The following is a 121,896-nucleotide window of genomic DNA, read 5'->3' on the forward strand; positions in this document are numbered from 1 at the left end:
TGATGATTGCACAGTGTTCAGCTCCATTTGCAATTCCTCAGATGATGAAACAGTCCATGTTCACATGCAGCAAGACCTGGACAACAGTCAGCATTGGGCTGATCATTACTTGTCAATGGCAACCTTTTCTCAGACATTCTTCCTCTCCCTTCAAAACTACTGTCCATCCCCCTCCCCCCAGAACAGCTGGCCCTGAACCCCTCTATCTGCTCCAATTACACACTTTTCCTAATTTTCCAAATGCAACATTGCCACCCAGCTCTACCACCACTCCTCACTAGACACATTCAGTCTGGTTTCCATCCCACCCACAGCACCAAGACATTCCTTGTCAACTTTGTTTATTGTGGACTCCTGTTTATTGCCTCCACTCACTTTACACACAACCCGTAAAGCTGACAAGAAGAGACTCCTGACCCTTCAGTTTGGATTGCATTTGAAGTCGGGTCACATAGATAAACTGACTTGATAACTGACTGTGTCACTGAGTCCCTGTCATTATATTTTTTAATTTCTAAAATCTTTGTTAACAAAATAGATTTACAAATCACCTTCTATTTCTCTTGTTACCACCTGTGAGTTTTGCCAACAGAATGACAGGTTTAGACAAATCCACCGACAGAGAATTAGGACTTGAGCACAAAATCTAGGCTGACACTTTAGTGCAGCACTGATGGAGTGCTGCACTGTCAGAGGTGCCGTCCTTCGGATGAGACATTAAACCAAGGCCCCGTCTGCCCTCTCAGGTGGACGTAAAAGATCCCATGGCACTATTTCCAAGGAGAGCAGGGGAATTCTCCCCTGTTTCCTGGCCAATATTTATCCCTAAGATTGAACCAGCTCCCAAAGGGCACAGATCCAAAAGAAAGGGGGAACTGCATTTATATAGTGCCTTTCATGACCCCAGTACACTCTCTCAAGCATCAGCATAAATAACGTACTCAAGTCTACCGAGTGGGACTATAAACTCACAACCTTCTGACGCAGAGGCGAGAGTGCTACCGACCGAGCCAAAGCTGACAGTGAGGGAGTTTTACACTGCCATCTGTTCTATATCATACCTGACCTAACGTGCTCGCCCCTGACACCCGGTGCCAAAAAGCAGAGAAATGCTGCATTCCCCCACCACACACACACACACACAACTCTCATCTTGCTCAGCGCTCCAGTTGCATTTAATTAAGAAACGAGCAGCAGCAGCAGCAGCAGCCGCCATGACCGGTGATGCAATCCCAGCCCGTTATTTTCTAAAGTAAAATAAGGGACGTTTTGTTTTTAACTCTTTGCAAAATTTCAAAAACAAGCCCCCAGGGTGGTGGGGGGGGGGGGGAAAGGAACGAGGGTGCGAAATATAAAAGGTTGGGCAGGAATTGATAGCTGCATTCCTCCAAAGGTTGCAGTGAGTGAGTTGGGATGGGGAGGGGGGCGGGTCCCACCTCGCTATCACGCCAGTGTAACGTTGTAACAAAGCGGTGGCAACAAGGACGGAGCGAGAGGAAGGGGCGGAGCAGCGGCGCAGTGTCAGGAATAGCGGCAGTCGCCGCTCCGGCTCCCTCTTCACCGGGCAGCGGAATCTCCCTATTGTGTCAGAGCGGGAACCTCCCTTAATAGCGGAATTAATAGATGTGTATATGTAGGTATATTTAGAATTATTAATTCTCCTCCTCCCAGTCGTGTTGGGGACTCCGGCGTATTTTTTTTTTAGAACTGTTGAAATATTTGCAGCTTTTGATGGGTTTTTATTTTGCTCCCTCTTTTAGCTGAAGCCATGAATTCCAGATGTTGCTGGAGGAGAACCCAGCGTGGAGTCTGAGCCGGTCCCGGTCCCCCCGCCCCCCGGACCCGTCCCATTGACTTTCTCCCTTTTCTCTTTCCCTCACCCCCGCCTTCGGGTTTCAATCCCCGGCTTGGATTTTTTAAAAAAATACATATATTTCTGTAAAATCTAAATTCATCAGCAACAAAATGGACGGGTTGTCGAAAAAGAATGAGAAGTTGGAAGTGCCGGAGGAGGAAGAAGTCGATCCGAGAATTCAGGTCATTATTTTGTAAAATGTTTCTTTAAATATTCGGTTTTTGTGACTGATTGTTTCTTGTTATGTTGCAATCCTGTGGATAGATTTTATATTAATGCTTCGCCCCATAACCCGGGAGAATATTCAATACAAGTCGTTTAGGGATTGGAACCACAGTGTTTGATTCTGTTTGTGTAATGAACAGTAAGACCCCCTGTACCAAGACCCCCGTACCATGATGTACAGTAAGACCCCCTGTACCGTGATGTACAGTAAGACCCCCAGTACCGTGATGTACAGTAAGACCCCCTGTACCGTGATGTACAGTAAGACCCCCTGTACCGTGATGTACAGTAAGACCCCCTGTACCGTGATGTACAGTAAGACCCCCAGTACCGTGATGTACAGTAAGACCCCCAGTACCGTGATGTACAGTAAGACCCCCTGTACCGCGATGTACAGTAAGACCCCCTGTACCGCGATGTACAGTAAGACCCCCTGCACCGTGATGTACAGTAAGACCCCGTACCGTGATGTCCAGTAAGACCCCCTGTACCGTGATGTCCAGTAAGACCCCCTGTACCGTGATGTACAGTAAGACCCCCTGTACCGTGATGTACAGTAAGACCCCCTGTACCGTGATGTACAGTAAGACCCCCTGTACCGTGATGTACAGTAAGACCCCCTGTACCGTGATGTACAGTAAGACCCCCTGTACCGTGATGTACAGTAAGACCCCCTGTACCGTGATGTACAGTAAGACCCCCTGTACCGTGATGTACAGTAAGACCCCCTGTACCGTGATGTACAGTAAGACCCCGTACCGTGATGTACAGTAAGACCCCCTGTACCAAGACCCCTGTACCATGATGTACAGTAAGACCCCCTGTGTCGTGATGTACAGTAAGACCCCCTGTACCGTGATGTACAGTAAGACCCCCTGCACCGTGATGTACAGTAAGACCCCCTGCACCGTGATGTACAGTAAGACCCCCCCACCGTGATGTACAGTAAGACCCCCCGCACCGTGATGTACAGTAAGACCCCGTACCGTGATGTACAGTAAGACCCCCCGCACCGTGATGTACAGTAAGACCCCCCGTACCGTGATGTACAGTAAGACCCCCGCACAGTGATGTACAGTAAGACCCCCTGTACCGTGATGTACAGTAAGACCCCGCACCGTGATGTACAGTAAGATCCCCGCACCGTGATGTACAGTAAGCCCCCAGTACCGTGATGTACAGTAAGACCCTGTACCGTGATGTACAGTAAGATCCCCGCACCGTGATGTACAGTAAGACCCCCAGTACCATGATGTACAGTAAGACCCAGTACCGTGATGTACAGTAAGACCCCCTGTACCGTGATGTACAGTAAGACCCCCTGTACCGTGATGTACAGTAAGACCCCCTGCACCGTGATGTACAGTAAGACCCCCTGTACCGTGATGAACAGTAAGACTGCCGTACCGTGATGTACAGTAAGACCCCCTGTACCGTGATGAACAGTAAGATCCCCTGAACCGTGATGTACAGTAAGACTGCCGTACCGTGATGTACAGTAAGACTGCCGTACCGTGATGTACAGTAAGACTGCCGTACCCTGATGTACAGTAAGACCCCGTACCGTGATGTACAGTAAGACCCCGTACCGTGATGTACAGTAAGACCGCCGTACCGTGATTTACAGTAAGACCCTGTACCGTGATGTACAGTAAGACCCTATACCTTCATGTACAGTAAGACCCCCTGTACCGTAATGTACAGTAAGACCACCTGTACCATAATGTACAGTAAGACCCCTGTACAGTAAGACACCTTGGTACCGTAATGTACAGTAAGACCCCTGTACCGTAATGTACAGTAAGACCCCTGTTATTTACAGTAAAACTATTATCATCTACAGTAAGACTCCTGTTTATAGTAAACCTGTATTATAATCTACAGTAAGACCCCTGTTATTTACAGTAAACCTGTAATCATCTACAGGAAGACCCCTATTATTTACAGTACACCTGTATTATCATCTACAGTAAGACCCCTGTTATTTACAGTATACCTGTATTATAAGTTACAGTAAGACCCCTTGTACTGTAATCTACAGTAAGACCCCTGTACCGTAATCTACAGTAAGATCCCTGTACCGTAATCTACAGTAAGACCCCCTGTGTTATAATCTACAGTAAGACCCCTGTTATTCACAGTAAACCTGTATTATAATCTACAGTAAGACCCCTGTATTATAATCTATAGTAAGACCCCTGTATTATAATCTACAGTAAGATTCCCATTATTCACAGTAAACCTGTCTTATAATCTACAGTAAGACCCCCTGTATTATAATCTACAGTAAGATCCCTGTTATTCACAGTAAACCTGTATTATAATCTACAGTAAGACCCCCTGTATTATAATCTACAGTAAGATCCCCGTTATTCACAGTAAACCTGTATTATAATCTACAGTAAGACCCCCTGTATTATAATCTATAGTAAGACCCCCTGTATTATAATCTACAGTAAGACCCCTGTTATTTACAGTAAACCTGTATTATAATCTACAGTAAGACCCCCTGTATTATAATCCACAGTAAGAATCCTGTATTATAATCCACAGTAAGACCCCCTGTGTTATAATCTACAGTAAGACCCGTTATTTACAGTAAACCTGTATTATAATCTACAGTAAGACCCCCTGTATTATAATCTACAGTAAGACCCTTGTACGGTAAGACCTCCGTATTATAATCTACAGTATTATTATCCATTGTGGGAAATGGGATTTGACTGTGTCAATCCAAATTCAATACGTTTCCAGGAGTTGAACCATCTTTATTTCATCCATCAGGAAGAACCTTCACCACATGGACTGCAGCGGTTCAAGAAGGCGGCTCACCACCACCTTCTCAAGGGCAATTAGGGATGGGCAATAAATGCTGGCCTCGCCAGCGACGCCCACATCCCATGAACGAATAAAAAAAAGAGAGGCTTCCCTTTTCTTTGCAGACAAAAATATGTGGGATTTAAATACTAGTTTATTTATAAATACCTCAAATACACTCGGTCATGTTTGAACAAAATAACAGGCTTTCCTAAATTGGTATTAGCTGTGACATTGATAACTGCAGTTTTATTGCCAGTGTCTGTCAGTCTGCCTATCTATCTGTCTATCTATCTGTCTGTCTATCTCAAAGCTTTGTCTGTGGTGTGTGTGGACATCAGTTTTCTTCTTCCTTAGTGATTAAATCTGATTTTCTTTTTAATTGGTTATTTTCTACTAGCTATTCACCTATTAGATTGCACAAGATTTTTCTGCCCAACCACACTGCAGCAAAGAAATCCGCAGATACAGCTCCACGACGCTCCCCACTTAACTTTGGTCCGAATTCCGGTGACCATGGAGTATGCTAGAAATTCTCGGTGTCTTTGGTCCCTGCCAACTCTGTTCCCTAGCCACTGACTCTATCCCTCTCTCTGGCCACTGTCTGAGGCTGAACCAGACCGTTTGCAACCTTGGCATCCTATTCGACCCTGAGATGAGCTTCTGACCACATATCTGCTCCATCACCAAGACCACCTACTTCCACCTCCGTAATATCACCCGTCTCCGCCCCTGCCTCAGCTCATCTGCCACTGAAACCCTCATCTATGCCATTGTTACTTCCAGACTGGACTATTCCAATGCTCTCCTGGCTGACCTCCCATCCTCCATTCTCCATAAACTTGAGCTCATCCAAAACTCTACTGCCCGTATCCTAACTCGCACCAAGTTCCGTTTTTCATCATAACTGTATTTGCCTCTCATCTCCCCACCCTGCTGGATAATCTGTGTCATAATTTTTGTCATAATTTTAGTCATAATAGTCAGTTTTTAGTCATAGTTTGTTATACCCACTCTCTCTCCAATATGGTATTACCAGCCTAGCCACTATAATGGTAAACTAGTCGAAGAGCAACTTTATCGCTTGCTGTTCCCATTGTGCTCATTATATACTTCAATAAAAGAATGAACGAACCTGTATTTATATAGCAGCTTTCATGACCTCAGAATGTCCCAAAGCGCTTCACAGCCAATGAAGTACTTCTAAAGTATAGTCACTGTTGTAATGTAGGAAACGCGGCAGCCAATCTGCACACAGCAAGATCCCACAAACAACAATGAGATGATAATGTGTTTTAGTGATGTTGATTGAGGGATGAATATTGGCCAGGACACCAGAGAGAACTTCCCTGCTCTTTTTCGAAATAGTGTCATGGGATCTTTTACGTCCACCTGAAAGGGCAGACGGGACCTCGGTTTAATGTCTCATCCGAATGACGGCACCTCCGACAGTGCTGCACTGAAGTTTCAGCCTTGATTTTGTGTTGAGGCGTCTGGAGTGGGACTTAAACCCACAACCTTCCACTCAGATGCAAGAGTGCTACCACTGAGCCATGGCTGACGTCTAAATGGAGTAATCTGGATTTGAAACAAAAAGTGACAGCAGGGAAAAATCCAACTTCCAAAGCAGCATAAGGAGTGAGGCTACTGGATGCTGAGATAGACAGTGATGGCATTGCTGGTGTTACAAAATGCATCGAATTAATGTTCTTCACTGTACTTAAAAAATTAATTTAAATCAGTAAAAAATTGAAATCTTGCTGATTTTTTAAAGAAAAACACAATTGAAGCAAGTTTTGTGTTTTTTTTAAAAAATGACCCCTCAAATCCCTGCAATTAAGTGAAGATATTCTCTTCGGAAAATGTTGGCACTGTTTCAGAAAGCATAATTGCAGTTTAATGCTTGATATTTTCTTGACCGTGTTAAGTGTTTTTTAATTATTGAATGTGCTGCCTTTTTGTGCAGATGCTGAGCGATTTGGAAATTTTTAATGTGCTGGAGACCACATAGCATGTTGAAAACAAGACATTTAAATCTTGGTTCCTCATCAATTGAGGAATTAAGTGCTGGGTTTATTATCTGGCTTCCTTTGAGGTGACTGCACGTGTGGTCCTGTATGAGGAGCCAGGTTGGGGGTCATTTTTTGGTTTCATATGAGGTTAGCATTTGTGCTGTATGAGGAATTGAATTCATAGAATCATACAGCACAGAATGAGGCCATTCGGCCTATCGTGCATGGGCCGGCTCTTTGAAGTCCAATTAATCCCACTCCCCTGCTCTTTCCCCATAGCCCTGCAAATTCTGGTTACCGACCCACCCATCAGTGGAATCAGTTTCTCCTTATTTACTCTATCAAAACCCCTCATGATTTTGAACACCTCTACTAAATCTCCCCTTAACCTTCTCTGCTCTAAGAATGATCCCTGCTTTTCTAGTCTCTCCATATAACTGAGGTTCCTCCTCCCAGATATCGTTCTGGTAAATCTCCTCTGCACCATCTTCAATGTCTTTACATTCTTCCTAAAGTGCGGTGCCTGTAATTGGACACAATACTCCAGCTAAGGCCTAACTTAGTTTGCTACTGCAGTTTTATAAACTTTTTTAATGTCCATCTGGCTTCAGTTCATATTGTATAGATTTTTCAGCACCGGTGTGTATAATACCACAGCAGGTCCTTGCTTATCGAGGTGGTCACAATTATCCAGGAGAGAGTTTTAATAAATTTTAACTTTGATTGTACTCCCACCAAAGTCTAGTGTAGGTGCAATTGGAAACTTTCACCAATACATTGGGGGCTAAATTGGGCCGTGCAGCGCCCGTTATGTAGGTGCTACGCGGACTCCTAAGCTCCAAAAATGGTGTTCGATATGCGCACGCATCCAGTGTGGCGTCCAATGTGCGCACACACCTAACGAATGCTGGCAGCATGTAAAGCAGGGAGATAATGACCTAAATCAGTGTGCAATGCTGATTTTAAAGGGACCGCCGCTATATTGGAACTCCACGCTCCAGCCAACGCATGGTCTTAACTTCGCACAGCCGAGCAGGTCTTAAACGGCAAGGAGGACCCCCCCGCCCCGCCCCTCCCTCCCCACCAACGCTACTTAAAAGGATCATGCAGGATTTACAGGTAAATTGTTGGATTATTGCTTCTGGCTGCTGATACATTTGTACCTATTTTTGGAGGTCTCCTACACTTGAATACTAGGAATAGGGGACATAGCCTAAAAATTAGAGCCAGGACTTGAAGGGGTGAAGTTAGGAAACGCTTCTACACGCAAAGGGTGGTAGAAGTTTGGAACACTCTTCCGCAAACAGCAGTTGATGCTAGCTCACTTGTTAATTTTAAGTCTGAGATTGATAGATTCTAGTTTATTAAGGGATATGGGGCTGAGGCAGGTATATGGAGTTAGATCACAGATCAACCATGATCTCATTGAATGGCGGAATAGGCTCGAGGGGCTAAATGGCCTTCTCCTCTTCCTAACTTCCTATGTTCTTATGTTTCAGTACTCTACAGGGAGTGGGCTGGCTAGCTGACAGGCAACAGCAAGGGCACTGGCAGAGTGACGGGTGGGACAGGAATGCTGTCGTCCTGAGAGAGGACAACAGGTTCATGATCCATGGAGCCACTGCCCCTTGCTGCCTCCCGTTATGTGCCATCTTCTCCTGCAAGAAAGAGGGAAATGTGTCAGTGAGTGTTTTGCAAGATGTTTGGGTGATGTGGTTGTCATGGTTGAATAGCTGCCAGTGTGTGTGACCTATGAGTTGTGGGTGTGCGGCTTGGATCAGTGGTAATTTTTTTTTTATTCGTTCATGGGATGTGGGCGTTGCTGGCGAGGCTGGCATTTATTGCCCATCCCTAATTGCCCTTGAGAAGGTGGTGGTGAGCCGCCTTCTTGAACCGCTGCAGTCTGTGTGGCGACGGTTCTCCCACTGTGCTGTTAGGAAGGGAGTTCCAGGATTTTGACCCAGCGACGATGAAGGAACGGCGATATATTTCCAAGTCAGGACGGTGTGTGACTTGGAGGGGAACGTGCAGGTGGTGTTGTTCCCATGTGCCTCCTGCTCTTGTCCTTCTAGGTGGTAGAGGTCGTGGGTTTGGGAGGTGCTGCCGAAGAAGCCTTGGTGAGTTGCTGCAATGCATCCTGTGGATGGTGCACACTGCAGCCACTGTGCGCCGGTGGTGAAGGGAGTGAATGTTTAGGGTGGTGGATGGGGTGCCAATCAAGCGGGCTGCTTTATCTTGGATAGTGTCGAGCTTCTTGAGTGTTGTTGGAGCTGCACTCATCCAAGCAAGTGGAGAGTATTCCATCACACACCTGACTTGTGCCTTGTAGATGGTGGAAAGGCTTTGGGGAGTCAGGAGGTGAGTCACTCGCCGCAGAATACCCAGCCTCTGACCTGCTCTCGTAGCCACAGTATTTATATGGCTGGTCCAGTTAAGTTTCTGGGCAATGGTGACCCCCAGGATGTTGATGGTGGGGAATTCGGCGATGGTAATGCCGTTGAATGTCAAGGGGAGGTGGTTAGACTCTCTCTTGTTGGAGATGGTCATTGCCTGGCACTTATCTGGCGTGAATGTTACTTGCCACTTATGAGCCCAAGCCTGGATGTTGTCCAGGTCTTGCTGCATGTGGGCTCGGACTGCTTCATTATTTGAGGGGTTGTGAATGGAACTGAACACTGTGCAATCATCAGCGAATATCCCCATTTCTGACCTATGATGGAGGGAAGGTCATTGATGAAGCAGCTGAAGATGGTTGGGCCTTGGACACTGCCCTGAGGAACTCCTGCAGCAATGCCCTGGGGCTGAGATGATTGGCCTCCAACAACCACTACCATCTTCCTTTGTGCTAGGTATGACTCCAGCCACTGGAGAGTTTTCCCCCTGACTCCCATTGACTTCAATTTACAAGGGCTCCTTGGTGCCACAGTCGGTCAAATGCTGCCTTGATGTCAAGGGCAGTCACTCTCACCTCACCTCTGGAATTCATCTCTTTTGTCCATGTTTGGACCAAGGCTGTAATGAGGTCTGGAGCCGAGTGGTCCTGGCGGAACCCAAACTGAGCATCGGTGAGCAGGTGAGTAAGTGCCGCTTGATAGCACTGTCGACGACACCTTCCATCACTTTGCTGATGATTGAGAGTAGACTGATGGGGCGTTAATTGGCCGGATTGGATTTGTCCTGTTTTTTGTGGACAGGACATACCTGGGCAATTTACCACATTGTCGGGTAGATGCCAGTGTTGTAGCTGTACTGGCACAGCTTGGCTAGAGGCGCAGCTAGTTCTGGAGCACAAGTCTTCAGCACTACAGCTGGGATGTTGTCGGGGCCCATAGCCTTTGCTGTATCCAGTGCACTCAGCCGTTTCTTGATATCATGTGGAGTGAATCGAATTGGCTGAAGACTGGCTTCTGTGCTGGTGGGGATATCGGGAGGAGGCCGAGATGGATCATCCACTCGGCACTTCTGGCTGAAGATGGTTGCAAACATTTCAGCCTTGTCTTTTGCACTCACATGCTGGACTCCGTCATCATTGAGGATGGGGATGTTTGCAGAGCCTCCTCCTCCCGTTAGTTGTTTAATTGTCCACCACCATTCACGACTGGATGTGGCAGGACTGCAGAGCTTTGATCTGATCCGTTGGTTGTGGAATCGCTTAGCTCTATCTATAGCATGTTGCTTCCACTGTTTAGCACGCATGTAGTCCTGAGTTGTAGCTTCACCAGGTTGGCACCTCATTTTTAGGTACGCCTGGTGCTGCTCCTGGCATGCTCTTCTACACTCCTCATTGAACCAGGGTTGATCTCCTGGCTTGTTGGTAATGGTAGAGTGAGGAATATGCCGGGCCATGAGGTTACAGATTGTGCTGGAATACAATTCTGCTGCTGCTGATGGCCCACAGCGCCTCATGGATGCCCAGTTTTGAGCTGCTAGATCTGTTCTGAATCCATCCCAGTTAGCACGGTGATAGTGCCACATAACACGTTGGATGGTGTCCTCAGTGCGAAGACGGGACTTCGTCTCCACGAGGACTGTGCGGTGGTCACTCCTACCAATAATGTCATGGACAGATGCATTTGCGACAGGTAGATTGGTGAGGACGAGGTCAAGTAAGTTTTTCCCTCGTGTTGGTTCACTCACCACCTGCCGCAGGCCCAGTCTGGCAGCTATGTCCTTCAGGACTCCGCCAGCTCGGTCAGTAGTGGTGCTACCGAGCCACTCTTGGTGATGGACATTGAAGTCCCCCACCCAGAGTACATTTTGTGCCCTTCCGACCCTCAGTGCTTCCTCCAAGTGGTGCTCAACATGGAGGAGGACTGATTCATCAGCTGAGGGAGGACCGTAGGTGGTAATCAGCAGGAGGTTTCCTTGCCCATGTTTGACCTGATGCCATGAGATTTCATGGGGTCCAGAGTCAATGTTGAGGACTCCCAGGGCCACTCCCTCCTGACTGTATATCACTGTACCGCCACCTCTGGTGGGTCTGTCCTGCCGGTGGGACAGGACATACCCAGGGATAGTGATGGAAGAGTCTGGAACATTGGCTGAAAGGTATGATTCTGTGAGTATGGCTATGTCAGGCTGTTGCTTGACTAGTCTGTGGGACAGCACTCCCAATTTTGGCACAAGTCCCTAGATGTTAGTGAGGAGGACTTTGCAGGGTCGATTGGGCTTGGTTTGCCGTCGTCGTGTCCGGTGCCTAGTGGTCCGATGCCGGGTGGTCCGTCCGGTTTTATTCTTATTATGACTTTTCGTAGCGAGATTTTACAACTGAGTGGCTTGCTAGGCCATTTCAGAGGGCAATTAAGAATCAACCACATTGCTGTGGGTCTGGAGTCACACATAGGCCAGACCGGGTAAGGACGGCAGGTTTCCTTCCCTAAAGGACATTAGTGAACCAGATGGGTTTTTACGACAATCCGGTAGTTTCATGGCCATCATTACTGATACTAGTATTTTAATTCCAGGTAATGTGTGAGGGTGAGAGGAAGCTTCTGATTGGAAGAGTTGAGTACTGATTGAAAGAGTTTGTTAGTATGTGGGTGATGAGGGTGTAGTGCGTGGAGCAGTGAATGCTGCTGGTGATGCAGTTGGTAGGATATGTCACTTGACAGTTGAATTCATGCACCTTGACCCCCCCCCCCCCCCGTGTCAAAGCATTGAACTGCATCCGTGTTCATGGCGCTATGCTCCTGGCATTGACCTCATCCCCTACTTCCTCCCACTGCCTTGTGAGCATATGTCTGGAGGGCCTCTTACCCCACCCTGCGGATATAGGATGCTCCTCCTTCTGTCCACCTCTTGCACCAAGGCCTCTAGTGCTTCATCAGAGAACCTTGATGCATGCACTCTCACTGGTACCAACTCAGAGTGGCAGATTGGTGGGGTCTGGTGTACAGATTGGAGGATGTGAGATGTAGTTGTGAGCAGCCTTTATTGATTGCTTTTAAAATAAATCAACAGTTTTCAAACATAAGGACGGGACCTGCATCTGTATTTCACATGTGCGATTTCTGAGTTCAGACCTGTATCTTATATTTTGAAAATATAAAAGTCCCTCAAACTTTGAGCAGCCAAGTTGTTGCTTATTAAAAATTCCAGAGGTCCCATCATCACCATGCTGCACTATCTTGCAGCACAGATTCACTTCACAATTGACTTCCACCACTTCCTGCAGCTACAGTGTACCTCCCCTTTAAGAGGTGCAGGCTGCCTTTAAGTGGTGCTAGCCACTCCCGATGGTGAGCAGCTACTCAACAGTGCAGGTAACGCTGGCTGCACGCAACAATCACTGAAATCACCGGGCAGCACGAATGTTACGTGCTGCCTGCATCTCAACGACCAATTGTGCGTTAATCGCGCACCACGATCCCAGCGACTGTTTTCGGGGTTAATCAATTTAACCCCCATCATGTCTTATCCCTACATTGAGTATCCCATTCCCTTTGGCTGCTGCTCCAACTCATTCCTTTTGTGGTGATTTTAATTCCAAGGTAAGTCGTCCTTGTTCTTCAGTCACATGGACTCATGCCTCTGCTGTTGAGGGGTGGGGAGGTTGACTGCTCCTAGACTTCTGCCCATGGCACCTTTGGCCAGCCTCTACAAGGCCTGAGGAACTACTTGAGCTGGCCTAGCATGTGCAATTTTTCCCTCCCTTCCCTCCCCACAGTCTCCATTTTTTTCCTATGTGTTCTGTGAGGTGATGTTGCCAAGACTGTTCGTTGCCCATTGTTAAGGATTGTTTGGACAACTGAGTAGGCTTCTGTGCCGCTTTTAGAGTCAGTTGTGTAGTGTGGGCTAGTGTCCCCTGTAGACCCGTTTGGGAAGGAGTGGAAGGTTCTCTTGCTTGAAGGGACTTAGTGAACCAGTTGGGCATTTATGAGAAACCGGCAGCTTTCATTGACCTCTTTGTTTTATTTTGGCGCCAGCCCATAAATGACTAGATTTGTTGAATTCAGTTTGAATTCGCGACTTCTAGGTTGCTAGTGCAGTACGATAACCGTGATGCCTATCATAGAATCATAGAAAGTTACGGCACAGAAGGAGGCCATTCGACCCATCGTGTCCGTACCGGCCGAAAAAGAGCTATCCAGCTTAATCCCACTTTCCAGCACTTGGCCCATAGCTCTGTAGGCTACGGCACTTCAAGTGCATATCCAAGTACTTTTTAAATGTGTTGAGGGTTTCTGCCTCTACCACCCTCTCAGGCAGTGAGTTCCAGACCCCCACCACCCTCTGGGTGAAAAAATTTCTCCTCAACTCCTGTCTAATCCTTCTGCCAATTACTTTAAATCTTTGCCCCCGGTCATTGACCCCCTTTGCTAAGGGAAATAGGTCCTCTCTATCCACTCTATCTAGTCCCGTCATAATTTTATATACCTCAATTAAATCACCCCTCAGTCTCCTCTGTTCCAAAGAAAACAACACCATCCCATCCAGTCTTTTCTCATAGCAAAAACTCTCTAGCCCTGGCAACATCCTCGTAAATCTCCTCTGTACCCTCTCTAGTCACATCTTTCCTGTAGTGTGGTGACCAGAGCTGTACACAGTACTCAAGCTGTGGCCTAACTTAGTCTTTTGAACAGATCTAGCATAACCTTCCTGCTCTTGTATTCTGTGCCTCGGCTAATAAAGGAAAGTATCTCGTATACCTTTTTAACCACCTTATCTACCTGTCCCGCTACCTTCAGGGATCTGTGGAGATGCGCTCCAAGGTCCCTTTGTTCCTCTACACCTCTCAGTATCCTCCCATTTATTGTGTACTCCCTTGCCTTGTTTGCCCTCCCCAAATGCAGTACCTCACACTTTATCTACTTTCAAAGATGCTAAACCCCTTAATACTTCTTCTCTCACTATGATTATCCCATCCATTATTTCACACTCCTCCTCCTTAACTACAATCTCCGCATCGTTCCCCTCTTTTGTGAAGACAGACGCAAAGTATCCGTTCAGAACCATGCCCACATCTTCCGCCATACTGCATCCTCCAAAGCTTGGATTGGGAAATGAAGGGAGTGGAACCTGTGTCCCCTTACACAATGGCACTGAATGCCGGTACTCTAGCATTCTGTCACATTGCTGTCCCTAATAACTGAAATAAAATGCCTATCCAGTGAGTCACTGAGGCGGAGAGAACAGAACGGCCCCAGGTTCAACTGTTGGCCTGTCCTGGGTTAGCTGATCTCTGTGGCGGTGGAAGGGGTGCTGTAGCTCACTTCATTGTCTCTGGGTTAGGAGAGGGAACTGATGTTCAGCCAGGGCCCCTGCTCCTGATCGCTATCCGGCGAACCCTTCTGCAATTTCCACATCGTTCACCTGAGGAAGGAGGTAGCCTCCGAAAGCTTGTGAATTTAAAATAAAATTGCTGGACTATAACTTGGTGTTGTAAAATTGTTTGCAAATGCTTGAGTGTGACATGCTTGAGGATAGGAATTGGCTCAGCTCTGGTTTCCCCTCCCCCCTCCATTAAATAGCCTGCCAACGCTCACTGTCAAGGCTGACATGTTACCATAAAGTGCTGTGCTCAGTTGAATTGCCCAAAGAATGAGCTTCATGTGTTCCCTTACGGTGTCTCGCCCTTCTCCCTAGTTCCTATTTGGTGTAAAACTGCTGCTGATGCACAGAGTGAGGTAGTTATTTTTGTAAACTGTCACTTGCAGTGAGCGAGGGAAGGGTGATGTGCTGTGCACGACACAGTCTCCTGATTGAATTCTATTTTCCTATTCTTTGTTCGTGATGTTGTTGCAGGGTAAATTTAACATGATGTCTGTCCCTCTCCTGCTCCTGTTGAGTAAAACCACCAGTTTTAAAGCCCTGACTGAACGGTTGCAGACAAGTGTAGAATCATCTCCCTCAACTGAGCGACACCTAAGCTTATGTGGCTGATCAGATCGATCTAGTTCCTTCTTAAATACTTGTGTAAGGACCTTACTTTTGTTTAACAATGGTGCAGTTTGAAACACGGTGCTACATGCTCTTAAAAACTAGCGTAGCCTAAATTGGTAAATTGTTTTAAGAATACCTGCATTAAATACGGTTTACCAAAACCAAGTCGTTCAGTAAAACAATGGTCCGCTCCCCTTTTTTTTTATTGGTTAAGTACTTTTCTGCTTGGGGTGGATGTCACTGTTTGCATCTTTTATATTTATAGTTTATGTATTTTTAAACAATACCCTGGCAACGTGTTACGTTCTGTCTGAGCTTGGAGTCACGATGTCCCAGTCACGAGTGTTTAGGTGTGAATATCCTTGTAGGTTAGCAACACAACAGACTCACTGTCAAGCACCAGAATGAACGAAGAAGAACTGGGGGAGAAAACTGCTCATTATGTTATATGGTACACGTTAACTGGTACCAAATACCCTGGAGTGACGTCAGCTCACTAATGTACCCTCCAAACTTCTCTAAACTTTGTCAGTTGAATTCCTCAATTAGATTACTGCCTCCAAAGAATCCATTATTATCTATTCACTGTAACTTCCAGCTATTTATTACAGGATTTAGTTCCCTCCCCCTCCCCTCCCATCCCCCGATAGCTCTCCTCATGCACTGTTCTTGTAATCTTGGTACCTTTTGATTTCAGTTAGTGGTCTGTAGTTCTCAAAAAAGGGATCCTGCTGTGTTCTGAGTTTATTAAACTGTTCCTGCACTATTGATGCACCTGTTCCAGCACTGCAAATTATCAGGCTTAATCATCATGTATCATGCACCCCATCAGCCAAGTTTCTGAAGTAAGAGATGGGAAGCTTGTTTCTGAGAAGCTGCACCCTACAGAGGGACAGTACCACTTTGCTGTAGGGGTATTTCTGGACAATTACCCCTCTTTCCTGGCTGACACTTCAGTGCAGTACTGAGGGAGTGCTGCACTGTCGGAGGTGCCGTCTTTCAGATGAGACATTAAACCGAGGCCCCGTCTGCCCCCTCGCGTGGACGTAAAAGATCCCATGGCACTATTTGAAGAAGAGCAGGAGAGTTTTCCCGGTGTCCTGGCCAATATTTATCCTTCAACCAACATGAACAGTTTAATTGGTCATTTATCTCATCACTGTGTGTGGGATCTTGCTGTGTGCAAATTGACTACCACGTTTCCCACATTACAATAGTGACTACACTTCAAAAGTACTTCATTGGCTATAAAGCGCATTGGGATGTCCTGAGGTTGTGAAAGGTGCTATAGAAATGCAAGTTCTTTCTTTCAAAATGCTAAAACAAAATAATGTAATTCAGTGCTATTGCATTTCGGAAGTCTGGTGCCATGATTACTATCAATCCAGTTAACATTTATTGTCAGGACTTTGGATACAACCCAGTGAGCAGAAGGTACAGATCCGTATAACAAGGCACCATTGACTTAAAAATGTATTTGATTAGTCAGGACCAACAACTAATTATCACCTGATTTTTATGTGAGTCTTGCCAAAAGTAGTAAAATCTGGTACCATGCAAGAGGAAGTAGCAGTCAGCCAATATCTTCACTTGTTTGAAAGAAAGAAAGACTTGCATTTATATAGCACCTTTCATAACCTCAGGAAGTCCCAAAGCGCAATACAGCCAATGAGGTACTTTTTTGAAGTGTAACTGTTGTAATGTCAGAAACGCAGCAACCAATTTGCGCACAGCAAGGTCCCACAGACAGCAATGAAATAGCAACCAGATCATCTGTTTTAATGATATTGCTTGAGGGATAAATAATGGCCAGGACACTTTTGGCAAAAGTTTGGGTGCTTTATAAACGAAGTGCAGAATGTAATTCCAACCTTTATTTAATATCTCTTATTTGTGAAAAGACTTGGTTAGTTCTTGTGTTTCTTGAGTTATAATCTTGGCACTGTTAAATTTTAATTCCAATTCCCACTGTGTCTAGTCCTCCTCATTTTTAATTAAAAAAAAATCTACTCTTTGCCTCATTACCTCACAGTTGCTGCCACAGTTTTGCGATTGCTGCAGTATTCTGAGATTATCGTGTGCCTCTTATCTGGGTATCTCACGTACAAAGTGTCATTAATAGATTACTACACGGTGAGTGTAGGGTAGGTTGTAGTCTTAATGCAAAGTCCTTCCATGGATGGTGTGCTCCCATATCCCATTTTTGTTCACATGCTATACTGTACAGTATATCCAAGTAAAAGCACAAACCCTCCCCTGTTTTGTGGAATTAGAACATTTCACATCATTGCACAGTGTTCCTTGGAGGGCATTAGGGATCGATCTTGTGTTTCAGTCTTTTTGTATTAACTTTGTAGTGTTCTGCGTTTGATTTGCTATCTCTAAGAGAAAGTGATGCACAATTCTGAAAGAAAATTAAGTTGTTTAATTATTCACTGACCCCTTTATACCCACAATTGAGGAATTTTTGTCACACGGATTGAATGGTTGGGATTTTGATTGGTCAGGGAACCCTAACTAGAAATCTTGATGAATTATGCAGGTTGGAATCAATCTTTAATGCTCAGAATGTACTTATATCAGCTTATTTAATTAACCAGGCTAGGATCTTTATTAAAATGCAAAGATTTTGAGGTAAGCAGGTTGTACAATTAAATAGGACGACTCTAACTATATTGCTTATGGTGGAGGGGTTAGACATCCTTCCAGAAAGCCGATCACATGGACGTGCAGACCTCATTCTGTTTGCTTCTTGTTCCTTTGGTTACCCACTGTACCAAATGAACCAGCCATGATCATATGACCATGTACTCATTTGACATCTAATAAATGTCAAAATTCAAGAATTCGTGCTTTTTCTTTCAGTCTCACCAATTTGAAATGTCTAGTTGTACTGACAAAACCATAAGAATTAATCCTAAAAGAAACCAGCTGAAGTCTGTCTTCTATTTATTACCTCATTTCTGTAATGTTGCAGATACATTTATAGCTTTGCACTCTACCCTAATGCGTAGGATGAGGAACAGTTCTGTAATGTGACAGTTATTGTAAACGGGGCAGGTTGCATGTGTAAATCACAACACGTACAAACTTTAACAGACCGCTGTTTAAATGTTAACCCTCAGCAGATGGTTGCGGTGACCAGCTGATCAAACCTGCTGGTTCCTTCTTGTTTTTAACAAGTTTGAAACTTCCAGTCCTCTATGATTTGGTTTGTAACTTTGGCAGAAATAGAATGATACTGAATTTGAAATTTCGAAGCAGCGGATTAGTTGGCATAATCGTGTAACGTCTTTGGGACTGAGTTCGAATCCAGCCCAGAGTGATAGGATGAAAGTCTCCTTTGTGCTGACTGTAAGGGCCCAACAAGAAACAGCTTTGCCAGTCCCAACCCAATTCCCTATGGGCTCAGATTCACAGCGCAGAACGGTCACAATTTGGCATAAGTTTGGTAGTGAGTTGGTAATCTATCTTCACTGGTGCTTGTTCAACTCCCTCACAGGCTCAGTAGCTCTTGAGTTAGTTCCTCTCTCTGAGGTCACAGCTGCTGCTGGTTAGTAGAAGATGTGAGTTGGAGAGCGGTGGATTACAAAAAGAAAGACGTGACATAGACTGCAAAACCAGCACCATAAATGGGAGTGAATCATGTCATCTGTGCCAGGAGGATTAATACCAGTATCAAAAGGTTGTGGGTTCAAGTCCCACTCCAGAGACTTGAGCCCATAATCTAGGCCTACACTCCAGTCCTATACTGTCGGAGGTGCCATCTTTCGGATGAGACGTTAAACCGAGGCCCTGTCTGCCCCCTCAGGTGGAAGTAAAAGATGCCGTGGCACTATTTGGGGGAGGAAAAAGCAGGGGAGTTCTCCCGGTATCCTGGCCATTATTTATCCCTCAACGAACATCACTTAAACAGATTATCTGATCGTTATCACGTTGCATGTTTGTGGGATCTTGCTGTGTGCAAATTGGCTGCCACGTTTCCCACATTACAACAGTGACTGCACTTCAAAAATACTTCATAGGAACATAGGAACAGGAGTAGGCCATTCAGCCCCTTGTGCCTGCTCCGCCATTTGATAAGATCATGGCTGATCTGTGATCTAACTCCATATACCTGCCTTTGGCCCATATCCCTTATCCCTAACCCTTCATTTGCTGTAAAGCGCTTTGGGTTGTCCTAAGGTTGTGAAAACTGCTACATAAATGCAAGTTCTTTCTTTTTATGGAAGGTCTTTCTTTTTATTGCTTCTAAGCTGTACACCAGGCTGTCAGTGGGAAACAAGTCCTCTTAAACATCTGTCTGGCAGTTTAATGGAAATGTTTGCTGTGAGATTTGGAACGTGGTAGTTCTGGTAATAGTATTCCATGTGCGATAATATGCTTTTCTTCGTTGCAGTTACGGATCCTACTTATATAGAGTTTTTCCAAATTAAAAGGAGATCTTTCATTGCCAACTTTTGACATTGTCCCTTCTGGTTTGCTTTTTGTAGGACAGAAATGGAGCAGGATTCTGGATTCCATCATTCTCTGCATTTTGCTTCATATTATAGTCAGTTCTTTTTAAAGCATCTGAATTTATAAGCGCAGCATTCCAAAACAATGCTCCTCTTAATTCAAAGTCACCCAATTCAAGTTATCCAATAATCCCATTTTGTTAGCACTGGATTCCCACTTTGTTGTGTTATTTACATTGCCTAATTCAAATTATTGGTTAATTCAATTTTTAGTGCAAACAAAACAACTAAGAGTCATCTTAGTTGAACAGGACTACATTGTTGAATTTAAGACGGTCATAGTTTCAGTGGCAGTATATTGTATAATGTAAAAACTACCCACAGAGTAAAACTCAGCACGGATGAATCTTGACAAAAACAACTGGTTGGGTGAAGGAATTTTAATTTTCAAATGAGATTAAGGAAATGAAATGTTTGTAGCTCAGTTCCTATAATAACTTCTGATAACTTTGTTTCAGTGTTACAGTTTGTACAGTGACCAATCGAACTCTACTTCTCCTATGACTTACTGAGTAACAATGGTCCCTGGTAAAATATCCTTAAGGTTCAAAGAGTGGCTGTGCACAGGTGCCCATTGCCACCTCTCCCGATTTTTCTATTCATCGAAGTCAACAGAGAGGAAGAAGGGGAGAGGTGTAAAACCGGTGGTCCGTCTGAAATCATCCCGCTTTACACTATCGACAAAAGTTAAAATGACCCCCCAAGGGGCGGAACATTCAGCTTCGGGGGGGGAGTAGGGTGTAAAACAGGCAATAGTGTATCTCCTACTGCCTGTTTTACTCCCACCGAAGTTGGAAGTTCCAGCCAAGGTCTTGATGTGTGAAAAATAAAATGGGGTGCGGTGTAAAATGGCTGCCGATTTACTGTGAGCCCATTTCGCGCCACTGGCAAGGACCGGTTTCAGGCCCAGTAACTTTTTTTCATTCATGCTTTCCAATGTTCCAATAAAATGACATCATTATTGCCAGTTGATTAGTGTCAAACTTTGTCTTGTGTAATACAAGTCTACAGATTTTTGCAAATTATCCAAGAGAGAGTAGCAAGTTTAATTCAAAATGTTGTACATTGAGTAGTATAAAATGTACACAATTGAATCATGGTACAACACAGAATGCACAGCACTCGCAGAAACATATGTTTGCATTAGGTCTGTACATCTTAAGATATTTAAATCCAACAGGATAAGGATGATGTTTGTTTTATATTGATAGATTTAACAGCCTCAAAGGCAAGTATTTCCATCGAGTTTGCACTTTTTGCGTTAGATATTAAGGAGGGAGAAATCTCAACAATGTGTTTGGGGCTTTTAGGAAGGAGTTTTGAAAATGTGCCCAGTTAAGATTTTGTTTCCTTGACTTTGTTTCAAGTCTTGATCCAATTCCCTAATTGTGTTCTAGGGGGAACTTGAGAAGCTGAACCAGTCGACAGATGCTATTAATCGTCAGGAAACCGAACTAGAGGTAAAGTTGATACGAAAATATTTCTACGTTGTAGTTAAGGTTCTGTTCTGTGTATTGGGACCGGTTTGCGCTGAGTGTGCTTTATATATATATTTGTAACATGTGGCCAACATCACCCTTGAATGTTGCTATTTTTGTAGACTTAATGGACCAAAGTTCATCCAATGGAATCCCTTATAAAACTGCAATTGTGTATGTTTTTCTCTCTTGAACATCCTAACCTTCAATTTACTTTTATAATGTGATGGCTTTCCTTTTAAGGGTGTGCCTTTTACTTGTATGATATTGGTTACCCAGACAACCAGACCAGCTTTCACAGGATTCATCACTCTGGACAGGCAAATTCTAAAACCTCAATCCCCAAAACATAAAAATCATGCTTTAGTATAAAATGTTCTTTTGTTTCCCTGCTATCTTAAGGTGTTAAAATACCTTTTTGGTTTAATTTTACACTGCGATGATTAAATCTGTTCACCAGGTTGCCCAGAATTGTAACCACGCCATTGATTTGAAGCTGTGTGAAAAATGATTCTCGTCTGTCTTCATGTTGGTTCTAAAATAAGTCACAAAATAACTTTTTAAAAGGAATCTGCTTTAGATTTCCTTTTAATATTACTGAAATCAATTATTTTAAAGGATGTATAAGTGAATACAATTATACAACGCATATACATATATTAAGAGACCTTAGTCTAGCATGTCCTTCACTCTTAAAAGTGTCATACAATCAAAATGCATGACACACTGGAACCTAGACTGGGTCAAATTCAAAAAACAAGAAATCACAACTAAATCTTTTTTTTAAAAAAAAGTACTTAAAAAAAAGCCAGTTATTTCTTCCTAGTTTCTTCTGATCTTGATAACCTGGCCTGTCTCCAAGGAGAGAAGCCTGGGACTTACGAGCAGCTGCCAATCTAGACATAAACGTTCTTCAGCAACAATAATTAGGCTCTAATTGATCTCAGAATGTGCCTGTTAAGTGTGCATCACCACGGAGTAACGGAGCAGGTAGAGGATTAGGTTTCTACAGTGCTGTAGTTACAGTTTGTGTCCTTAAAGACACAGGACAAGTTAAACATTGCTGTGCCTTAGCACGCCACTTTCTTCAAAGTGGTCCCGTTGCTCCTATTATTAAAGGGCTATCAATGTAAAAACGTCCCTTTCTAATTATACAATAATACACTGCGCATTATGTGATCCGACATTATCATTATCAAGTGGCACATACTCAGACTTATCATGAGCAATGCCACTGGAGATCAACCAGTATTTGCTTAGGATCAGAGTGACCAGCCACACGAGTGTTGACTGGGACCAGACTTTTAGTTACCTGACCCTGCGGGCGACTGTCACCAAATGGGAGAAACTTTGATATTGTTTTAGCTCTGTAACTGAAGGAAATTAGAAAACTTCTTTATCAAGTTGGAGCTCTTTTGGGAAGTCCAGGGAGAACCCCTCTGCTCTCCTTCGAATAATGCCACGGGACTTTTATGTCCACCTCGGTTTAACGTCTCATCCAAAAGAATTTACCCCAGACTGTGCTGCACTAGGAATGTCAGCCTAGATTTTGTGCTCAAGCCTCTGGAGTGGGACTTGAACCCACAACCTTCTGACTCAAAAGCAAGAACGCTACCACTGAGCCACAGCTGACTCCTTGTATCTTTGTAATTGAAGGGAATCAAAGACAAACTGCTCTCAATTTGGAAGAATTATTTTGGGTAGCCCTTTATGTGAGACAGTTTCATGGGAACTGAGCGTCTAATTAGGCCAAGACACTTTGAAGCTTAATTATAAAAAAGTTATTGAGGAAACACATTGCTTTAGAAGACACAGATGGTTACAAGTTTAATGCATTTAACAAAATGCTTTCTAAAAGTTCTGCACAGACTGATGATAGGCAATCAAAACAACCATCAAACCAAAATCTGCAATACTGATGGGAATCAGGATTACTGTAGACCACATCACATCTTGTTTCCTTACACAGCATGTTGGTGAGGCAACCAGGGATAAACAAGTTCTAGATCTGTTTTTTTAGCAGTGACCCTAGGTGTTCCCCTAAACCTCCATGTGAGGGGAACACCTGGCCAGCTCTGATCCATAATATAATTATGTTTAATCTTAATGACCAATCCAAGGCTGCAGCCAATGTAATGCTGGTCCCAAATTTTAAGAGGGCTAATTTTACAAAAATGGCTGAAGATTTGGCAAAAGTTGACTGGGCAACCATACTAGATAGGCAATCAAGTACTGAGGACAAATGGGTTCTATTTAAAACCATTTACAAACAGATTGAAGCCATGTATGTCCCAATGGTTAAAAGAAGGGCACATGGTAAAATAAAACCATTATGGTTGACGAAGAATGTACAGAGGCAAATTCGATCAAAACAGAAGGCATTCTACACACTTAAGGCATTTAACTCGCAGGAGAACAGGGAAAAGTATCGCATGCAATTAAGGAAGACAAGAACACCCATAAGATTAGCCAAGGGATCTCTGGAAAAGAAGATGGTGCATAATTGTGGCAGTAATAGCAAAAGCTGTGTCAGAAGTCAGAAGACCATTAAAGACTTTTATAGAGCCACTAAAGGATACTGAAGGACAGATTCAAACTGATTCTCAGGTTATGGCATATCTGCTAAATGACTATACTCCTGTAGACAGTGCTTATGTTCCAGATGAGGGGTGCTTAGTATTGAATAGCATTATTAATATTAAAATGGATAGTACTGTCATCTTGGATAGGTTAGGAAAGCTCAAAATTAATAGGGCTCCAGGTCCAGAAAATATTCATCCAAGGGCAATTAAAAAGATAGGACCGGTGCTCTGTGAGCCCCTTACCTATAGCTTTAATAGTTTAATAGAGTCAGGGATAGTGCCCTTAGACTGGAAGCTAGCTCATTTAGTTCCTATTTTCAAAAAAGGGGACAAATCAGAGCCAGGAAACTACAGGCCTATCAGCCTGGCATCCATTATTGGGAAGATGCTAGAAGGGATTGTAAGAGATACCCTTTATGATCACTGGGAAAGGGAAGGGGCCATTAGAAATTCACAACATGGCTTCCGAAAAAATAGGTCGTGCCTAACAAATTTGATAGAATTTTTTTGAGGAAGTCACTAGAGTAGTGGATGAGGGTAATCTGGTAGACAGTGTCTACCTGGACTTTCAGAAAGCATTGATAAGGTACCTCACATTAGGTTACTTCACAAGATAGAATCTTGTGGCATCAGTAGAAATTTGAAAAGCTGAATTAGGAATTGGCTCCAATCCCGCAGCCAAAAGGTTGTAGTTGATGGATGTGGTTCAGCTTGGAGACATGTTAATAGTGGTGTCCCCCAGGGATTGGTCCTAGGCCACTACTCTTCACAGATTTTATTAATGACCTGGACAGTGGTGTTGGGAGTGTGGTAAGTAAGTTTGCAGATGACACCAAAATCTGTGCAAGGGTTAAGACGGTAGAGGAGTGCAATCAAATCCAAAAAGATTTAGATGTGCTGGGGGAGTGGGCCACACATTGGCATTTAATTTGCCTAAATGTAGTGTCATGCATGTTGGTGGGGCCAACACAGAATACACATTTCATTTTCAGGGAACAATACTGAAAGAGGTTGAGCAACAAAAAGATCTTCGTGTTATTGTGCACAGATCACTAAAGGTTCATGACCAATGTAGAGAAACTGTAACTAAAGCTAACAAGGTATTTGGTTGTATTAATAGAACCATTCAGTATAAATCAAAGGACACCATTTTGACACTATACAGGTCACTGGTCAGACCACATCTAGAGTACTGTGCCCGACATGGTGGGTGATATAATGGTCATGGAAATGGCCTAGAGGAGAGCTACAAGAACAATTCCTAGCTAAGCCAATTCCTACTCCAATAGGCTCAAGGACCTTGGTCTATTTACTTTAGAGCAGCATAAACTTAGAGGTGACCTGATAGAGGTCTATAAAATAATTAAAGGGCTGGATAGCTTCCCTATTGATAGATTATTCCAGTTTAGCAGATTGGGGAGGACCAGGGGACACGAGTTTAAGCTATGTAAGAGTAGGAATAGACTGGATGTTGGGTGGTTCTTTTCCCAAAGAATTCTGAGCCCCAGGAATACTCTGCTGGCAGGTGTGGTGGGTTCTGACTCTCTGCATGCCTTCAAGAGGGAGTTGGACCGGTTCCTGACTAGGGCAGATATTGCATCAGATAGAAGATAAGTGGAATTTATAGATAATACCTGGTCCATTTGATCGCCATGACTGGTTTCAATTGCCTGAGGGAGTCGGAGAGGAATTTTCCAGTGTATTTTTTCCCTTGTTGGCCCTGAGTTTTTCTCTTTTTTTGCCTCTCCCAGGAGATTATATGGCTACAGGGGAGGTTGGGAAGAAGTGTTCAGCTATGATATACCAGCCATTATGGTGTGGGGCAGGCTTGATGGACCAGCTGGTCTTTTCCTGTCCATCAATTTGGTATGTTCATATATATCACCTTCAGTCTAGGTATCTACAAGAACCTTAGGAGTGGTCTAAAACAAGATTCATGGGACACTGGCACTAGTACTGGGACAGGAAGGAGCTGTACCGCTAGGAATAGGACCAGAGTCCTAACGGAAAGGATAATTAGGGTGGTGAACTAGCAAGATGGGAGGGGAGGGATCTGGTAACAATAATAAAAGTTTGAAGATAAAAGAAACAGGAAATGAGTATAAAGGTCAAACCAGAGTAAGCAATAAAGATAATATAAACGGTCAAGGAATAAATACAATTATAAAACAGAATTATAAAAGGACTGTTAAAAATAAAGTAAAAGGAACAGCTATTAAAGATGAATTAAACTGTCTGTACAGTAATATACACAGCGTCCAAAATACAACGGGGGAACTGGAGGCAATAATCCATAGCGTGGAACCAGATGTAGTAGGAATTACTGAATCATGGCTACATAAAGAACAGGACTGGCAACTAAATATTGCAGGTTATAATATAATCAGAAAGGACAGGGAAGGAAGAAGGTGGATGGAGTAGCTGTACTAATTAGAGATAACATAATGGCAGTAGAGAAAAGGGACATAACTAATAGAAGGATAGAAACAGAATCCATATGGATTGAAATAAAAGATAAGAAGGAATTGATCACGTTGATAGGGGTAACGACAGACCATCTAATAGTAGGAAGGAGGTGTAGGAAGAAATATGTAAGCAAATATGTGAAATGTGTAAAGGACATAGAATAATAATCATGGGAGATTTTAACTATCCCCAAATAAACTGGCAAGAAGAGGTAGGTAAAGGGATACAGTGAATGGAGTTTTTACAATGTGTGCAGGACTCCTTTCCTACCCAGTATGTAAAAAACTCAACAAGAGAGGAAGCACTGCTGGATCTAATAATGTAAGGAATCTTACAACACCAGGTTATAGTCCAACTGTTTTATTTGAAAATCACAAGCTTTCGGAGGCTTTCTCCTTCGTCAGGTGAGTGTCGAGACTCATTGAAAATTACTGCATATGTAGTCATAGAACAATGCCTGGTGATTACAGATAATCTTTCCAACTGCCTGTTATCAAGGCCATCAAATTAATTGAATAGTGTTCAGACAGAGAAACCTTAGATACCCCAGACAACTGAATATACAAACGGCCAGAACCAAAGAAAGAGAGGGAGAGAGAGAGAGAGAAACATCCGAAAGGAAGAGAAAGAGAGAGAATGACCAGTTGTATTAAAAACAGATAACTTTTTTTTCCCCTGGTGGGGTTACATGTAGCGCGACATGAACCCAAGATCCCGGTTGAGGCCGTCCTCATGGGTGTGGAACTTGGCTATCAATTTCTGCTCGACGATTTTGCGTTGTCTTGTGTCTCAAAGGCCGCCTTGGAGAACGCTTACCCGAAGATCGGTGGCTGAATGTCTTTGACTGCTGAAGTGTTCCCCGACTGGGAGGGAACCCTCCTGTCTGGCGATTGTTGTGCGGCGTCCGTTCATTCGTTGTCGCAGTGTCTGCATGGTCTCGCCAATGTACCATGCTCTGGGGCATCCTTTCCTGCAACGTATGAGGTAGACAACGTTGGCCGAGTCACAGGAGGATGAACCATGTACCTGGTGGGTGGTGTCCTCTCGTGTGATGGTGGTATCTGTGTCGATGATCTGGCATGTCTTGCAGAAGTTACCGTGGCAGGGTTGTGTGGTGTCCTGGACGCTGTTCTCCTGAAAGCTGGGTAATTTGCTGCGAACGATGGTCTGTTTGAGGTTGGGTGGCTGTTTAAAGGCGAGTAGTGGAGGCGTGGGGATGGCCTTAGTGAGGTGTTCGTCGTCATCGATGACATGTTGAAGGCTGCGGAGAACATGGCGCAGTTTCTCCGCTCCGGGGAAGTACTGGACGACGAAGAGTACTCTGTTGGTTGCGTCCCGTGTTTGTCTTCTGAGGAGGTCTATGCGATTTTTCGCTGTGGCCCGTCGGAACTGTCGATCGATGAGTCGAGCGTCATATCCCGTTCTTACGAGGGCGTCTTTCAGCGTCTGTAGGTGTCCATCGCGTTCCTCCTCGTCTGAGTAGATCCTGTGTATTCGTAGGGCCTGTCCATAGGGGATGGCCTTTTTGACGTGGTTAGGGTGGAAGCTGGAAAAGTGGAGCATCGTGAGGTTGTCCGTGGGCTTGCGATAGAGTGAGGTGCTGAGGTGCCCGTCTTTGATGGAGATTCGTGTGTCCAAGAAAGAAACCGATTCTGAGGAGTAGTCCATGGTGAGTTTGATGGTGGGATGGAACTTGTTGATGTTATTGTGTAGTCTCTTCAGTGATTCTTCGCCGTGGGTCCATAGGAAGAAAATGTCGTCGATGTATCTGGTGTATAGCGTTGGTTGGAGATCCTGTGCAGTGAAGAAGTCTTGCTCGAACTTGTGCATGAAAATGTTGGTGTATTGGGGTGCGAATTTGGTCCCCATGGCTGTTCCGTGTGTTTGGGTAAAGAACTTGTTGTCGAAGGTGAAGACATTGTGATCCAGGAAGAAGCGGATGAGCTGTAGGATGGCGTCTGGAGATTGTCTGTTGTTGGTGTTGAGTACTGAGGCTGTTGCAACGATGCTGTCATCGTGGGGGATACTGGTGTAGAGTGCCGAGACGTCCATCGTGGTGAGACGTGTTCCTGGTTCAACTGGTCTGTGGGTGCTGAGTTTTTGTAGGAAGTCTGTAGTGTCGCGACAGAAGCTGGGGGTTCCCTGTACGATGGGTTTCAAGATACCCTCGACGTATCCAGAGAGGTTCTCACACAGGGTTCCGTTGCCTGATACGATAGGACGTCCGGGTGTGTTGGCCTTGTGTATCTTTGGGAGGCAGTAGAAGTCTCCCACGCGGGGAGTATGTGGGATGAGAGCGTGTAGGATGCTTTGAAGGTCTGGATCGAAGGTCTTGATCAGTTTGTTGAGCTGGTGGGTGTGTTCTTTGATCGGATCTGCGGGTAACCGTCTGTAGTGTTCCTGGTTGTCCGGTTGTCGGTATGCTTCTTTGCAATAGTCCGTTCTGTTCTGTATGACGATGGCTCCTCCTTTGTCCGCTGGTTTGATGACGATGTTGCGGTTGGTCTTGAGAGCGTCGATGGCGTTGCGTTGTGCTCGGGTGACATTCTGGACTGTCTTCTGAGTGCGGCTGATGAATCTGGCATTGATGCATCTCCTGACAGCTTGAGCATACATGTCAAGCTGAGGGCAGCGACCCTCCGGAGGAGTCCAGTTTGACTTTTTCTTCTTCGGTTGCTGTACCGCGGATCACGGGAAATGAACCAGAACAGAAAGGAAAAGTAAGCATAGGGGAACATCTAGGCAAGAGTGATTACAACAAAATAAGGTTTACGATAAAGATTGAGAAGGACATAAGTAAAACAAAGGCCAAAGTAATAAATTGGGAAAAAGCTGATTTTCAGGGGATGAGAATGGAACTAGGGAAAATAAACTGGAAAAATTTACTGATAAACAAAGAAATAGAACAGCAGTGGGAAACGTTTAAAATGGTGATCAATAGAGTCCAGGAGAGATACATCCCACTAAAAAGCAAGAATGCCAGTAATGACACACCATGGACGAATAAAGAAATAAGGGCAAAATTTAAACTAAATAAAAAGACATATGCTGAGGACTTAGACAACAAAGGAGAGGATGACAAAAGGGAATGTGAAGAGGTTAGGAAAGAAGTTTTAAAAAAAACAATTCGAGCTTGCAGAGGCACTGTTACATATATATAAAAAATCATTAGAAACGGGAATAGCGCCAGAGGACAGGTGGATAGCTAATGTGATTCCAATATTTAAAAATGGAGGTAGAACCAGTCCAGGGAACTATAGACCAATTAGCATAACGTCAGTGGTAGGAAAGATAATGAAATCCTTACTCAAAGATGTAATGGAAAAATATCTAGAAACCGAAAATATAATAAAGAATAGTCAGGATGGATTTCAAAAGGGAAGGTCATGCTTGACCAACCTTATTGAATTCTTTGAGGAAGTAATAGAAAGGGTAGACAAGGGTAATGTAGTAGATGTAACATATTTGGAATTTCAAAAGGCCTTCGATGAGGTACCACATAGTCGACTCATGACTAAGGTCAGAGCATGTGGAGTCAGGGGACAAGTAGCAGAATGGATAGCAAGCTGGCTATAAAACAGGAAACAGAGAGTAGGGGTTAAAGGTAGTTACTCAGTCTGGCAAAAGGTGGGAAGTGATGTTCCACAAGGATCAGTGCTGGGACCACCGCTGTTCACCATTTACATAAACAATTTGGACTCGAGAATCGGAAATATAATTTCAAAATTTGCGGATGACACCAAATTGGGGGGTATAGTTAATTCTGAGGAGGACTGCGACAAACTACAGGACAACATTAATAAACTTGCAGAATGGGTGTGTAATTGGCAAATGAATTTCAGTATAGATAATGTAGAACCTTCACCACACGGACTGCAGCGGTTCAAGAAGGCAGCTCACCACGACCTTCTCGAGGGCAATTAGGGATGGGCAATAAATGCCGGCCTCGCCAGCGACGCTCACATCCCATGAACGAATAAAAAAAAATGTGAGGTAATGCATTTTGGTAGGAAGGATAAGGGGACCACATACTGCTTGGATAATAAGGGGGTGATTTTAAACCCCAAGAACGGGTGGAATGGGGGCAGGTGGCAATTGAAAATAGTTGTTTTTTGGGTCATGACCGCAACCCAGCTTTATTTCCGGGTTTAAGGTCGCCGCGTAAAAGTACAGGCTTCCCTCTGGGAATGCAAAGTCTGAAAACTTTGCGGTTGCAACCCAAAAAAACTATTTTCAACTCCCACCCGCCCCCAAACTACCCATTCTTGGGGTTTAAAATCACCCCTAAGCCATTAAAAAAGCAAACCAACCACTAGGGATCATTTCTTGAGGGATAGAATTGAAACCCAGAAAAGTTATGTTAAACTTGTATAGAACCTTGGTTAGACCACACTTGGAGTAGTGTGAACAGTTCTGGTCTCCATATTATAAAAAGGATGTAGAGGCACTGGAGACAGTGCAAGAAAGATTTACCAGAATGATGCCAGGTATAACCTTTCAGTTCTATCAGGAAAGATTGAGCAAGCTGCGGTTCTTTTCTCTAGAAAGAAGAAGACTGAGGCCTTTAAGATTCTGAAAGGGTTTGATAGGGTAGACGTGGAGAAGATGTTTCCACTTGTGGGGGAGATCAGAACTAGGGGCCATAAATATAAGATAGTCACTAATAAATCCTATATGGAATTCAGGAGAAACTTCTTTACCCAGAGAGTTGTTAGTAGTGATTAGCATAAGTGCATTTAAGGGGAAGCTAGATAAACGTATGAGGGAGAAAGGAATAAAAGGATATCCTGGGGTTAGATGAATTAGGGAGGGAGGAGGCTCGAGTGGAGGATAAACACAGGCATGGACCTGTTGTGCCGAAAAGCCTGTTTCTGTGCTGTACATTATATGTCATTAAAAATGAAATAAACAAACTAACTGGACTTAGAATTCCAGGGCCTCATTCGTGGGTTCAATTCCCACTCCAGGCCTTGAGCACATAATCTAGGCTGACAGTCTCGTGCAGTACTGAGGGAGTGCTGCACTGTCAGAGGTGCCGTCTTTCAAATGAGATGTTAAATCAAGCACCCATCTGCTCTCTCAGATGGAGGTATAAGAGAGCAGGAGAGTTCTCCCCATAATTCTGGCCAACATTTATCCCTCAATCAACTTCACTAAAACAGATTATCTGATCATTTATCTCACTGCTGTTTGTGACACCATTTAATACGTGAGCAAGCCTTTCGCCTTTTTCTTTGTGTGGGCCTCCCCTCAGTCTATTCACCATCTTAGCTATTTGCACAATCTTCTTGTTTTCTCCTATGATTTTCCCTACTTCCCTGAGAATCTTTTATATCGCCTGACCAGCAGTTTATAGGCCATTCATCACCTCGGCCCCGTTTTTCTCCAGTCTTACTAAATTGCGTGCTTATCTTTGGGTTACATCCTGAAAGTTAACGCCTTTTTCCTTCCAACAGCTGTGGAGGCTCAGCTTGGCTGATTGAAACATTCATCTCTGATCATTGGGGGCAGGAGCATCTTTAGATGATTTTCTTTTTGAAGTATCAATATATTGGTTTGTAAAGACCATATACAGTTAACCTACGGTTTCTTTACTGAATGATCTATGTTATATTCCGCCCTAGAATTTCCCTTGGAAAGAGTTAGGCCCCTGTTCACTAAATTCTGTACTATGTTTTTGATGAGGAAAATTGACTTTCTCATTATTGAAATCCTTCCAGTTCAATGGGCACTTTTTTGTTTCGTCAAACGGAAGGACGTTGCTCAGAGCAGAAACAGTTCATTGTACTATGTCCATACTAGTGTCGCCTTATGTATTAATGTCAGGAAGGATATATTGGCCTTGGAGGGGGTGCAGCACAGATTTACCAGAATGATACCGGGGCTAAGTGTTATGAGGACAGGTTGCATAGACTGGGCTTGGATTCCCTTGAGTATAGAAGATTAAGGGGTGATTTGATCGAGGTGTTTAAAATATTAAAATGATTCGATAGGATAGATATGGAGAAACTATTTTCTCTGATGGGGGAATCTGGAACAAGGGGATCTCATCTTAAAATTAGAGCTAGGCCATTTGGGAGGGAAATTAGGAAGTAGTTTTTCACACAAAGGAGAGTGGAAATCAGGAATTCTCTCCCCGCAAAAGGCTGCGGATGATGGGGGTGTATTGGAGCTTTCATGCTGAGATTTTTTTGTTAGTTAAGGGTATCAAGGGTTACAGAGCTAAGGTGGGTAGATGGAGTTGAGGTATAGCTCAGTTATGATCTGATTGAATGGCAGAGCAGGCTCGAGGGGCTGAATGGCCTATTCCTGTTCCGAAATGATATTGTATTTTCGTAATATCTGTAAAAACATTCTCTGGACATTTGGGGTAGTGTCTGAAGATAAACGGTTGGCCTAACAAAAACCTAGTGAAATGACATTTCTACTGCGAGCTTTTCTAAAAACCAGTCCAAACGTCCTTGCTGCACGTGATAATGAGCAGCCAGGTACGGCAAAGTGTAAATGAGTAGAGAAAATGGTTAACAAAGTAAATATGTACAAATACATTGAGTACTTTATTAACTGTTGAGTTTTGAAGGAAGTTTGTGGTCAATGTAAAAAAAAATCTGCTACTCAAGACCTCCGAATCTGTAATAATATGGACTGCACTTTCCAGCACTTTTTAATTCGAGGTTATGAAATTAACACAAATTTAAGTTTGCAATTCCGTTACTAATATTGGATGCATTCCTCAAAAAAAGCTGGTTTAAATTCTCTTTGATATCTTTAACTATCATTTACGGTTTGCCAGTTTTCTTTTTGATAGTCCGTTGCAGTTTTGAGCAGTTTTTCAGCGTATTTTACGATACAGGTAGAGCGAGTCCAGTAAACCCCCTGAGTGTTTGTGAACCGGGAGTGACACTACACTGGATCTACATTCCGTGCTGTGTCAAAGTGAAGCGAAGTGAGACTCCCACCTCCAGCGAGGCACATTTGCAACTGTCTAAATCGACTGAGATAGTTTAGCAAATTCGTGGGAAATCCAAATTAGGCATTGCGGTCTCCTTCACAGTGCAAATAAGGGCATTCTTTATCCTCAAAATATCTGGACACGGGGCCTCAGCCCCCACCCCCTCCTCCCCACCCCGGTAGTCTGAAGCCTGCTGGGAGACTGAGCTAAATCTGGCTCCACGGTATTATTGTGCTGCGTAAGAGAGCGACTGTGTCAGATATTCAGTGTTATGTTGAGAGGTCACGCAGGAAAAGCGCCTTTGTTGTTTTGATATTTCAAGGAGAATGGTAAGTTTGTAATTACTGTTAATATCCAGTTTGTGCTGATTGCTGCTCATTTACCTGTTCAATGTTAAATAAATTCATGTTGGTCTGAGCATCAGTTTGCTGGTATGTATGTAAACATCCACCTACCTGAAGACAGAGGGGCTCGAGGCAGCATGTGATATATTCCAGTAAACTGAAGTACAGTAGGGAAGGGTTCTTTGTTTGACGCCTGGGTTTATTACCTCTGGACCTGACTATTCTAATGCTCTCCTGGCCGGCCTCCCACCTTGCACCCTCCGTAAACTTGACCTTATCCAAAACTCTGCTGCCTGTATTCTAACTCGCGCCAAGTCCCGTTCACCCATCCCCCTGTGTTCGCTGACTGACATTGGCTCGCGGTCTGGCAATGCCTCGATTTTAAAATTATCATCCTTGTTTTCAAATTCCACCTTGGCCTCGCCCCTCCCTCTCTCTGTAACCTCCTCCAGCCCTACAACCGTCCGAGATCTCTGCGCTCCTCCAATTCTGGCCTTTTGTGCATCCCCGATTTTCAGCACTTCACCATTGGCGGCCGTGCCTTTAGCTGCCAGGGCCCTAAGCTCTTGAATTCCCTCCCTAAACCTCTCCGCCTCGCTACCTCTCTCTCCTCCATTAAGACCCTCCTTAAAACCTTCCTCTTTGAGCGAGCTTTTGGTCACCTGTCCTAACACCTCCTTATGTGGCTTGGTATCAAATTTTGTCTGATTATGCTCCTGCGAAGCTTTGGGACGTTTTACTATGTTAAAGGCACTGTGTAAATGCAAGCTGTTGATGTTGTACATTTACCTCGATACTGGGCAGATATAGGGATACGGGCTCTGCTTATGGGAGGGGCCATTCGATGCTAAACCCAGTGAGTAAATCAAGTGCAAAAGTAACGAAGTCAATCAGTTTAAACCAGCACATGCACGGTAGTTCCAGTAAATGTTTCTGGTGTTGTATGGTGGAATTTTACGCTTGCTTTTGGGAGTTTTGAGGATGCACTGCAGCAACTCGCCAAGGCTTCTTCGACAGCACCTCCCAAACCCGCGACCTCTACCACCTAGAAGGATGAGCAGCAGGCACATGGGAACAACACCACCTGCACGTTCCCCTCCAAGTCACACACCATCCTGACTTGAAAATATATCGCCGTTCCTTCATCGTCGCTGGATCAAAATCCTGGAACTCCCTTCCTATCAGCACTGTGGGAGAACCGTCACCACACGGACTGCAGCGGTTCAAGAAGGCAGCTCACCACCACCTTCTCAAGGGCAATTAGGGATGGGCAATAAATGCTGGCCTCGCCAGCGACGCCCACATCACATGAACGAATAAAAAAAAAGTTGAAGGTGCTGGTGTCTTAGACTGTCTGTTCAATAATCACTGCAAGAGCAGTGCAATACAATTTTATCATTAGACTATTGGAGGTTAGGCCTCTGGTATTTGGATTTACTTGAATAGTTATAGCTTCTATTGGCTTGTTATTTCCCGCATCTGCATATTTGCGTGATTTCATGCCTTGGACTTACAGTAAATCCCGTCTCACTTACCTCGCGGTTAGACTGTGATCAGGTGATGTAATCAGACTCAGCAAGCAGAATCCACACGGATGGATTCACAGAGTTGAGCTTGATTACACGTTCTAAGGCCATTCCAGATCCGAATTTAAATTCTCTTTTTTTTTAAGCAGATGTCCATTAGATTACAGCAAGTGGCTGAACTAGTGACACAATGAATCTAACCCCTGTGATGGGACTGACGCTTACAATTCTGGTGAATTGTATTAGGAACGTAGGAATCGCTAGACCAAAAAAGACCAAGGTCCATCTAGTTCACCTTCTATCACTCTGGTAGTCACATGATACAACGATAATGGAGTTGTTGACTAATCATAGCAATCATTCTCCATCAATTAATCTACAACAGACCCAGACATGAGGCGAGGAAACCCCCAGTTGTGGAGAGCTTTGGTCCAAAGTCACCTGTTCCCCCCAAGCATGTTACACTTACCATATGCCATGTCTCAAATTACTCATATACTGTATCCAGAATGTTATTTTCTGAAAGTAATCTATCTAATTTGCATTTGAATGAATCAACACTTTCTGCTGCCACCATCTTCCTAGGGAGCCTGGTCCATTGATTGACCGCTTGATCACTGAAATTCAATGGTGGTGATTTGTGGTTTTCATGGAAATATTGGCCCCATCGTAGAGTACCATTGATGAAGCAGTGCTGCAAATCCCATAATACCCTGTAGTGATAATGAACTTTGATTGATTCAGGCTTTGTGCCCCTAATTATAAACTGGCAGAATGTAACCCTTAAAACACCAGTAAGTATCTTGTAATAAAATGGAATTTGTCTTGGTAACCAGTGGCGAGATTGCAAATCAGGGCCCAGTTGATTTTTGAGTAGACCCAAACTTTGTGTGTTAGTCTAAACAAAACTCTTATGATTCAATCATTCGAATCAGTTTTGTTCTGAGGAAACATATTTTATTGAGGCATTGTTTACGCTTTGGTTGTTTATCTTCTTCCTATAATTGAATGACTGGTCAATCAGCTGGCCCCACTCTGCAGTGGAGACCTCTGGGAGTTAAACGTGGGACTATAATGGTGTTCATTGATAAATTACTGCACAGCTGCGTGCTTTGGAAATTGCTGTGAATGCAGTAATGTATCAATGGACACCATTGTACTTTTCACAGGGCAGTTCTCAATTGAACAGTTACTTCACTATTCACACAAAGCAACCAAAATGACTGAATTTTCATGGAAATTTTGAAATTAGACAGTCACAGAAATATTAGTGGTTGCCCACAGGAAGTCAATGGAAGTGTCACTGTTACTTGTTTCTGTATTGCAGGCTTTCTCTCTGCGGTTCTGATTGTTTCTTTTTTTTATTCGTTTATGGGATGTGGGCGTCGCTGGCAAGGCCAGCATTTATTGCCCATCCCTAATTGCCTTTGAGAAGGTGGTGGTGAGCCGCCGCCTTGAACCGCTGCAGTCCGTGTGGTGAAGGTTCTCCCACAGTGCTGTTAGGAAGGGAGTTCCAGGATTTTGACCCAGCGACGATGAAGGAACGGCAATATATTTCCAAGTCGGGATGGTCATAGAGTCATAGAGTTATACAGCACGGATAGAGGCCCTTCGGTCCATCGTGTCCGCGCCGGCCATCAAGCCCTGTCTAATCTAATCCCATATTCCAGCATTTGGTCCGTAGCCTTGTATGCTATGGCATTTCAAGTGCTCATCCAAATGCTTCTTGAATGTTGTGAGGGTTCCTGCCTCCACAACCCTTTCAGGCAGTGAGTTCCAGACTCCAACCACCCTCTGAGAGAAAAAGTTCTTTCTCAAATCCCCTCTAAACCTCCCGCCTTTTACCTTGAATCTATGCCCCCTTGTTATAGAACCCTCAACGAAGGGAAAAAGCTCCTTAGTATCCATCCTATCTGTGCCCCTCATAATTTTGTACACCTCAATCATGTTCCCCCTCAGCCTCCTCTGCTCCAAGGAAAACAAACCCAATCTTCCCAGTCTCTCATCATAGCTGAAGCGCTCCAGCCCTGGTAACATCCTGGTGAATCTCCTCTGCACCCTCTCCAAAGCGATCACATCCTTCCTGTAGTGTGGCGACCAGAACTGCACACAGTACTCCAGCTGTGGCCTAACCAGTGTTTTATACAGCTCCATCATAACCTCCTTGCTCTTATATTCTATGCCTCGGCTAATAAAGGCAAGTATCCCATATGCCTTCTTTACCACCTTATCTACCTGTTCCGCCGCCTTCGGGGATCTGTGAACTTGCACACCAAGATCCCTCTGACCCTCTGTCTTGCCTAGGGTCCTCCCATTCATTGTGTATTCCCTTGCCTTGTTAGTCCCTCCAAAGTGCATCACCTCGCACTTTTCCGGGTTAAATTCCATTTGCCACTGTTCCGCCCATCTGACCAACCCATCCATATCGTCCTGCAGACTGAGGCTATCCTCCTCGCTATTTACCACCCTACCAATTTTTGTATCATCAGCGAACTTACTGATCATACCTTTTACATTCATATCCAAGTCGTTAATGTAGACCACAAACAGCAAGGGACCCAGCACCGATCCCTGTGGTACCCCACTGGCCACAGGCTTCCAGTGGGGATTTGAGAAAGAACTTTTTCACCCAGAGGGATGGTGTGTGACTTGGAGGGGAACGTGCAGGTGGTGTTGTTGCCATGTGCCTGCTGCTTTTGTCCTTCTATTGTAAACAATTTTACAACACCAAGTTATAGTCCAGCAATTTTATTTTAAATTCACAAGCTTTCGGAGGCTTCCTCCTTCGTCAGGTGAACGATGTGAAAATGAAAACCTCGAAATGAAATCGCATTTGTCCTTCTAGGTGGTAGAGGTCACGGGTTTGGGAGGTGCTGTCGAAGAAGCCTTGGCAAGTTACTGCAGTGCATCCTGTGGATGGTACACACTGCAGCCACGGTGCACCGGTGGTGAAGGGAGTGAATGTTTAGGGTGGTGGATGGGGTGCCAATCAAGTGGGCTGCTTTGTCCTGGATGGTGTCGAGCTTCTTGAGTGTTGTTGTAACTGCACTCATCCAGGCAAGTGGAGAGTATTCCATCACACTCCTGACTTGTGCCTTGTAGATGGTGGAAAGACTTTGGGGAGTCAGGAGATGAGTCACTCGCTGCAGAGTACCCAGCCTCTGACCTGCTCTTGTAGCCACAGTATTTATGTGGCTGATCCAGTTAAGTTTCCGGTCAGTGGTGACCCCCAGGATGTTGATGGTGGGGGATTCGGTGATGGTAATACCGTTGAATGTCAAGGGGAGGTGGTTAGACTCTCTCTTGTTGGAGATGGTCATTGCCTGGCACTTGTCTGGCGCGAATGTTACTTGCCACTTATGAGCCCAAGCCTGGATGTTGTCCAGATCTTGCTGCATGCAGGCACGGACTGCTTCATGGGGTTGCGAATGGAACTGAACTGAACACTGTGCAATCGTCAGCGAACACCCACATTTCTGACCTTATGATGGAGGGAAGGTCATTGATGAAGCAGCTGAAGATGGTTGGGCCTAGAACACTGCCTTGAGGAACTCCTGCAGCAATGTCCTGGGGCTGAGATGATTGGCCTCCTTTGTGCTAGGTATGATTCCAGCCACTGGAGAGTTTTCCCCCTGATTCCCATTGACTTCAATTTTACTAGGGCTCCTTGGTGCCACACTCGGTCAAATGCTGCCTTGATGTCAAGGGCAGTCACTCTCACCTCACCTCTGGAATTCAGCTCTTTTGTCCATGTTTGAACCAAGGCTGTAATGAGGTCCGGAGCCGAGTGGTCCTGGCGGAACCCAAACTGAGCATCGGTGAGCAGGTTATTGGTGAATAAGTGCTGCTTGATAGCACTGTCGACGACACCTTCCATCACTTTGCTGATGATTGAGAGTAGACTGATGGGGCGGTAATTGGCCGGATTGGATTTGTCCTGCTTTTTGTGGACAGGACATTCCTGGGCAACTTTCCACATTGTCGGGTAGATGCCAGTGTTGTAGCTGTACTGGAACAGCTTGGCTCGAGGCGCAGCTAGTTCTGGAGCACAAGACTTCAGTACTACAGCCAGGATGTTGTCGGGGCTCTCTCACTTCTGTTTCCTTCGCTCTTTCTGTTCTCTATTTCTCTGCTCTTAGGTGTCAGCCGTGGCTCATTGGTAGCACTCTTGCCTCTGAGTCAGAAGGTTGTGGGTTCAAATCCCACTCCAGAGACATAATCCAGGCTGACACTCCAGTGTAATACTGAGGGAGTGCTGTACTGTCGGAGGTGCCATCTTTCAGATGAGACGTTAAACCAAGGCCCCGTCTGCCCTCTCAGGTGGATGTAAAAGATCCCATGGCACTATTGGAAGAGGAGCAGTGGAGTTTCCCTGGTGTCCTGGCCAACATTTATCTCAACCAACATCACTAAAAACAGATTATCTTGCCATTATTTCACTGCTGTTTGTGGGATCTTGCTGTGCTCAAATTGGCTGCTGCGATTTCTACATTACAACAGTGACTACACTTCAAAAGTACTTCATTGGCTGTAAAGCACTTTGGGACATCTTGAGGTTGTGAGAGGCGCTATCGCGTTGCCAGCTCTTTCTTTTCATTCGGTCTCATTCTCTTATTTTGTACCATTCCTTCTATCTTCATTTTCCTTTTTCAAGCAGCTATTTAATTTTTTTAAAGGAATTTATTGACTCTCCAAAGATTTGTGGCAGGGAATTCCTTACTCTGACAACCCTAATGGGAACAGCAACACGGATTGGCTTGGATTTTGATGGTTGACTTTTGCTAATACCGTCTGCAGCTTAGTATCTCTAGTCCATTATAAGAGGTGGATATGCTCTGTAGTGTTACACAACGGGACAATTCCTGCACCTACCGTAGTTCTAATTTGTCGAGAGATGTCGGGATGAATTGCAGTTCCCACCACTTACACTGTCCTCACTTATCTTGGGCAGCCCCCTATATCGGGCAAATGGCGTTAACTATTTGCCATCTCCATAGGAGCCAATTACGAAGGCACCGCTTATAATGTATTAAGCGGGCCAGCTATTTGGGGCAGTTCAATAAGTACTTACCCTGTACTTACCCATTTATAAGCTCTGCTGATTTCAGGCAAAGTCGGGTTTCAAACAGCTTCAGTCAGCTGTTCACACCTGGTTACCTTTGATGAGATTCTAGATGCGACTGGTAGGAGAGGCAGTTCCAAAATGGAGATCTCCTGATTTTAAAAAATATGTTGGTGACTTACCGATTTGGTTTTACTGGGCACTGCGTAAAGTGGGCAAATCACGTTAACACCAACACGCTCGCTATAAACAGTGGGGGACTGTGCTCCTGATACAAATTGAAATAGTGATTAGCACTGTCTTATATTAGTTTTCATTGTTTACTGCAGACTGAAACTTGTAAATATAGAAACAGTTTGCTGTTGCGTGTTTTGTTTTGGGCGTCCTGACCAGTTCCGCTGTTGTCTTGCAGGAGGCTCGGCAGAAGTTTCGAACCGTTTTAGTCGAAGCCACTGTTAAGCTCGACGAAGTTGGTAAGAAGTTGGGGAAAGCTGTGGATGATTCCAAACCTTATTGGGAAGCCAGACGAGTCACACGACAGGTAAAGGACTTTGTATTCTGTGTCTCAACCAATAAGGCTGTTTCTTTCAGACAATTTGTTGGACAATAAAAAGGAACAATAAATGCACCATGTCGTAGCAAGGAACTTACTTTGAGTGATGTAACATCACACTTCAGACTGTTTAATAAATTGGCCACTTACTGCCGTTTCTACGGAAGACTTTTTGGCTTTCTACATCGGGGCATTTTTGTGTTAGGACCAGGCTGAGAAACCTCGCAACCTGTACTGGAAGATGATGAAGCAACGAGTTGGGTCTGACTCTGATCAGAGGATTTATTGAGCCTGGTCCTTTGGGCGCAGATCCATCAATGTACATGTTGAGGTAACCCAAGGAGAACATCCCATTATTTTAGTAAGAGGTGGTGATAGGTAACTTGGGCTCACCAATGTTTGCTGGGAATTCAGTTGGTGCACGTCCAAGTTCGTGAAGGATGTTATTGGCTGTGAAGTGCTTTGGGATGTCCTGAGATCGTGAAATGCACTAAATAAATGCAAGCCTTTCTTTCTTTCTTTCTTTCTTTCTTTCTTTCTTTCTTTCTTTCTTTCCCTCCCTTTCTTTCTTTCTTTCTTTCTTTCCCTCCCTTTCTTTCTTTCTTTCTTTCTTTCTTTCTTTCTTTCTTTCTTTCTTTCCTTCCCTCCCTCTCTTTCCCTCCCTCTCTTTCTTTCTTTCTTTCTTTCTCATAAAAGTTGAAGTCTGCTTGGAATTTGAATTGCCTACTGAATACGTTCATGCCAGTGCCATTTGTGTCAATGGTTTCTTGCAACCTTAAACATCTTAAGATTTTTAGTTTGCAGGTTTAATTAACATCATGGTGCAAATCAGGGTGGGTAGTGGGCGGGGCTTCAGCCTCCGCTCTGCCACCCCCCCCCCCCCCCGGCCAAACCCCGCTCAGTGGCACCAGCTGAAATCCTGAACCATTTTCATGGTCAGGCCTCACTTTAATTTGATCGGCGAGCTCCCAGCGCTCAGGCTCCTCCTGGCCCCACAAAAATCAGTGCCGCGGGTTATTGTTGGGTGTTTCGGAGTTCCCTGCAGCATTCTCTTTAAGGGCCATTGGTTCAGACGCTCAATGTTCAGTTGTGTCGGGGTCTTACAGATGACGTAAGACTCCAATTTATGTATTTTAATAAGGTCCCCGCCCGTTTCATTGGTCGTGAAGAGCTTGGAGACATCCTGAGATCGTGTAAGGCGTGATATAAATGCAAGTCTTTCTTTTATAGTCGGCCTTGATCCCTGTTTGCAATATCACGGCAGATCAGCTAGTATTTTGTATAAATATATATGTTTTAATTGATGATTACTGTAAAATATACCCTACACTGTTCTGATCTACAGAATTCAATTGAATTGCAACTTCTTTCACAAATAAATGGCAAAATGGAATTGGATCCAAAAAAAGCGTTGTTTGGTATTAAGTCACTCTTTTTCTTAATGTAAGAGGTGTAAAATGCTTTTCAGCTAAAACTCGAACACAGAATCCCGTTTCAATTAGCCACATAGTTTGGTAGTTCTTTTTTCAGAATCAGTGACTAAAATAGTGACCCATTTTCCCATTATTTCTTTTTATAATTTGAGAAATGGATGAGTTATTTTGGAATGTGGGAGCTGTGACCTAATTTAATGTCTCATTCTGTGTCTCCCTGTGGAGCACTTTTTTTAGCATTTTCATTTGAAATCCGGCAGGGATGTACGATTGTGATCTTTGATATTCCGACTGTGCTGACAATGAGCATTTTGTAAATTCCTTCAGCACGTGAATTTAAAAATAATCTGAAGGCTTAATTGTAGAGCAGAGATTGGCTATAACAATTTTTGGGGGATTAGTTTTCTAACGTATATTAATTTTTCTTGGGAATAAATATCATATTTAGCACTTGTGAACAGTTGATGCCACAATTGACGATCAGTAGTAGTTTCAGCGCCAGATGATGTGAGAACGTAAGCTGCCCAAGAAGGACCTAATTCTAACACTTTGAATCCTAAATTAAGATTAGTGATAATAGAACAGATTCTCCGCTCCTTTGATGATTTGTGCAGTGAAAGGGTGGTATTTGCTGAGTCATTGTATCTGGTGATTCCATTTCAAAGTGTATGGGTTTATATAATGCAGTACTGAGGGTTGTACAGAACAGTGAATTTAACAAATGTGGGGCTAGGAATTCGGCCGTTTTTCGGGCGCTGAACGGCCTCCTGAGCCTCCAGTACGACGGGCAGAAAGTGTCCGCTCATTACGAGCCGGATGTGCGCCACCCACCACATTGGTAAAGGCCTAAAAATTGGCGTGCGGTGCCCACGCCTGAAACAGGGGATGGGCCCTTTGCCGATTCAAATAAGGGGCCTAATGCCTGTTTGAAGCCCCTGCTGTAAGATTGGTTTGCCCCGAGGCAGCCGGCACCAGGGAAACCAGGCCCACTTGCGGCCTAACGGGTGTAAATCGCTCCAGCCTGACGAGGCAGTCTCTGTATTCGGGTGCTTGTGCCCTTTCCAGTAGGGGTGTCGGCAGATGATACTGGAGTGTGACGGAGTCTGGGTTGCTCTTGCACCATTTCCTGGGCCAGTTCTTTCACAGTGCGCACGGGTGAAAATCATTCTGAGGGAAATTCTGTGCTGCTTTTGGTTTTGTTTTTAGAATGAAGATTACAGAGATAGAAAGTGCCGTCGGTTAATTTTAAATCACGGGGGGGAGGATTCCCTGTGTGAGGTTTACATGGTGAACCCATTTACAGTTTTGATAGGCAGAGAGCTTGAAGGAAACCTCACTCCTCCCCCCAAACACATTGACTGCTGTTAGCTCAGAGTCGCACATACATTAGACACTAGCCACATGTGGATACTTGGGAATCCAGATGTGGCTATTTGCATTCCTGATTAGTAAACAAGCTATGTTCTTGTGCTTTGATTTTGTAAAGAAATTTAAAAACCGTTTGTGAAATAATATTAATGGGCCCCATTTACACCCATCCCGGTTTCCTCTTCTATTGAAGTCACTGGGAAGGAGAGTGTAAAACTGGCAGACGACCCACTGCTGCCCAGTTCCTGCCTGGAGGGAACTGTTTAAAATTGACCCCTGAAGGGGCACATTTAAGGCTACCCGCCCAGCGGGTAGGTGGGCAGTTAAAATCGACCCTACCTGCTGTCCCACCTGTCTGCAATTTTAACCGCTCTCCTGAGCAGGTGGCAAGAGCACCAGAAGGAAGGTACAGCCTCTCCTGCCAAGCCTCCCTCCGCGATACCCTCTAGAAACCCCCTCCCCATGATTTACCGCCTTGCCTCCCTTTGGTGCCTCCTACCGCCTGAATTTTTTTCTCCCGCCTGCCCACCTGCCAGCCAGCTGCCTCTTCCTGCCTGTTTCAGGCGGGCAGCTGAACGGCAGCATGTAGACAAGGTCAGGGAGTTAAAATCGCTGAGCCATGGCTGACACTGTAGTCGTAATTGCATGTGCCGAGTCTCTGCTGGCTGGGAGAGTCTGGATTGCAGCCAGGCATGAACCAAATCATCCGAGGCTGGAATCCAGTGTAGAGCTAATGGTCTGAGACTAATAGCTGCAGCCAGCTGAGAATGTCAGAGAGAAAGTGTGGTGTGGGGGGTGGGGAGAGAGAGAGAGAGAGAGAGAGAGGGGACGGGGGGGTAAGGAAGAGAGCGAGAGACAGAGAGTGCGGGGGTGGGGATGAGAGCGAGAGAGAGACAGAGAGAGAGAGAGAAAGAGTGTGGGGGGAAGGGAGAGAGAGAGAGGGCGTGGTGGGGGATGAGAACGAGAGAGAGAGTGCGGGGGTGGGGAAGAGAGCGAGAGAGAGAGTGCGGGGGGAAGGGAGAGAGAGAGTGAGAGAGAGGGGACGGGGGGGTAAGGAAGAGAGCGAGAGAGAGTGTGCAGGGGGAAGGGAGAGAGAGAGAGTGCGGGGTGGGGGAAGAGAGCGAGAGAGAGAGTGAGGGGGGGAAAGAGTGAGAGAGAGATGAGGGTGCGAGGAATGAGAGAGAGATGAGGGTGCGAGGGGGGAGAGAGATTGAGTGCGAGGGGGTGCGGGGGGGAGAGTGAGGGCGTATGGGGGGGAGAGTGAGGGCGCTCGGTGGGGAGGAGACGGCGAGAGGGCGTGAGGGGGGAGAGAGGGCGCGCGGGGGCGCGAGAGGGTGAGCGGGGGGGACAGACGGCGAGAGAGAGGATGCACGAGGGAAAGCAAAGGCGAGAGAGAGGGCACGAGAGAGAGGTCGATGGTGAGAGACACAGTGCGCGAGAGAGAGGACGCGCGAGGGAGGGCGCGCGAGGGAGAGCGAGAGGGAGAGAGGGCGCGCAGGGGTGGAGAGGGGGGTGAGAGGAAGCGCGGGGGGGGAGGGGGGGCGAGAGAGCGCGAGGGGGCGAGTGGGGGGGAGAGAGGGCATGCGGGGGGGAGAGGCGAGGGGGCACGGAGAGGGCGTGGGGAGGGTGAGAGGGCACGCGGGGGGGAGAGGGGGGTGCGGGCGCGCGGGGGGGAGAGAGGGGGCGCGGCGGGGAGAGAGGGGGCGCGGGGGGGAGAGGGGAAGCAAGGGCACACGGCAGGGAGAGAGGGGGCGCGGGGGGAGAGAGGGGGCGTGCGGCGGGGAGAGAGAGGGCGCGGGGGGTAGAGAGGGGGCGCGAGGGCACACGGCGGGGAGAGAGGGGGCGCAGGGAGAGAGGGGGTGCGGGGGCACGTGGCGGGGAGAGAGTGGGTGCGGGGTGAAGAGAGGGGGAGCAAGGGCATACGGCAGGGAGAGAGGGGGCGCGGGGGCACGCGGCGGGGAGAGAGGGGGTGCGGGGGGGAAGAGAGGGGGAGCGAGGGCGAGAGAGGGGGGAGCGATGGCACGCGGGGGGGAGAGAGGGGGCGCGGGGGGAAGAGAGGGGGAGCAAGGGCACACGGCAGGGAGAGAGGGGGCGCGGGGGGAGAGAGGGGGCGCGGGGGGAGAGAGGGGGCGCGGGGGCACGCGGCGGGGAGAGAGGGGGTGCGGGGGGAGAGAGGGGGAGCGAGGGCGAGAGAGGGGGGAGCGATGGCACGCGGGGGGGAGAGAGGGGGCGCGGCGGGGAGAGAGGGGGCGCGGGGGGAGAGAGGGGGAGCGAGGGCACACGGCGGGGAGAGAGGTGGCGCGGGGGGAGAGAGGGGGGAGAGAGGGGGCGCAAGGGCACACGGCGGGGAGAGAGGGGGTGCGGGGGGAAGAGAGGGGGGAGAGAGGGGGAGCGAGGGCACACGGCGGGGAGAGAGGTGGCGCGGGGGGGAGAGCGCGGGCGGAGCACGGTCGGCGGGGAGAGAGCACGCGCGGGGCAGAGAGAAGGCGAGGGGGTGAGAGCGCGCGCGGGAGGAGAGCGGGGGAGAGAGAGCGCGCATGCGGTGGGGAGGGAAAGAGCATGGGGTGGGGAAAGAGAGAGCACGCGCAGCGGAGGAAGAGAGAGATAGTGCTCGCGCTGGGGGGGGGAAGAGAGAAAGAGAGAAAGTATGTGTGTGGGGGGTGGGGAAGAGAGAGACAGAGAGTGAGTGTGAGGGCGGGGAGAGAGTGAGTGTGAGGGCGGGGAGAGAGTGAGTGTGAGGGCGGGGAGAGAGTGAGTGTGAGGGCGGAGAGAGAGTGAGTGTGAGGGCGGAGAGAGAGTGAGTGTGAGGGCGGGGAGAGAGTGAGTGTGAGGGCGGAGAGAGAGTGAGTGTGAGGGCGGGGAGAGAGTGAGTGTGAGGGCGGGGAGAGAGTGAGTGTGAGGGCGGAGAGAGAGTGAGTGTGAGGGCGGGGAGAGAGTGAGTGTGAGGGCGGGGAGAGAGTGAGTGTGAGGGCGGGGAGAGAGTGAGTGTGAGGGCGGGGAGAGAGTGAGTGTGAGGGCGGGGAGAGAGTGAGTGTGAGGGCGGGGAGAGAGTGAGTGTGAGGGCGGGGAGAGAGTGAGTGTGAGGGCGGGGAGAGAGTGAGTGTGAGGGCGGGGAGAGAGTGAGTGTGAGGGCGGAGAGAGAGTGAGTGTGAGGGCGGAGAGAGAGTGAGTGTGAGGGCGGGGAGAGAGTGAGTGTGAGGGCGGGGAGGGAGTGAGTGTGAGGGCGGGGAGGGAGTGAGTGCGAGGGCGGGGAGGGAGTGAGTGTGAGGGCGGGGAGAGAGTGAGTGCGAGGGCGGGGAGGGAGTGAGTGTGAGGGCGGGGAGAGAGTGAGTGTGAGGGCGGGGAGAGAGTGAGTGTGAGGGCGGGGAGAGAGTGAGTGTGAGGGCGGGGAGGGAGTGAGTGTGAGGGCGGGGAGGGAGTGAGTGTGAGGGTGGGGAGAGAGTGAGTGTGAGGGCGGAGGGAGAGTGAGTGTGAGGGCGGAGAGAGAGTGAGTGTGAGGGCGGGGAGGGAGTGAGTGCGAGGGCGGGGAGGGAGTGAGTGCGAGGGCGGGGAGAGAGTGAGTGCGAGGGCGGAGAGGGAGTGAGTGTGAGGGCGGGGAGGGAGTGAGTGCGAGGGCGGGGAGGGAGTGAGTGCGAGGGCGGGGAGAGAGTGAGTGTGAGGGTGGGGAGAGAGTGAGTGTGAGGGCGGAGAGAGAGTGAGTATGAGGGCGGAGAGAGAGTGAGTGTGAGGGCGGGGAGGGAGTGAGTGCGAGGGCGTGGAGGGAGTGAGTGCGAGGGCGGGGAGAGAGTGAGTGCGAGGGCGGAGAGGGAGTGAGTGCGAGGGCGGGGAGGGAGTGAGTGCGAGGGCGGGGAGGGAGTGAGTGCGAGGGCGGGGAGAGAGTGAGTGCGAGGGCGGGGAGAGAGTGAGTGTGAGGGCGGGGAGGGAGTGAGTGTGAGGGCGGGGAGGGAGTGAGTGCGAGGGCGGGGAGGGAGTGAGTGCGAGGGCGGGGAGGGAGTGAGTGCGAGGGCGGGGAGAGAGTGAGTGCGAGGGCGGAGAGAGAGTGAGTGCGAGGGCGGGGAGGGAGTGAGTGCGAGGGCGGGGAGGGAGTGAGTGCGAGGGCGGGGAGAGAGTGAGTGCGAGGGCGGGGAGGGAGTGAGTGCGAGGGCGGAGAGGGAGTGAGTGCGAGGGCGGAGAGGGAGTGAGTGCGAGGGCGGAGAGGGAGTGAGTGCGAGGGCGGAGAGGGAGTGAGTGCGAGGGCGGAGAGGGAGTGAGTGCGAGGGCGGAGAGGGAGTGAGTGCGAGGGCGGAGAGGGAGTGAGTGCGAGGGCGGAGAGGGAGTGAGTGCGAGGGCGGAGAGGGAGTGAGTGCGAGGGCGGAGAGGGAGTGAGTGCGAGGGCGGAGAGGGAGTGAGTGCGAGGGCGGAGAGGGAGTGAGTGCGAGGGCGGAGAGGGAGTGAGTGCGAGGGCGGAGAGGGAGTGAGTGCGAGGGCGGAGAGGGAGTGAGTGTCAGGGCGGAGAGGGAGTGAGTGTGAGGGCGGAGAGGGAGTGAGTGTGAGGGCGGAGAGGGAGTGAGTGTGAGGGCGGAGAGGGAGTGAGTGTGAGGGCGGAGAGGGAGTGAGTGTGAGGGCGGAGAGGGAGTGAGTGCGAGGGCGGAGAGGGAGTGAGTGCGAGGGCGGAGAGGGAGTGAGTGCGAGGGCGGAGAGGGAGTGAGTGCGAGGGCGGAGAGGGAGTGAGTGCGAGGGCGTAGAGAGAGTGAGTGTGAGGGCGGAGAGGGAGTGAGTGTGAGGGCGGAGAGGGAGTGAGTGCGAGGGCGGAGAGGGAGTGAGTGTGAGGGCGGAGAGGGAGTGAGTGTGAGGGCGGAGAGGGAGTGAGTGCGAGGGCGGAGAGGGAGTGAGTGCGAGGAGGGCGGAGAGGGAGTGAGTGTGAGGGCGGAGAGGGAGTGAGTGCGAGGGCGGAGAGGGAGTGAGTGCGAGGGCGGAGAGAGAGTGAGTGCGAGGGCGTAGAGGGAGTGAGTGTGAGGGCGGAGAGGGAGTGAGTGTGAGGGCGGAGAGGGAGTGAGTGTGAGGGCGGAGAGGGAGTGAGTGTGAGGGCGGAGAGGGAGTGAGTGCGAGGGCGGAGAGGGAGTGAGTGTGAGGGCGGAGAGGGAGTGAGTGTGAGGGCGGAGAGGGAGTGAGTGTGAGGGCGGAGAGGGAGTGAGTGTGAGGGCGGAGAGGGAGTGAGTGTGAGGGCGGAGAGGGAGTGAGTGTGTGAATATGTGAATCCTGCACCTTAAATCAGCAGCCAGTACTGCAGTGATAAATAGCCTGTGAAACACTGACCATTGATAGTCTCGGTGCTCGGGGATACTGTACAGGATTCATTTGAAGCCTCAATGGAAGGAATTCTTGTTAAGGATAACGTTTATACAGCATGAATGTATGGACAAAGAAACAGAATAGGTGAGATGAGAAAAAAATGAAACTGAATAAACTCAAACTAAGAATAAAAACCAAATGTCACAGGAAAGACTAATTGTCCAACATTGATGGTGAGACCTGAAAGGGAAAAACGCTGTAATAAATATCAAAATTCTTAGAAGTGTTACTACCGATGTTAGCCTAACATCAGTAGTAGGGAAAATGCTAGAGTCATTATAAAGGATGTGATAACAGGACACTTAGAAAATATCGACGGGATTAGACAAAGTCAACATGGATTTATGAAAGGGAAATCATGTTTGACAAACCTACTGGAGTTTTTTGAGGATGTAACTAGTAGAATAGATAAGGGAGAACCAGTGGATGTGGTTTATTTGGATTTTCAGAAGGCCTTTGATAAAGTCCCACATAAGAGGTTAGTGTGTACAATTAAAGCACATGGGATTGGTTGTAATATACTGGCATGGATTGAGAATTGGCTGACAGACAGGAAACAGAGAGTAGGAATAAATGGGCCTTTTTGCGGGTGGCAGGCAGTGACTAGTGGGATATCGCAGGGATCAGTGCTTGGGCCCCAGCTATTCACAATTTCTTTCAATGATTTGGATGAGGGAACCAAATGTAATATTTCCAAGTTTGCTGACGACACAAAACTAGGTGGGATCGTGAGTTGTGAGGAGGTTGCAAAGAGGCTTCAAGGCAATTTAGACAAGTTGAGCGAGTGGGCAAATACATGGCAGATGCAGTATAATGTGGATAAATGTGAAGTTATTCACTTCGGAAGGAAAAACAGAAAGGCAGAGTATTATTTAAATGGTGATAGATCGGGAAATGTTGATGTACAAAGGGACCTGGGTGTCCTTGTACACCAGTCACTGAAAGCAAACATGCAGGTGCAGCAAGCAGTTAGGAAGGGAAATGGTATATTGGCCTTCATTGCAAGAGGATTTTAGTACAGGAGTAAGGATGTCTTTCTGCAGTTATACAGGGCCTTGGTGAGACCACACCTGGAGTATTGTGTGCAGTTTTGGTCTCCTTACCTAAGAAAGGATAAACTTGCCATAGAGGGAGTGCAGCGAAGGTTCACCAGATTGATTCCTGGGATGGCAGGACTGTAGTATGAGGAGAGATTGGATCGACTCGGCCTGTATTCACTTGAGTTTAGAAGAATGAGAGGGGATCTCATTAAAATGTATAAAATTCTGACAGGGCTGAACAGACTGGATGCAGGGAGGATGTTTCCCCTGGCTGGGGGTCCAGAACGAGGGGTCACAGTCTCAGGATACGGGATAGGACATTTCGGACTGAGATGAGGAGAAATTTCTTCACTCAGAGGGTGGTGAACCTGTGGAATTCTCTACCACAGAAGGCTGTGGAGGCCAAGTCACTGAATATATTTAAGAAGGAGCTAGATAGATTTCTAGACACAAAAGGCATCAAGGGGTATGGGGAGAGAGCGGGAATATAGTATTGAGATAAAGGATCAGCCATGATCATATTGAATGGCGGAGCAGGCTCGAAGGGCCGAATGGCCTACACCTGCTCCTTTTTTCTATGTTTTTATGTTTTAACAGAAATGGAAACGAGCAGAATAGAGAAAATAAACCAAAAGAAAACAGTAATTTTACAGAAATAAGAAAATGTCTGTGTTAGTCCTGCAGTTTTTCTCTTTGTGGCCCTGTACATTATTAATACAATACAGATCTGTGTAGATCTGCTGCATATGATGGCCTTTAATATCTACGGGACTGTTTAGTGTTTTAAAAATGTGCACACAGATTCTGCAGTTACCAATAAAATTGAGCCCAAAACTTCAGGTTGGGTATGGGACTTCCCACTACATAGAAACATAGAATCCCACAGCACAGGAGGAGGCCATTCAGCCCATCGTGCCTGTGCTGGCTCTTTGAAAGGCCTATCCAATTAGTCCCACTCCCCTGCTCTTTGCCCATAGACCTGTAAATTTTTCCTTTTCAAGTATTTATCTAATTCCCTTCTAAAAATTATTATTGAATCTGCTTCCACCACCCTTTCAGGCAGTGCATTCCAGATCACAACAACTCCATGGACAAAAAAACCTTTCCTCATCTCCCCTCTGGCTCTTTTGCCAATTATTTTAAAAATCTGTGACCTCTGGTTACCGACCCTCCTGCCAGTGGAAATAGTTTCTCCCTGTCTACTCCATCAAAACCCCATATAATTTTGAACACCTCTATTAAATTTATATGTTTCTGCAAAACTAAACTAATATTGTAATGACATTTGAACTATATTTTCAGCATTTGGTGGCGTTAAGGTTGAGAGGCCAGCCTTCAGTCAGGAATTGGTTGCGAGGTTACGGTCCATTTTAGAATAAGCCACTTCGGCCCTGTCCTTAATTTTTTTGCCAATATTCCCTTCCGCAGTGTGTTTCTGAAGGCATTTACTCCTTGAACTACTGGGGGAGAAGATCTGTGTGAAATTCCTTCTGAAATAATGGTGCTTTATTAAAAATATATGTGGCTGTCTACCAGACCTGACCTTGGAGTGTCATTCACTATTGTGGGGTTTTTGGAAGATAATCAAACCTCTCTTCCCCCCCCCCCCCCTCTCCGACCCCTATTATTTGTCAAGTTTTTTGTGTGGGGTGGGAGGGTAGATTTTTAAAATTTAGTTTAGGGAAGCACTTTTGCTCTTAATTAGTATGGGTTTGCTCATGTGGAGGGTAAACGCCAGCACAGACTGGTTGGGCTGAATGGCCTGTTTTCTATGTCCTCTAAAACTGCAGAGTTCTGTTCTAATAATTCTTGCATTGAAATAGCACTTTACCACATCAAAGCACTTCACACAACAGATGACCTTTTGAAGTGCAGAGCATGTTACGTGGGGAAATGAGAACAGATGAGAAATATCGCACCAGGGCAAAGTTACAAGCACCTACGTCAAAATTCATATTACTGAGCTGAGCCTGAGCCTTGTGTCACAGTGTTTGGTCACTGGAATTTACCAAACTACTTAAGAAGGCTTCACCCTCTCGTGCAGGGTTTATTGTTCCCACTGTGAACAGAGCCTGCTCAACTGGCCAACAATGCAGGCTACTGCCGATCCATTCAAAGGACTTTGACTTGACCCGGGAGTTGGTTGTGAAATGACATTAAGTTTTATCAGTGAAGTCATTCATTTTAACCGCTCATAGTTCGTACTGACTTGTGGGGGGACAGAGGAACAGTCAAACTGCTTCTGGCAATTGTTGCTAATCTTTTTATTCAGAAAACATTCCTATATTGTGAGGGAAGAAATCAGCACTTCAGTAGCGACAGAATTGTCTAACCATTCAATGTGGTCATTGCGACATCGCCAGTTTGTATGGAACACTTTGGAGGGCTCAAGATCTAGCAAAGTATGCTTAGGACGAGAAAAAAATGGAAACTAAGGTCAGAGCACCATCTCAATGCGCTGTAGGTTCTTCTAGTTGGATCTGAACTGTACAGAGTGAGGATCTTGGGAAATTCTGGTCTTGCACATTGTCCTGCACCATAAATTATGATCTTCCAGTAATGATTTCATGTAAGTTTGACATGTTAATATGATTCAGCTATTGGAGTTTTGAATCAATATTATTTTGAAACTATAAATTCTTCTTAATGAATATGTATCTGATCTACATTCCTTGGTAACTCCATGTCACTATCAAGACACTAATCACCATGACCATGATTTGTGTCTTGATATACTGCCCCAGATAAAAGAAAGCAAAGCTTGCATTTCTATAGTGCCTTTCACGCTCTCAGGACGTCCCAAAGTGCTTTACAACCAATGAAGTACCGTTGAAATGCAGTCACTGTTATAATGTAGTAGAAGCAGTGGCCAATTTGTGCACAGCAGCAATGAGATAAATGACCAGATACTCTGCTTTTAGTGATGTTGGTTGAGGGATAAATATTGGCCAGGTCACCGGGGAGAACTCTCCTGCTCTTCTTCAAATAATGTCATGGGATCTTTTACATCTATCTGAGAAGGCAGATGGTTTAATGTCTCATCTGAATGACGGCACCTCTGATGGTGCAGCACTCCCTCAGTACTGCACTGGAGTGTCAGCCTAGATTATGTCCTCAAGCCTCGGGAGTGAAACTTGAACCCACAATCGTCTGACTCAGACCATTCTGGATTAGACCATTGGTGGCTTTTTCCTTGTATTCATCTGAAAAATATGCTACTTTATGCAGTTTAAAAAGTAAATTAAAAATCATTACCACAAGGCCACTTTGACCAATGCCCCTGTCTTCATTTAAAGACTAGGCATAAAAACCATGATGGGTCATTGCTTAACCTTGGTTCCCAGTGACCCTCACTTTGCCCTGCACTGGCTCCCACTTTTTGCTTTATATCTCTCTCCATCTTGCTTCATTCTTTAAATATATTAATTCTCAGGATGAGTGCATCACCGGCAAAGCCGGCATTTAATGCCCATCCCTAAATTCCCATGAGGTGGTGGTGTTGGACCACCTTCATGAACCGATGCAGTCCGTGTGATGCAGGTGCTCCCACGATGTTGTTAAGTAGGAAATTCCAAGATTTTGACCTAGCTGCAATGAAGAAACGGCGATATATGTCCAAGTCAGGATGGTGTGTGACTTGGAGGAGAACTTGCTTCTCTTGTCCTTCTTGTGGTAGAGGTCATGGGTTTGGGAGGTGCAGTTGAAGTAACCTGCAGTACATCCTGTAGATTGTACACACTGCAGCCACAGTGTGCCAGTGGTGGAACGAATGGATATTGAATCCATCGGTAGTTCTTAATCAAACTTGTTGTCAAAAGACTTTTGCTTTCACATATTCTCGACAAAATAAATAATTCTGCTGTTTATTTTGTTTTCCCCACAGGCACAGCTGGAGGCCCAGAAAGCTACCCAGGATTTTCAAAGAGCCACTGAGGTTTTGCGGGCAGCCAAAGAGACCATTTCTCTGGCTGAACAGAAGCTGCTGGAAGATGAGGAACGCCAATTTGATTCAGCATGGCAAGAGATGCTTAATCACGCAACACAGAGGGTATGTTAAACCCTAATCCAATCGTCCGATCCCACAGGCTGAAATTTCACTCCACATTAATGGCTGTCACTTGTAGGCATTTGACTTTTTGTGTCAAGCGCTAAATATTTAAGTTTGGAGCATTACAGGTCAAAGGTGGATTTCTGCAGTGAGCCTGCACTTCACACGATTTTGCATAATTCCCTGTCAATGTGGAAATGAAAAGCAGAAATCAGATGCACATTTTGATGACTCACTTCTAGTTATTTCACATTATTGCAGATGAATTCCGATTGAATCGATGAGATATTTAGTATTTTTATGGTGGTCCATACAACGGAGAATGGCGGATGAATTTCTTTCCCCAGAAAATTAGTCATGAATTCAACTGGAGCAGTTTTCTATTTGCGACCATGTGCGACCCCAAGCAATGTCTGGTGTTTATGGAGCTACATCTGGGTCAAGCTCATTGTCAGATCTTTTAACACTGACCCACTGACTGGTAACATAGGAACAGGAGTAGGCCGTTCAGCCCCTCGAGCCTGTTCCGCCATTCAGTGAATTCATGGCTGCTCTGTATCCTAACTCTGTCCACCCGCCTTGGCCCCATATCCCTTAATACCCTTGGCTAGCAAAAATTTATCGATCTCAGATTTAAAACTATTAATTGAGCTAGCACCTACTGCTTTTTGTGGGAGAGAGTTCCACTCTTCTACCACCCTTTGTGTGAAGAAGTGTTTCCTAACTTCTCTCCTGAATGGCCTGGCTCTGATTTTAAGGTTATGTCCCCTTGTCCTAGACTCCCCCACCAGCGGAAAAAGTTTCTCTCTATCTACCCTATCAACTGCGTTCAAAATCCTAAAAACCTCAATCAAATCACCCCTTAACTTTCTATAGTCCAGGGAACACAAGGCTAATTTATGTACTCTCTCCTCATAATTTAACCTTTGGAGCCCTGGTAACATTCTGGAGAATCTGCGCTGCACTCCTTCCAAGGCTAATATATCCTTTCTAAGGTGCAGTGCCCAGAACAAGCACAGTACTCCAGATGTGGTCTAACCAGGGCTTTGAATAGCTGGAGCACAATTTCCTCCCCTTTATGTTCCAGCCCTCTAGATATAAAGGCTAACATTCCATTAGCCTTTTTGATTATTTTTTGTACATGACCACTACATTTTAGTGATGTGTACATGGTCCCCATAATCTCTTTGGACCTCTGCTATTTCTAGCTTTTCAACATTTAAAAAATATTCGGATCTATCTTTTTATACTCCAAAATGGATGGCCTCACACTTATCTACGTTGAAATCAATCTGCCACATTTTTGCCCACTCACTTAATCTATCAATGTCTCTTTGTAATTTTATGCTCCCGCCTACACTACTTACTGTGCCACCAATCTTTGTGTCATCGGCAAACTTGGATATATGGCTCTCTAATGAGTTTTCTAAGTCATGAATAAATATAGTGAATAGCTGAGGCCCCAGCACAGATCCACTAGTCACTTCCTTCCAATTCGAGTACATACCCATTATCCTACTCTCTGTTTTCTACCGTCTAACCAATCTCCAAACTAGGTCAACAATTTACCTTCAATTCCATGAGCTTTAATTATAGCTAACAGTCTCTAATGTGGAAGATCATAAAATGCCTTTTGGAAGTCCATATAAACTACATCCATAGACATAGACTTGGGAATGTAATCCAATTGAAAGAAGCAGTTGGTGCTTACTTATGTTTTCAAAATTCAATGGAAGCAGTCAGAAGCTTTATATCAAATATATAGAGTACTTTTATTTTAAGACTGAGGGGCTTAGTAGTTGGACAATGAAAGCTGCAGGATTTCTGCAGCTTTAAGGCAATATTTAAACAAAGCATGAATAGTAGACCGAGGTTAGGCAGACCATCCAATGCTGAACCTCGCTGCATCTGGCGTGTGTGCTTTTTTGTATATTATTTTCACACGGTGTATGAGTAGTGCTGACCCCTCTGATTCTTTCCCTATCCCAGGTTATGGAAGCAGAACAGACCAAGACGAGGAGTGAACTGTTACATAAAGACACGGCCATGAAATATAACGCAGCAATGAGCAGGATGAAGCAACTGGAGAAGAAACTGAAGCGATCCATTAATAAATCCAAGTGAGTGATTTCCACCCCACCTCGCACACTCCGCACCCTGCGCCACCACTGTCTGCCCACACTTACCACATCCATTGGTCACCAGAGTGGGACAATCCTCTGAGGGGGGAAAAATACTCTTGAAATTCTAACCAAAGAAATATTCCCTCACATCTGAAGATAAAGTTCCTTCATCTTGTAGAGGAATAACCTCTAGTCTTACTGCCACTATCCATCTAATCCTTTCATAATCTTAAACTTCAAATATATTCAAAGTAATGAACCCAAACCCTCTATGCCTGTCCTCTTAACCATGAGATCTATGTTTAGGTATCATCCTGTTGCCATCCTCTGTATCTTCCCTGCACAGAGATGATGATCACTGATATTGGGAGTGTATTGCGGATGGGTATGCTGTTCTTGCAGGACTTCCTGGCCAGGTCGTGCTCCTGAGTCACAGCTTAGCCTCCTCATACATTGACTTCAATAGAAAAGGAAATCAGGCGGATGTCACACAGACTGCCGACTCACTACGAGGTGGTTTCGCAAAGGCCAATTTCATGCCCTTCATTGGGCCATTTACTTATCATTTGTTTATTAACTTTTTTCTGATGGATTTTAGACCGGAGATTGTTTTAGAATATTTGTTGCTCGTTTCAGTAATGGGGCACATTTAGATTTTCAAACCTTATTCCACAAGTAAAAACACGCTGCCTACCCGTGCATGCAAACTCGACCCATCTGACCTGTTTCACCAGGCAGAAATAAACCCAAGCCAGGAAGGCTCGTCACGTACCTTCTTTCCTTGAACAATTGAAATTATGGGATAGTTTCCTTCAATGATGCGCAGCCTTGTGGTGCAGTATAAGCAGCATCTCATAAAGGATTACTTTGGGAATGACTTTCCTACATTACAATAGTGACTGCACTTCTAAAGTACTTAATTGGCCGTAAGGCGCTTTGGGACATCCTGAGGTTGTGAAAGGCGTGATATAAATGCAAGTCTTTCTTTTGCGTCTCTTGCTATAATGGGGAAAAAATGTTAGCAGCTCAACAATAAAAAGGTCAAAGTACAGGGAAACCTGTATAAAGGGAGACCTCCAAAAAAGGGACATTCATCGACGGTCCCAAATAATTTCCTGTACATACAATGACCATTTTGAAAATAGGGATACCTGCAAATAAAGGACACCTGATGCTAGTCCCATAGCTGTCCCTAATTCACAGGATTCATGGCACTGGTCTTGTTTTAGTCTTTGACTGACACCCATCACCTTCTAACCCCTCGTAATATGTATTTTTTTTTCTCTCTTGTGCAGACCTTATTTTGAACTCAAAGCAAAATACTACCTGCAGCTGGAGGTAAGCTTATACTTGAAATTTTCTGTACTGTAGGTGGGATCCAGGGTTTGTATTGCTGGGAATGAATCTCTAGAGCCCAATATTCTTGGACAAGACACTGGGCAGGTGGTAGGGGGGGTTCCAGTTTGATGCTGTCAGTGTGTCCTGTAAATTTCGAATGATTGGAAAATCATATGGGACGTGCTGACTTTCATGCCAGAATAGCCCACATGTGCACCCGTTGTGTGAAGCTCTGCACTGGCAGTGCTAAACTGTAAGGTTTTTCCCATAATATAAGGCAGAGAGTTGCAATGACACTACATCACAGGTAGAGGGGCAGCATGGTTTGACCAATATTTTAGAATCCCATAGGATTGATTGTATTATCTATAATCAGTGTTGTCCAATAGGAATCGCTGACTAACCACAGGTGTTACTACGGCGACACTGTTTTAACCACATGCACTTATTTTAATAGAAAGTATCTTACACACAATGCAGGTAAATGTACGTCACATGTGTATATTTACTTAACAAGCATCTACCGCCATTCAGTGACCAAAGAAGGAAAGCAGCCACAACGATCAAAAAACACTCACACTCTGTTTCTCGTCTTACCATTTGTAAGATTGTACCTTTGCTCATTATATAGTGGGCAAGTGAAATCACTATAGTGATTTCTGTATGTTTATCTCTTTTTATATGATTATTTTGTCATTGAATTCTCTGGTGCTGGATGTGTGAATCGCACAGGACTAGTAGCAGAGCGGGGAGCTCTTGGATCACATCAAGTTGCAAGAAAGGCAGCCCCAGCATTCCATCTCCTGGCCTGTTTTCATGAACAAATTAAAAGATGAAACAATATTCCTGACTTAGTTAGGGCTGGGACCCTTATCAGATGTTGGGTAGCCATAAACAATGGAGCTTTACAGGCTGGACTATGAGACCTCTCCTGGAACCTGAAGGAGTCAAGGGAGGCCTGGAGAACCATGGATTCCCAGCCTTGACGTAGAGTCAAGGCCCAATAAGGTGAGGCAAAACAGTCTTAAGCTACTGTGTAAAGTCATGATTGGTTAAGACCAGAGGTGGGACACAAGCTGCTTCTGCAGACCCCTGAAAGGTGAAAGATATCAGGGGAGGCTGACCCCCTTTTTCCTTAAAGAAACAAAGAACTTGGAGACCCCAATAGGGCAGGGCCCCCTGTCAGGAGCTGACCCTGGGTCCACCCCCAAAAGTGTCATAAAAGGAGCACCCCGTGCTGGCATTAGGTTGTAGAGACTTGGCAGGAGTAACGACTGGTGACGTTGGAGACCAACCAAACTGCTAATCGACATTTTGATGAACGACCCGGCTCAATAGAAGTGGCTCCAGGACTGAGGACAAGAATTCCAAGAGGTCACCACAGGCAGAGCAGAAGACATGAGAGATAACCAATTGACGAAGGTACCCCAAGCGGGGTGGACAGCACTTTCTTCAAGGCTCCTGAGGCGGCCACAACTCTAACCAGTGTGGAACGGTGATATGATCTCTTGCTCTGTGTTGTAAACCACTGCCCCAACACCAAGTGTGTTGGTTCCTGAGTGAAGTTCAATAAAGCACCTTTTTACCAAATTGGAGTCACGTCAATTACTGGCAACCGAGAGTAAAATCTCCACACATTTTACCAACAAACACAAAAAAAGGTTAAAGTTTACAAGCATGTGGCATGCAAATAGGAGTATTGACATCACATGACCATGTCTATTACTCATTTTTTATTTACATAGCAGAAATGCAATTAGTCGCATCTGGATTCCCAATTAGTCGCATTTAGCTAGTGGCTAACATATTGGACAACACTGATCTAACCTAATGCTAATGAAAAGTCAGTTACTGTATCACTAATTTATTAAGTTCTTTATCACCATCAGTCCCTCTGTGGTAATAGTCTATGTAATGATAAGAAATATGAGGAAGTAAGTGGGAGATTTGGTGTTGAGGTAAATATAATGATGCGCACTGACCCTGTGCTCATGCAGTGTGTCCGATCCACTGTAATCGGGTGTTTTTGGGGGAGATGGAGAGGAAGAGGGCAGGGTTTCCTCTTGAGCCTTACTCTGCATTTATATTTTGGTGGTCCCAAGTTAGGGAGAGGAAGGTCTCCAGGGTCCCCCATTTCTGATCAGTGTCCAACTATCTGGCCTGGAGGCGGGTGAGTGGACAGTAGGTGAGGATGCGGCTTGGCGGGGATGCTTCTACAGTCAAATGGAGTATCAATGCTCCCTCTATAAGTTTACATATGAAGAGGGGCTACTTGGATGAGGTACCGTAGGGCAACTGGTATCCGTAGAACTGAATCCAAGCAAAGAGTCACTGCCAGCAGGGTGGGGAAGAGGAGGGAATTGATGGAAAAGAAAATGCAGGAAGAAAAATAAAAGTTGCCTTGTTTTAATGCATCGCCCACATCTGTTCCAATGGGTTTGCTGTTGGTGATTCCTAACACTGTCTTGAGGTTGACAGTTCTAAGTACAAGTGCATTATCCTTACTCCTGCACTGAAGTTCCCCATTAAATGACAACATCTGAAATCCTAACAGGTGAACTACTCACAGGTACAGTACAGATCCACAGAATTATCAATGTATACTTGGAGTAACGTGATAAATTGATTATATTATATTTAATTTTGTTGATATTGCGAATCATATTGGTGTTGAAATTAATTTGAATGTTTTATGGTTTTCTGATACCGATCTGCAAAGTCCTCCCTTTGCAATCCTGCTGTTACACTGCAGCTTGCTGAATGCTTTGATTCATACAGGCTGCTGAACTTCGTTACATAGATCCACTTCTTGGTGGCCGTTCAGGAGTGGAATCAGGAAGCACTTTTTCACACAGGGTAGTGGAAATCTGGAACTCTCTCCCCCAAAAGGCTGTAGATGCTGAGGGTCAATTGGAGCTTTCAAGACTGAGAGTGATAGGTTTTTGTTGGGTGAGGGTATCGAGGGATGTGGAGCAAAGGCGGGAAAATGGAGTTGAGGTACAGATCAGCCATGGTCTAATTGAATGGTGGAACAGGCTCGAGGGGCTGAATGGCCTACTCCTGTTCCTTTTGTATTTTGTGTCTGCAATTATTATTCAAAGATGGATAGACAATAGGTAACTGGATCACCGCAGTGATGAGGCAGAACTCTCAAATGTTAGAATTCCTTCGCAAGAGAATGGTGGTGAGAATGTGGATCTCACTGCCACATGGAGTGGTTGAAGCATTGATGCATTTAAGGAGCGGCTTGATGCATACACGAGGGAGAAAGGAATAGAGGGATATTTCGGGGGGGGGGAGTGCAGGGTGGGAAGAGGTAATTAGAGTGGCAGGAGGCTCGTGAGGAGTATGAACACTGGCACAGTTGGGCCAAATTGCCTGTCTCTGTGTTGTAGAGTCTATGTAATTCAATTTAATTAGTTTTGGAATAAAGTTTCCTTCATTTAGCTCCAACGCAGTGGTCTAAGAGACTGGGAACTTTTTAGAGAAAGTACACTGAGTAACAGCTCTACAACCAGCAGGTGCGATTCTGTGATAATTCAGGATTTCAGTAAACCTTTTGCGAGTTGTACGCAGCTTGGAAAATGTGATTTGCCATTTTAGGTTCTTTTCTTTTGATTTAATAGCAACTAAAGAGGAATGTGGATGAGCTACAGGCCAAGCTATCAGCAGCCAAAGGGGAATACAAGGCTGCCTTGAAGAACCTAGAGATGATCTCCGATGAGATTCATGAAAGGAGACGCTCCAATGTGATGGGTCCCAGAGGGAGAGGAGTTGGTGCTGAAGGAAATGGGAGCTCTCTAGAAGACCTATCCAGTTTCAAGACTGAGCTTGATGAATTGTCTAGTGAGTATTCCTTGTGGTTATATCATTGCACCATTATTTATTTGGATGCGTTTTATTAGTGACGAGGTGTTTACCCACATGTCTGTTTCTCTTATGCAACTCCTCCCCTTTCACGTTGCCGAGATGTGAATTTCTAACCCACTTCCTATTTTGGTTTCTCTTAACCCATGTCCTTGTCCAATTGTACATGTTAATAATAAACTAGGAGCTGCAGGTTCCTTCCTGTTACTATATTGCTCCATCTGCACACTGGACGAACCAGATGCACACAGTGTACGCTCAACTTTGTTGGCCACATTTTTCTCTGAGTTTCCAAGAATGGACAGTGTGCTGCGTGTATTTTGTGTTTCTTTAAGGCAGTCGGCAGTTTCCCAATGCTCTACCAACTTTGATCAGCTGAGTTAATGATAGTTCTATCGAGATTTGCTGGTTGTTAGCAGAGAACGCAGCAAAACCTCAATTGCTACAGATTTTACCAAGTAGGCCTTCAGTCAGAAAAATAATGATCATCAGTGATCCCATTCCTTCTCCTGAATTAGTAGCACAGGGCCAGTTGCAGAGTAATCATTAAACTGAGGGGACAGCTGTAAGTGAACCTCCCGTTTGAAGTTAAGACTGTCTAAAGTGTAAGCAAGTGGCTCAGTGGGTAGCTCGCTCACCTCTGAGTCAGAAGGTGTGGGTTTGAGTCCCACTCCAGATACTTGAGCACATAATCCAGACTGACACTTCAGTGCCAGTACTGAGGGAGTGCTGCACTGTCGGAGATGCCGTCTTTCAGATGAGATGTTAAGCTGTGGCCCCGTCTACCCGCTCAGGCGGATATAAGAGATCCCATGATCCTCCTTGAGGTGTCCTGGGCAACATTTATCCCTCAACCAACATTGCTGACCCAGATTATCTGGTCATTTATCTCATTGCAGTTTGTGGAACCTTGCTGTGTGCAAATTTCCCTACATTACAACAGTGACTACACTTCAAAAGTACTTCATTGGCTGTAAAGCGTTTTTTACGATGTCTGGAGGTCATGAAAGGCGCTTAATAGATGGGAATCTTTTACACCATGAGAGGACAGGCAGAGCCTCGGTTTAACGTCTCATCTGAAATACGGCACCTCCGACAGTGCAGCATACCCAAAAATAAAATTTTACTTTATAAACAAGATGTTTAACTGGTCAATAAAGATCCTAAAATTTGGTTTTAATTGCCAATTTTAAAATACCTGCCTTTTTGGATTTTTCAGATTTTAATTTTAATATGAGAAATGGGAGAAAAAAATTAAAAATTGAACCCCAAAAGCCCAGATAATTTCAGAGAAAATCAGTTTTTATTTTGAATAGCGTTAAAACACAAAACGAGCAAAAGGACATAAAATAGATATGGTCAATCTAACTGACATCCCATAATTAGTTACACATTTACATGGACACCACTTTTATGGAGCTCACCATCAACAACAACTTGCATTTATATAGAGCCTTTAACAGAGTAAAACATCACAAGGTGCTTCACAGGAGTGTAATCAGACAAAATCTGACAGATCCGAGTAACTCCTCGATCCTTATATTTAAAATTAAAAGTGACATTTCAAGCACTTAGGTTTATTGTTTTGGTCTCAGACACTCACCTGCCACTGGAATGGGGGAATAATAAAAATAGTTGGAGATAATGCACAGGGGAAGAGTTGTAAACAAAGTCTAGGTATGGGACCCGAGTCAATGTTTAAGTATTCAAGGAACTGTCAATGTGGTAACTATGTCAATGCACTGCTGACCTTGCTCTGTAATACAAGGGTAACAACTCATATTTACAGAATCTTTAATGTAGAAAAACATTCCAAAGGGCTTTAGAGAGTGGGCACTGAGCCACGGAAGGAGGGGTGACTAATGGGAAACAATGATTGGTTTAAATTTGAAAGAATAACAAAGTGCTTTTAATCTTAATGTCAAGACATAAAAGATCACTTGTGACTTCATTCACGAGACTTTAGATAAATGTAGCCCTATTGTGCTTGCTTTGAATTTGCTTCTGTAGTCCCAGCTCTCTAAACACAGCCTCACAAATCATCTTTGTCCGTGCTTTACTTACCTCATTTGTCTATATAAAATTACACAAATCATTGTTCCGCCACAAATTCTAGTATTAATTTACAGAGCTTATAGAAGGTACTTTAATTAAAAAAAAGATTAACAATGTGCTATATTGTATAAAGCTACCAATAGATTGTTTCATTGAAGACAAAGGGAAACAGAATTAACTGAGTAATCTTGAGGGGTCGTAAATTATTCTTTGTCTCAAATCTAGGGCAGACTCTCGCCTCTGAGTCAGAACTCTGAGACTTGAGCTCATAATCTAGGCTGACACTCTGCTGCAGCACTGAGCACTGCACTGTCAGAGATGTCATCTTTCGGATGAGATGTTAAACTGAGGCCCTGTCTGCCCTCTCAAATGGCCGTAAAAGATCCCACGGCACCATTCGAAGAAGAGCAGGGGAGTTCTCACAGGTGTTCTGACAAATATTTATCCCTCAACCAACGATGCTTAAAAAAAAATTATCTGATACCAAAAGAAAAGTTTGGAAAAGCAGTCCTGTAGATTGCACAGAGAATATTTTGAGAAAGATGGTAGCAGCAAGACATTTTAATTTCCCATTTGAGTCATTCTTGACTGTCCAATAAGAGCCAGATAGCCAATGCTATTCCATTGACCTCCATATGTATTTCTCTCACTATGCAAGCTGTAGACCAAAGTTCCATAGTCAGCACTATTCCAATCAGCCAGCATGAGATGAGATTTTGATCCCAGAACACCACTGAATGAGCTATATTTGGTGCTCTGTCTTATAGCCTAGTGAGAACCGGTAAATTCAACCACTAAAGCAAGAGTCTGAAATTATTTTAACACAATTTTAGATTAAATCAATTTGTAGGAGAAAAGAGATCATGTTTAATTATATATTTAAACTTAACTGTAAAGTTCTTTGTCTCCTTTCATTCATGCTTTGTGAACTTGGTACTACCTTTTTTAAAAAAACATTAATTTCTCATATTATTATCTAACGGGATTTTCCTATTAAGTATACTGTTTAAAACGGTCTAATTGCTTTCTCCCAAAATAGATCTCTGGTAAATTCTAGTTAAAATCATATTAATTTGAAGGTCAGCACATGATTTATTTTTCGACTGTGTCTCTCGGGTAACTGATGAATGTAACTGTCTTTAGTCCTGCGATTTTCAAAACCTAGTGTGTGGGTGGCAATAGCAAAAACGACAACCTGGTCGGAGGAAATGGTTAAGAAAATAGTGAGCCTATATTAAATGAATAGTAAGCCTTGCAGCATTTGGGAGCTCAGGGTATATTTCTCCTTCTGAGAATCTTGTCTGCTTTTCATGCAAAATATGTCAAGGAACTTTCTTAAAGTCTAAGCCACTTAACAGGATCCTACTCATCTTCACTGGGCTCTGAGTGCAGACTGAAAATGCCATTTATCAGCAACACACTTGCGCATTTATCCTGGATTGTCTGAGAACCTTCGCCTCCATCCTCTCCATGAATCTGGTGCGCTGGAGAGTATCAGTCTTGGTGACTCGAGAAAGGTGTTTGCAAATTACCTCATCGTCTTGTGGTTAACTGTTGATAGTCACTCCCCGTTACTTGGAACGTGTCCTTAATGAGGTGAATCAATTAAATCCCGATATCTGTTTTTAATACTCTTTCTCTGCCCCTCTATTATAGATCAAGGAATCATTCAGGATGCTTTTTACATCTCTAAAGGATCCTCTAGTTGCCTTCAAAATCATTGCTGCACCAGAATACTATTTGAATGGATTTGCATGTTAAATTGTTCAGATGACATTTGAGAAAACCTAATAAAGTGTACACTTTTATAATGGTTATTAATAACACACTGCAACCAGAAGCAGTTAAGTAGACATCAAACCTACTGAAGGCCTTTATGCAATACCTCTGCTATCTCCAAGTGCTTGATGTTGATATTTTAAATTAGAAATGCCTCTTTACTTTTGATGAATAAATAAAGTTGTCTAATCTAATGAGGCTGAATGCAACTTGATGATGGATTTCTTAATGAATTCCTGTTGATTATCATTCAGTGAAATCCCTTTCTCATTTGCAGTGACGTCTGAAATCTTTGAAGACGATAACTGCAGCAGCCCTGTCTCTGAAGATTCGGAGAGCCAGTCCGAGCCCAGTTTGAGCTTCTGCCCAGCCAGCCCCTTGGATCTGCCAAGCCCTTTTCCTCCAGTAACCCGTCCCGCCAGCTTGGAGCTGTTGAGTCCCGTGTCCGATTGCGCCATGGGCTCTCCCATTCTGGGGCCTCGCAGCGAATGCAGCGGAGCCTCGTCTCCTGAATGTGATGCTGAACGAGGTCAGTGATGCTTCAGGCTGACTTTAGCAGAAGAATATTTCAGTGGATGAGATGTGACGAACCGTTGTTTCAATGCAAAGCCTTTCTTTATTACATGTGAGAGGGACAACCAGTTTGGAGGACACCCTCTGAACATTGGCCCTGGAATTTCTGGGGTTCTCCTGCGCCAACATAAGTGCGGTGGAGTGGAACCCCCTATTTGTGGTGTCAGCTGTGGATCAGTGGTAGCATTCTTGCCTTTGCGTCAGAAGGTCGTGGGTTCAAGTCCCACTCCAGGGACTCGAGCACCAAATCTAGGCTGTCACTGGAGTACTGCACTGTCGGAGGTGCTGTTTCTCAGATGAGGTATTAAACCGAGGCTCCGTCTGCCCACTCAGGTGGATGTAAAAGATCCCATGGCACTATCGAAGAAGAGGAGGGGAGTTTTCCCCAGTGTCCTGGCCAATATTTATCCCTTAACCAACATCACTAAAAAAAGATTATCTGGTCATTATCTCATTGCTGTTTGTGGGACTTTGCTGTGTACAAATTGGCTGCTGCATTTCCTACATTAAGTGACTATGCTTCAAAAGTACTTCATTGGCTATAAACCGCTTTGGGATGTCTTTTTTAATTCGTTCATGGGATGTGGGTATCATTAAAGTGTTCATTATATTGTGGTAAATTTTTCCGGAATCTGTTAAAATAACCTGGAAATAGAACACGGTTGTCACAGAATTACCCGTGTCTGTGGTCGTATATCGTGTATAATCTGATGTCCACCATGCAGCACTAATTTAGTTTTCAAATGCTTCAGTGAACTCTGGTGATTTAGAGACTATGCAAAAAGAAAATTCACTACCTTATAATTTATAGATGAACATCATTAATAGTATCAAGGGCAATTAGGGATGGGCATTTATTGCCCATCCCTAATTGCCCTTGAGAAGGTGGTGGTGAGCCGTCTTCTTGAACCCCTGCAGTCCGTGTGGTGAAGGTTCTCCCACAGTGCTGTTAGGAAGGGAGTTCCAGGATTTTGACCCAGCGACGATGAAGGAACGGCGATATATTTCCAAGTCGGGATGGTGTGTGACTTGAAAGGGAACGTGCAGGTGGTGTTGTTCCCATGTACCTGCTGCTCTTGTCCTTCTAGGTGGTAGAGGTCATGGGTTTGGGAGGTGCTGCCGAAGAAGCCTTGGCGAGTTCCTGAGGTTGTGAAAGGCGCTATATAAATGCAAATCTTTCTTTGACCATGCTACTTGCCTCAGACCCCATCCCAGATTGCAGGAGTGGGCGATTTGTATGGCGCGGATGGGGGGGCTGTGTAGCCGCGTTGTGTCTCCAAAGGCTCCCCAGCCCCGCCCTCCCTAAACCTCCATGTCATTCCAATGGCGGCAAGCAGGCTCGGCGAAAGGTCCGAAGAAAATCCTCCTCTTCACGTCTTCCGCTCCGAGTGTTGTAAGTGGGCCTCTTGGGGAATGTGCAGGATCCTTTCCCTAGTATCGTTTTGGAGGCTGTTAATGCCCTCAGCGGGGCTCCTGCCAGCTGATGCGGGTTCCCCGGAGTCCTACCAAGGACTTAAAAGGTGGAATTTCCTGGAGTAGTCTGGGAACTCCTCTTGAAACGATCACTTGACATGGCGGGGGGTGGTGGAGGGGCGGGGCAGACATAAGGTCTGCCCACTGTCCTTCCCCCCACCCCCCGCCCTCATACTGGAGGTCTGCCCGCTGTCCCCTCCCCCCCCATATACTGGAGGCCTGCCCGCTGTCCCCTCCCCCCCCCCCCCCATATACTGGAGGTCTTCCCACTGTTCCCTCCCTCCCCCCCCATATACTGGAGATCTGCCCACTGTCCCCCTCCCCCCCTCCCCCATACTGGAGGTCTGCCCGCTGTCCCCTCCCCCCCCCCCCATATACTGGAGGTCTGCCCGCTGTTCTTTCCCCCCCCGCCCATACTGGAGATCTGCCCGCTGTCTCCCCCCCCCCCCCATATCGGAGATCTGCCCACTGTCTCTCCCTCCGCCCCCATACTGGAATTTAAAGGGCATGGGCAAATGGGATGGGATCCTAACATAACCAGGTTCCACCCAAAACTCAGACTCCCTCCCTGCCTTCTCCAGCTCCAGGAATTCCGAGGTTAGTGTATCAATATGTGGGAGCCAAGAAAAATACATTTAGAGCAACCACTTCACTCTGCTAATCATCGTGCTCAGGAGAGTGTGAGAGCGCCAATTGGTCCTTGTAAAATTCAGTCATGTTCTCTTCTTTCCCAGTAGATAATCTATTGGTAGTTGTCCAGTGAACTGTTAATGGTTTTATAGTTAGTATGATGCTCATCTAAATGGACAGAAAGTTAATTTTATTATATCGTTTGTATAGGGGACCGGGCTGAAGGTGTTGAAAATGAAAAGGACAAACGGATTAACCAACAGACCATTGATGAAACAACCCTGGAGATCAGAGTGACTCAAATTTCAGTCAATTGCACAGTGCCAAAGGAGAAGAAAATTTCAGAAATTGAAGTCTGTGGATTGGCTCAGTCACTGACCTGTTAAATATTGTGTATGGGGACATTGCATCACGACTTACTCGCCCGCAGACACTGTCTTGGCCTTTTAATTGCTGTCTAACTACTGCGCTGAAAGGTTTTTCTAAAGAGTGGCTGGTGTTTGCAGTTGTAAAAAGGAAACTACGGGAGTCGTTCGGGATCTAAATTAATTAAATAATGGGACATCCGCAAAGTCTGTATTTAGCGGCCTGATTTCAGACTGGAGGCCAAGTAACAGTCATCAGTTTGGGCTGTTGAACTGGATGTGAAGTAAGATCCTTGTTTGTTTTGTTCCCTGACTGACGACCTGCTTACACACAGCAGAGGTGGAGCTCTGATCAGCAGAAGGTCCTGCTTTGCTCCACTTGTACTTTGTGCTGTACTCGTGCGCCACTTCATTGTGTCCCTCTTCGTATTGACGCCTGTCACGTTTCCGTATGTCGGGATATGCTGGCTCCATCAAGAGGTTAGATCTGTCTTTACCACAGTCTTAGTTCTCACGTCCTGTTGAAAACCAGTCCCTAAGGACCTCCCATGCTTCCTGTTCAGAAGGACGTACAACAAAAACAAAGGAAACTGCCAAAGGGTTCACTTCCTGTGCATAGCGTTGTGTGTTATTAATAGTGATTCAACACGGTTTAGTAGCTAGAAGGGGTGGTGGGGGGGGGCAGGCCACTAAGGTTGGATTCAATCACTGTTCCTTCAGGTCCTCTTGACTATGCAGAAGAAAACCAGCCATTGCTGTAGAGTGGGATATTGGCTTATGAGGTTGCCATCTTGTCAGTTTAATTCCTTTTACAGCCAGCCATTTGTGCCAATCCAAATCTATTACGGGCATTGACGAGGTTTTGCTGCTCTGTAATGTGTTTGCTTATGCAGGCAACGGAACAGTATCCTTGACTGGGGAATGCAGTGGGAATATAACTGCATTGAATCCAGATTGTAAAACTGGTTCCTGTATTTTACCACAACCCTGTACTTCACAGTCATGCAAGTAAAGTGACCAATGGCAAAGCCTGCATGCCTTGTGTTTATGTTTAAAACATTAGCAATCTATACCACGTTTTTATAGTCTTTAGACATTCTGTTTTCAGTGTTACTTTTTATATATGCTTTGGTATTGCAATGTTAAGGGTTGTATATGGTGCTTTTAACACTATTTTATAGGTTCTATCATTTGCTAACCGGGCTTGTATGTCTGCACATTCTGAACACATACAGCTCAGCATTGTGACTGCGTGTTTGTGTTCGTATAACTTATGTGTGCAAAGACTTGAAGGAGAATTGGATGAGAACAGAATGATATTAAGCAGCACCGACCAGTCTGTCTAAAGGACAACTTTAACTCAATTATACTTACAACTGAACAAGTTTCTTTTTGTAAAGCTGAATAAAACTGCTTGAATCTTACAAATGTATTAGGAATGTAAAAACATTTAACTTACTGAAAAATGCTAGTAATAGGAGTATTTTCCTGCTCTTCTGGGTTTCACATTGTCATTGGTCCCCACCACAAACTCCGTTCCCTAGCCACCAACTCCATCCCTCTCCATGGCCACTCCGACTGAACCAGACTGTTCCCAACCTTGGCGTCCTATTTGACTGAGATGAGCTTCTGACCCCATATCCTCTCCATCACCAAGTAGGGAGTGCTGCACTGTCGGAGGTGCTGCCTTTTGGATCAGAAGTTAAACCGAGGCCCCGTCTGCCCTCTTCGGTGAGCATAAAAGATCCCATGACACTATTTCGAAGAGGAGCAAGGGAGAGCTTCCCGGTGTCCTGGGCCAATATTCATCGCTCCACCAACAGCACAAACAGATGATCTGCTCATGATCACATTGCTGTTTGTGGGACCTTGTGTGCCATGTTTCCTACATTACAACAGTGACTACACTTTAAAAAAAAAAGTACTTATTTGTCTGTAAAGCACTTTAGAACATATTGAGGTTGTCAAAGATGCAATATAAATGCAAGTCTCTCTTTGTAATATTTGAAAAACAGACACGATGTCTTCCTATTCTCTCAGTTCCTGCTTCATCTGACCCCAGCAGTGATTCTATTTACTAATCTTTTGAACTTGTGCGTTCTGTACAGCTTTTTTTTCCCCCGATGTGTAACATTTTTAAAGCAGAGCATTAAAAGGATATACAAGAATCAAGCCGGTAAAAAGGGCAACCGACTCAACGTTAGCAAGCTGCAGGTAGAGACCAAGAGGGGCTGGGAGTGAACCAGAGACTAGGTAGGTAAACAGTTATCCCTGTTATCAGATTAAGTATAAGCGACAGCTGGGCTGGAAGGGTTGCAGAAGGTAAGGCTCAAAGGTTTGATCAGCCTAGTACTGGAGCAAGCCGATATCTAGCCTTTTACCTCATGGACTCACTTGGTAATTAAAACTGGCCAATGGAACAAGATGGCACCGTGTCTTTGCCCCACCATTGGCGGCTGTGCCTTTAGCCATCTAGGCCCTAAGCTCTGGAGTTCCCTTCCTGAACATCTCCACCTCTCCTCCTTTAAAACCTACCTCTTTGACCAAGCTTTTGGTCACCGGTCCTAATGTCTCCTCCCTTGGCTTGGTGTCAGATTTTCTTTTATAACACTCCTGTGAAGCACCTTGGGATGTTTTACTACATTAAAGGCACTATATAAATGCAATTTGTTACGTTACTGGGGCTGATAATGAACGGTGCGTACCTGCGTACGGTGAACTGATTATGCTTGGCCTGCTCATGGCATGCTGGGAGGGTGAAGGGTGCTGGCTGCCCATTGTGTACTGGGTAATTAAGGGGGGGGTGGGGGAAGGAAACAGAGACAGGGCATTCAGGAATGTCCAGATTATTGTTTTTAAATGGTGGGCTCCCCTTCAGTGTTCCTTGCAAATGGGCACGGAAGCTGGAACACCGTTTGGACATTCCATCTGCATGATGGTGCAGCTCCCTGACTCTAATGCACTTTGAGGCAGATGAACTATAATGTAGCTTGTGTTTATGCTTCCAGCCAAGGTTAAACAGTTTAGCCTTTAGAATTTGATTGTTTAATATACCAGTATCAATGGTTCAAAACGTACAAGTCGAGGCAGAACAAGACTCTTGCTGGGAAAGTAATCCAAAATAAAATCAGCTATTCTACAAACTTTTAACATCAGTCAGATGGATCTGTTTTTTTAAAATAAATATTTGTTTTGGGAATTGGAGGGTGACATTAACAGGGCAGTAATTATCGTCCATCCTGATTGCCCTGAGGACAGGGTGCAGAGGAGATTCACCAGGATGTTACCAGGGCTGGAGCGCTTCAGCTATGAAGAGAGACTGAGAAGATTGGGTTTGTTTTCCTTGGAGCAGAGGAGGCTGAGGGGGGACATGATTGAGGTGTACAAAATTATGAGGGGCACAGATAGGATGGATACTAAGGAGCTTTTTCCCTTCGTTGAGGGTTCTATAACAAGGGGACATAGATTCAAGGTAAAAGGCGGGAGGTTTAGAGGGGATTTGAGAAAGAACTTTTTCACCCAGAGGGTGGTTGGAGTCTGGAACTCACTGCCTGAAAGGGTTGTGGAGGCAGGAACCCTCACAATATTCAAGAAGCATTTGGATGAGCACTTGAAATGCCATAGCATACAAGGCTACAGACCAAATGCTGGAATATGGGATTAGAGTAGACAGGGCTGATGGCCGACGCGGACACGATGGGCCGAAGGGCCTCTATCCGTGCTGTATAACTCTATGACTCTATGACATTGAGTATGGTGTGGGACTGAGTCATGTGTAGGTCACAACAGGGTGGGGGTTGCAGGTTCCCTTTCCTGAAGGACATTAGTGAACCAGTTATTCTGTAACCACGATAATGGAGACTGTTTAGCTTGCTTTGACTGCACAAAGTTTTGATGTGTGGCCAGAATTGGGAGCAAGTGAAAGGCTGTAGCCCAGAGACAGGCCTTAAGGGAGGTAGCTGGAAGTAGGAGGTTGCGGCCTCGAGCTGGGCTTTAAGGAAGGGAGCTGGAAGTGAGATGTTCCTTGACTCACTGTAACTGAGTAATCCTGAGTGGGATGGTGCTGTGGAAGTCTAAGAAGAAGGGGCCTTGCTGAGCAGGGAGGAAGGTTGTGGGGATGTTGTTGTAAACTCCTGCAGGGACTCGCTCAACTTCTGAATAGCAAAACCCACTTCTGCAACAGAAGAAATGCACACATTAACTGCCCAATAGTCAATATATTATCAGGTTACACAATGACTGTACAAACTGTCAAGTGGGTGGATAAATATGTAGACATTTCTTCCTGTTCTTTCAAACCAGTCAAATATTTGTACCTCAAACTGAGGGGACCATTTTGTAACGAGTCATTCTTTTGCTTTTTAAAAAGTAGAGACAAGGCCGTGAATAACACGCGACGTTCGATCAGTCGGAACGTCCACAGACGTTTTGTTCCATTAATTTTGGATATTGTGAGAACAGAGAACAGGTCAGAGCCTGGGAGGGGAAGGGGCTGGGCAGCTGGGGCCTCAACAGGCCTGGAGCTGAGCAGGAGCTTGGGTCTTAACACTGTCCCAAAACAGGAAGATTCTCTCCATCTGGGAGAAAGCGAGATGCCTAATCCTGTGGTAAGAAAAGGAGGCAGGCCTGGGCTGAGTACGAAGTCCAAGGCGCAGGGCCCATGTCTGGGTGAGAGAAAGAATGTGGAGTTGAACTTGGTAAAGGCTGGATATGTAGAGGAGTAGGGATTAGTCTGTGGCAATGAGAGTCACATGATGCTCAGACCAATCAGATCGTTTGGCCAGTTCAGTCCATATTGCCTATCAGAAGATAAATTGCACACAATGTAACATTAATGACAGAGAAACATTGATGGTTTTTATTCTTCATAATCCAAGATGTTATGCACATATTTGGACAGATGAGTTCATAAGTTTCCTATCTTGAAATAAGAGCAAATTAGTATCTTCCACAAAAAGAAAATTCAGCTTTCCCACAACTGGTGTGTGGATGCATAACTTTTCAATTCTTATGCATGCTAGATACTAAAAAAAAATTGATAAAAATATATAATCTGCAATAGAAATACATACAGCTGAATTCACAATCACCAGACCAGTATCCCACTTTAAAAAAAAAAATTTGATTTATATCATTACAAATATTGACTGGTCTTTGATTTACAATATAAATTGCACATTTCCCTAAGTTGCAGAGTAATTCCAGTAAATATTGACGGCTGCTTTTCATGCAGTTTAAAAGCTCTTGGAAAAACATATCCACTCTTTTGTGCTGTCATTTAAAGGGCCAGCACAGTTTGCAACTGAACACTGGTGAAAAAAATCCAATCTATTCCCACCCTAGTTCTTGTTAATCGATTGCAATACTGGGGGAGAAAAGCAACTAATTAAATTGTAGAAGAGTCCCAGTTATATTCCACAGTAGAAATATGTACATCACTTTTTGTAAAGATATTATACCAAAAGCATTTACATGGTTCCTTCATTTAAAAAAGTATAACAGAGAATCAAACACAAGCTTGGTTTCTTTCTTGCTATTGGACTAACTTTGTTTAAAATGAGTGAATTTCTGTGGATGTATGAACACCTTTCCCAACACGGACCACAACTCTGGTGTCTCTCAAAGAAATTCTGTATAATGAGTGAATGCCAACTGGTACCTGAGAAAATATGCCCTTTTAAAAAAAAGCATGCCCATTATCAGGCATGTACATGATTCCGCAATTTCTTCTCAAGTTAAGATGCTTATTACAGTTCCTTGGCTCACTGTAACTGACTAATCCTGAGTGGGATGGTGCTGTGGAAGTCTAAGAAGAAGGGGCCCTCCTGAGCGGGGAGGAAGGTTGTGGGGATGATGTTGTAAACTCCTGCAGGGACTCGCTCAACTTCGGAATAGCAAAACCCACATCTGCAACAGAAGAAATGCAAATGTTAACTGCCCAATAGTCAATATATTATCAGGTTACACAATGACTGTACAAACTGCTGCCCACTATAAGAAAGACAGACTTGCATTTCTATAGCACCTTTCACAACCTCAGCACGTCCCAAAGTGCTTTACAGCCAATTAAGTACTTTTGAAGTATAGTCACTGTTGTGATGTAGGAGTCGTGGCAGCCAATTTGCACACAGCAAGATCCCACAAACAGCAATGTGATAATGACCGGATAATCTGTTTTTAGTGACGTTGGTTGAAGGATAAATATTGGCCAGAACAACAGGAAGAACGCCCCTGCTCTTCTTCAAAATGGCCGTAGGATCTTTTACATCCACCTGAGGGGGCAGACAGGGCCTCGGTTTAATGTCTCATCCGAAAGACGGCACCTCCGACTGCACAGCACTCCCTCAGCGCTGCATTGGAGTGTCGGCCTGGGTTATGTGCTCAAGTCTCTGGAGTGGGGCTTGAACTCGCGACCTTCTGACTCCGAGGCGAGAGTGCTACCACTGAACCATGGCTGACACTTTAAAGGGCAAGATTCAAGTGGGTGAAAAAAAGTAAGCGGACATTTGCCTCCCTTACATGACAAAAACCAGTTGGATATTTTTTCATATTCCCTTGTACAGGTTTCTTGCTCTATTACAGATTTTAAAAGTGACTAACAGCACAGGTTTTATAAAAGGCCGCAAGACTGCACATGGACAACTGCTGCACTTCTGTCGTGCTCCGCACGTATAGAGACGCATCTCAGATCACTTTACTGGACCACGGGGCTCACTGAGCAGGAGGACGCATGATCAAAACGGAGGGGCTTTTCGAAGCAGCCAGGAAGGGTTTGGAGAGCAGAACTCGAGGATGGGCACAACAGCTGGCATGGGGCGCGGGCAGGGAGCGGGGAGGACGCCGACGGGCGGGGCGAAGGCAGGGAGGACGCCGGCGGGCGGGGCGCAGGCAGGGAGCGGGGAGGACGCCGACGGGCGGGGCGAAGGCAGGGAGCAGGGAGGATGCCGACGGGCGGGGCGAAGGCAGGGAGGACGCCGGCGGGCGGGGCGCAGGCAGGGAGCGGGGAGGACGCCGGCGGGCGGGGCTCGGGCAGGGAGCGGGGAGGACGCTGGCGGGTGGGGCGAGGGCAGGGAGCGGGGAGGACGCTGGCGGGTGGGGTGAGGGCAGGGAGCGGGGAGGACGCCGGCGGGTGGGGCGAGGGCAGGGAGCGGGGAGGACGCCGGCGGGTGGGGTGCGGGCAGGGAGCGGGGAGGACGCTGGCGGGTGGGGTGCGGGCAGGGAGCGGGGAGGACGCTGGCGGGTGGGGTGCGGGCAGGACGCTGGCGGGTGGGGCGAGGGCAGGGAGCGGGGAGGACGCTGGCGGGTGGGGTGCGGGCAGGGAGCGGGGAGGACGCCGGCGGGTGGGGTGCGGGCAGGACGCTGGCGGGTGGGGCGAGGGCAGGGAGCGGGGAGGACGCTGGCGGGTGGGGCGAGGGCAGGGAGCGGGGAGGACGCCGGCGGGTGGGGTGCGGGCAGGGAGCGGGGAGGACGCTGGCGGGTGGGGTGCGGGCAGGGAGCGGGGAGGACGCTGGCGGGTGGGGTGCGGGCAGGGAGCGGGGAGGACGCCGGTGGGCGGGGCGAGGGCAGGGAGCGGGGAGGACGCCGGCGGGCGGGGCGCGGGCAGGGAGCGGGGAGGACGCCGGTGGGCGGGGCACGGGCAGGGAGCGGGGAGGACGCCGGCGCTTGGGAAGCAGAGGATACACTGAAGATCTATCAGCAGGTGAGGCAAGACCATGGAGGGATTTGAAGGATCATCTGATTCAGGCAGGTGGAGCCAGTGGCTCTTGGTAAGGATGGGATGGGCTGTGGCCACAGGTGAGCTGGCAAAGCAATAGGCACGAGAATAAATCGATTGTTTTTACTCCGAAGTGATTCAGGAACTTGCAACTTTTTTTTTTAAGAAAAGCTGCTGCTACAAATGTCTTTAAGGTGACATTGAGAAATAATTCCAGCACTTGGGACTGTACATAAAAAAAGCACGAAACAATACCTATAATCTCCACTGGGCTTTTTATGGAACTCAGTGTCTCCTGTTGCTGAAACAGTTACCATTTCAAATCCAACACTGTACTGCCTGCAAAGAGAGGGAAAATGGTTAAACAACAAATAGGCTTCAAGAAAAAAAATGTATAATTCAAAGAATGTATTTATGATTATTCATAATCTCAACTGGTTGGTTCCTGGTGCAGCCCACCAGTCCCCTCAGAGTGTGTATCCTAACTCGCACCAAGTCTCGTTCACCTTAACCCCTGTGCTCACTGACCTACACTGGCTCCCGGTCCGGCAATGCCTCGATTTTAAAATTCTCATCCCTGTTTTCAAATCCCTCTATGGCCTCACCCCTCCCTCTCTCTCTCTCTGTAACCTCCTCCAGCCCTACAACCCACCGAGATCTCTGCGCTCCTCCAATTCTGGCCTCTTGAGCATTGCTGATTTTCATCGCCCCCACCATTGGCGGCTGTGCCTTCAGCTGCCTGGGCCCTAAGCTCTGGAATTCCCTCCCTAAACCTCTCCTCCTTTAAGACGCTCCTTAAAACCTGCCTCTTTGACCAAGCTTTCGGTCACCCTGTCCTAATATCTCCCAATGTGACTCGGTGTCAAATTTTGTTTGATAATGTTCCTGTGAAACGCCTTGGGATGTTTAACTATGTTACTGGTGCTATACAAATGAAAGTTGTTGTTGGTACACGGGCTCAACTGCCCAACTCAATAAGCTCCCCATCCTGAACCTACTACTGGGGACCGGGAGGAAGGAGTTTGGAGCAAGGTACAGAGCAAAGGGCTGCCCGAGTTCCATTTACACAGCGTTAGGAGACCCATGTACCTGAAGGGACATGCTCCTTTTCCTAACCTTCCTTCCTTATTTATATTACATTACTTATTCCTTGAAATTGAAGAGATATTGCAGTTTGTAGAGAGCAGAGAGATAACATCTCGGGGGAAAACAAAGCCTTTTCCACATTTGAAAGCAGCAAGATAAAAACTGCAAGCAGGAAATATTTTGCGTTAAGAGCATACCCTGCTCCCCGAAGATATCCACGTTACAACGGAGGATTTATTTTTTCCTGAAAAGGTGCAGGGATGCTGAGGGAAGTTCCAGATTTATTAACAACCAACAAACTATTACAAAGACTGAACAGGCTGAGGCTTTTTTCTCCAGAAAAGAGAAGGCTGAGGGGTGACCTAACAGAGGTCTTTAAAGGGATTCGGTAGGGTAGAGGTAGAGAAGATATTTCCACTTGTGGGGGAGACCAGAACTAGGGGCCATAAATATAAGATAGTCACTAATAAATCCAATAAGGAATTTAGGAGAAACTTCTTTACCCAGAGGGTGGCTAGAATCGCTACCACAAGGAGTATTTGAGGCAAGTAGCCTAGATACATTTAAGGGGAAGCTAGATAAACACATGAGGGAGAAAGGAATAGAAGGGTATCCTGATAGGGTTTGATGAAGTAAGGTGGGAGAAGGCTCGTGTGGAGCATAAACGCTGGCATAGACCAGTTGGGCCGAATAGCCTGTTTCACTGCTTTAATTCTTTGTAGTATGTATTACATTGTTTGATGTAATTTTCAACCTTGAAAATAAAAGCAGAGCATTCTAACTTTTTATAAAGGAAGCAGCTCCTTCTGTGATCAAAAATAAACAAAGAAACCGAACACAGTTATTCCTGAACCCAAGGTTTTACTCTTTACTGACCTGGGACCCCGCATTTCGATCAGCAATGGCCCGGTTTTCTCTGCAGTGATCTGGTACACCGGATTCATCTTGTAGCTGTCTCTGTAATTCCCACATCCTCCCGCCGTCTGACCTTTCCACTGCCCGTTTACCTGCCACAAACACACACAGAAAAGCTTTGGTGCTGCAAGTCATGGAAGTTTCAGAAAACACATTTCAGTATTTCTCACTCTTGCAGACAGACCATGAAAACTAATTCAATAAAAGCCTTTCATCTCTGGTAGTTCTGAGAGATCAAGGACTTCCATTTTTAAACTGCAGGACTGAACAGACAAAAACATCACCTGCAATTATTTTGATATTAGCAATAAGCAGCCAACCATTCGTAAGAGCAGCATGTAACAGTACCATCTGGATTAGCTAGGACATGCTCAGAAACTTGCAACAATAATGAAATACACAGAAATTACAACATGGAAACAGGCCATTTGGCCCAACCAGTCCGTGTTGGTGTTTACCTTCTACGCGAGCAAATAGTTCCAATCACATTTATCTGCCCTATTCCCAGCTCTCTTCAACCCCTTATCCAATATAGCCTTCAATGTTGACATAGTTTCTGCCTCAACCACTAACCCTGCAAGTGAATTCCACAGCCTCACAACTCTGTGTGAAGAAGTTTCTCCTGCCCTCTGTTCTAAACCTCTTACATTTAATCTTGTATCGATGGCCCCTCGTTCTTGACCCCTCAACTACTGGAAAACTCTGCTTCTATCTACCTTGTCCCATCCTTATGTAATTTTAAACACTTCTATTATATCAACCCATAATCTACATTCTGATGAAAAAAACAAACGGTGTGCCTAATTATTAAGAAGCCAATCTTATGCAACACAAGAAAATCTTAATGGATTCAAGATGACTGCTATTAATTATCAGGAGTGTAATTCTATTCTTTATATGTTAGTTGTGCGGTGAGGACACTTGGGATATAGAGAATAGACAGGAACATCCTGCAAAATCGCCTGTCTCTGTCCCTGCCTCAGCTCATGTGCTGCTGAAAAGAATGGCTTTGTTACCTCTAGACTGGACTATTCCAATGCACTCCTGGCCACCCTCCCATCTTCCACCCACCATAAACGTGAGCTATCCAAAACTCTGCTGCCCATATCCTAACTCTCACCAAGTCTCGTTCATCCATTACCCCAATGCTCGCTGACCTACGTTGGCTCCCAGTGCGGCAAGCTCCTAGATTTTAAAATTCTCATCCTTGTTTTCAAATCCCTCCATGGCCTCGCCGCTCCCTATCTCTGTAACCTCCTCCAGCCCTACAACCCTCAGATCTCTGCGCTCCTCCAATTCTAGCTTCCTGTGCACCCCCAATTTTAATCGTTCCAATTGGGGCCGTGGATTCAGCTGCCTAGGCCATAAGCGCTGGATTTCCCACCCCAAACCTCTTGGCCTCTATGCCTCTTAAAACCTACCTCTTTTTTTTATTCATTCATGGGATGTGGGCGTCACTGGCGAGGCCAGCATTTATTGCCCATCCCTAATTGCCCTTGAGAAGGTGGTGGTGAGTCGCCTTCTTGAACCACTGCAGTCCGTGTGGTGAAGGTTCTCCCACAGTGCTGTTAGGAAGGGAGTTCCAGGATTTTGACCCAGCGACGATGAAGGAACGGCGATACATTTCCAAGTCGGGATGGTGTGTGACTTGGAGGGGAACGTGCAGGTGGTGTTGTTCCCATGTGCCTGCTGCTCTTGTCCTTCTAGGTGGTAGAGGTCGCGGGTTTGGGAGGTGCTGTCGAAGAAGCCTTGGCGACTTGCTGCAGTGCATCCTGTGGATGGTACACACTACAGCCACTGTGTGCCGGTGGTGAAGGGAGTGAATGTTTAGGGTGGTGGCTGGGGTGCCAATCAAGCGGGCTGCTTTGTCCTGAATGGTGTTGAGCTTCTTGAGTGTTGTTGGAGCTGCACTCATCCAGGCAAGTGGAGAGTATTCCATCACACTCCTGACTTGTGCCTTGTAGATGGTGGAAAGGCTTTGGGGAGTCAGGAGGTGAGTCACTCGCCGCAGAATACCCAGCCTCTGACCTGCTCTCGTAACCACAGTATTTATATGGCAGGTCCAGTTAAGTTTCTGGTCAATGGTGACCCCCAGGATGTTGATGGTGGGGGATTCGGTGATGGTAATGCCGTTGAATGTCAAGGGGAGGTGATTAGACTCTCTCTTGTTGGAGATGGTCATTGCCTTGTCCTAATATCTCCCTATGTGGCTCGGTGTCAAATTTTGTTTGATAATCGCTCCTGTGATGCGCCTTGGGACGTTTTACTATGTTAAAAGGTGTTATATAAATGCAAGTTGTTGTTGATGATGTGTTATTTTCCAGGATAAAGTTCCAAGAAAATAATTACTTCATGAAAGTTAGAGGCAACTGGACTGAGCAGTGAATTCACGAATATTAGGATTCCCAAGTGCAGCATGCGACTCAAACCGCAGAAATGCACCCAGATTAGCAAACTCGTCCACGACACATTACGGTTTAATAGGGTCATGTGACAAGGATGGGATTTACTGAGACATAATATGTTGCCATTTACAGGCTTACTGACGATAGGTGAGTTCTGACTAAGCATTACACCCATAACAGTAACCCATCTTTCTCTTCTGGAAGTGGGTGAACTGCTAAAGATTCTATGAGGGAGTGGGACTAATTGGATAGCTCCTTCAAAAGAGCTGGCACAGACACAATAGGTCGAATGGCCTCCTTCTCTGCTGTAAGATTCTATGCTGTAGAATCCCAGTGCTTTTCTGTTTTTAATTAGGGACAACTCTGCCCTTTGTTCCCTATCGAGAATCGGGAACTGTCTTGACTGGTTTAAAGGAAGCAGTTGAGATACTGGATGAGCTAAAAATTGATAAAGAGGAGGTACTAGAAAGGCTGGCTGTTCTTAAAGTAGATAAGAGGCCCGGTCCAGATGGGATGCATCCTAGGTTGCTGAGGGAAGTAAGGGTGGAAACTGCAGAGGTACTGGCCATAATCTTCCAAACATCCTTAGATACGGGGATGGTGCCAGAGGACTGGAGAATTGCAAATGTTACACTCTTGTTCAAAAAAGGGTGCAAGGATAAACCCGGTAACTACTGCCAGTCAGTTTAACCTCAGTGGTGGGGAAGCTTTTAGAAACAATAATCTGGGGCAAAATTAATAGTCACTTGGACAAGTGTGGGTTAATAAAAGAAAGCCAGCACGGATTTTTTAAAAGGCAAATCGTGTTTAACTAACTTGATTGAGTTTTTTGATGAGGGCAATGCAGTTGATGTTTTGCATATGGACTTTCAAAAGGCGTTTGATAAAGTGCCACATAATAGGCTTGTCATCAAAGCTGAAGCCCATAGAATAAAAAGGGGCAGTGGCAGCACGGATATGAAATTGGCTAAGTGACAGGAAACAGAGAGTAGTGGTGAATGGTTGTTTGTTGGACTGGAGGGAGGTGTACAGTGGTGTTCCCCAGGGGTCGGTACTAGGACCACTGCTTTTTTTTAATATATATTAATGACTTGGGCTTGGGTGTACAGGGCACAATTTCCAAATTTACAGATAACACAAAACTGGGAAGTGTAGTGAACAATGAGGAGGATAGTGATAGACTTCAAGAGGATATAGACAGGCTGGTGGAATGGGCAGACACATGGCAGATGAAATTTAACGCAGAAAAATGCGAAGTGATACATTTCGGTAGGAAGAACAAGAAGTGGCAATAAAAACTAGAGGGCACAATTCTAAAAGGGGTACAGGAACAGAGATCTGGCGGTATATGCGGGCTTTATAAATAGAGGCATAAAGTACAAAAGTCATGATGAATCTTTATAAAACACTGGTTCGACCACAACTGGAGTATTGTGTCCAGTTCTGGGCACTGCACTTTAGGAAAGATGTGAAGGCCTCAGAGAGGGTGCAGTAAAGATTCCAGAAATGAGGGACTTTAGTTACGTGGGTAGACTGGAGAAGCTGGGATTGTTCTCCTTGGAACAGAGACGGTTGCGAGGAGATCTGATGGAGGTATTCAAAATCATGAAGGGTCTAGACAGAGTAGATAGAGAGAAACTGTTCTCATTAGCAGAAGGGTCAAGAACCAGAGGACATAAATTTAAAGTGATTGGCAAAAGAACCAAAGGTGACATGAAGAAAAACTCGAGTTTTTAGGATCTGGAATGCACTGCCGGGGGGGGGGGGGGGGTGGAGGCAGATTCAACCATCGTTTTCAAAAGGGAACTGAAAAGGAAACATTTTACAGGGATAGGGAGAGGAGTGGGACTAGTTGGATTGATCTTGCATAGGGCCGGCACGGACTCGATGGGCCGAATGGCCTCCTTCTGTGCTGTAACCTTTCTATGATTCTATAAAGGGGGTGCAGGAACAGAGAGTCTTGGGGGGGGGGGGGGGTATATGTGCACAAATCTTTGAAGGTGGCAGGACAGGTTGAGAAAGTGGTTAAAAAAAAAAATCATATGGGATCCTGGGCTTTATAAATAGAGGCATGGAGTACAAAAGTATGGAAGTTATGTTGAACCTTTATAAAACACTGGTTCAGCCACAACTGGAGTATTGTGTCCAATTCTGGGCACTGCACTTTCGGAAGGATGTGAAGGCCTTAGAGAGGGTGCAGATTCAATTATGGCTTTCAAAAAGGAATTGGATAAATAATTGAAGGGAAAAAATTTGCAGGGTTACGCGGAAAGAGCGGGGAAATGTGACTAACTGGATTGCTCTTACAAAGAGCTGGCACAGGCTCGATGAACCGAATGGCTCCTTTCTGTGCTGTAACGATTCTAACTTAATGGAGCTTACTCGTCACCTTCCAAGGAAAGATTATCTAATGGAATAAGATGACCAGTGTAGAAGATTTCCCTCTGTTCAGGGAGACGTACTTCATGGACTTCAAGTGACGGGATCCTTCACAACCCTGAGATTCGAGTGACAGCCTGCACTACGTGTTAGATCGGTGACTTTAGGTTGAACTGACAGCTTTTATTGCAATGCTACAGGTCTCCTTCAGTTGACAGAAAAATTGACTCGCAATAAATCTGACACTTATATTACACCATTGCTCACCATAACAGGATACACAATAGTTAAAAAGTATTAAAGTTTTACTTAAAAGCCCAGCAAACACCTGAAGATATCTGTAGGTGTGTATACAATGTTTAATTTGAAGTTTGAATAGCTTGGTGCCAGAAACACTCACCCGCTTATAGTGCGTGTATGGAAACGGGATCTTGGAAAATGTAAACTTGCACATGGAGTATACCTGTTGGAGGGGAAAAAAATCCTGTAACTGATCAACATCATTTCTGTCTTTGGTGTAAAACCCAGCGTGTTGAGCCAGTAGATCAGAGTTGGAAAAAGAAAAAAGTTATCACACAGCTTAATGAGATACTCTGTATACTACACACGTGACAGTCTAGTGAATCATGGAAAATATTCAGCAGCACTTTTTCAATTTTAGTCACTAGTTTAAAATACATATTTTTTTTAATTTGCCATCTTTTTCCTCACTTTGCTTTTCCTCTCTACTGAAGCCTCCCCGTTAGGGTCCAGCAGCCTTCTGGTATCTCACAACAGTGACGTGTGAGAGCCCTGAGAGTGAGTGGCAGCAACCAACCGAACCGCCCTTTTAAACAACCCTTTCACCCACGTGTAGCTTTCCCCAATCTTCGTATATGTAGATCAGGACTATCCCGTGTCCATTGGCTGCTGTTCCAAACCACAACTGCCCTACCTTGGTTTCTTAGCCCACTATGGCCCCTTCACTCTCCAGCCCTGCCCTTCTCTTCCAGTCTCAGCCATTTTCCTCTCATCACTTCCTCCCAACTTTACTGAAACGCAACCCCTCCGCCAATTCACTTTTTTGTTGCTAGTCCTGGTTGGGCCCACGACATCCCTCTGTTCTGACCTAGGCATCTTCGGCTATACTTACCGTGACCGTCATGCCAACTGCCTTACCCCTCCCCCTTTTCCTGCCGCAAACACTCTGCTCCCTGGAAGGTAAACGTTTCTAAACTTCTCACCTTTCCTCCACTCGCCCTTCCTATTGATCCTTTGCATGGCCTTTTCACTGCAGATCGCTCTAAAAATCTCCATTCAGATAGGCCCTCCTCAAGCATGACCTCACCCTGAACGAGTCCACCGACATCCTCTCTTCTTCTTACTTGTAATTCTATATCTCCTTTCACGACGTCCCAAAACACTTTACTGCCAATGAAGTATTTTTGAAGTGTAGTCACTGTTGTAAATGTGGGAAACGCGGCAGCCAATTTGCACACAGCAAGGTCCCACAAACAGTAATGTGATAATGACCAGGTCATTTGATTTTTTTTTAAAAAGTGATGCTGATTGAGGGATGAATATTGACCAGGACACTGGGGAGAAGGCACCTACTCCCGATTATAATAGTTTTTGGACATCAAACATTTTTTTTAAAAAAAAACTTTTTTTTTACTTTTTCTTTGATCTCAGTCTTTTAATCTTATCTTTATCTGATTTTGTAGTACATTTATTAATCTTACTCTGCACGGTTTGTAAATGAGATTCACTTCCTGGTTCTCAACATGGATTGCTTCAAGTTGACTGGTGATGGGGACAAAGAGGTCCTTTCCTCCTCTCACAGCTCAGAGAAGCCTGGGAAAGGACACTGCACTTCTTGCAGGTCTCCATTAAAGTAAGTTGGTGCCCAGAAACCCGTGAAAAGTTTGTGGGTGAGTTAGTTACTTACGAGCAGCGGGTGACATCCGTTCAGTGCTCAGCGCAATTTCCGGCCCACGAGGCTTGACTGAAACCTGGCCGAAAGGTGACTCCAGCTGGGCTGAACACTCCCCATCGCCAGGTCCCAGCTTAACCTGTCCCCCTACTACTACTGTTCCTTAACTCATTCGAGCGTCTCAACCTTTATCACTCTTCGCGAGGTCCTTATTGTCTAATGCCCTCCAAAGTCCCCAGGTAACATTCTCTCCAGAATCTGTTCCCTATTTTCCTCACTCAGTCATTGCACCAAGTGACATCTCATCCTTGGTGACACCTAGATTGTCCTTCTTCACTCTCAACTGCCCGTCCCCACTCTCAACATCACTCTGCATTGTCAACTCTTATCCATACCAGCGCCAGTGTTTACTTTTCGCCAATATGTGCAAGGTCTCATCACATCTGAGCTCTCCATCACCGACTAGGCCAGTTTCGACCACTTCCGCGTTTCTTTCGCTATCCACGTCCCCATGTCTGCCTCCAACCCCTTCTGCCCTTGGAAAAAAAGCCCTTCCCAGATCCCTCTCCCAGCTCTCTTCCTCCGGCCTTCCACCCACCATCTGCCTCTGTTGGCCCACTAAACAGCTTCCATACTTCCACTTTCGGCTCAACTTATCCCTACCAAGGACATTAATGGGCCAGAGATACAGTAGGGGCCAAATAGACAAACCAGGTACCTGTTAGGCAGGTAGCTAAAGTGGAATTGCATTATTTAGAGCCTCATCATATCTCTCAGGAACTCTCAAAAGAACTTCACATGACGAATCCCTTTGAAGTACAGTGACTTATGCAGGAATCAGTCTGGACATATCGGGCACAGTCTCAAAAATTGACTGGAATCATACAGTTAACCTTCAGTTAGTGACAGCAGTGAGAAAACAAAAGTGCTGAGATACCCTACGTACCCTGAGCGTGTAGTGGATGGTGTTCTGCTTCTCATACTGAGACACCACTAAAGTAAACGTGTTTGTCCCTGGGGTGGTCAGCTTGATCTTAGTCAGGTAATGAGGGCTGTTTATTCGAATTCCATCAATGAATGGCGGAGGATCGCCTACAAGTAAACGTAACATTTGAAAATAAATTTAATCAAACTAGGTTAAGAGTCCAGCAAATGACAATCCAAGAATCAGCCTGGACATACCTGGTACAGTCCCATAACTGACTGCAATTATAGTCTCAAACTTCAGCTAGTAGTAGCACTGAGAAAGCAAGTCACATAATACTCTACATACCTCGAGCATGCAATAGGTGGTATTGTCCTTCTCATACTGAGACACTACTAATGCAAATATGTTTCCCTGGGGCGGTCATCTTGAAAGACAGACAGAGATCGGAGAGCGAGGGATAGATGGATAATGAAAAAGAACATATTTAACATGAAACCAGGATAACTGGAGAGAGGCAGCCTCACTAACTACTCGTTAGGTTATAAAGCTAGCACAGAATATTAAAACCTCATTATGTTTTTTAATGCTAACGGGGATGTGATGCAGATTTATTGCAATGACTGAACATGCACGCAGATCAAAGATTTTCACGCATCAGCATTTCTGGTTCAAACTTGCATTTGTTGTTAACGTTTGGATTTCTGGTACAGCCCTCAGATGGCTTTAATTCATTGCTAATCATTTCATTGCCTTTCTTCAGCTAAATAAAGGAGGCTTTGACCAGGTTTTTAACACCAGCAGCAGACTGTTTAGAATGAATTTACAACATTGCTTTGCACCAAAAATAGGCTTACTGCGCAATCTTTGAATTTCACCAGTCTAAAATTCCACTCCCTAGAGACCGTCTCAGGGTGAACCAGATAGTTCACAACCTCGGTGTCCTATGTGACTGAGATGAATACCGATCCCCATATCCTCTCCATCACAAAGACTGCCTACTTCCTCCTCCATAGCATCTGCTGTATCCGCTCTTGCCTCAGCATATGCTGCTGCTGAAACCCTTAATCATTCTTTTGATACCTCTAGACTTGACTATTACATACTCCCCTGGCCTCCATAAATTTCAGCTCGTCCAAAACTCTGGTGCCCATATCCTAACTCGCACCAAGTCCCGTTCGTCCATCACCCGTGCTCGCTGACCTACAGTGATGCCCGGTCCACCAACATCTCCATTTTAAAATTCTCATCCGCATGTTTAAATCCCTCCATGGCCTCACCTCTCCCTATCTCTGTAACCTCCTCCAGCCCTACAACCCTTCGAGAACTCTGCGTTCCTCCAACTCTGGACTCTTGTGCATCCCCCACTTCCTTTGCCCCACCATTGGAGGCCCTAAGCTCTGGAATTCTCTCCCTATACCTCTCCACCCCTCTGTCCTCCTTTAAGACGCTCCTTAAAACCTACCTCTTTGACCAAGTATTGTCACCCATCCTAATATCTTCTTTGTCTCGGTGCCAAATTTTGACTGATAGTAAAACGTCCCATGGCAACACACAGGAGCACTATGTTAAAGGTGCTATATAAATGCAAATTGTTGTAGTAGAGATTTAAATACAGATTATCTGGTCATTATCTCACTGTTATTTGTGGGACCTTGCTGTGCGCAAATTGGCTGCCGCATTTGCCTTCAAAACTGTGATTAACTCCAACTCCATTTCTATTCACACTCCTAATCACATCCCTAACCAGAGAGGGCTGTATTAAAAAAAAATTAATAAAACACATTAGTTGATCTGCCCTTAAACTGGTTTATCAAAAAGTGTATTTCTCATATCCACTATTCTATGGAATGAAAATGTTTTTTTAATCTCAAATTTGCTTGAAACTTGTGATTTTATATTCACATCCTCTAATTCTGCACTCACAGTCCACATTAAACAAACCCAATTGCATCTCCATTATCCATTTCTAATCCCACTTCATCTGAAGACTACACTTGGTCTTTGTTCTCCAGGTGCAGCACCATGAGTGATCAACTTGTAAAAAAGTAATTCCTGGGATCCTTTTCACTCTTACCTACAGTCCACCATTCTATTGTTCTTACTTTGTCCATCATTGAAACATATAAGATTGTGAGAGGGCTTGATAGGGTAGATGCTGAAAGGATGTTTCCCCTGGCTGGAGAGTCTAGGACTAGAGGGCACTGTCACAGGATAAGGGATCGGCCATTTAAGACCAAGATGAGGAGGAATTTCTTCATTCAGAGGGCTGTGAATCTTTAGAATTCTCTACCCCAGAGAGATGTGGATGCTCAGTCGTTCAGTATGTTCAAGGCTGAGATCGATAGATTTTTGGACTCTAGGGGAAATCAAGGGATACTGGGATCAGGCGGGAAAGTGCAGTTGAGTTAAGGATCAGCCATGGTCTATTGAATGGCGGAGCAGGCTCGAGGGGCCGTATGGCCTACTCCTGCTCCTATTTCTTATCATTTCGCTGTACTTCTCCACTCATTTCTGTATGAATCCCATTCCTCATACAGTTTGCTTCCTTGGACCTTAAAATATTTCTGCATTGGCTTCAAGTTATTTTTAAGCTCCTCATTCAGTTGCTCTGATCTTGGTCTTGCTATGATATTCCTTTTTGTAGGGATACATTCCCTTTCCGCACGCCATAAAATGGCTTCAAAACAATCCATTGTTCTTCAATTTTATACTTTAGTTCCATATTAATCCTCAGAGCTCTTCCAATAGCTCAGAAGTTTGCTCTTCCCAAATCTTGCCAGCTCTACTATCATTTTTGCAAGCAACATACTTACTTGGATAGTAAACCTTCTTTCCTCCAGTCTGGTAAACTACCAACGTAATAAATTCTCGATTATGGGCAAAATCATCCTGTAATTAGAATATGAATTTAGCAGTTGGGTTAGTGTGTGAACAAGTTACACAGAATCATTGAAAACTTTACAGCTCAGGAGAAGGCCATTCAGCCCATCGCACATGTGCCGGCTCTCTAAAATTGATTTCCACTTAGGCCCAGCCCCCTGCCCTTTCCTCATACGCTTTTAAAAAAAGTCAATTATTTGTCCACTTCCATTTTATAAGCTATTACAGATTATGCTTCCATCACCATTTCTAGTTGAGCATTCCATGTCCTAACAACCCCCTGGGTTACTGATAAGTGAAAAAGGTTCTTCCCTACTAATCTCATCAAAGCCTCTCTAAATGTTGAACACCTCTATCAAGTCTCCCTGCAACCTTTTGTTCTATTGAAAAGAGCCCCAATTTCTCCAGTCTCTCTTCATAACCAAATCCTCTCATGCTCAATATCATTTTGTGTACCCTCTCCTTGGCCTAGACATCCTTCCTAAATTTACATAAATAAAGATGGAGTCTCGAAAAATCATTTTTCAGCCCGTGGAACAACAAAGCTACATCTTCAATGAGGAAAAACAGAAAGACAAGGACCAGCTCATCTCTCTCAATACTCATTATTATGGATTACATTGTCCAGGAGTCGCAAGCTACAATTAAGCTTGTAATTCTTGCCTTTTACTTTACACAAGAGCTCACAGACACAACAAACAAGTGATAGAACAAGCTGCAACAGAACTTATTTCAGCGGCAATCTGCATATGTTGCTCTCAAGCTGGTTGTTAGACGTGGAGTGTGGCAGGGACTGATTTGGCCTCTTACGTTCTCTCACTGCCCCCAGACAGTCCCTCACCCAAACATCCCGGTTAAAATCAGAACCTCACCACATGGAGAACCACAAGCACAGACCCAGCCCCTGACCATTTTGTGCTACAATAAATTAGATCATCAAGAACACAGGAGTGCCACAGGAGTTTGCTTTCTTCCCAAAATGGATTGAACCTACTCTCAGTATCGCTTTTAAAGCTAGTAAAGCAGCTTTGCTACATCAGTCCACAACTTCGGAAAAGCTAGTTTCAAAGATACTCTCAGTAACGAGCCAAGAAAAAGATTGCATTTTACTTTTGGGCTGACAGGCTGGGCCAATCCAGGCTGGACGCAGGAAAAAGGTTTACTTCACATCAGATCGACGACCAATTAAGACAAGATGTTTTGTCTGCCACGGAATCTCTCTTCAACATAAATATCTCCTCTCGTCAATTTTCCTTCAGACACGTGGCCAGTTTATAAAGTTATATCTGTCTGCTTGCAGGTGGGATATACCCAAACAACTGATCCACAAACAAATCTAAAATATTTCTAATCTCTTCCCCCCACAAGAGTTCAAAAACAAAGTAAATTAAATGGACTGCAAGCCCAGAAACCCCATAAAATGCTTTTTTTAAAAATTTGTTCATGGGATGTGGGCATCGTTGGCAAGGCCAGCATTTATTGCCCATCCCTAATTGCCATTGAGAAGGTGGCGGTGAGCTGCCTTCTTGAACCACTGCAGACCGTGTGGTGAAGGTTCTCCCACAGTGCTGTTAGGTAGGAAGTTCCAGGAGTTTGACCCAGCGACGATGAAGGAATGGCGATATATTTCCTAGTTGGGATGGTGTGAGGCTGGGAGGGGAACGTGCAGGTGGTGTTGTTCCCATCTGCCTGCTGCCTTTGTCCTCCTAGATGGTAGAGGTCGCGGGTTTGGGAGGTGCTGTCGAAGAAGCCTTGACAAGTTGCTGCAGTGCATCCTGTAGATGGTACACACTGCAGTCACGTGCGCCGGTGGTGAAGGGAGTGAATGTTTAAGGTGGTGGATGGGGTGCCAATCAAGCGGGCTGCTTTGTCCTGGATGGTGTTGGAGCAGCACTCATCCAAGCAAGTGGAGAGTATTCCATCACACTCCTGACTTGTGCCTTGTAGATGGTGGAAAGGCTTTGGGGAGTCAGGAGGTGAGTCACTCGCCACAGAATACCCAGCCTCTGACCTGCTCTTGTAGCCACAGTATTTATGTGGCTGGTCCAGTTAAGTTTCTGGTCAATGGTGACCCCCAAGGTGTTGATGGAGGAATTTGGCGATGGTAACGCCATTGAATGTCATGGGGAGATGGTTAGACTCTCTTTTGTTGGAGATGGTCATTGCCTGGCACTTGTCTGGCATGAATGTTACTTGCCACTTATCAGCCCAAGCCTGGATGTTGTCCAGGTCTTGCTGCATGCGGACACAGACTGCTTCATTATCTGAGGGGTTGCGAATGGAACTGAACACTGTGCAATCATCAGCGAGCATCCCCATTTCTGACCTTATGATGGAGGGAAGGTCATTGATGAAGCAGCTGAAGATGGTTGGGCCTAGGACACTGCCCTGAGGAACTCCTGCAGCAACGTCCTGCTGCCTCTCATTAATAGCCCAGTGTACTAGCTTCTGCACTGCAAGAACCAACAGTAACTTAAACATTAAGTAAACAAAGCTTTAAAAATTATTCAGTGGATACAGAAAAACAAAGAATAATGATGGAAGCTGCACATATCTAAAAACAAACAGAACAAAAGAAGATAATGCTGAACTTTTGTCCACATCAGATGCACCATATGAAGACTTGCAAATAACAATCCGATGTCACAGTAAAGAAAATAAGAGTTTGAAACAGACACACAATGTGTACAGAACACATACTGCTCTTATAGTCAGACAGACATCACAAGAATGAATTCCAGAGATTCAAAATAGCAATTGAATTAAGAAGGTATGAAAAATATTAGGATTCAACCAAATTGCACTAACCCAACGCCCTCTACTGACTGCTTACCTTGTCAGTAATGTGTCTTGTCAGCAGAACCCAAACTACAGCTCCGCCTTGTGGACACTGCACCTCTAGTTTATATTGCGGGTTGTTAGCCAGGCTGTACACATCTTTCACAGGGCCCTGCTTTGCATCCCATGTACTGGGGGGGGGGGGGGGGGGGGGGAAGAGAAGAAAAATTTACTGTTGCAAAGCTTTCTAGCAATGTAAACAAACACTTAGGAATTAAAAACTTATGCAGATAATAATATTCAAGTAAATCTGTTCAACTTCCACAGCCCGTTTTTAAGTTTCTTTTTCACGTTAGATCTCTTTGGCCAGAGACAATTCTGGATCAGGATTGCAAGCAGGTAATCTGCTCCTGGACCAGTTTCAATGACTCATCCAATTCTCTCTCTTGCTGCGAGGGAAACTGCTGGTCTCCATTTGCTGCCTCTCATTAACAGCCCAGCAAAGATGAGGAACTCACCACAGGAGGAAATCAGAAACGGCTGCTCCAAACCCGGTGTTATTTTAATCAATATTTTTCAAATTGTTTCAACTACCTAAACATTAATCTGTGACACAAGATGAAAAAACCTGAAATAATTGGGCAGTAATTAAAAGCCGTATGGCCAGTGATAAATGGTACCCTCAGCACACAATGTTGAAATGCAAATTATTCATGGATTGTTACCAAATAAACACCCTTGCGACTTTGATCATGGATAATGCAGGGCATGGGCCAGGCAGCAGAACAGTTGGGTAGGAGAAGGGAAAATGAGGCTTGGGGGAGTGCAGCAATCGGGCAGAGGCAGAGAGCCAGAATCTGCATGTTGGCCAAGAGGGCCTGAAACTTCAAAAGTGCATCCTGCACTCGAAAGGCAGGAGATATCCTGGTCAGGGTGGGGGGGGGGAAGATCCAGGTCGGGACCCGGCCATGGGAGAGAGAAATAAAGAATTAAAAGTGGGGAAGAACGGTCAAAACAATTTTAAAAATAGGAAGTTTAAAATAAGAAATGGCTGCCTTGAATGAGACTGGTTCGTGCTAGCCACGTGACACAACAGATCAATCAATAAGGTTACAGATTCACTACAATATTAATGACAGAAGGTTATTGATAATTATATAGAGAATATGTCCAGTTAGAAAATTTTACTCTGAAGAGACAGGAAGAATTAAAATTGAAAAAAAATTATATATTCACAAATATGCTTGGGAATTTCACATTAAATATAATCACAGAAAATTGAAATATGTAGGCCAGAGGGATTTAATGCTGGAATGTCAAGAGCATCTCGGTGAATATACTTCACCTCAAAGCCAGGAACTGGTAAATACATTATTTAGAATGGAGACTGCTACGGTACTTACAAAATGAATACAAATTGTTAAGGAACAATTTACTTTCCTGACTAGGGCAGTCGTAATGTAAAGAGTACAATAGTGATTGGCAGCAAATTACCGAAGAAAATACAGATGACGTCAGTGTGTAAGAAATAAAGAAAACAAAGATAGACTGGCATCTATACAATGCCTTACCATGTCTCAAATAAAAAACAATGATCATGAAACTGTTGGATTGTCGTTAAAAAACCCAACTGGTTCACTGATGTCCTTTAGGGAAGGAAACCTGTCGTTCTTACCTGGTCTGGCCTATGTGTGACTATAGTCCCACACCAATGTGGTTGACTCTTAACTGTGGTCACTCTGAAGTGACCTAGCAAGCCACTCAGTTGTTTCAAACTGCTATTAAAAGAGTTCCACATAACTGGAGCAGTTCAAGAAGGCCCACCATCACCTTCTAGGTAACTAGGGAAGGACAACAAATGCCAGCCTTGCCAGTGAGGCCCACACTCCGAAAATGAGAAAAAAAACACGACTCAAAGCACTTCAACAAATTACATTTTAAGCAGCAACCAACATGCACACAGCAAGATCCAAGAAGCAGCAAATGTGGTGAAATGATCATTCTGCTTTGGTGGAGTGGGGATGAATGTTGGCCAGGTCACTGGGAGAACTCCCAGCTTTTCTTTAAACAGCGTCATGGGATCTTTAACGTCCACCTGAAGTGGCGGGCAAGTCCTTTGTTTAACACTGCATCCTTTGACAATGCAGCACTCCCTCAGTGCTACACTAAATCTATGGAAGGTCACACACTGCCCTCAGAAACAAAGGAAGTTAAACACTGTAAGGCACCAGATTATCTAACTAACTTGTGAATGTAGGTCGACTCTTTGAACAGAGCAGGATTCCAGCTCAAATAAATGACATCGTAGTGCCGGCAAAGGTCCTCCCAGTTAATCCAGAAAATTCCTGCAACAAGGAAAAGTTCACAAAACGAGCATGAGTAACAAAGAACACCACGGCACCCAAACGGCACTTTCAAGGGCCAGAAGAATTTTACGCAACATTTCAAGCAAAATAACCTTTTATTGTATTGTTGAGTTCTTGTACTTAGGAAAGTCACTAGAGTAGATTGTCCTCTTAAAGTGACTGGATGTAAATGATAATGTGGGAGGGGCAGAAAGAGGAAAATAAGGCAGGGAGGATTGTGCGCCCATAACGGAGTCAGTCTGATTTTCCGTCTACTTAGGGTTAATGGACAGAAAATCAGACACACTTCAATAGGGTCGCGCAGTCCTTCATGCCCGATTTTCCTCTCCGCCCAGGAAACCCTTAACGCCCAAGTCCTGCAAGAGGAAATCTGCGCCATTTAAGATAGATGTGGAGCCTCAAAGAACAAGATGTAATAAAGCTGTTGTGTTAGTATTAGAAACAAGGGTAAGCGACTGTATGAAAAGATCCCTCCCCCAATATCACGGGAGCTTACCATTGTCTATTTTCTGAGCCGTTTTGGGATCAAAGTTCAAGTATTTCCGAAGAGCAGGGCTCCAGCTCTTCTCATCCTTGTCACTGTACCGTCCTTTCCAACGCAAATGGCTCCAGGGATTTTTAAGCTGAAGAAATTTAAGACCCTACAAGAAAGCAAAAAGCAAAAAAAAAATCAGAAATCCCATCACCCAAGAAATATTACGGCAAATTCCAAGCATTACTTAAAATATTGAAACCGTCCTAAATGGAGGCACACAGCAAACCGAAGATGACTACTGGAGAAACACAAGCGTTAAGAATAAACTAGTATTTTTGCAATGGTTTTGCAATTCTTCAACAGCTTAGACTTTGGTTACAGGTCTTAGCTTGAGAGATCAGATCAAGAACGTAGGAAGGTCAATTAATGTAGTTAACATTTTCTGCACAGTACAAGGAGGAATCAAGTAAATCGTCCACTGCCTACAATATCAGCTACTTTTAATGTGCTTTTCTCCAAGCTTATTTCCAGAAATACAAACTTAATAGAAACTGCTAAAAAAAAGGTAGTCGACTCCCCCATGCTATTGCACTCGAGGAGTCAAGACCAAGTGTAGCTTTCAGACATATTCAGTCTCTATTTTAAAAGAACTGCATTCTGTCCTTATTTTTATATTTCCATTATAAATTCCTATGTGCACAGCTCTAATGGAAACCACTTATGTATTCTTGTCACACTGTAATTACACCATCCTGCCAGACGTGGTGCTACGGCACCTCCATAGGGGGACAAGAAAGAAAGGGTGTAATTTCAGTATGGCAAGTTTACACGGGCTGTTTCCATTATAAAACTGATCATAGTAATTAATAATGGAAAAAGTTAACAGCAAATGCATACAATTACAAGATATTAATTTCTTAATAGCTATAGATGCATTAAAGTCAGGCATCATTATTAGCTGTGCAGACACAATGTGAGACACCCACCTGTGCACACACATTCATCTACGGCAATGGAGGTACAAAGACCCAATAGACATCAGCCAGACTGCAACAGACTGCTACAGGAGCAAAAACCAATACCACTCACTAGAATCACTTTCCTGAGCCATTCATACATCAAAATCGCACCTCCGCGGTTGCTGGATATCTGATGGGCACCACATATAGTGTTTATAGTGTTTACCACATCATTAAACTATGAATATAACACATTTTCCTCTGTGTAACGTTTCGAAAAAAATGGTCTACCAAGCGATCATTAGCCAAAAAGAGATCAGTTTTACATATTGAGGAAAATATACCTATTGTGTTCTAAGTAAGGGCATTAATGACAATTTTAAGTAAAACAAGAAACCTTTCAAATAATTTATTCATTTCATCAATGCATTGTACCGTTAAGAGTCCATGCTTTAATCAGTATGGGTATGAAACCCCCACGGACCTGCCCTGAGACAATTCATTCAGGAGGTGAGTGATAACTGTTCAGCATCCGCTAAAACGTTGGTGGTGGGGGGGGGGGGGGGGGTGCTGAAACTCCTACAGCATAGTCATTACATACCCTTGTGGATAAATTCCTGGGGCCCCAATATGTATCATATTGGAAGGGATAAACAGCGTATTTTAGACCGTTCATCAAGTTGGTCAGTGATACTAACATAGGATCAAATCACACACCAATTCTGCTATTAGGACTCCCATTAGAGACCTGAAAATACCTGGGAATGGGCTGCCCCATCCTGTATGAAGCATGTGGAAACATTTTGTTACCTTGTACTCTCGAATGTCAAGAACAGCATACGCATGTGTCGGTACCAGCCCCCATTGCTCTCCTTCTTCCTCACTCATAACCCCTGTCGCAGTTGTGATCAGAACATCTCCCTTATGAAACCTGTTGGATTTGGACATTAAAAAAAAATGTTCTCAAAGTGCTGACTGAACCCTTTTTAAAAACTTTACTTGGTGCGTCGACAGCGGTCTGAGATTACCTTTGATACAGCATTCTGAAAGTACCCTCGTGATCAAACTTCTGATTGTCTGAATGCATCGCAATTCGCTCTGGTATCCAGCCAGTCAACGCATGAAGATCGATGTTCTGCAGTGTTAAGCAAAACACACAATTTGATATACTAGGTTATAAGGCCAGAGGTGGAACAGCCACCGACCATGAGCTTGAAAGCTTTCAAACCTGATGCCATTGACTAGGTCACGTGGTTCCAGGCACAATTGTACTTTTGTCTTGTCCCTTAAATTATATCACTTCTGAAGATAAACTAAATAAAATATTAGTCACAGAGAACATCAGAAACTCTTTGTAGCTAGAAGTGCGCAGGAGGTTCAAACTCTTGACCTAAATTCTCGGGACACACTAAAGTCGAGGCTGCTGGCAGACTTGTCACAAGTGAACCTGCAGCTCTACTTCAAACAACTCCCATTACTGGAAGGAGTGTGGAACAGGCTGGTTACAGCATAGGAGTCCTGGATAGCACAGGAAAAGCAGCTTCAAAACATTCTTTTGAAAAACTAGAGCAATTCTATTATTTGCTTCCAAAATTAAGATGCTAATAGGCAGAGCACTGTTCTAAAAGTAGTATTTAGGCCCTTGAATTTTCAATTTTTAACGACATAACAAGTGGGTTTAATCACAGTGGCTCATTGGCAACAGGAAAAGACTACAAGTATGAAATCCTTTACTGAGAAAGGTAGATTTTTCTTCAACAAGCGCAGCTTTACAAATTAACTGAGAAGTTACACATTAAATTAAAATTACTGCTTCATCGTCTCCTGTGCTATGACTGCCATCACTTATTTAAAAATAGATTAGTTGATCTCCCATCTTGTTTCGCAGGGATAAAAATAAACTAGTTCTCTGTCCCTTATTACTGTCTAACTGCTCATCTCCCACCATCCAATTCTTTGTCTCTTTCTATACCTCGTCTCCCTTTCTCTGCCTCTCACACACACTTTCTCTTGCTGTCTCAGAATTTCTCACTTTGTCTTCCTCTTTCTATAAGTCTCTCATCACCGCCTCTTCTCCATTCTCTTTATGTGCCTCCCAAGCAATTCCCTACCCCCTCTCTTTCTGCAGGTCCCCCACTTTGTATGCTTCACACAGATTCTCACCCTCTCTTTCTCTGTGGGTATCTCACTCTCCCCTTTTCCTCGCATCTCCTACAGAAAGTTGGAGCCAGACTCGGGGGAGGGCTAAAAGTTATTCTGTCCGTTGCTGCATATGAAGGGGGGGGGGGGGGGGGAAGAGAGAACAGTAGTGGGTTAAGGTGGGCTTGGAAAGGAGCAAGAGTGAGAAGCAGGCTTGAGATGGTGAGTAGCAGCCTGCCTGACCAGAGCAACGAACAGCAGTTTATTGTAGCAATGAACAATTACCTTAGTCTGGGTCAGGTGCGGGGTCTTTACAAGAGCCTCGATATTGCTTATGGTAGCTTTCAGCTGGTGGGAGTTCCACTGAGGCCTTATTAGGCCATGAGTTGGAATTCCCAGGGAAGCCTAGGAATGCCCTAGACACACCCCTTGGGAGGAGAGAAGAACAATTGCCCTCTGTCCTCCTCCCCCCCCCACCATTTCCTCCGCAACTTAAATGGGGCAGAACCTGAACTGGGATCCTCCCCAAATTTTGGTCTGTCTGATGCTCTGCCTGCTTTCTGCTCTGGATCAGAATTCCGGGGCCATGGAGAGCAGAGACAGTTATGGAAACCCAGCATGAAACTGAGGAAAACACGATGTAGAGAGTAAAGTGCCTTGGAAGAATTGCCACAGAGCTCTGAAGATAAGGCAACAGGACCCTAATTAACCATGTATAATCCTAGCGCACAAAGAACTCTGACTATATGTACGCACCCTTGAAACACACTGTGCTGCAAAAGTGAAAATTTCTGCAGACGTTATGTTCTGTCGGACTAAGGACACAGCAATAAAATGGGAATACATTTAAAAGAATACAACACATTTGAATCCCAAGTCCTTGGTTACACAAAATAAAATGTTACTTCTTTCATCCTGCAAATCTCATCGGCAATTTTATTTTAATCAGTAGCATGTGGTACAGATTAGCCAGGATCTCAATGAATGGCAGAACAGGCTAGAGGGGCTGAATGGCCTACTCCTGTTTCTATGTGTGCGTGTACATCCAGTGCTCTGCTGTCCCCCAGACTCCTCAGTGTGAAGGAAGTTACCAGCTGGTCTTACGCTCAACACACCCACTGCGCCGTTCACAGGCACTGTTTAAAATCAGAGTCTGAATCCAAGTGTCCTCGAGTGGAAAGAACTAAGAGCCACTGGTTACAGCATCAGCTACGACCTGTGCCCATACTTGAAGGCCGAGCAAACACAAAGCACTAGCACTTCACACAGGCTGTTGATGAAAATGAAAGTGCTGGGGTGAGCTGGAAAACAGCTGCAGATTGAGAAATATAACATACCTTGCAAAAATTTATTAATTTGGCAGTAATTTTTTTCTCAATTAGCATGATGTGTGGGCATTTGAAATTAGTTTCTGTATAATTAATCAACTTTACAGCATCAGTTCAGTAATAAATATATCACTGATACTCAACAAACTCAACAGTTGGACTGGAGGAGAATGAAATCAAGATAAAAGATAAAAATCCTTTCATTCGATACTTACAGAGTTAGAGCCTGGAAAATCATATCCTCCCATAACCTTCATGTAGGCCTTTTCTATCAATGATACCCAAAGTTCATTCTTGTTATTGGAGTAGGAACACAGCAGCTCACCGTTGTAATCCACGGGCAAATAATCATCAATGATCACCTGTTTGAAGGCAGAATTGGAAAAAATAAACAATTAGATTCCAGTGCAATGTTTGAGGAAAGGCAATGGTTGTGCGCGCAGTCGCCTGGCCGCTCGAGGGATCGGAACGGGTGCGCGCAGTCGCCTGGCCGCTCGAGGGATCGGAACGGGTGCGCGCAGTCGCCTGGCCGCTCGAGGGATCGGAACGGGTGCGCGCAGTCGCCTGGCCGCTCGAGGGATCGGAACGGGTGCATGGAGTCAAGCGGCAATGCAATGGTTGTAAACATGGGGAAGAAATGCTTACAGAAATATCTGGCTACTTAGAAAGGACCGCCTGTCGTACCTCTTAGCTCATTTAACCCAATCTATGAACAAAAACCAGCGAATTGTCAATTTCCACAAATGCAAAACAGATCCATTGATGGATAAACCCAGGTACAGAAGATATATCAATCACCTCTAGCCAGATCATCTACTTGTAAGGATGTCCGGCGGATCAATAAAGCAGGCTATAACATTGTTGCCACCATGTAGCTGCTGACTGGTTCTGGCATCACTGATTAAGACTACACTTTGGGACTTGAGAGCACATACCTCCCCCCTTGGGTTGTTAATATATCAGTGTACTGATCCAGGGACACAATGACATATACTGAAAGGTTGAAACATGCTCAAGGCCAGACATATTATTCAATGTTCAAGTCTGTTCACATACTTGTTCAATTTTGATTCTAAGCTCTCCAGCCTACCAGTTAGGTAGTGGCAATGATGGTTGGATTCCTAAGTTTTCATATCAGCCTACTTGTGAGACTACAAACTATGGCAGTGTTCTACAATGGACAGGGAGGGAGATGAAGGCAATGTTTACACATTCATCACGATTGCTAGTGGGCCCCAGCTAAAGCCAGTCTCTTCTCTGGATATATACCTCAGCACAATATCCAAGGACATTCTGGCAATCTCGAGCCTCAGGTGTTGTGGATGATGAAAAGTGGTGGACGGGCGAGGAAAAAGAGTGACATAAAAAGAGAAAAAAAAAGAAAACATAAAACTAAATTAGATTGGAAAAAATTTAGCGCAAAATAGAAAACACAAATGAAACAAAAAGGGAAAAAGAGAAACGAAGATGTTCTTATTAACTAAAAATAATTCTTACATTGGGAGAGTTAAAGGTTCTTTTTATTCCGAACCTTTACTAGTAAACCAATTGTTACTTTGCAGGATTGATTACAAATTAGATTAAAATTTGTTTTGAATCATTTGTGTGTTTTAAATTGAATGCACAGCAACTATAAACTGTATCTGCAATTTAACTTGTGCCTGTTACCACTGCATATCCGCTATGTATTATCACATAACAAAATATCCTCTCCCCTCATTGGCTCGGCTTGTTAAGCCAGAGAACAGTTAAGCCATACAGACAAAGGAAAGTCTCAGGTTCGATCCCTGATCCGTGTTGGGTTAGCTATTTTCAGCCGACATTGCAGGAAAGCTGGAGTCAGGGAAATAGAAACAGCTAGGCTTCTCACTCCTGATCACCATCCAATTACTCTGCGTCAAATAGCCTATCAACACAGAGCCTAGGTTCACATGAGAAGAATGGATATTTGAACAAAGTACTGAAGCACACAAGTGGAACCAGTGTTGACACCATCTAAATACAAGAAAGGGAGGAAACAATATCTTAATGGTCAAGAGCATGGAGACGGTCTTACCTTTCTGGGAACACCGTTGATATGGAGCTTTACCATGTATTTCCCACAGGGATTATACTCTGGCTCACCCTTCCTATTCTGAGGATAAATAATGCTGCAGATCGAAATACAAAGAAAGGTAAACACAGATATTGAATATACACTGTCAAGGTTGCATGCGTTCAGCTCCACTATCCCCTCGCCTTTCTCCTTGTACGAGGTCCTTTTAACCCATGTCCTATCCCCAGCCTGGGGAGGAGTGTAACCGCTGCCCAGGCCTCTGCTAATGCCACTCCGCAACTAGCCACTAGCAGGTGTTTGGGAGCAGTCTGGGATCATTCCCACTGAGCTCCCCTCCCGCTAAGGATATGCCCAACCTCTGCTCAGCACTTCCGTCAAACACCACAGCTGAAGTCAGGAATGCAGTAAGTGCTCGACAGCAGGTACAAACCTACAATGTAACCCTGTGTGGTAACGTAGACTGCTGTACCATCACGTCACCATATTCACCAATAACTCATACAAATGGGTACGTTTTCCACCTTGCTCCATCCTACACAAGTGGTGCTTTGTGGGGAGCAAGAGATGAAGATCAAAATATCCCTGCTTTGCAATGTATAAAATTATAACAGTAACAACAATTTGCGTTTATATAGCACCTTTAACATAGTAAAACATACCAAGGCACTTAACAGGAGTGTGATCAGAAAAAATGTGACACCGAGCCACATAAGGAGATTAGGACACGTGATCAATTACTGGAGACCTGTACTAGTTATGGTGCTCTGTTCAAAACGAAATTTAAAAAAACAAGTGAATAGGAGGGTCAGAAGCCAACTACCTTGTGATTAACTTTTTATTGTAACGTCTTTCATACGCGGCACCAATGGCTAGGGAGGCCACGAAAGAGCAGTCCGATACCACTGTCTGGAGGAAGAGTGTTTAAAAGATTAATCAATATCTACAGTGATTCTCTGGACTGGTAATTAGCCAGTCAGCTGCTGCTGCATTTAAACAGAACACTAAAACCTTTTGATCAAGATAGAGACATATTCCTACAGCTGCAGGACATGCTATCCCAAACTCCTCCTGCAGGGGATAGCCCTTGAATGCTGTGATTTGTGGATTTGAACACCTACACGTTGCAGAAATGTTCTTAAAACTATGAAAAACAATTATGCCAGAGGAATTGTCTGTGCACAACAGTATCATTTATGAAGGCAGGCAAAACAATATTGGCATTTTTCAAAAACCTTTGGGTTCTCTGTGCATAGGAACAGAAGTAGGCCATTCAGCCCTTCGAGCCTGTTCTGCCATTCTATTAGATCATGGTTGATCTGCATCTTAAACTCCATCTACCTGCCTTGGTTCTGTAACCCTTACCTAACAAAAATCTATCAATCTCAGTTTGAAATTTTCAATTGACCCCCAGCCGCAACAGCCTTTTGGGGTAGAGAGAATTTCCAGCATTGCTGGAATTGCTCAGTTAGAAACTAGATTAAATGGAATTGGATGATAACATCCTTTAAACTTAATATTTGACATTTAAAACAAGCAAAACGAACAGACGACCTTTAAAGACTGACCTGTTTTATGCTAAAGCTAGATACAGTGTAGATCATTGTAGGGTTGTTGGAGAGGTCATCTGGCCGAACCCAGCGGGAAAATAACGCTTTCTGCTTTGGTGACAACACCAGTTTGCCAGCTCTGTCCCTGGAAAAACAAGAAGAAACTTCATCAAACCAGCAGATCGCCCTCAGCGGTGACTGGGCTGAGGAGGAGGTCGGTCTGTGGGGAGGGGGTTCAGGGTGTCAGCTGTGGCTCAGTGCCTCCACAACCCTTAAATTGAGTCCAAGACTTGTGGAGGCTTGGGCTTGTTCACATCAGTTTATTGAAAGCCGATTTGCAAATAATCACTGCCATTATATTCCTAGATCATCTGGAACCTCAATATTGTTATTAAATAAACAGCGCCTCAGGTCAATGAGTTTGATGGTTTGGTGAGGGAGCTGCAGGTTGGAAAATGCTGGCTTCAGGCTGCCACCTAAATGCATTAAGTGACTGGCTTCCTTTCTCTCTTTTTAAAAAATATTTTGCAGCTGTAACAAAGTCTGGTGTGTAATAGGCAACATACACAGTAGACATACTATCATTTTCCATAAATATGAACCACCCATAGCATTACTCGTGGTAAGTCAGATAATAAACTGTTTTGTAAGCACAGACATTTTTGCAAGGTGTTAGCCGTGAATGATAACACTCTCGCCTCTGAGTCAGAAGGTTGTGGGTTCAAGTCCCACTCCAGAGACTTGAGCACATAATCAAGGCTGACACTTCAGTGCAGTACTGAGGGAGTGCTGCACTGTCGGAGGTGCCGTCTTTCAGATGAGACATTAAACCGAGGCCCTGTCTGCCCTCTCAGGTGGACGTAAGAGATCCCACGGCACTATTCGAAGAACAGCAGGTGAGTTCTCCCCGGTGTCTTGACCAATGTTTATCCTTCAACCAATATCACTAAAACATGATCTGGTCATTATCACATTGCTGTTTGTAGGAGCTTGTTGTGCACAAATAGGCTGCTGTATTTCCCTACATAATAACAGTAACTACACTTCAAAAGTACTTCACTGACTGTTACGAGCTTTGCAACGTTCTGAGATTGAAAAATGGGCTATATAATGAAAGTTCTTTCTTTACACCATGTAATGCACCATGCATTATTTCTCCTAAGGTAGAACTGTCTTCCTTCAATGAATGTAAACAATCTTACAACACCAGGTTATAGTCCAACAATTTTATTTTAAAATCACAAGCTTTCAGAGATTATCCCCTTCGTCAGGTGAATGAGTGAAAGATTCTCAAATCGCATATCTTATATTAGGCTGGGACAGCATCACACCAATCAAAAGGTGTCGTTGTTGTTCAAACAGGCCAGTCACGGAGAACAGCACGTCCCAGTACACTGGATATACATTGTGTCAATTACACAGACAGAAAGAAAGAGACCCAAATGGCAGAGAGAGAGAGAGAGAATATTAAAACACATAACTTTTTTTTCCCTTTTTGCTGGTGGGGTTACGTGTAGCGTGACATGAACCCAAGATCCCGGTTGAGGCCGTCCTCATGGGTGCGGAACTTGGCTATCAACTTCTGCTCGACGATTTTGCGTTGTCGTGTGTCTCGAAGGCCGCCTTGGAGAACGCTGACCCGAAGACCATCTTGTACACCAACTCTACAGCAGACGCCGCAACCTTGAAACCAAGATAGAGTCCATACTCTCAACCTGTACTCAGGACACAGCAGACCAGCTACGAGACACCGCCAAACAGACGAGGCAACGGAACTACACTGCCTACATGAAAACCAAGAGCAGGAAGCTTGAGAAACTCGGCATCACCACCAGCATCAACCAAGCCTCCCCTGGTACCACGGTTACAACCACAGGGAAGTCTATCGTCAATTTGTCTGACCACACCCTTCAACCAGACGAAATCGAGGTTCTCAGCCAAGGGCTCAATTTCTGCCCCACCACCAAAATGGACCCCATCGGTCTCACGGCAGACGCAGAGGAATTCATCAGGAGAATGAGACTCCGGGAATTCTTCCACAAATCCCAAGATTTCAGACAATCAATGATCCGGAACAGCAGACAGAGGGATCCGCGGTACAGCAACCGAAGAAGAAAGTCAAACTGGACTCCTCCGGAGGGTCGCTGCCCTCAGCTGGACATGTATGCTCAAGCTGACAGGAAATGCGTCAATGCCAGATTCATCAGCCGCACTCACAAGACAGTCCAGAATGTCACCAGAGCACAACGCAACGCCATCAACGCTCTCAAGACCAACCGCAACATCGTCATCAAACCAGCGGACAAAGGAGGAGCCATCGTCATACAGAACAGAACGGACTATTGCAAAGAAGCATACCGACAACTGGACAACCAGGAACACTACAGACAGTTACCCACAGATTCGACCAAAGAACACACCCACCAGCTAAACAAACTGATCAAGACCTTCGATCCAGACCTTCAAAGCATCCTACGTGCTCTCATCCCACGTACTCCCCGCGTGGGAGGCTTCTACTGCCTCCCAAAGATACACAAAGCCAACACACACGGACGTCCTATCGTATCAGGCAACGGAAACCTGTGTGAGAACCTCTCTGGATACGTCGAGGGCATCCTGAAACACATCGTACAGGGAACCCCCAGCTTCTGTTGCGACACTACAGACTTCCTACAAAAACTCAGCATCCACGGACCAGTTGAACCAGGAACACTTCTCACCACGATGGACGTCTCGGCACTCTACACCAGTATCCCCCACGATGACGGCATCGCTGCAACAGCCTCAGTACTCAACACCAACAACAGCCAATCTCCAGACGCCATCCTACAACTCATCCGCTTCATCCTGGATCACAATGTCTTCACCTTCGATAACCAGTTCTTTACCCAAACACACGGAACAGCCATGGGGACCAAATTCGCACCCCAATACGCCAACATTTTCATGCACAAGTTCGAGCACGACTTCTTCACTGCACAGGATCTCCAACCAACGCTATACACCAGATACATCGACGACATTTTCTTCCTATGGACCCACGGCGAAGAATCACTGAAGAGACTACACAATAACATCAACAAGTTCCATCCCACCATCAAACTCACCATGGACTACTCCTCAGAATCGGTTTCTTTCTTGGACACACGAATCTCCATCAAAGACGGGCACCTCAGCACCTCACTCTACCGCAAGCCCACGGACAACCTCACGATGCTCCACTTTTCCAGCTTCCACCCCAACCACGTCAAAGAGGCCATCCCCTATGGACAGGCCCTACGAATACACAGGATCTGTTCAGGCGAGGAGGAATGCGATGGACACCTACAGACGCTGAAAGACGCCCTCGTAAGAACGGGATATGATGCTCGACTTGTCGATCGACAGTTCCGACGGGCCACAGCGAAGAATCGCATAGACCTCCTCAAAAGACAAACACGGGACGCAACCAACAGAGTACCCTTCGTCGTCCAGTACTTCCCCGGAGCGGAGAAACTACGCCATGTTCTCCGCAGCCTTTAACATGTCATCAATGACGACGAACACCTCGCTAAGGCCATCCCCACACCTCCACTACTCGCCTTTAAACAGCCACCCAACCTCAAACAGACCATCGTTCGCAGCAAATTACCCAGCTTTCAGGAGAACAGCGTCGACGACACCACACAACCCTGCCACGGCAACCTCTGCAAGACATGCCAGATCATCGACACGGATACCACCATCACACGAGAGGACACCACCCACCAGGTACATGGTTCATATTCCTGTGACTCGGCCAACGTTGTCTACCTCATACGTTGCAGGAAAGGATGCCCCGGAGCATGGTACATTGGCGAGACCATGCAGACACTACGACAACGGATGAACGGACACCGCGCAACAATCGCCAGACAGGAGGGTTCCCTCCCAGTCGGGGAACACTTTAGCAGTGAAGGACATTCAGCCACTGATCTTCGGGTCAGCGTTCTCCAAGGTGGCCTTCGAGACACACGACAACGCAAAATCGTCGAGCAGAAGTTGATAGCCAAGTTCCGCACCCATGAGGACGGCCTCAACCGGGATCTTGGGTTCATGTCACGCTACACGTAACCCCACCAGCAAAAAGGGAAAAAAAAGTTATGTGTTTTAATATTCTCTCTCTCTCTCTGCCATTTGGGTCTCTTTCTTTCTGTCTGTGTAATTGACACAATGTATATCCAGTGTACTGGGACGTGCTGTTCTCCGTGACTGGCCTGTTTGAACAACAACGACACCTTTTGATTGGTGTGATGATGTCCCAGCCTAATAAAAGATATGCGATTTGAGAATCTTTCACTCATTCACCTGACGAAGGGGATAATCTCCGAAAGCTTGTGATTTTAAAATAAAATTGTTGGACTATAACCTGGTGTTGTAAGATTGTTTACAATTGTCCACCCCAGTCCATCACCGGCATCTCCACATCATTCCTTTACTGAGACCAAGGATAATTGTTAAGTAAACATAAGCTCAGCTCACTCAATTTAATTGAAACAAACACACACAATACAAATTAAAATTTATGCTCAGCAGCTCTTGGATGTTGGAGAAAGCCCATGTTTCCTCCTGTTTTGCATTTGGCGATTTGGGTAAGAACAAGCAGAGTGTGTCAGGAAGGGACAGAGAGTTTAACAAAGGTAATAGCGCATTAGTGACTAAGGTCACATCAGGGGGAAAAAAAATGTTAAAAGTTAAAATTAAAGGCACTGTATCTGAATGCACGAAGCATTCGTAACAAGATAGATGAATTAATGGCACAAATAGAGATAAATGGATTTGATCTAGTAGCAATTACTGAGACGTGGTTTCAGGGTGACCAAGGTTGGGAACTAAATATTCCAAGGTACTTAACTTTTAGAAAAGATAGGCAAAAGGAGGGGGGTGGGGGATTAGCTCTGATCATAAAGGAAAAGATAAAGACAGTAGTGAGAAAGGATCTCAGCTCAGAAAATCAGGATGTAGAATCAGTATGGGTGGAGCTAAGAAATAACAAGGGGCAGAAAACATTGGTGGGAGTAGTTGCAGGCCCCCGAACAATAGTTATAGTGTTGGATAGAGTGTAAATCAGGAAATTAGAGGAGCATGTAACAAGGGTAATAATCGTGGGGGACTTTAATCTTCATATAGACTGGGCAAACCAAATTGGCAAAAGTAGTTTGGAGGATGAATTCATGGAATGCATTCGAGACAGTTTTCTAGAACAATACTTCAACTAGGGAACAGGCTATTTTAGATCTAGTATTGTATAATGAGACAGGATTAATTAGTAATCTTATAATAATATAATAATTAGTAATCTTATAATAAAGAATCCTCTGGAGAAGAGTGATGATAGAATATGATAGAATTTGATATTGAGTTGGAGAGTGATGTAGTTAAGTCCGAAACTAGGGTCCTAAATTTAAACAAGGCCAATTATGTAGGTATGAGGGGTGAGTTGGCTAAGGTACATTGGGAAATTAGATTAAAAGATAAAATTATCGTTTTAAGCAATGGCGAACATTTAACGAAATAATTCATAATTCCCAGCGAATATACATACCCTTGAGAAATAAAAACTCCACAGGAAAAGTGATCCAACCATGGCTAACTAGAGAAGTTAAGGATAGTATTAGATTAAAAGAGGCTTACAATGTTGCCAAAAATAGTAAGCCTGAGGATTGGGAGCATTTTAGAAATCAGCAAAGGATAACCAAGAAATTGATAAAGAGGGAGAAAATTGAATACGAGAGTAAACTAGCAAGAAATATAAAAACAGATTGTAAGAGCTTCTACATGTATATAAAATGGAAGAGATCAGCGAAAGTGAACGTGGGTCCCTTAGAGGCTGAGATAGGAGAAATTATAATGGAGAATAAGGAAATGGCAGAGACATTATAAAATATTTGTTTATCTGTCTTCACAGTAGAAAACAGGGAACCAAGGCTCTAATGAGAGGGAGGAACCTAAGTAATTAAGATTAGCAAAGAAAAAGTTTTAGAAAAATTAGTGGGACTAAAAGCAGACAAATCCCCTGGACCTGATGGCCTACATCCTAGGGTTTTAAGAGATGGCTGCAGAGATAGTGGATGCACTAGTTGCCCATGGATTGGAAGGTAGCAAATGTAACCCTGCTATTCAAGAAAGGAGGGAGAGAGAGAAAACAGGGAACTATAGGCCAGTTAGCCTGACATCACTAGTAGGGAAAATGCTATAACCTATTAAAGACGCAATAACAGGGCACTTAAAAAAAAAAATCATAATATGATTAGGCAGAGTCAACATGGTTTTATGAAAGGGAAATCGTGTTTGACAAATCTATTAGAGTTTTTTGAGGACGTAACTAGCAGGGGTAGTTAAGGGGGAATCAGTGGATGCAATATATTTCGATTTTCAATAGGCATTCGATAAGGTGCCACATAAGAGGTTGTTACACAAGTTTAGGGCTCATGGGATTGGGGGCAATATATGAGCATGGATTAAGGATTGGTTAATGGACAGAAAACAGAGAGTAGGAATAAAATGGGTCATTTTCGGGTTGGTGGGTTGTAACTCGTGGGGTGCCGCAAGGATCAGTGCTCGGGCCTCAGCTAGTTACAATCTATATGAACGACTTAGATGAAGGGACCGAGTGTAATGTATTCAAGTTGCTGACAATACAAAGCAAGGTGGGAAAGAAAGCTGTGAGGAGGTGCAAAGAGATATAGACAGGTTAAGTGAGTGGGCAAGACGGTGGCAGATGGAGTATAATCTGGGGCAACGTGAGGTTATTCACTTTGGTAGGAAAAAATAGAAAAACAGAATATTTTTTAAATGATAAGAAACTATTAAATGTTGGTGTTCAGGGGGATGTAGGTGCCCTTGTACACGAAACACAAAGTTAACATGCAGATACAGCAAGCAATTAGGAAGGCAAATGGTTCATTGGCCCTTATTGCAAGGGGGTTGGAGTACACGAGTAAGGAAGTCTTGCTGCAATTGTAAAGGGGTTTGGTGAGACCGCACCTGGAGTATTATGTGCAGTTTTGCAACAAAGGTTCAGTAGTTTGATTTCTGGGATGAGAGGGTTGTCCTATGAGGAAAGATTGAGTAGAATGGGCCTATACTCTCTGGAGTTTAGAAGAATGAGAGGTGATTTCATTGAAACATATAAGATTCTGAGGGAGCTTGACAGGGCAGATGCTGAGAGGATGTTTCCCCTGGCTGGAGTATCTAGAACTAAGGGACAGTGTCTCAGGGTAAGGGGTCGGACATTTAGGACTGAGATGAGGAGGAATTTCTTCACTCAGAGGTTCGTGAATATTTGGAATTCTCTACCCGAGAGGGCTGTGGATGCTCAGTCGTTGAATATGTTCAAGGCTGAGATCGATAGATTTTGACCCTAGGGGAATCAAGGGATATGGGGATTGGGCGGGAAAGTGGAGTTGAGATCGAAGATCAGCCATGATCTTACTGAATGGCGGAGCAGGCTTGAGGGGCCATATGGTCTACTGATTCTATTTCTTATGTTATCATCATGAAGATGACAAAAAAAAATTATTTCCGAAATGCAATCCAAACATGTTTTTTGACATGAATCCAACAATGTGGAAAATTGCCCAGGTATGTCCTGTCCACAAAAAGCAGGACAAATCCAATCCGGCCAATTACGGCCCCATCAATCTACTCTCAATCATCAGCAAAGTGATGGAAGGTGTTGTCGGCAGTGCTATCAAGTGGCACTTACTCACCAATAACCTGCTCACCGATGCTCAGTTTGGGTTCCGCCAGGACCACTCGGCTCCAGACCTCATTACAGCCTTGGTCCAAACATGGACAAAAGAGCTGAATTCCAGAGGTGAGGTGAGAGTGACTGCCCTTGACATCAAGGCAGCATTTGACCGAGTGTGGCACCAAGGAGCCCGAGTAAAAGTGAAGTCAATGGGAATCAGGGGGAAAACCCTCCAGTGGCTGGAGTCATACCTAGCACAAAGGAAGATGGTAGTGGTTGTTGGAGGCCAATCATTTCAGCCCCAGGATATTGCTGCAGGAGTTCTTCAGGGCAGTGTCCGAGGTCCAACCATCTTCAGCTGCTTCATCAATGACCTTCCCTCCATCATAAGGTCAGAAATGGGGATGTGCGCTGATGATTGCACAGTGTTCAGTTCCATTCGCAACCCCTCAAATAATCAAGCAGTCCGAGCCCGCACGCAGCAAGACCTGGACAACGTCCAGGCTTGGGCTCATGAGTGGCAAGTAACATTCGCGCTAGACAAGTGCCAGGCAATGACCATCTCCAACAAGATAGAGTCTAACCACCTCCCCTTGACATTCAACGGCATTACCATTGCCGAATCCCCCACCATCAACATCCTGGGGGTCACCATTGACCAGAAACTTAACTGGACCAGCCATATAAAAACTGTGGCTACAAGAGCAGGTCAGAGGCTGGGTATTCGGCAGCGAGTGACTCAACTCCTGACTCCCCAAAGCCTTTCCACCATCTACAAGGCACAAGTCAGGAGTGTGATGGAATATTCTCCACTTGCCTGGATGAGTGCAGCTCCAACAACACTCAAGAAGCTCGACACCATCCAGGACAAAGCAGCCCGCTTGATTGGCACCCCATCCACCACCCTAAACATTCACTCCCTTCACCACCGGCGCACCGTGGCTGCAGTGTGTACTATCCACAGGATGCACTGCAGCAACTCGCCAAGGCTTCTTCAACAGCACCTCCCAAACCCGTGACCTCTACCACCTAGAAGGACAAGGGCAGCAGGCACATGGGAACAACACCGCTGCACGTCCCCCTCCAAGTCACACACCATCCCAACTTGGAAATATATCGCCGTTCCTTCATCGTCGCTGGGTCAAAATCCTGGAACTCCCTTCCTAACAGGACTGTGGGAGAACCTTCACCACACAGACTGCAGCGGTTCAAGGCGGCGGCTCACCACCACCTTCTCAAGGGCAATTAGGGATGGGCAATAAACGCTGGCCTCGCCAGCGATGCCCACATCCCATGAACGAATAAAAAAAACACTCCACTGTTCTGTGAAGTGCTGCTCAAACATCCAGTAAAGTTATTCATTAAAACAAATCAAATTTAAAACAAAATTTCAGTTGATCTGATTTTTTAAAAACTATTTTCCCATTTTCTGTTGAGGATTGGGGAGCTTTCCTACACAAGTCAGCGGTTTCCAAAACTTCAGCACGGAATCTTCATGTCAAACTTGAAGGGCCTAATAATCCTTACCATGGTGAGTAATAGATTTAATTAGTCTTTATAGTATGACATGTACACCTAACTGAGAGTCACAAAGAGAAAGGAGGAGACTTGTATTTTGATGAACCCAAGGTTCATTTCTAGAGAGATCGAATTGAAAAGCAAAGAAGTTAAGTTAAACTTGTATAGAACCTTGGTTAGACCACACTTGGAATATTGTGAGCAGTACTGGTCTCCATATTACAATAAGGATATAGAGGCACTGGAGAAGGTGCAGAAAAGATTCACTAGGATTATATTAGAACTAAGAGGTTATACCTATCAGGAAAGATTGAACAGGTTGGGGCTCTCTTCTCTAGAAAAAAAAGAGAAGGCTGAGGGGTGACCTAATAGAGGTTTTTAAGATATGAAATGGTTTGATAGGGCAGACAGAGAAAATGTTTCCACTTGTGGGGAGACCAAAATTAGAGGCCATAAATATAAAATAGTCATTAATAAATCCAATATGGAATTCAGGAGGAACTTCTTTACCCAGAGTGTGGTTAGAATGTGGAACTCACTACCACAAGGAGTAGTTGAGGCGATTAGTATAGATGCATTTAAGGGGAATCTAGACAAACACATGAGGGAGAAAGGAATAGAAGGATATGTTGATAGGATTAGATGAAGAGGGGTGGGAGGAGGCTTCTGTGGAGCATAAATACCATTGGGCCAAATGGCCTGTTTCTGTGCTGTACATTCTATGTTATTCTATCCCCAATTGCCGCATTGAAATGGTACTGCAATAACTTTTTTAAAAAAAACAACTCCCATATATACACTGACAATGTGACAACGTTCAAAAGCTGATGTATTAAAAATTCTTGCATTTCGACACGTAAGTTTGAGATCAGAAAAACAAGCAGCTTACGAGAATGGCACCGGAAAGGCAAACCGCTCTTTGAGATCCACACTCATGAAAGGCACATATTCAATTCCATTTATCTTAGATGTTTTCCTAAAAGACAAGTGAACAGGTTTAAGCATTAACTGAAAGGGTAAGGGTTTAATAAGTATATAGGTTCACATTACCTTCTCTCCAAAAGCTAAATTAACAAGTGTATCAAAAAAACAATTTGTTCACTTCCCAAAATTAAAGACTGATGCACCCAGTAAACAGTTACACTATTTCACTGCAATAGCAAGTGAAACAGAACTCAATATAAGAGCAGTGTGAATCAAGTTATTCAGCTTGCGTGCTTGCAGACCATTCAAAGCAGAAAGACTTAAAATAATAGACTCTGGGGACCTTGCAGCCTGCAAATTGGCTGCCGTGTCTCCTACATTACAACAGTGACTACACTTCAAAAATATTTCAATGGCTGTGAAGTGTTTGGGTCATCCTGAGGCTATGAAAGGCACTATAGAAATGCAAGCTGTTGTCATTGTGAAGTATTTCCTGACATCAGCCACGAGCTGGTTTAATTCTAAGTTAATTTTAGGGTATTCTCACCGTAGCACCTCAATTTCCTCTGTTGAGTATAGCTGACCCTGGGCCAACAGTTCACTGCCCTGAACTCTAGATAACTGTGGTTTATCGTTCAGAGAAAAGTCCGATCCCAGGGGCTGGAACATTCGAACTGGCTGACTCGGTTTCCCTGTAACGTGCTTCTTTTCTTGAGGCATTTGGGACACAGAGTCTTTTAGCGCTTCAGCTCTAGATGAGAAATAAATGGAAAGAACAAAAAGGCAAAGTTATAATGCACTTCCCAAACCCACGACCTACTACCTAGAAGGACAAGGGCAGCAGGCCCTTGTCCGACCACACCCTTCAACCAGACGAAATCGAAGTTCTCAGCCGAGGGCTCAATTTCTGCCCCACTACCAAAATGGACCCCGTTAGTCTCGCGGCGGACACAAGGAATTCATCAGGAGAATGAGGCTCCGGGAATTCTACCACAAACCCAAAGATTTCAACAGCGAACCCAATGAGACAATCAATGATCCGGAACAGCAGACAGAGGGATCCGCGGTACAGCAACCGAAGAGGAAAGAGTCAAACTGGACTCCTCCGGAGGGTCGCTGCCCTCAGCTTGACATGTATGCTCAAGCTGTCAGGAAATTCGTCAATGCCAGATTCATCAGGCGCACTCACAAGACAGTCCAGAATGTCACCCGAGCACAACGCAACGCCATCAACGCTCTCAAGACCAACCGCAACATCGTCATCAAACCAGCGGACAAAGGAGGAGCCATCGTCATACAGAACAGAACGGACTATTGCAAAGAAGCATACCGACAACTGGACAACCAGGAACACTACAGACGGTTACCCGCAGATCCGACCAAAGAACACACCCACCAGCTCAACAAACTGATCAAGACCTTCAACCCAGACCTTCAAAGCATCCTACGCACTCTCATCCCACGTACTCCCCGCGTGGGAGACTTCTACTGCCTCCCAAAGATACACAAAGCCAACACACCCGGACGTCCTATCGTATCAGGCAACGGAACCCTGTGTGAGAACCTCTCTGGATACGTCGAGGGCATCCTGAAACACATCGTACAGGGAACCCTCAGCTTCTGTCGCGACACTACAGACTTCCTACAAAAACTCAGTACCCACGGACCAGTTGAACCAGGAACACGTCTCACCACTATGGACGTCTCGGCACTCGACACCAGTATCCCCCACGATGACGGCATCGCTGCGACAGCATCAATACTCAACACCAACAACAGCCAATCTCCAGACGCCATCCTACAACTCATCCGCTTCATCCTGGATCACAATGCCTTCACCTTCGATAACCAGTTCTTTACCCAAACACACGGAACAGCCATGGGGACCAAATTCGCACCCCAATACGCCAACATTTTCATGCACAAGTTCGAGCACGACTTCTTCACTGCACAGGATCTCCAACCAACGCTATACACCAGATACATCGATGACATTTTCTTCCTATGGACCCACAGCGAAGAATCACTGAAGAGACTACACGATAACATCAACAAGTTCCATCCCACCATCAAACTCACCATGGACTACTCCTCAGAATCGGTTTCTTTCTTGGACACACGAATCTCCATCAAAGACGGGCACCTCAGCACCTCACTCTATCGCAAGCCCACGGACAACCTCACGATGCTCCACTTTTCCAGCTTCCACCCTAACCACGTCAAAGAGGCCATCCCCTATGCACAGGCCCTCCGAATGCACAGGATCTGCTCAGATGAAGAGGAACGCGATGGACACCTACAGACTCTGAAAGACGCCCTGGTAAGAACGGGATATGACGCTCGACTCATCGATCGACAGTTCCGACGGGCCACAGCGAAGAATCGCATAGACCTCCTCAGAAGACTAACACGGGACGCAACCAGCAGAGTACCCTTCGTCGTCCAGTACTTCCCTGGAGCGGAGAAACTACGCCATGTTCTCCGCAGCCTTCAACATGTCATCAATGACGACGAACACCTCGCTATGGCCATCCCCACACCTCCACTACTTGCCTTTAAACAGCCACCCAACCTCAAACAGACTATCGTTCGCTGCAAATTACCCAGCTTTCAGGAGAATAGCGTCCACGACACCACACAACCCTGCCACGGTAACCTCTGCAAGACATGCCAGATCATCGACACAGATACCACCATCACACGAGAGGACACCACCCACCAGGTGCATGGTTCATACTCCTGTGACTCGGCCAACGTTGTCTACCTCATACGTTGCAGGAAAGGATGCCCCAGAGCATGGTACATTGGCGAGACCATGCAGACACTGCGACAACGGATGAACGGACACCGCACAACAATCGCCAGACAGGAGGGTTCCCTCCCAGTCGGGGAACACTTCAGCAGTCAGGGACATTCAGCCACCGACCTTCGGGTAAGCGTACTCCAAGGCGGCCTTCGAGACACACGACAACGCAAAATCGTCGAGCAGAAATTGATAGCCAAGTTCCGCACCCATGAGGACGGCCTCAACCGGGATCTTGGGTTCATGTCACGCTACACGTTACCCCACCAGCGAATAAAAGTTATCTGTTTTTAATATAACGGGTCATTTGCTGGCTTTCTCTGCCTCCCGGATGTTTCTGCCTCTCTCTTTTTTTTCCCTGTTTGTTTTTTTTGTTGAATGTATATTCGGGGGTTCTGTAGGTAACACCTCTCTGTCTGAACACGGTGATTGCCTTGGCAACGGGCAGTTGCAAAGGCTGTCTGTAATCACCATGTATTGTTCTGTGATTTATAAATGCGTAGGCTTCGAGGAGTTCCTGACATTTACCTGAGGAAGGAGGAAGCCTCCGAAAGCTTGTAGATTTCAAATAAAATCGTTGGACTATAACTTGGTGTTGTAAAATTGTTTACAAGAAATCTAATAGGTTGATCTGCAAAAGTTCTCACAACAAAAATGAAACAATGCAGCTTAACAAGTTAATTTTCTTTACAAAAATACCCCTTCCCTGCAGGAAAGGAGGAAAGCATCCCAAATCTTGTAACACCCAAAAAAGTCATCTCAATTATTTTGAAATGAGTCATTATTGTAGAAGCTGAAGCAGCAACTAACTGGCTTCAAGTCACCATCTCTGGTAGTCAAAAGATGTCAGCTACAAGAGTACAGCACGCAAGGGCACATGATGTGGATTTTGAGTGCAGTTGTTCACGTCAGTACGCAATGTAGAACTAACAAGGATGTTCAACTGAGTGGGGAAGGAGGGTGTTTGTGGTGGGGGGTGGGGAGACTGGGATTCAGTTGGTCAGTGGATTGTACCTTCACTTCTGCGTTTACATCCAGGCAGATTTACTGAGGTAACAGCATGGTTGGTTGCAACAATTCTAGCTGAAATGAACTTGTGTTGTCCAAACCCAGTTCCTGGCAGAACAGCACAAAATGCATCTAATTCAGCATTAGATAACATCTCACTAAAAGAAATAAGGACAGGAATTGCAGTAGGGATGCTCCTTTGAGCTTGGGATGAAGACACTCTGTTGGGGCAGAGTAGAGGGAACTTGGGGAGTTTCACAGGGGGCGTTTCACCAGGGGTGGGAAGTTTGTTCTGCAGCTGGTCACACTATACCCGACGTGGGACTGTGGCAATGCTCACACAGATGCCTGAAACTGAAATGTACTTTGCCTTGACGTGCATAATAGTTCAAAAGTAGGTCTGCCAGAGGGCAACACGTAACTCACCTGTCAAGTGCTTGTCGAGCTAACTGTTTTAATTTACCCTGCAGTGATTGATCAGAGGTTTCATTAGCCTAGGAAGAAAAACAAAGTGTTTAATCTTAGTTCTGCACTGCATTTGGTCCTTTAAATGAAACCTGGTCACATCCATACACAACTTTACATGCCCTTACATGATGGGTTCCCTTCTGTGCTAATTTGTTTTATGATTCTACAATCTACTCACTGTTTTCAGGCACAATTCAACACCCTCGGTGTACAGTTCTACAGCCTCGTCTGCATTGCCCTTCTCATCTTCATCGAAGGCTTGCCTGACCAGGAAGTGAGCACGCTCCAGATCCATCTGCTGCTTAGTCTTCAGAGGGTCTCCTGCTTTGCTCTGTGCTTGAACTTAAAATTTGTAAAGATGTCAACCTTTAGAGTTGTGGACGCTCTTTCCAACTTTTAAAAATTTTCAAAAATCGCAAAGCATTGTAAAAATGGGCGATTGGAAATGATAGGCTAAGGCACTGTTTTCATGTTTCTTAGTGCAAGAATCTATATCTATTTTGGTTAGCAGTTCTTTGATACAAGTGGGGTATAAAAGGGACGCTAGGTACTCACATTTCCAATGTAAACTGTACAAACCTGCAGAGTAAAGAGCCTGCACTCGGTCCAGGTACTCGTTTATTTTCTCCTGAATACTATCCAACTTCGATCCAGCCATACTGGCACATATCAATGCTTGAGCAGCTTCCTACAAAATACATACTCCTTTAAGTAGGCGCAGACACAGAGGTTAACTCTTCTGTATTCTCCCTTAGCTGCTAACTTCCAAAAGGAAAGAAAGACTTGCATTTATACAGCACCTTTCTCGATCTCAGGACATCTCAAAGCACTTTACAGCCAATGAAGAACTTTTGAAGTGCAGTCACTGTTGTAATGTAGGAAACGCGTCAGCCAGTTTGCACACAGCAAGATTCCACGGCAATGCGGTAATGACCAGATATTCTGTTTTTAGTGATGTTGGTTGAGGGATAAATGTTGGCCAGGACACCAGGGAGGACTACCCTGCTATTCTTCAAAATAGCACCATGGGATCATTTACGTCCACCAGATGGGGCCTCGGTTTAACATCTCATCTGAAAGACGGCACATCTGAGAGCGTCAGCCTAGATTTTACGCTCAAATCTCTGGAGTGGGAATTGAACCAACAACCTTCTGACTCAAGAGGCAAGAGTGCTGGCACTGAGCCACGGCTGAAAGGCTGCTTTAGTCAAACTGTGGGAACAGAAATAAAGCTGTGCCATTTGCAATTGCAATTTCTCAAAAGTTCTGACATCAGTGCCATTGCTCATCTTTCTGTGATGGTGGCTGACAGATGCATTCATACTTTGTCCAGCTGGATGGTGAGAAGGACCCAGTAGGTGAGAAGGACCCAGTAGGACGATTATTCCAAGAAAAAAGGGGGCGGGTGTGGACTCCAATACTGGTAATCAAATAAAAACTGAAAATGCTAGAAATACACAGCAGGTCTGTCGGTATCTGTAGAGAGGACACTTTGGGTGCGGACTCCAACAGAATTAGAAGCTGGAAGATAAATGAGCAAAACAAAGGGAGGGGAGCTGCTGGTACAAGTCAACTGTCAGGGGTGCTGACTCCAACTGAATCCTGTGCAGCAACAATTTGCATTTATAAAGGTTCTGTAACATAGTAAAGTGTCCCAAGGTGCTTCACAGGAGCGTAATGAGACAAAATTTGACACCAAGCCATGGTATGACAATATGAAAACAGATAACCAAAGGTCAAAGAGGTAGGTTTTAAAGGAGCATCTTAAAAGGAGAGAGAGGCGGAGAGGTTTAGGAAGGGAAATCCAGAGCTTAGGACCTAGACAGCTGAAGGAGCGATGGAAATTGGAGATGCGCAAGAGGCCAGAATATACAGACAGGCACTTGCTTATCTTCCAGATCTGAAGGGTCTACACCCAAAACCTCCATTGAGCTTTCCTCTTTTCAACTGCTGATGGACCTGAATTATAGATACCATCCTTTCACTCGTGTATCGTTTCAGCATCAGACAGACCTGTAACCACCAGTGCTGCACTCTAGCATTATACAACACTGGGATGCAGTACTGGTGGTTACAGGTCTGTCAATGGTATAACAAATGGGTTGAACATGGCATCAGGCAGCAACAACAGTTGGCAGTGAAGTGCTTTGGACATCCTGAGGATGTGAAAGGCATTGTGCAAATGGAAGCTCTTCCTTTGCTTAAAAGCAATTAGACTTTGTAGCCTTAAAGTGTCACACCCATACACTTTAGCAGAAGAATCAGTGTATTTTACATAATATCCTGTTCTTGTCCTTATAAAGAGCACATCCTCTGACTTACTGTGAACAGGGAAACCATATATTAAAAAATACAGAACACTTGCAAACAGTTTTCAAACGATATCTCCAAATGATGCAAACTTTACTCATGTGGTTTCTGCCATCACTTGAACTCGTGACTGCTGCAGCCTTATAGCAGTTCACACTTACTCCACCTATTTCAGGTGGATCCATTCAGGTGACCTGGGGCTCCAACCCTCTTGCTGTTTATCTGAGACCTTTCCCTGTTATTCCAGATTTTCAGCATTTGTGGGTTTTTCGTTTTCAGATGGAGTACATCACAGCTCACAAGAGAACAGGAGGTTTTTTAAAAAAAATTCGTTCATAGGATGTGGGCTTCGCTGGCAAGGCCAGCATTTAATGCCCTTTGAGAAAGTGGTGGTGAGCCACCTTCTTGACAACTGAGTGGCTTGCTTGGCCATTTCAGAGGGCGATTAAGAATCAACCACGTCCTTATAGGCCAGACCGCGCGCGTAAGGACGACAGGTTTCCTTCCCTCAAGGGCACTAGTGAACCAGGTGGGTTTTTACGATAGTCCGGAAGTTTCATGACCACGATTACTGATATTAGTTTTTTTATTCCGGGTTTTATTGAATTAATTGAATTTAAATTCCCCAGCTGCCGTGGTGGGATTTGAACTCATGAATCCGGATTATTAGTCCAGGCCTCTGGATTACTAGTCCAGTAACATAACCACTGTGGTACCGTACCCTATGGTTCACGGGGTGGGGGGGATGATGAGGAGGTAGGGGGTGAGGGGGGCACGCGGCAGAGGGTGACCCCGGGGGGGGTGAGGGGGGCATGGCAGAGGGTGACCCCGGGGGGGGGTGAGGGGGGCACGGCAGAGGGTGACCCCAGGGGGGGGGGTGAGGGGGGCATCGCAGAGGGTGACCCCGGGGGGGGGGGTGAGGGGGGCATGGCAGAGGGTGACCCGGGGGGGTGAGGGGGGCACAGCAGAGGGTGACCCGGGGGGGGGGCAGGGGGCACGGCAGAGGGTGACCCGGGGGGGGCAGGGCAGAGGGTGACCCGGGGGGTGGGGGGGGGCAGGGCAGGGGGGCATGGCAGAGGGTGACCCGGGGGGGGGGGCAGGGGGGCACGGCAGAGGGTGACCCCGGGGGGGGGGGCACGGCAGAGGGTGACCCGGGGGGGGCAGGGGGCACGGCAGAGGGTGACCCGGGGGGGGCAGGGCAGAGGGTGACCCGGGGGGTGGGGGGGCAGGGCAGGGGGGCATGGCAGAGGGTGACCCGGGGGGGGGGGCAGGGGGGCACGGCAGAGGGTGACCCCGGGGGGGGGGCACGGCAGAGGGTGACCCGGGGGGGGCAGGGGGCACGGCAGAGGGTGACCCGGGGGGGGCAGGGGGGCACGGCAGAGGGTGACCCGGGGGGGGGTGAGGGGGGCACGGCAGAGGGTGACCCCGGGGGGGGGGGGGCGAGTGACCAGGGAGTGACATCAAACCCACGCCCTAGACGGAGCGCAACGCCCCCTGTCCCCGGGCCCGGGGCCTCTCATTACACGGCGGGCCCCGGCCTCACCTTATAGTAGAACACGGCCTCGGTGAACCGGCCGCTCTGGTCGTTGCGCACCGCCACCTGGGCGAATTTGACGGCGTCCTGCTCCAGGGCGGTCGGGTCCATCCTGATACCGGGGCGGGCCGGTGGGCCTGTCGGGCGGGCGGGCCGAGGGTCGGTGGGCCTGTCGGGCGGGCGGGCCGAGGGTCGGTGGGCCTGTCGGGCGGGCGGGCCGAGGGTCGGTGGGCCTGTCGGGCGGGCCGGCCGAGGGTCTCCTCCTCCCGCCGCCTGATTCACCGATAACCCGCCGGGCTGTGAACCGCAGCGCCGGCCTCACAACCACTTCCGCCTCCGGGTCAACCCAGGGGGGGGGGGCAGAGCCTTTGCTGATTGGATGGGTTTCGATGTTCACTGGAAGAGGCCAAACTGCTCCAATGATGAATTGAGTCTGAAGAAAGAACTAACATTGAGACAGCGACCTCAGGACCTCCCAGAGCACTTGAACAACCAACCGAAAACGTCTTGAAGTGTAGTCACTGCTGTAATGTAGGAAAGGTGGCATCCAATGTGTGCACAGCAAGATCCCACAAACAGCAATGTGATAAGGACCAGATGATCAGTTTCAGTGGTGTCGGTTGAGGGGTAAATACTGGCCAGGACCCCGGGGAGAACTCCCCTGCGCTTCCTTTGAATAGTGCCGTGGGATCTCTTGCATCCACCCGAGAGGGCAGACAAGGCCTCAGTTCAACATCTCACCTGAAAGACGGCACCTCTGACAGTGCTGCACTCCCTCGGTACTGCACTGGAGCGTCAGCCTAGGTTTTGCGCTCAAGTCCCTGTAGTGGGACTTGAACCCAAAACCATCTGACTTAGAGGCAAGAGTATTACCAACTGAGCTGCAGCTCTGGCTCACTTGGTACATTGTATTGTGGGGCTGTGTGTTGTAGAGTTGTGTGTCTATTGTATATATAGACTGAACAGGCTGGGAGAAAAGAGAAGGCTGATAGGGGTCTTTAAAATCATGAACGGGTTTGATATGGTAGACATTGAGAAAATGTCTCCACTTGTGGGGGAGTCCAAAACTAGGGACCATAAATATAAGATCGTCACCAATAAATCCATTAAAGAATTCAGGAGAAACATCTTTACTCAGAGAGTGGTAAAAACATGGAACTTGCTACCACAAGGAAAAGTTGAGGTATAGCATGGATGCATTTAAGGGGAAGTTAGATAAGTACATGAAGAAAAAAGGAATAGACAAATATGCTGATAGGGTTAGATGAAATAAGGTGGGAGGAGGCTGGTGTGGAGCATAAACACCGGCATAGACCAGTAGGGCCAAATGGCCTGTTTCTGTGTTGTAAATGATGACCTGCCTCTGAAGATTGTGGGTTCAAGTCCTACTCGAGCATATAATCTAGGCAGACACTTCAGTGCAGTACTGAGGGAGTAGTGCACTGTTGGAGGTGCCGTCTTTCAGATGAGATGTTAAACCAAGACCCTGTCTGTTCCACAGTTACCAACTCTGGTTGAAGGCTTCTTAGAGGTTTTTTCCTTTTTTTTTTCTTTTTCTT

At 45.5% G+C, this 121,896-nt stretch overlaps 3 protein-coding genes across 3 annotated transcripts; 1 reads left to right on the forward strand and 2 right to left on the reverse strand.

Annotated features, from left to right (window-relative positions):
* The first annotated feature begins 1,431 nt into the window (after nt 1-1,431).
* LOC137335626 (SH3 domain-binding protein 5-like) lies at nt 1,432-69,622 on the forward strand. Its single transcript, XM_068000929.1, has 10 exons — nt 1,432-1,633; nt 1,761-2,037; nt 21,206-21,268; nt 40,631-40,759; nt 53,827-53,991; nt 55,981-56,111; nt 57,410-57,452; nt 61,079-61,298; nt 65,431-65,682; nt 68,040-69,622. Exons 2-10 carry the CDS (start codon nt 1,966-1,968, stop codon nt 68,213-68,215), a joined length of 1,251 nt encoding a protein of 416 aa, XP_067857030.1. The 5' UTR covers nt 1,432-1,633; nt 1,761-1,965; the 3' UTR covers nt 68,216-69,622.
* Nucleotides 26,494-35,353, reverse strand: LOC137333028 (uncharacterized). The gene is made up of 2 exons (XM_067997112.1): nt 35,166-35,353; nt 26,494-29,010 (listed from the first exon to the last, which is right to left on the reverse strand). The coding sequence occupies exon 2, from the start codon at nt 28,948-28,950 to the stop codon at nt 27,124-27,126; it is 1,827 nt and encodes a 608-aa protein (XP_067853213.1). The 5' UTR covers nt 28,951-29,010; nt 35,166-35,353; the 3' UTR covers nt 26,494-27,123.
* A 3,416-nt stretch (nt 69,623-73,038) lies between the features above and the next one.
* On the reverse strand, nt 73,039-120,664 carry capn7 (calpain 7). Its single transcript, XM_068000924.1, has 21 exons — nt 120,347-120,664; nt 117,073-117,181; nt 116,672-116,835; nt 116,452-116,519; nt 112,762-112,965; nt 112,180-112,266; nt 102,080-102,206; nt 101,335-101,420; nt 100,515-100,608; nt 98,674-98,820; nt 96,020-96,126; nt 95,802-95,922; nt 94,054-94,198; nt 93,437-93,536; nt 91,247-91,382; nt 88,347-88,422; nt 85,552-85,697; nt 83,094-83,156; nt 77,871-78,001; nt 76,164-76,247; nt 73,039-74,101 (listed from the first exon to the last, which is right to left on the reverse strand). Exons 1-21 carry the CDS (start codon nt 120,446-120,448, stop codon nt 73,957-73,959), a joined length of 2,442 nt encoding a protein of 813 aa, XP_067857025.1. The 5' UTR covers nt 120,449-120,664; the 3' UTR covers nt 73,039-73,956.
* Nucleotides 120,665-121,896: the final 1,232 nt, after the last annotated feature.

The sequence above is a fragment of the Heptranchias perlo genome, chromosome 2 (assembly GCF_035084215.1).
Source record: "Heptranchias perlo isolate sHepPer1 chromosome 2, sHepPer1.hap1, whole genome shotgun sequence".
Lineage (NCBI taxonomy): Eukaryota > Metazoa > Chordata > Chondrichthyes > Hexanchiformes > Hexanchidae > Heptranchias > Heptranchias perlo.

Coding starts and splice junctions, on each gene's coding strand:
- LOC137335626 (XM_068000929.1), top strand. CDS start 1,966: ATGGACGGGTTGTCGAAAAAGAATGAGAAGTTGGAAGTGCCGGAGGAG. Junction 40,760..53,826: donor CCAGACGAGTCACACGACAG/GTAAAGGACTTT, acceptor TTTTCCCCACAG/GCACAGCTGGAGGCCCAGAA. Junction 65,683..68,039: donor TGAATGTGATGCTGAACGAG/GTCAGTGATGCT, acceptor TCGTTTGTATAG/GGGACCGGGCTGAAGGTGTT.
- LOC137333028 (XM_067997112.1), bottom strand. CDS start 28,950: ATGTATGCTCAAGCTGTCAGGAGATGCATCAATGCCAGATTCATCAGC.
- capn7 (XM_068000924.1), bottom strand. CDS start 120,448: ATGGACCCGACCGCCCTGGAGCAGGACGCCGTCAAATTCGCCCAGGTG. Junction 116,520..116,671: donor TTGAATTGTGCCTGAAAACA/GTGAGTAGATTG, acceptor TTTTCTTCCTAG/GCTAATGAAACCTCTGATCA. Junction 100,609..101,334: donor AATAAAAAGTTAATCACAAG/GTAGTTGGCTTC, acceptor TTCGATCTGCAG/CATTATTTATCCTCAGAATA.